Genomic DNA, 144,179 nt, shown 5'->3' on the forward strand with positions numbered 1-144,179 from the left:
GAGTCCAAGAACCTTTCCATTTCCTGGTGGTCTTCTAATTTATTGAAGTATAGTTCATTGTAGTAATTTCTAATTATTTTCTTAATGGTTGCAGTGGTTGTCTTTATGCTTCCTTTTTCATCCTTCATGCTATTAATTCTTACTTTCTCTTTTTTTTTTATTTGTCAGTCATGCCAGTGGGGTGTCTATTTTGTTTATCTTCTCAAGAGCCAGCTTTTTGATTCATTTGTTTTATGTATAGTTTTTATTTTATTTCTATTTGGTTTATCTCCTCCCTTGTTTTGATGATTTCTTATATCTTATTTCCTTTTGTTTGAAGGGTCAATTTGTTGCTCTTTCTCTACTTTCTGGAGGTGGACGTTTAATTCTTGTAATTGGTATCTTTCTTGGGCTTTGACATTGTCACCGATTGCTATGAACTTGCCAAGCAAGACTTTTTTGGCGGTGTCCCAAAAGTTCTGGAATTTTGTATTTGAGTTTGTGTTGGTTTCCATGTACATGTTTTTTTTAATTTTGTCCTTTATTTCTTCTCTAACCCACTGCTCATTTAGTTGTTCAGCGTCCAGGTGTTTATGTACTTCCTGGGGCATATTGATTTCTTGATATCCTGTTTTACTCCATTGTGGTCTGAGAAGGTGCTTGGAATGACTTCGATGTTTTTGAAGTTAGTGAGGCTTGCTTTGTGCACTATCATGTGGTTAATTCTGGAGAAGGTGCCATGCACTGCTGGAAAAAATGTGTATTCTGTGTCTGAGGGGTGGAGGTTTCTATAAATGTTCACCAGGTCCATAAGTTCTATTGTCTGTCTGAGTTCTACCTTTCTCTGTTAAGTTTCTGTTTTGTTAATCTGTCTATTGCTGTTAACTGGGTTTTGTGGTCCCACAGGATTCTTGTGCGTTCTCTCTTAATTCTATCAGCAATTGCCTCACGTACTTTGGTAAACCCGTGTTTTTGTGCATAGATGTTAATAATAGTAAACATTTGCTGTTGGAATGTTCACCTCAGCAATATGAAGTGTCCGTCTCTCTTTTGATGTTTTGTCACATTGAAGTCTAAGTCATCTGAGATTAGAACAGCTACTATGACATTTTTTTCTCTTCTATTGGCATGAAACATCTTTTTCCATCCCTTCACTTTCAGTTTCTTTGCATCTTTTTTGGTTAGATGTGTCTCTCGTACGCAGCATTCTGTTTATTAATCCATTCTGTTAATCTGTGTCTTTTGATTGATGAATTTAGGCCATTTGTGTTTAGTGATAAAATTGAGAAGTTGTGATTTGGAGCTGCCATGTGCATGTGTAAGCGTGCTAGTGTGTGTGTTTGCCTCTATTGGAATCTCTGATTAGTTGACTTTCCTCATATGGTTTTTAGTGGGGAGGTCTTCCCATTTGCCATTTTGGTTCCGGTTTTCATTTTTTCTTTCTGGGTTAAGCACCTTCCTAAGGAGATTTTCTAGAGCTGGTTTCATGCTGGCATATACTTCGAGTTTCTCTTTACTGTGGAAGAATTTAATTTCATTTTCAAATATGAATGAAAGCTTCACTGGGTACATTATTCTTGGCTTGCTGTTGTATTGTTTTCATACTTGAAAGGCTTTACTAAATTCTCTCCTTGCCTGTAGTGTTTCTTCTGAGAGATAGGCTGTGATTTGTCTTCCTCTGAAATTAATCTTATCCTTTCTTCTTATTTGCCTTAGGATAGTTTCCTTATATTCACTTGAGGGAAACATGAGGATCACATGTCTGGGAGAGGGTCTTTTGGGGTTAAATTTGTTGCTGGTTCTCGGACCTTCCTGAATTTCTGCTGGATTTATATTTCCAGTGTTCTGGAAGTTCTCCTGTATTATTTCATTGAACGTTCATTTTAAGCCTATCTCTTTCTCCACTCCTTCTGGAAGGCCGATTATTCTAATATTTGATTTTTGAGGTTGTCCTTCATTTCCTGTATGCACCTGTTGCCTTTGTTCAGGTTTGTCTCCAAGTGTTTGATGAGCTGCTGACTTTCATTCTCATTGTCTTCCATTTCTGATATTCTGTCAACTGCTGTGTTTGTTCTGTTAGTTAGGCTTTCAATTTTGTGTTCAAGATCGAGGATTCCCTTTTTGAATTGGTTTACTTCTGCAATGATATTTTTTTTTTTAATTTCTTGGACTCTTCCTAGTGCTTCTCGCTGTCTCTGATGAATTTCATTGCTATTTCTTAAATTCCTTATCTGATAATTTCTCTATGTCTTCATCTCACATCTCAGAACTTGAGATTTGTTTTTTGTTATTTTGAGGAGTAGTGCTTGATATTTCTTCTCTATCATGACTTTTTCTGATACTTCTCATTTTGTTGTTTCTTGTCCTTTAGGGTTTTTGGCCTCTAACTTGCTTGTCCATGGTTGCTGCCTTCAGTGCTGTAGCCTGGTGATGGTATGATCCAGTTACTGCTGAAAGGTATGTTGTTAGAAGTGTAATTCTTCTTGCTGTACTGGGGACAGCCGGTGATGTTGGGGTAGGTGTTGGGGTGTTTCATAAGCCTCTCTGCAGCCCGGTTCTGCTACACATAGTTGTTTAGGTTTTTTTCTTACATTTTCCAATGGGATAGTGTGTGGATGAGAGACTTTATAGATTTGGGCTTCTTGTCTTTGCTCTGGGTGGATATAGAGCTTGAGATTCCACACTCTACTACACTCTCACAAATGTGCTGCACTGCTGGGAAACATGCTGCTGTGGCCTGTTTGCCTGCGTCTCCACCCTGGTCAGCAAACTCTGTTGAGCTGGGTCAGAAAGCTCTGTGGGCCAGGCCCTAATGTGAGGCTACTCTTCCTGTTACACTTTCTCAAAGGCACTGCCCCACTGGGAGACACATTGTCATCATTCTGATACCAACGCCTCTGTCCTGGTCAGTTGACTCTGTTTAGTGGTGCCCCACCAGTGGGAAAGGGGCTGAGTACAGCAGGGGATTCCGCCCGAGCTTCCAGCTGCCTGATGCTCAAAACCCACAGCCCCAAGCAGGGTTAGAAAAGCTCTGCGTGCCCTGGCCTTGTGAAGTTTGCAGCTACACTCTCTCAAATGCACTGAACCACTGTCATGTCCCTCCAAGCCAGCTAGCCTGTGCATCTGTCCTGGTTGTTTGACTGTGTGGAGCAGTGCCGCCCAACCTCTGGAGTTGAAGCTGAGCACAACTCCTGTGTTCTGCAGGAGTTTTCATCTGCCTGCTGCTTGGATTCCAGGGCCCCTAGCTTGCTTAGGAAATCTCAGTGGCCTGGACCTAGTGAGGCTTTGTTCCTTGTTGTACTCTCTCAAAATGCGCCCCAGTTGTAAGGTACACATCTGTGTCTGTGCTTAGCCTACACCTCTGTCTGGGTTGGCAGACTCTGTGGTGTGGTGCCCCTCCTCTCAGGCCTCACCTGCTCAGGCTGAGCACAGCAGGAAATTCCTTGGCTAATCCACAGTTTGGAGCTGAGATTCTGAGACCCAGCCCAAAAGCAAGGCTCCAACCCCCGCTGCACTTTCTCAATAGTGCTGACCTGTTGAAATATGTACTGCTGCTGGAACCCCCTTCCCTGCTTTTCCTCAACCTCTGCAGAGGTTAATGGCCCCTATGTTCATACCTGTAGTCACCTCTAGGGTTTCCAGGACTCCAGTGGTTTGTGGCTCCAGCTCATGTGGGGACTTTTTTTGTAGCTGCCTTTGTCTTCCCTGGATCGGCTGAGACTGCTTGGCCCTTCCCCCTGCCTGGGACCACAACTCACCAAGTTTTGCACGACGTGCTGCTTTTCCTTTTGTTCTTTTTCTGGCTGTCCCTCCAAGCTCTGTTGATCTTCTTAGTTCATGAAGTCCAGTGACCATCCGAATCCTCTCCCTGCAATTTTGCATCTTCTGCTATTTTCCTCTGCTGGATCTGTGGCACTCTCCCCATGCTCCACCTTTTACCAGCTCTCAGAGGTCAGACACCTTTTTCCCGCTCCCATCATTCAGTTTAGTGGCACATCGACAGAGGATGAACATAGCCCTGTGCTACAAGGGACAGTCTTTGAACCACTATTGAGACCACATTCTTCTAGGTAGAACAGGGACCCAGAAAATGCTTTGACACATCGTTGGGGATGTCCCTTGTATGAAGTTGTCGACATGCTCAGCGATATCCAACTATGGGCTGCCATATATTCCAGACACTGTCGTGCATCTCTATTCCTAGAGTAGTAGCAAGCTGTCAACAAAGGGGCGTGTTGGTGGTGCAAGTGTGTGGGGGTGGGCTTTTGTAGAAGTTTGAATCCCATAGATTATAATCCAGCTTCTACAGAGGGTGTGGAACTCCAGATGACAAGAAGCTTGCAGACCTGGTGGTGGATAAGTTGGACCAAATAGCAGGTGACAGCACAGCAACTTTGGTGGAGCTTGAGCTCAAAGCTCACTCTTGCTTCACTCACCTACGTCCATTTAGCAGTGAATATACAGGGAGCATCCTGATTGGCCGCCCCTCCGTGACCACAAAGTGTTCTGTGCTTGTACCAGCTGTCTAATCAGCACACGTCTGGTCATAAGTGGCCCCAAATAATATGGCCTCAGCATTCTAGAAAAGCCAGGGCAACAGAAAGGCCCTTTTGTCATGGCACAGGAAACAGGCAGGTGGCTCAAGCTCGGCATTCTGACATCTTTCCTTCAGTGCCCTTCCACCGTCTTGCTACTGACCCTCCCACCCCGACACATATCCCCACAGGGCCTACCAGGGAGGAAATCCAGCCTCCGTGTAAGCATGCTGTCCGTGAGTGTATGGTGCTTGTTTGTCTTCCGAGTGGGAGTTTGCCAATATGGTGAAAACAGAGTGAAGCCCAGTAGTTTTGCAACACTTACTATGAAAGCATTTATCCTGGATTGTACTTTCATTGTAATTCACTTTAGAGTCACGTGGCAGAGGATGGCCATATCCCTGTGATACAAGGGAGAGTCCTTGATCCTCTATGGCGACCACAATCATCTAAGTGGAACAGGGAGAGACCCACAAGAATGGTTTCACACTGCTGTGATCTGTGCTGTGTGTGTGGAGGCATGAAATTTTAAAGAGAACAGCTGACCTTGAGGGTTAATGTTATTGATAATGTTTTATTGATTAGGCCATTATATGCACACAGGAGTACAATTAAACCCATGCCATATCTGGAAACCTTTTTATGTACATACTGATTGCCCTGAACTTGTAACCAGACATATAGCATGCCTTCTGCTAAATGGCTTAATAAGAAATTTACAAAGTAATGGATGAAATAGAAGTGATAGCTGAAACTGCTATGGCAATAAATATAGTCATTGTTATCGCATAGGCTAGCCTCTCTTTGCAAACTTTTGGAGCATAGAAAATGTAATTATTTTAGCTGCTTTTATAATTTTTAGTGAGAGGAATTAAGGATGTTTTTATTAATGAAAAATGCTTCATTGTTTATGGATTTGTAAGATTCTATAGTTGTGGGGGGATTTAACATTTGAAATTTCTGTTTTAGATTTTAGGTTTTTCCCTTGTAAACTTTTTTACCATTAAATAATGGATACATTATAGAAATAGACATGTGGTAGAAATGTACTACTGATTAGCAGGTACTCTCATGTGCCTTGGCCTTGAAGTTCTGCCTGTTACTCCATGGCTACAGTTGAAGAGTAAACAATGGTTTGCCTTGAAGAATGTGAATACAGTATTTTGCAGAATTATCTTTAGGGGCACCTGCTTAGACTTAAAGTGCAGAAGGAATAACCACATGTCTGTACATGCCCCCTTAGCCTTGAAGTAAAAATAGATAATCAGTTACTTGTGCAGAAGCTATGAGGTGTCTCAGTAAAAAAAAAAAAAAAAAAAACGCAGCGTTTCCTTGAGCTGTTGTGAGAATGCACCAAATGACTGTGTCCGTGTCTTTCTTATTCACAAACTCCTCACACCCTTCCTGAGCTCTGAACTTGTCTGAGCTGGACTCCAGCATGACACAACTTTCGGACTGCCATGCATCTTGGATTCCTGTGGTAGCAAGAAGGGTGTAGAAGGAGGTGTGGGTGAGCATGGGGGTGGTGTGGGACATTGTAGCAGTTTGAAGCAAACAGCATTGTTAGCCAGCAGCCACAGGTACTGTAGAGCTCCAGATGACAGGAACCCCACAACCATGAAGGTGGATGAGTTGGATCAACAGCACAGCAAATTTGGTGGACTGTGACCTCAGTCCACACTCTTGCTTCATTCAACTAAGCCCATGTGGCTGTCTAGGTACAGGGAGCATCACGATTGGCTGCCTCTCCATGACCTCACAGAGCTCTGTGGCTGTACCAGTCATCCACTTAGCAGCAGCCTGGTCATAACCAACCCAGAATGCTATGGCCTCAGCATTCTGGAAAAGCCATGACGACAGACAGGCCCCTTTCAGCCTAGTGCAGAAAGCAGGCAGGTGGCTCAAGATCTGCTTTCTGTGGATTTCACCCAAAAGCCCTTATGTTACTTTGCGCATTGTGCTCCCACACACACACAAATCCCCACAGGCCCTACCAGGGAGGGTGTCAACTTAATTGGAATCCAGCTGTCCATAAATGTATGGAGCTTGGATGTCTACTGAGTGGGAATGTGGCAATATGCTGAAAAGTGAGTGAAGGCAGGATTTTGCAACAGTGTTACTAGGAAAGCTTTTCTCCCAGGTTGTGGTTTCATTGTCATTCAGTTTAGAGTCATTTGGGCAGAGGTTGGCGATAGCCCTGAACCACAACGTACAATCTTTCAGCCACTATGGATACCACATTTGTCTAGATAGAACAGGGAGGGACACTCGAAAATGGTTTCACATTGCTGCGTTGGGATGTCCGTAGGATGAAGTTGGTGCCCTGCTCAGCAAGGTGTAATTGTGGGAGATAGATACATGCCAGAAGATGTTGTATACTCATATTCCTGGAGTAGCAAACAGCTAGGGTTAGGGTTAGGGTTAGGGTGTGGCATGGGGTGGAGAAGTGTGTGTGTGTCTGGGGCCTGTTGTAGCTATAGGGTTAGGGTTAGGGTTAGGGTTAGGGTTAGGGTTAGGGTTAGGATTAGGGTTAGGGTTAGGGCGTGGCATGGGGTGGAGAAGTGTGTGTGTCTGGGGCCTGTTGTAGCTGTTTTAAGCCCATCTGATTGTTCCTTTTTTATTATTTGTTTTATTAGAAAGTCAGATATAAAGAGAGGAAGAGATAGGGAGGAAGATCTAGTGTCCAATTATTCATTCCCCAACTGAGTGTAAAGGCAAATGCTATTTCTATCTGAAGCCAATAACCAGAAAATTCATTTGGTATCTCACTATTTTGTAGGGTCCTAAAATTTTGGGCCATCTTTTACTGCCTTTCCAGGTTACAAGTAGAAAGCTGCATTAGAAACAGCGCCCAACTGGGATCCCAGCTCATTCAAGATAACAACTGTAGCTGTTAGCCGATGCTGCTGACACCAATAGGATTGTATGCCAGCTGCCACAGGTAATGTGGAGCTCCAAATGACATGAAGCTCGCAGACATGGGGGTGGATGTGTTGAACCAAAAGTCAGGTGACAGCACAGCAACTCTGGTGGACAATGACCTAAGCCCTCATTCTTGCTTCATTTGCCTAGGCCCATGTGGCTGTGGCGGTACACTGATCATCCAAATTGGCTGCCCCTCTGTGACCTCACAGAGCTCTTTGGCTGTAGCAACCATCCAATTAGCAGCTGCCTGGTCATAAGTGGCCGAGAATGCTAAGGCCTCAGCTTTCTGGAATAGCCATGGTGACAGACAGGTCCCTTTTAGCCCAGTGCAGATTGCAGGCAGGTGGTACAAGCTTTGCTTTCTGTGCTCTTCTACCCAATGCTCCTCTGATCACATTCGCCATCCTACACACAGAAACATCCCCAAAGGCCCTACTAGGGAACATATTCAGCCTCCATGGAAGCCATCTGTCCATGACTATATGGGGCTTGGATGCCCCCTGTGTGGGTGTGTGGCAATATGCTGAAAATGGAGTGAAGCCCAGGGCTTTAGCGACACTGTTACTATGAAAGCATTTCTCCGAGGTAGTGGTTTAATTGTCATTCAGTTTAAATCTTGACCGTTTGATTTTAAACTTTCAGCAGGCTCCTGGCTGTTGGTGGGTGTCAGGAGGGGTGTCTCATGCCTGAATCACCAACGATAGCCATCATATGCACTTGGTGAGCTGACCCTGGGCGGCCAGTGCTCCCTCCATTTTTTGCCATGTTCCACCTGCTGGCTTCCTGGCTGGGGAGCTCTATGATGTAGCGTGTTTGAATCTCTGCTGAGATTCATATTGAATTCACTATGCTGCTAGGACATGAAGCAATCATAGATGTCCTCTGTGACAATAACTCTTCCTTTGAAAATCTTGTAATCACTGAACAATGCTGACCGCCAAATACCTCTCCTTGCAAAAGGAATGGCTCAAGACTCTTCCAGATGAATCATATCCTGCTACCTGACAAGATGATGGAGCAGGAGAAGGGTCTCATTAAGCAGGGCCATTACATTAACTAGCACTAAAACCATAATTGGGGGCAGATTCTGTGAGGGATATGTGCCAAACCCTATGGATATTCTATCTGTTAGCTCAAGAACCGGGATGTTGATGGACTAAACTAGGAGTGACCAAGGAGCCACCAATCACAGGTAAAGGAACCCCCAACACTCTGGACTGCTCAGGGCAGCAACACCCAAATGTGCATCCTGAATAGGGTGTGGGGTGGGCTGGGCTGCAACATTCACTAGCTCATACAATGACAAATGGAAGGCCAGACTTTACCAGAACCTGACCTATACGCAATGGCATGTATGAGAACTGGGTCTGGGAGTGGATTAAGTGGAGGAACTTGGGCAACTCCTTTGGTGAATCATAGCTCCCACTGGTGAACATGTGGTCCAGACCTGGGGTCAGAAAAGCTGGGCAAAGTAGCTCTAACAGCTGGGTAATGTGTCAATTGGCAATGGAACAGGGTAGACCCGGCAGGGCTGAGCAAATCTCAGCCCACCAGCAAAACTAAGATCAGGAGGAAGCACACGTCATGCTGAGCTAGGCTCTTGTACCTACTGGTCTTCATTAGCCAGGAACACTAAGCCACAGTGTCCAAGGCAGAGGTTGGGACAGGTGAGGGGCTGAGCCAAGCTAAGTCAGAGCAACCACTGGCATGTGTGTGATTTATGGCTGGGAACAGGCCCGGTTTGGGAGCTAAGGGGAAAACCTGCTGGGTTGAGGTTCCCACCAAAGGGCTTGTGACCTGGAATGGGGGCTGTGTTCTGAATGGGAAGCAGTTGTAGTCTCCCTTGGCACAAATGTGGACTGGGGTTCAATGCACTGAGCCATTCCAAAAGCCAAAACCCTCTGTTGTTGTGGAGGAAGAGGGTAGATGTGGGATGGACTAGGCAAGGTATCAACCCCTACTGAGCCATATGTGAGCCATATGTGGGCATGGACAAGCCATGGCTGGGCTGAAACATGCAACAACAAGGACCTGTTTGGGTTGAAGGGCAGTCAGGAAAAGCGACTCTTCTTGCTAAGACAGGAGGTGAGCTGAGTACTGCCCCAATTCTGAGACTATTGTGTGCTGCTCAAGATTGCCAGTCTATGAATTTGCTGTAACAGCTGCTTCCCATGTTGGAGCACTATAATATTCCCAGACATCTGAATTATCATTGAGCACTTATTTACATATCCATTTAGCTCATGGGGATGAGGGGTCCCATGGCCAGTTTTGAAACTGGGACCTTAGTAGTAAGTCCATTTGAATGCATGCTGAACTATATAACTGCACAGATTTTGTACATCCTGAGAAAACAAAAACATGACTCTTCAAGAGCATAATTATGTATTTATACATTAATTTCTAAAAGAATTTTGCCTAGCAATTCTGATTTATGAACATTTTCATCTATAAGCCAATTAAAATAGACTATATAGCTTGCCACATAAGCATGTACATGTATACCAGCTAATGTACATTATAGAACAAAACAGCTTTTGTAACAGCTACTTGAAATTTCTCTTAAGTGTTTTAAAGTTGCCAATTGTTTAGAATTACACCTTGCTCTTAGTAATGTGAATAAATTATGGATACAATTGATCTGCTGGAAACTAGAAAAATAGTATCAATGTTTTGAGTTATCAAGCATCAATCAAGTATAGACATCTGTATTTCACATAGCACTGTGAAACCACCTGTAGAATTTTCACCATTCTTGAACTGCAATGGCTGGAGCTGAGCCACTCTGGACCAGGAGCCTCTTCCTGGTCTCCCAAATGGGTGCAGGTTTGCAAGACATTGGACTGTCCTCTACTGCTTTCCCAGGCCACAAGCAGGGAGCTGGATGGGAAACAGAGCTGCTGTTATTAGAACCAGTAGCCACATGAGATTCTGTTATGTACAAAGTGAGGACTTTAACTACCAGGCTGCTGCATCGAACCCTTATTTGCCAAGCTATTGTGCCAGACCTCTCCCCTGTAAATTTTCAGATAATTACTAGCATTCCTATGTATGCACATTTAATTCTAATATCAGCATACATTAGCTATTAATATTAAACACTTAAACAATGTTGTGGTAGTATCTTAAAAAGTATGGGCAATTATATATGTAAAACTTACAAGGTTTATTTCTCAACAGGCTTAAGCCTTAAGTATTTTGTCCAAGCCTTTCCTTTCCATTATATGATAGTCATACTTTCGTAGGACAAAATATTCTACAAGCAATTCTGTTCATTAATAATCTTTCAATTTTCTTGATTTACATTATGAAACAATCAGATAATGTTCCAAATTAAGACATTCTAAATAAAAGCATACCAGAATTTTAAATACAATTGCTTTAAGCAAGTTTTAAGGATTTCTCTCAATTCATGGAAATGCATTTTAACACAACCTGTCTTAAAACTGGGAATGAAAAGTTTTTCAAATAACCTTCTAGCTGATTTGTGAATTTCCCCTTCTCAAGAGAAGGAAGATAAGAATTGCAATGAGGACCTGAAGGTGGCCAAGGTCCTAAATTCCTTACAAAGGGCAGACTCCAATCATGCTCCTCCCTTTTACATGGCTGGTAGGCCTGGAGCTTTTCCGTAGCTTCTGTTTTATGGAAGTCAAGAGAGCTGAAAAACTTCAATTTGGCTGTTGTCTTAAGTGACTACTTAGAAATTTAGTAGTTATCAATAAGATAAAAATCACTTAAAAGGAGATATTAAAATGCTCTTATTCTTCGCAAGGAATCAGACTCAATTCCATCATCTTAAAGGCAAAAATCAGAAATTATACACATCATAACCAATTTCACTATAAATTTTGAAAGAATTTATTGTTTTTCTGTAAGGCAAATTCTCACATACTTCCTTGTAAATAAGAACATAAATTGCAATCTTTACCAGTTTTGTGATTAGGAAACATTTGAACCAATGAGCATACATACTCAATACTTTAATTGCATATATGAAGCCATAAATTTAGCATAATTTTATAATATTGTGAGATTATAATCCAAATTATTTTAAATGATAATTATATAAATTCCGTCTCAATCTTTGAGAGTTAAAGTGATCCTACTAGAACTTACAAAGTGATGTGACTTGTTTTAATACTATGAAGAATTTAAAAGTGTAAATTAGTTAAACAAAAAGTACATTTAACATTTAACTGAACATGTTAACAAATACTGTATGTTAGACCTGATCAGTGCCATGACAACACTGTAAGCTGAAGACCAAACAGCAAGTAAGCATTATATGATCCTTTCCCCCAATGTGGAGGCTGGTCTGGCCAAGTCCTGCTAGATAAGTTAGACCTCTCTAAAATTATTTACCAGGAGAAAGAAAGGGGGGCAGTCATTGTCCGTCCCATCTCATCTTTCAGTCACACTAGCACCGAATTAAGAACAAGAATAAAAACTAAACAATTCACTCAAAGACTGAACTGGAGAAAGAGGTTGAAAAAAAATTTAGTTTTGGGCCCGTGATGGTGGTGCAAGTAGTTAAATTCCTCTCCTTGCATGCCAGGGATTCCATATGGGAGCCGGTTGCAATCCCAGCAGCCCCGCTTCCTTTCCAGCTCTATAAGAGACAAACAAGCTTTGATCATTCATAGTCTTAACACCTAACGGATAGCTCTCTAAGCTTCTGAATTATATCTGCGAGCTGATGAGGCAAATATAAATCCAGGGCTCCCCTCCAACAGATAAATAGCTCCACTGGAGGAGACTGTCCTCCCGCACAAGGGCAGCCATAAGTACAAAGAATTTAAAAATGTCTAGTTGTAATTCTTTCTTAGGGCAACAATGAGCAAGTAGCCTTGCTCAGAGCCTTTTAAATTTCCCATACAAGGCTTGTAGATGAGAGAAACTCAGTCTCCTAGCATTTTGCTTTTTCAAATAATTCAAATAATTGTCCCATACACATGGGAGCCAACGGCATAGCCAATTGACCTCTCCAAGAAGCTTTTGAAATTCTATGGGGAATATTATTCCTTAATGTTTAGCTGGGGTTTCAAGAGGGAGACCTTTTCAAAACATAATTCTGTCCCTAAAATCTTAAAAAGAGGAGGGATCATTTGCACCTTCTCTGAGGAGACATTCATGTTAGCTCTCTCTAAAAGCTCTTTTACCTTTCCCCAGGCTACTTCTTATTCCTGGGTTGTACAAGCTCCCAAAGTATTATTATCCAATCTACTGTGGTACAGGGTTGGTGGGCAACACCCTGAAGACTAGTCTTTTCCCAGGGCCAGTTAGGCTCATTTCTACCACAGCTTTCTTAGCTCTCCTACATTCCAGTGATATCACGCTGCCACTGTGCATTTCCCTTCAAGGTTAACATTAATGGGAATGGACTGCCTGGTGGAGTTTCACCAGAACGCTTGCAACTGGAGCTGTGTTCTCTGAACTGTCCTTGAACTGGGGCTGGTTTCCCACTATCTGAGCTTCCTAGAAGCTCATGTCGGGGTGGTTGAGGTGGGTTAGGGTTAGTGTTCTGGGCATCAGTTTTGCTCTTCCTTTCCCAAGTATCACGGGCAATTAAATTAACCAATGTAACTCATAGTGCCAATCTGACCACAGTCCCTCCAGACTTTGACTGCCTGAGTATCTGAGATTTCTAACCTTCAGGACTTCAGCATGTATTTTAGCGCCTTAAGTGTGGAATCATCAATTTCCCCAGCATTATTGCCCATGGGTAAAGATAGCAGAGAGGAGAGTGACACTGGGATGTCTAGTCGGGCTCTAGCGCCCAGAGGATCCCCAGCAGAGTTTTGGGTAACGTCAAAATGTCTCCTCGGCCAGAAACCATCAGTCCTCATACAGGTTCACCCCAGAGCCATGCATCCATGGCCATCTCTCAAAGCAGAAGATGAGAGGATACGATAAAAGTCAATTGGGCACCTAACATCTCCCTTCCCTTACAACCTCTCAGGGGATTCGACCATAGTTATGCCATGGCTGGGAGGTCCTCATATTTATGCAGAGCTGCGGGGTGCCAAAGGTCACTTCCACATGGTACATTCCTGCTCTAGAGAAGGAATACTGTATCTGAGGTTGCCTTCTTATCTTGCAGGCTCATCTGAAGAGCCACTACTTCTCTGATAATGTGCTTCTCTTGGAAGATGCTGAGCTGAAGCTGTTTACCAGCCATTGCTGCTTTTCTTTCAAAGCTGTGCAGCTGGGGGGTCAGAAGTCCCAGCCTTCATGCTCCACGTTTCTTTTCCTTGGGGCTCACCTGAAGAAATACCACTTATCTGGCAATGTGTTTTTCTTGGAATTGCTGTGCTGAAGCTGTTTGCTGTTTCCCAGCTGCACCACGTTCCTATTTCAGAGCCACGCAGTGAGAGTCAGAAGGTCCAGCTTTCATGCCTCTACTGCCTCTGCCAGTTCTGCAGAGTCTCTGTCACATATTTCTTTAGTAACCAGTTGCCTGAGGTGATGAGCCTGCTGCCCACCACCCAGCTCCCAGCCCATGAGAGACAAACAGATTGACAAGAGTTCTGTCTAAGTAGTTCCAATTTATTGAGGAAATTAAATCTCTTATATAGGGTAACAGATATCATCAGGTCAGGAATTCCAGGAATTCTAGGAGGGGAGAAACCAGCAACCAAGTACTAGGAGAATGACTGCAGTAGCCACCTCCCATAGGCCAATGGTAGGTGAACAAGATGGCCCTGGTCAATCATTATCTCCTTGGAGCTATATGACTCCTGCCCTGGTTCACAGCTAGGGCTCTGTCCTTGGCCACCAATTTGCCTGCCATTTACATGAACTGTTGGTCACTCTCTTAGTGACCTGTTTGCCCCTGAGCCACACAAGGTAGGATGGGACAGGAGATGGAACTGCATATGGGGGAGGATTCGCTAAATCCATTACGGAAGAAAATAAACTAGCATCATCCTGGAGGATAGGCTTCTGTCCCAATGGGGCACATTTTTCTCTTCCCTTCTGTGCACAGGCTGAGAATTTTTTCCAGTTAGTGCCAGAGCACCCAGTTGGCTCAGTTCCTGCATCTGGGGATTGTGGGGGGGCGGGGTAAAAGAAAATACTTAAGCTGCTTAGGAGGTTCCTCAACGAAATCCTCCCTTAATAGAATATATGAGATCTGGAATGGATGTGCTGATATCTCCGGTCTAGTTATGACTGTCTTTATCTTGGAAATGAGGTCTCTGGAGAGAGATCCTTGTGGGGATCATCCGACCCCAAACGCTGGCCATTCTGCAGAGCAAACTTTATCCAACTTATCTTTTTTTTTCACATTTTATTATTATTGCTATCATTTTATGATACAGTTCCATATTCCATTATCCCCTCCCCAATTTCCTCCCCCCCATCAGTTCCTTTATATCATTATTAACAAATAGTTCTTCATACTCAGTTATATGTTCATGATTGTTGGCATGGACAATGGCATAGAGTCCAGAATCCTATTGTCAAAATATAATATAAACAGTTTCACTGTAAGTCCATCTTTGTCTGGAAACAGAGATACCGACCACACTGCATCCTCACGTCTGGTTGATAGTCTCCATTACATAACTACTGTACATTCCCTTAAATGAAAAGGCATGATACAAAATCAACAATAGAAAGAAAAATAGAAATTTACAATGCCATGATGTTAAATGACATGTTGCTAGATATGACAGTCTCCATTACACAGCTACTATACCTTCCCTTAAATGAAGAGCCACAAAACAAAATCAACTTCCAGGAGAAAGAAGAAATTAACACCACCAAGAAGTTAAACAACATGCTATTAAATGTATAATGTGTAGCTGAAGAAGTGAAATTCAAGAACCTTCTTGCAGAAAATGATACCACTGTATGATCTATGATTCATTGAATGATATAATCAGAAGAAAGTGTTTTGAAGAGATGAAACCAACAAAAGACAACAAAACCCACGTGATAGTTTTTGCTGATCTTTGTTCGAGTGTGTCTCCTCCCGACAATAAACAGATGGGTTTTGTTTTTTAATCCAGTCTACTAATCTATGATTTTGATTGAGCTTAAGCAATTTACATTCAGAGTTAAATATACATAGGTGGTATTTTGGTCCTGTAATTTTAGGAATGGGTTGTTCATTGATTTAGTCTTCTGTTGTTATTTTGCTGCGATGTTCTTCCCGTTTGCCTTTGGTTTGTGACCAGACCCATGCTGATGTGCTCTGCTTGATTTCTGCAAAATGGCTCAGGAATAAAGAGTTGGGGGTAACCAAATTTGCAGCAAGGACACAAACTCTTACAGCAAGTCAGCCCTCACTTGAACCCATCTTTCTCACCCATTTGTTTTCACACACATCACTCTCACATTGTTCTCACTCACACCACACTCTGAATCTTGATCCTTACTTGGGAGCACACCAAATAGTGTCCTCCTGCATTGCTGCTGATTAATGAGTTCAATGGCGTCCTCTGGGTTTCAGTCCAATGCCTGCCTCCTGCAAGTATACTATCTGCCCCTCACAGATCCAATGCCTGCTCCTTGCAGACCCAATACCTGCTTTCTGCAGGTCCAGTGTCTTTCTCCTGTAAATTCAATGAGAGTGCAATTCTCTGGAGTGGCCAAATCCTGCCAGTCTCCAATGCCTACCTCACCCAGGTCTTCCTCAAACCTAAATTGTGCAGGCCAGTGTGAGGAAACCTGCTTTTCACAAGCCCAGATTGGGGTGATCAAATCCCTCCATGGTTACCGGAGTATAGCCCTGTACCTGCCTCTCCCCGGTGCAATACTACCCTCAATCAGGTCTTCCCAAACCTGACTTCCACAAGGCAATGCAAAGAAACCTGGCTTCTGCAGACCAAAACAAGAAGTTTCCAAAAAAAAAAAAAAAAGAAAGTAAAAGAAAGAAACACAGTCTGCTAGCAGTGGACATCACAAGCCTCTTGTCAGCCAGCGGTTTGATCATTCAAAGCAATGACAATCAGACTAGCCCCCAGATGTTAGGGTCATGTTTTGTCAATTTCCCATGTACAACAAAGAGCCTCACTGATAATGCAATAGCAAGCAGAATTTATTGTGCCAGATGGTGTCAGACCACAGTTGGGGCATGCAGGCCAGACATTGAAGGGGTGCACCCCAACTAGTAAAATGCTAGAGATTATATAGACCCCTTCAGTCATTACATGCATCATAGCCTGCACAAATTCAAACACAGCTTAAAGAGTTGAACATGTCATCTTTAAGGCTTCCAGATGCAAACAGTCCATTTCATTCCCAGACACACTATCTTTAGGGTTTCTGGGTCTAAACAGCTCAATCTGCTCCCACACACATTATCTTTTTAGTTCATTTTCTTCCTGAGACCAGATGATTGTGCCACTGTCCTCCTGCACCTGGGTGCATTCAATAAATAAGACTGTGACACTGTTCACAAGGTCACAAAGGACCAGAGAACATATTTGTCACTAAAGTGGAGTTTTCCCATGGTTCAGATGCATCTTGCAAAGTTGTACTTTGTTTGGCACAAAGGGGCCTAATGTTGCCTAACATTAAGTTTCTAATATCCTAGCATACTAATATGATAACATTATACTAACAATCTCTTTGTTGTCATTAATTGAGTTAATTGACCCTGAGCCCGGCAATTTCGGTATTTGAGAAGACAATCATATGTAACGCTGCTTGTAGATTTGACTGAACCATGCTATGATGATTTTGCATGTTATACTTTGGAATTGTTTCAACAACTTTGTCCATGCTTTGTAATATCCTTACCTTTGGGCCTCACTGCATGTGTTACCCTTATCAGATATCTTACAGCTGGTTAAATAAGCTCATAGGAAAGTATTGATAAAAATTTAGAGGCCAAAATTAATGCATTAGAAGAGACAATGATTTATATCGACAATAAAATTCAATTCTTAAAAGCCAGATGTGGTACCACTTGGCTAGTATCTACAATGGATTTGTGTCACTCCTCTCACATCATAATGACTCATATAACTCTTAGAGTGATGATAAAACTCATATCTAAGGTGTTTGGAATGACACATCTACTACCTTAGTATTCAGAAATATGAGCCCAGATTTTAGCCATTTCTCAATCTCATCCTCGACTCTCTCCAAATAAGGGTTTATTAACCAATTCTTATAATCTCTTTTATATCTTACTTCTGACAAGATGTTCTACTCATTTGTAATAAATTTAGGGATCATATTAATTGTTTTACTTTTTGTATTGTTTTTGGTCCAGTCAACTTCCAAAATTTGAGTTCCATGATTCAAGTAACTCACAGAGAAAACAACAACCCACAAGTTAATAGTAAAATAGGGGGAGATGCTGGGCTCCATGTGGTGGATGTGGAAGACAAGGGGTGATGAGTATTTTTCCATTGCAGGTAAGGCCACAAGGGAACTCCTGCTGCACTACAGAGTCCAGAAGATGTCTGTACAACCACCTGAATACAGCTCCACCTCCCATTGCATGGTACCTGGACAACCCTGCTGAGAATTCTGTAATCTATTTAGTCCTTGTCTGCCAGTGTGGTGTGGAGTTCATGTTCACTAACAATGTGAGTTTGGAAGTTGATGATACTCTGAGCAAAAGGGCCTATTATTACTCAGGCTGCCTTGGTCTTCCAAATTGTCCATATGGTAATCAAGGATGTTAAATCCCCAGGTGTAGTGGAAATCTATGCTTCCCTCTCTTCTTGATCTTTATCTGCCTTCTTCTGTGATACATTTCCTTCTTTAACTGATTCAAGACAAAGTTGTAGACTGAGGATTGCAGTAGGAATGTGTTACTGATTAATATATGCATTCTATTGAGAACTTCCTGACTACAGGATTAAGACTGAATATCCTGCCTCAGAAAACATTTAGCAAAAATATCGTTAAAAATGCATGCTTGACCAGGTGTCAACAGTCTATGCCAGCCTTTGTGATGCTTTCTGTATAAATAAAGCAGACAGCTATCTAGCATTGTCCATTATGATCCTGAAATTTTAGTGGTCTGTTTCATTACTCTTTCATTGCATGCACCCTTCTCAAGTTTCCACCTCAGCTACAGCTGGACTACAGAAAATCTCCACCTGAAATCATTAAACCTTGGAAATCAGTACAATGTACTCTTCTAAATAATGGCATGGGTAAAATATTTTGGGAATACCCCAAATGATTAGGCAGTGAAATCCAACATTCACTAGTCTGTACATGTTAAGCAAACATGTTTCATTTGACCCAATGCCAATTCTCAGCTCAAATGAATCCATTTCTTGATTTTTGATTTCTGTTTTATTTATTTGTTTCTAGTAAAAGCACAGTTTTGGTCCAGTGTTGTGGCCTAGTGTTTAAAGAGCTCAAACTGAACACACCAGAATCCCATATGGGCTCTTGTTCTAATCCTGGCAGCCCAGCTTCCCATCCAGCTCCCTGCTTGTGCCCTAGGAAAGCAGTCAATTACATCCTAAAACCTTGGGACCCTGGACCCACATGGGAGACCTGGAAGAGTTCCTGTCTCCTGGTTTCAGATGGACTCAGCACCGGCAATGTGGATCTCGTGGGGAGTGACTCATAAGAAGGAAGATAATACTCCATGACTCTCCTCCTTTCTCCATATACCTGACTTCGCAATATAGTAAAAAATCTTAAAAACAAGATAGGTGTAGAGAGTGAGGGGCAGATTGTCAAAAATGCGATCTGCCATCTGCAGGATCAAACCTAAAAATGACACAAATAAGAGCTGGGCCTGAGTGGATCTAAATCTTGAGCCAGTAATCTCTTGATGTGCTAGGAGGTAGACCTAAGATATTCTGCAGTCACCCTTGATTACTTTCAAAATAAATGGCAGCAGGCAGAGTGGAAAGTGGAAGAGCAGGGACATCAACTACAACTTTAAATATTCCAAAGCATTGAGCTTTGAGATTCCTGGACCAAAATAAATTAGTTTGGGAATATTAGTGTATAAATTTTGGAGAGCATTCCTACTTCAAATTCTACCTGTCATTTTCCTTGAGCTGTGTTGAAACTTAAGCACAATAGTTCATGATCCGTGGCTCTTCCTTAGTGCAGGTACTTCTTATGAAAGAGCCAGCCATGTATAGGACAATATTCACCCATTTTTAAATGAATAATTACATTGGCAGAGCTTGAAGAAAACAAATACTCAGATCAATCTCTCCAGCACAGCTCTAGTTCTACATAGCAAAGACAGGATATATGGAGTGGACCACAGCATACAGCCTTTAGGACACAAGCCAGTTGGAGTAAGAGAGAAAGCTGTAATGGAAGTGGAACTTACCATATGATCCAGAATCCTGGAGAAGCTCTTGGAGTGGTGCTGGAGGAGTGTCCCTTGCCTCATGGGACTAAGCTGGACAATATCAGTATGAGCATGACCAATACTTAAACCAAGGTGCCTGTTCCTGACTTCAGACATTCAACACCAACCAATTTGGGGTAAGAATTCACTGTTCAATGAAAACCACATTGATAATTAGGAAAAACAGAGAACTAGTCATTTGGGGAAAAAGTAATCATTTGGGAAAAATCTTCAACATTCTCCTGAAACACTGCTGGGACAAGTCCTGGTTTAGAGCAAAAGTGTCCAAGTAGGGCTGTTCATTACTCAGAAGGACACCTTGTCACACCCCTCAGGAGCCTGGCTTATAATATTTGTCTTATATCTACTGCCCTTCTTTACTCCCATCTTTTGGTGTTTTTGATTAAACATTCATTTTATATGCATTGACTGGGGCAAAATGTGAACAGGAGTCACCATGCTTAAGGATGTGAAAAAATTCTGTGAAGTCAGGGTTTCTAGAGACTCAGAGTGCTTGCACTCTCTCTTGTCATCTCTGGTATGCATGAGTTCTCAAACCTCCCTCTGGGATATAAGGATTTTGACTTTCTAAGTCTCTTTGACACCCCAGAGCCACTCAACTAACAGCAGGGTACCTCAGGTCTTCAATTACAAGGTCAGCTTAACTCCAATGCAGCATGTCTTCCAAGCACAAAAGAACACAGCCAGGTGCCAAAAGCCTCCCATAGTTTAACATTGCAAAGAGGGCAGGGCTAAGCAAAGCAGTTGGGCACAAGTCCAGGGTTTCTGTAGCTGACATCAATTCATGTACTGTGAGAGGAATTGGGAAGAATGGTATTAACTGACATGGGGGGCAATGTTGCCCATTGGCAAGGACTCATTACCCACTCACAACATGATTCCTGTAGAAAGTCTTTTGCCAAATACATATATTCTGTTCCATGGCCCAAGAATTTAAATCTCCTTGACTATTGCACTCACTGATCCTCACATAGAAGTCAACACAACCTTTCCAAAGACAATGCTTTCTAATAGCCCTGTTTCAGGCAATTTAGGAAAAGGGTTTGCACATTGTTAGCATTACATAGAGGCAATGTTATCCGGAAAGCATTTGTAACCTACCACAATCATTTACACAGTTAGATTGAATGAAGCCTTTATCCGGTTCATCAGTAAGAAAGCCAGGTTTTTTGGGATTAATTTCCTTGACTTATGTCTTGTTATTCATATATATATATATATATATATATATATATATGAATTATTATTATTATTATTATTAATATATTAAATATTGTTATTAAATAATATTAAAAATTTTAATAATATTAAATATTATTTATATATATATATAAATAAATATATATTTATGTTTATATATATGGAGTAGACCATTATTAATATTATTAATATAGTATTAATATTATTAATACTATATATTGTTATTCATATATATAAAATATATTTATTTATATATTTATATATAAATTCATATATATATGAATAACAATATATAGTATTAATAATATTAATAGCAATAATTGTGCATATGCTTTAGCATGGGCCACATGCCTTAGTTTCCCAGCTGCTCTGTTTCAGTGGCATGTTGGGAGCCAACTGGGTCAAAGGTGAGATGAGTTGCTGAGGTAGAAGACAGTATATAGTGATGTTAAAATGGTCCTATATGAGATGTGGTGGAGGGAGATAGCAGTTAGCCTGGACATTTCTCAAGCATTCAGAGGAACAACAGTCTTCAAATTCTTCAGCAGAACCACGGGACAGCAATCAAGTTGCTTCAAGGAACTGAAGACAGAACTCATTCCAGCTTTTAAGATGTGCTGTGAGTGCTGATATTTGAGCCCAGACATTCTTGTGGAAGCTCCAGAAAGTGAACAGCTATTCCTTGAGGATACTCACCTTAGGTCTGTGATTTAAGAAGAGACCTTTAAACTTCTATCTCAACAGTCCATGATGGACAGATAGTTTTCCCTAGCAATGGATTCACTCATCAGGAACAGAATAACCATCATGCTCTGGGGTTTCCTAGAAAACTTTGGCAAATAGTGGAAAGCTCAGAATTCAAATCGATTTGGTGGGACAAAGGAGGAACCTCCATCATGATAGATGTAGAGTAATTTCACACAGACGTGTTAGAGATGAAAAGTCATTTCAGAATCTTTGAAACGTGCAACATGAAGAGCTTTGTTTGAGAGCTTAACCTTTATGAATTCAGGAAGATGCAGTCAGCTTTTCAGAGATTGGCTTCCCTTTTCCACTTTATGCCGGAATGTTGTGATGTCTTAAGGATAAGCAAGGTGATTAAGATTTCCATTCCGTTGATTCCAAGGAAATATATAATGTGTATTTATAGTGCTAAATTCTTGTAAAGGATCCAGAGTAGGAAGCCTGAAGGATGCTTTCAAATTTAACATGGGATATTTACTATTTTGTTGTTGCTGTTGTTGTGGGAGACGTTATTCTTAATAAGTTCAATAGCACTGTGCATTTTGTATGTACACTGCAAGAACATGGTCATGTTGGTGTGCTGTGTGCTGGAATCTCCTCTTTTCTTTTCCTTTTTTTTTTTGGCATTTTAGCAATCTTGAACCAAACTGTGCTTCAATGAACTAAGCATAGGAAACTCATACCAATAGTAATATCAGAATAATCTTTCTCTCTCTCGTTCTCAATCCATTAATGTGTGTGTGTTTGTGCATAGCTGCTGAAAGGAACTTTTTGCCATGATAATAAAAGACTTTATGAACACAAGATGAAACATTAATATTACACTCAGAACATTCAATACATGGCTTATAAAGTGCTGATACAAATGGTTAGGCAAAATTTTCCAGTTACCAAATATCTTAGCTCCTTGACAGGGCATTTCTGTTTTTCAGAGAATAAAACACCTGTACTTATGCATATATTCAGCCACAAATTGTTAACCATGATTCCACATCAGTAGGAAATCCAAGTGTAGCTGTCATGCGTCTATGCAGTCGCTAGTTAGCACAGTTTTTCTTTGACACATGTTCACTTCCCTCCTGGCTAGAAATATTGCTGATGCATGTTTAATTTTGTTGCAGGTGCAGTTCTTCCATAACCCACATTTCAAATAAGGCTGTTCTCAAATTTTATGACATATTCTAAGAAGAGTGGGCATTGAAATAAATGCCAGGCCCTGGAATCCTCACTTCAAAAACTCCCCAAGGAGTAACATCAAGCAGAGGAAGACATAACAAAGAGTAATGGAAATGCAAGCATTGTTACATGGAACAACATCAATTCTCAAAACTATGCATGCTTTGGTTCATCACCTTGCAGATGCAGTCCATCTGTAGTTGACACTATGGCTCCTAAAACTGACGCAATAAGAGGAACCTTTTCAGCTTTGTCAGCATCCTTTGCCATACCATCAAACATCAAGGACACACAGATACTTGAGATTTCTCCTCAGTTAACATCAAGTCAGTTGGTCTCATATGGTCAACATCCTCATTCTATAGCCACTGCCATGAGTGTTGTTTCAACCACACATTCTTATTTGCACAACTACACAAGGATGCCACACTGCACCCATTCTTACCCAATTATGCTGCAGCCATCTGGGTTTCCCTTCACATACATGGAATTCTGGTCCCATCCACAATCATCTCATCTCCCATTTCTTGTAGGCAATCCACACATCTCCAGGAGAATGATGACACAGCCATCTTTTCCTTGCCTCTTACTCATTTCAAAAATAACCCCACTAATACTACAAAATGACTATGAAAACTGCTATTACACCTTTGCATGTTCTCTGTGGAAACATATCATAAAATTTAGCCAGTGGGTGAATGCTGCAAAGAATATGCTTGAATAATGTTGCAAATAAAAACATCCACACTTATGCCTCATGGCTTATATGTTTCATTCTCAGCATGCTTTTGGGATGCAGCAAAATGGGTTATTGCCAGGGAACAGGCTGAAATTTATGCTGAGTGCTCAAGAAGGATAAGTGACAAAGTAACCACTTCCATACTTGTTACAGATGTAGCACTACTTGCAGAAATCACATGAGTACCTATTTTGTGAAAGTAAGATGTTGGGCAATGGTTGTTTAGCATTTTGGTTAGGTATCAGCAAAAGCTGTGAGGGGCAGGGAATGGGTCCTTCATGATCCTTGGCTCAGGCAACCTGCCCCTCCTGCCCTGCCTGTTTCTATGTTATGCCTGCCCTATCTGTCTAATTCACAGTTTCTGCAGAGAATGGGTTGGACAGGAGCATCCCATTGTGAATGTTGTACTAGTTTTTTCAGCCTCGAGATAATTTTGGGAAAGTGAAATGAAATGATTTGATACTCCAGCTCATTCATTTCTACTGCTGTAGTAACTGGAGAAGATACAAGTGCCAAAGGAGCTCATCCTTTTCAATTTTCCTTCACAAATACTGCAAGGCAAGAGTCAGAGTGTGCATAACTCTCTTCTGTGGAGAGATTCTGTTTTCAGGCACTCATTACTGTCCAGTCAATTCAGATGGTGAAGCCGTATCAGGGGTCTAGTGATGCAATCACCCTCATCCATGCACAGCATTCCTAAATTCAGGTCAAGGCCAGGGTCACTGAGAGGAATCAATGTGTCTCAGAAAACAAGATGTGGGGAAGGCATAGTAGCACCAAGATAGCTTTGACTATAATAATTTAGTTTCTCAGTAGAGACACACTGCCACATTTCCTTGTGTGCAGTCTCTTAGCGCACACATGGAGTGAGCCCTGCTCAGCATCTGAGGAGCACAGAGACATGTGTGGTAAGCATTGGCAAAAAGTGGCATGAAATCTATAACTTTTTGGTGATAATATCTGGTACAATGCAGTTGTTATGAGATAAATCAATGCCCAACAATTTTTCCAATTCTGGCTGCCCCATTTTACTATCCAAATGTTTTTCTCTAATGTGTAGGTAAGGTGGAGAACTCTGATAGCAGATATAGCCTTACTTTCTGCTCTAAGGTATCATGGCATCATAGTTTATTAGCATATTGAGAAGTTAGATTGAATTGCTCCTTGGCTTGTCTACTTTTTTATTGAGCAGTGGCTATGCATACGGCAATGTACTTCATATCCTGGGACTATGCAAAGTTTAAGCATCGCTGCGTGAAATTTAGAGATCCCACCTGGTTCTCCTGAACTCACTTTCCGATATATTGTTCAGTTGGAGAATGTGATGTCTTCTGGAGGATTTTGCACTTGTGTTCAAAAGGAATATAGGTATATGTTTGCTGTAATGTTGTCCTTCTTTCCAGTTTTAATATTAAGATGATGATGGAAGGAATTATGAAGGATTATCTTAGTAACTGCTGATTTGTTGGTCTTATGTATGAAACTCGCAGTGCAATACACCCAGCCATACCCTTCTTCGGCAGCTGCTTTCAACCCCAAGATTCCAAGATGCACAAAATGTTCTGACATGGGTCTGTCTCCAATAGTTAGAGCTTGCTGAGCAGAGTGCCTACTTCAAACAAGGGACAAACCCAATGCTCTTTCAAAACATTCTCATGGGTCCCTGTTCTACCTAGACGAATGTGGTCTCCATAATGACTCAAGGACTTTCCGTTGTGGCACAGGCCATCCTCTGCCAACATGACTCTAAAGAGAAGGACAATGAAACCAGACCCCAGGAGAAACGCTTTCCTAGTAACCATGCTGCCAAAATCATGGACATCATGACGTTTTCAGCATATTGGCACACTCCCACTGGGTAGACACCACGCCCATACCATCACCGGCAGCTGGACTCCACAAAGGCTGGACATCCTCCCTTGTAAAGCCTGTGGGGGATGTGTGCAGGGGGAAGGGTATGAGTGGCATTGGGGGAAGACAGCAGAAAGCAGAACTTAAGCTACCTTCTAGCTTTTTGCACAGCGCCAAACTGGCCGGTCTGTCGCCATGGCTTTTTAAGAATGCTGAGACCTTAGCATTCAGGGCCACTTATGACCCAAGGGCTGCTGAATGGATGGCTGGTACAGTCACAGAACCCTGTGAGGTCAAAGAGTGACAGGCAATCGTGATGCTCCCTATACCTGGGAATGCCTCACAGGCTTAGATGAGTGAAACAAGAGCGTGGGTTGATCACCACCCATCAAAGTTGCTGGGCTGTCACCTGACATTTGGTCCAATTCATTCACCACCATGCCTGCCAGCTTCCTGTCATCAGGAGCTCCACTATGGTGGTCTCCCATCCCACAGCATAAATCACCCAACACTGCAGGATGTCTCCGATGCGCTTTATTCAAATCATTATATCCATTAATTCCGTTATGCAGAACCTCCTTCTCCCCCCGCAAAGCCTCTAGCTTATATAACAATCCTATCCAATCAGCTTAAATATCACCCAGGCATGCCCATCAAAGCAAAGGGCCCATCGGCTCAGCTTTCTTGTTGTATTATGAAAGGAACCATGCTTGTTTTAGATGTTCTGCGTTCGGGCTCCCCTTACCCGTCATGGGCTAAACACGTGGCTAGGAACGTGGCACATGTCTTAGATTGGTGAAGCCGTATCAGATACTTACCCATGTCTGGCTACTGGTCCAGCATGCCTATCCTGACTTATGGGAATTCTCTGTTGTGAAGGGCAAGCACAGCTTGAACTAGCAGCCGCTCTTGCTCCTGCATATGCCATGCTCAAAGATGAAGCATCCGCAGACCCAAAAGGATGATAATAAGATAAGGCTCAGGCCTACTATACCAGCCCATTGGCATGCAAAGGAAAAAGACCCTTTAGTTTCCAATTTGTCCATTGCTCTACCGTGGCAAACTTTACTTTCATGCTATTTATGGCTATAATTTGGGATCTTCATTCCTTAGTCAAATTATAAGAACCTGAAGGTCACTTTCTTTCACCTGAATGGGCATGGGAATAAGCTGTGGAATGCATACCAGCACCTCAGTGCTTTAGCCATTTCAACTCTCGTTAAGGGCTCACTTAACTATCTAGCAGTTCAAAAGGGTAACATTAGCACTCATGGAAACAATAAACATAATTGGAGCTTGTACACATACATAAATAGCTTTAGATGTGGATAAGTGCAGATCGTCTTTGCTATGAAGGGCCCTCCAAAGGTTGCACCCTATGGTGTCTATCTGGGCATAAACAGGCTTGGAGCAATCTATTTGGTTTTCCTGTCCCTCTCGAGTACCTTCCCCAAGGAGTACATCTACGTCCCATGCAGGATTCCCTGCTTGGGCATTACAATGAGTGGTGTCTAGTGCTAAATCGCTGCAGGCTGACCGCCAGACCAAATACTGTCCAGGGGACAGGGTGGCTTTAGCTAAAATTTTCCAATCATCAGGGGTCAATGCCAAGCCTGCTATCCGTTCCAGCACTGTGAGGGTGAAGAGGGCATGAATACTACAGGAATCAACTGCGGTCTTTAAATCTTTAATTAACTTGAAATCAAGTGAGACCAAGGAGCCACCTGGGGAATTTTGTGCTTTATCCTCTGTAACTGGAAACACTTGGCCTGCCTCTGCAAAATTGCACCATGAACTTGCACCCTGAGGTGAGGGAAGGGCACCATTTTGCTCCTGGCACTGCCAGGGCAACACAGTTGGTGTGAGTGGGGTGGTCTCCTAGAGGGGAAGCTGCTACCAGATAAACCTTTTTGATTACATTATGGTGGTCTCTAATTTCTGCACGAGTTCATCAATATCCTCACTGGAGGTCCCCGCCTGACTGCCTGAGTCTGAGTATTCTTCACTGCTATCTCCGCCTTTTAAGGAAGCTTCTTCCTGCATTGAACACATTATATGGCTCATATTTCTAACACATTTGCTGTTTGCTAACCCGCGAACTTGACTCCTCACTAAATCACAAACTTGACTGTGCGCTAAACCATGAACTTGACTGGTCGCTAAACCACGAACTTGACGTGCATGTCCCCACCTATTGTGGCTTCCTGAGCAAAAGGCTCAGTTGTAAACTAATTCCCACTGTCTTTAAGAGACTCTCTGATCGATCTGTTCAGCTGCTTATCTTCTTGGTGCTCACCAGCTGACATGTATCCTAGTTACAGCACCAATTATTGGGCTCTCCCTTCCTGCGGAAGAAATCACCCAACACTGGAAAGCATCTCAGAAGTGTTTTATTCAGACCTTCCATGAAAACCGTTATGTCCATTAATTCCGTTTGGCAGAAGCCGACACCCCTCTCCCCCAAGGCCCTGGCAGATATATATCAATCCTAACCAATCAGCTTAAAGATCACTAAGGCACGCCAATCAAGGCAAAGGGCCAATCACAGGGCAGGATATTGTGAGTGCCCCCAACACTCTAAACAACATAAGGGAGAAGGCTTACAAAGTAATGGGTGTTAAAATGATAAAATAGCCAACCACTCCACACACACCGCCAAATCACCTGACATGCACTTCTTTGGCAGCTGCTTACTACTCCAGAAATCCAAGATGCACCACAGCTTATGACATGGACACGTTCCCCATAGTTAGAACTCACTGAGCAGTGTGTCCACTTCATAAAAGGGACCACTTTAACTGTGTGTCAAACCATTCTCTTGGGTCCCTGTTTTACCTAGGTGAATGTGGTCTGCAGAGTGGCTCAAGGACTGTCCATTGTGCACAGGGTTATGGCCATTCTATGCCTATGTGACTCTAAAGAGAATGACAATGAAACCACAACCAGGGGAAACAATTTTTAAGTAACAGTGTTGCAAAAGCTTGGGGCTTCACATCGTTTTTAGCATATTGGCACATCCCCACTTGGTAGACACACATCCCCCGTACAATGCTAGACGTGGTTTCCATGGTGGCTGTAGATTCTCTGTGGTAGAGTCTGTGGGCATGTGTGTCTTTGTGGGGGGGGGTTTGGCAGGGGTTGGGGCAGAGAGGTGTTGTGCTGAAGACCACAGAAATCAGAGCTTGAGACACCGGCTCAATTTCTGCACCAGGCCAAAAGTGGCCATTATGTCACCATGGGTTTTCTACACTGCTGAAGCCACAACATGCTGGGCCACTTATGACAAGGCAGCTGCTGTTTGGCAGTTGGTTACAGCCACAGAGCCCTGTTTCATCATGGAGAGGCAAACAAATATGATGCTGCCTGTACCTGGACAGCCAAATGGACTTACATAAGTGAATCAAGAGAGAGAGCTGAGGTCATGGTCCACCAACTTGTGGATATAATTGCTCTCTCCACACACACGAACACCCACATCAACTGCCATGCCCTTTTTTGGAAGCTACTTTCAATCCCAGGAATCTGAGATGCACTACAGCTTCAGACATGGACCTGTCCCCCATAGTTGGAACTCGCTGATCAGGGTGCACACTTCATTTAAGAAACTACTCCAGTGCGGTGTCAAACCAATCACGTGGGTCTCTCCCTGTTCTACTTAGACAAATGAGGTCTCCACAGAAAATCAAGGACTCTGTTGTGGCACAGGCTATGGCCACTCTCTATCTAGGGAACTCTAGGCGAGAATGACCATAAACCACAACCTGGGTGCAATGATTTCCTAGTAACAGTGTTGCAAAACCCAGGTCTACATGACATTGCCAGCATATTGGCATACTCTCAATCACCAAAGCCACATAAACTCACAGACAGCTGGCTTTCACAGTGGCTGGACTTGTTCCCTGGTAGGTACTGTTGAGATGTGTGTGTTGTGGGAGGTGAAGGCTTGGCAAAAACGGGGTCGGAGGGCCGTTGTGCGGAAGACCACAGAAAGCAGAGTTTGAGACACCTGCCCGCTTTTTACATTAGCCTAAAAGAGGCCTGTGTGTAGCCATGGCTTTTCCAGAATGCTAAGGCTGTATCATTCCAGGCCGCCTATGACCAGGCGGCTGCTGATTGGATGGCTGATATGAACACAGAGCCCTGTTGGGTCATGGATACGTAGCCAAATTTGATGCTGCCTGTAACTGGACAGCCACATGGGCATAGGTGAGTGAAGAAAGAGTGAGGGTTGAGGTCACGGTCCACAAAACTTGATATAATGTCACCTGCCTATTGGTCCAATTCATCCAACCCCATGCCTGTGAGCTTCCTGTCATCTGGAGCTCACCACCTGTGACAGCTGGCTTACAATCATATGGGTATCATACTGTTACAATGATCCACCCCCCCACACATACACACACACGCACACAGACCATGTACCAACAGCCACGCACTTTTTGGCAACTGCTTTCTACCCGTGAAACCAAGATGCACCACAGCTTCTGACAGGGATCTCTCCCCCATAGTTGGACCTCACTGAGCAGGGCACACACTTTAAACAAGTGCTGGAAAGGGGCTGAATTGCAATTTGATTTAAACAAGGGACCTTGCCAATGCAATTTCAAACCTTTCCTCTGGGCCCTTCCCTGTTGCATCTATATTAATTTGGTCTTTGCAGTGGCTCAAGAACTGTCAATGTGGCACAGGACTATGGCCATCCTCTGCCTACATGACTCTAAAGAGAATGACAATGAAACCACAACACGTGTGAAACATTTTCATAGTAACAGTGTTGCAAAAGCCCTGGTCTTCACTCTGTTTTCAGCGTATTAGCACACTTCCACTCAGTAGACCTCATACACCATACAGTCATGAGCAGCTGGAGTCAACAGTTTTGACATCCTACCTCGTAGAGCCTGTGGAGATGTGTGTGTGTGTGGGGGGGCTGGGAAATGGATGCTGGAAAGGGGCTGAATGGCGATTTGAAGGAGACCACAGGAAGAAGAACCTGATCCGTCTGCAGGCTTTCAGCACCAGGCCAAAAATGGCCTTTCTGTTACCATTGTTTTTCCACAATACAGAAGCCATAGCATTCTGGGAGGCTTATGACCAGGCGGCTGGTGATTGGATGGCTGCTCCAACCACAGAGCCCTGTGAGGTCACAGAGGGGCCAAACATTTCGATGTTCTCTATATTTTTACAGCTACATGAGAATACGTGAAGGCTGAGGTCATTGTCCACCAAAGTTGCTGTGCTGTCTCCTGCCTGTTGGTCCAACTCCTCTATCCCCATGCCTGAGAGCTTCCTGTCATCAGGAGCTCCACACCACATGTGACAGCTGGCTTACAATACTATATTTGCCAAATTGCTACAATGGCCCATCACACAGACATGCACACACAACACCCTGCCATGCACTTCTTTGGCAGTTGCTTGCTACAACAGGAATCCAAATGCACTACAGCTTCTGACATAGATCTGTCCCCTATAGTTGGACCTCGCTGAGCAGGGCACCAACTTCATAAAATGGATTGCCCAAACATTGTGTCATACCATTCTTGTGGATCCCTGTTCTATATAGCTGAATGAGGTCTTCAGAGTGGCTCATATACTGTTCATTGTGGCACAGGGCTATGGCCATCCTCTACCTATGAGACTCTAAAGAGAATGACAATGAAACCACAACACAGGTGAAATGTTTTCCCAATAAAATTGTTGCAAAAGTCCTGGGCTTCACTCCGTTTTCAGCATATTGGCATTGTCCCACTGGTTAGATACCCAAGAACCATAGAATCACGGACAGCTGGGGTCCATTGAGGTAAGACATCCTCCCTGTAGTGCCCATGGAATGTGTGTGTGTGTTGGGGAGAGAGGGGGGAGGAAGGGCCAGGGCCAGGGCTGTGGATGAGAGCAGTTTGTGGAAAGACCACACAAAGCAGATCTTAAGCCTCCTGCCAGCTTTCTTCACCAGGCCAAAAGTGGCCTGTCTGTCGCCATGACTTTTCCAGAATGCTGAGGCCATAGTATTCCTGGCTGCTTATGATCAGGTGGCTGCTGAGTGGATGGCTGGAAAGGCCATAGGGCCCTGTAGGTCATAGAGAGGCAGCCAATTGGATGCTTCCAGGACTGGACTTCCACATGGGCTTAGGCAAGTGAAGCAAAAGTGAACGCTGAGGTCACAGTCAATAAAATTGCTGTGCTGTCACCTGCCAGTTGGTCCAACTCATCCACCCCCATGCCTGTGAGCTTCCTGTCATCTGGAGCTCCACACCACCTGTGGCAGTTGGTTATAATCCTATGGCTGTCACACTGCTACAATGCTCCACCCTACACACACACACCAGTTACCCCCTGCCACACATTTTTTGGCAACTGCTTGCTACCCCAGGAATCCAAGATGGAAGACAGCTTCCACTTGGATCTGTACCCCATAGTTGGACCTCATTGGGCAGGGCATCCACTTCACACAAGGAACCACTTCTACACAGTGTCAAACCATTCTCGTGGGTCCCTGTGCTATCTAGACGAATGTAGTCTCTGTAGTGGCTCAAGAATTGTTTGTTGTGGCACAAACCTATGGTCATCCTCTGCATACGTGACTCTAAACAGAATCCCAAAGAAATCACAACTCAGAAGAAACACATTCCTAGTATCACTGTTGCAAACATACTGGGTTTGTCATTTTCAACATATTAGCACACTTCCACTCAGTAGTGCCTTAAGCTCCATATACACATGGGCACCTGGATTCCAAGCAGGCTGAACATACTTCCTCATAGGGCCTGTGGCAATGTTTGTGAGTCTGTGTGAGAAAGGGATGGTGAGTGTGGCAGGAGCAGCTTTTTGTGGGAAGACCACAGAAAGCAGAATTTGAGCCACCTGCCCGCTTTTTGCATTAGCCCAAAAGGGGTCTGCTGTAGCCATGGCTTTTCCAGAATGCTGAGATAGTAGCATTCCAGGCATATTATGAACAGGCAGCTCCTGATTGGATGGCTGGTATGAACACAAAGTCCTGTGAGGTCACGGAGGGGCAGCCAATTGGGATGATTCCTTTATTTTTACAGCCGCATGGGCTTAGGTGAGTGAAGCAAGATTGAGGGCTGAGGTAGGGCCCACCAAACGTGTTGTGCTGTCACCTGCCTGTTGGTCCAACTCCTCCACCTCATGCCTGAGAGCTTCCTGTCATCTGGAGCTCCACACCACCTTTGGCAGTTGGCTTACAATCCTATAGAAGCAAAACTACTAGAACGGTGCAGCCATCCCTCCCAAACACACCCACACCCTATTGGCAATTGCCTGCTACCCCATGAATCCCAGATTCACCAGAGCTTCTCTCCCTCCTTGTTGAACTTGCTGCGCAGCTTGCCCACTTCAGCTTTTGACATGCATTTGTCCCCCTTGGTTCAATCGCGCTAATCAGGGCACCCATTTCATAATGCTTTGGACAGCCCCAACGTTGTGTCAAACCTTTCTCATTGGTCTCTGTTCTACCTAGCAGAATCTGGTCTTCAGAGTGGTTCAAGGATTGTTCATTGTGGAACAGAACTCTAGCCATTTTCTGCCTACATGACTCTAAAGAGCATGACAATGAAACCAGTTTCATAGTACCGATGCTGTAAAAGCTCTGGACTTGACTCCTTTTCTAGCATATTAGCACACTCCAACTCATTAGACCCCTAAGCCCCATACACTAACAGGCAGCTGGCTTTCACAGAGGCTGGACATCCTCCCTGTTACGGCTTATGGGGATGTGCGTTTGTTGGGGGTGGGGGGGAGTTGGGGGAAGACAACAGAAAGCAGAGCTTGAGCCACCTGTCCACTTTCTGCACCATGCCAAAAGTGACCTGCCTGTCACCATGGCTTTTCCAGAATGATGAGGCCTTAGTATTCTCCTCTGCTTATGTCCAGGCAGCTCTTGTTTGAACAGCTGGTACAGCCACAGAGCCCTGTGAGTTCATATAGAAGCAGCCATTTTTAATGGTCACTATATTGTTACAGTCGCTTGGGCTTAGGTGAGTGAAGGAAGATTGAGGGCTGAGGTCAGGGTCCAATAAATTTGCTGTGCTGTGACTTGCCTATTGGTTCAACTCATCTACCCCCATGCCTGAGAGCATCCTGTCATCTGGAGCTACACAGCACATGTGGCAGCTGGCTTACAATCCTATAGATGCAAAACTACTAGAACGGCACAGCCATTCCTCCCAAACAAACACACTCCCCATTGGCAACTGCTTGCTACACCATGATTCCCAGATTCACCGCAGCTTCTCTCCCTCCTTGTTAAACTCGCTGCACAGTGTGCCTACTTCAAATATGGGACAGTCCCAACGCTGTGTCAAACCATTTTTGTTGATCCCTCCCTGTGCTACCCAGATGAATTTTCTCTCTGTAGTGGCTAAAGGACGTTTCATTGTGGGACAGGGCTATGGCCATCATCTGCACATGAATCTAAGAGAGTGACAATGAAACCACAACCTTGAAGAAACGCTTTAGTAATAACCGTGTTTCAAAAGCTCTGGGCTTTTCAAAATTTTCACATTATTGGCACACTTCCATTCGGAAGACACCCAAGCCCCATACACTCACGGACAGCTGGCTTCACGTAGGCTGCACTCCTCCCTGGTAGGACCTGTGGGGTTGTGTGTATGTTGTTGGGGCTAAGAAGCAGAGGGGTGTTGGTATAAGACCACAGAAAGCAGAGCTTGAGCCACCTGCCTGGTTTCTGCACCGGGCCAAAAGACCCTGTCTGTTCCAATGGATTTTCTAGAATGTTGAGGCTGTAGCATTTGGGCTGACTATGACCAGGCTGCTGCTGAGTGGATGGCTGATACAGACATAGAACCCTGTGAGGTCACAGAGCGGTAGCCAGTCTTGATCCTTCCTCTACCAGCACAGCATAATGGGCTTAGTTGATGCAAGAGTGAAGGCTAAGGTCATGGCCCACAAAAGTTGCTGTGCTGTCACCTTCCTGTTGGTACAACTCATCCACCCCCATGCCTACCAGCCTCCTGTCATCTGGAGCTCCACACCCCCTTGAGAGCTGGCATACAATCCTATGGGCATCCAACTCCTACAACAACCCTCCCCCTCTGGAATGTTTGTGTGTGTCAGAGATTTGGAGGGATGTTGGTGGGAAGACCACAGAAAGCAGAGCTTGAGCCACCTTCCCCCTTTCTGCACCAGGCCATAAGGGCTTGTCTGTCACCATGACTTTTCTTTTTATTATTATTATTATTAATAACCTTTTATTATGTGATACAGATTTATAGGTACTGGAATTCACCCACCCACCCCCTTCCATAACTCTTCCCCTATAGTGGATTCCTCCACCTTGTTGCATAACCACAGTTCAAGTTCTTTTGAGATTTCTTCATTGCAAGCATAGAGTCCAGCACCTTATTGTCCAGATAAGTTCAATGGCTTCTTGGGGATACCTTCTCTAGTCTGAAGGTAGAGTCAACGCACTAAAATCCTAATCTATTAAATCCTCAACATAATATCAGCAACAATATACAATGTTATGAAATTAATTGACATAGGATTGAGTAAACAATATTTTGAAAACAATGCCAGTTCTTAATCACAACCTGTGACCACTCCATTGACATTTCAACAACTGAGGCGCAAAACAGTTATAGGAGGGGTGTGTAGAGAAATCTTCAATACCTTGTTGAGGAATACTTACTCTTCCTGTCCTACCTAGTAAGGTATGTGTGAGTCCAATATGATGAAGCTTTCCTTGTAATTCTCTATCTATTCTAATGTGTGAATGTGTGTGTGTGCGCGCGCATGTGTGTGTGTGTTTGTTGGAGGGGGCTCTGGAGTGACCCTGATGGTCATTGCAGAGAGGGTAGAGACCCAAAGTTGGAACTAATTAAGGACCAGAGAAAGCTCCCCTTCCTAGTCCTGAAGGAAGTTTACTGTTTCTCTGATTCTGAGGACTGTTCTGGGTTCCTGGCTATTGTTTCAATGACCTTGGATTCTATGAGGTAGAATTCAGGCTTTTTTCATTGCATGTGGTAGATTCAAAGGGGGGTTGCCCTCTGAGTTTTAGGGCGCTGAAGCATTTCAGATCCCCATGGTCTCTTTGGCAGTTGAGATACAGTACTTGGTGCCTGTACTGTTGCTTTTGTTTCCCCCTGTTTATCTTTCTAGTTTAACTATTGTCTAATGCTTTTTAGAATCTATTGCCAATAAGTTACTTGTTATTTTCCTAATAGGTTACATTACACGTCTTCTTTACACATTCTAAGGAGACAAAAGATTTCTGTACTCTGCTGCCCCATTTCTGATTAGCAAAAGGTTTTAAAAGTAAGTAGCATTTAAAATTTTTGAAAACACACGGGTTGAGACAGTATTAATTACAGGTTTAAAATAATTACAGGTTAAATTAAGGCAAACATATGGTATCTAATCTATTGGGATTGGCTCTTTTCCTTTAGCATGATATTTTCCATTTGGGCCCATTTGGTCACAAAGAACTGCATTTCATTTTTTTGTTTTGTTTTGTTTTTTGTTTTTTAAGAGCTGAGTAGTATTCCATGGATGGGTGAAGCATAGATTTCTTACCCAGTCTTCTGTTGATGGGCAATTCGGTTGCTTCCATGTTTTTGCAATTACTGATTGTGCTGCTACGAACATAGGGGTGCATGTTGGTTTCTCGTGTAACAAGTATTTTGGATATATTCCTAGGAGTACTATTGCTGGATCACATGGTATGCAGATTTTTCATTTTTTTGAGTGTTCTCCATACTGATTTCCATAAAGGCTGTACCAACCTGCTGCCCCACCAACAATGGAGTAGCGTTCTCTTTTCTCCGTATTCTTTCCAGCAAGTGTTATTGGTGTTTGCCTGTATGTTGGCCAATTTTACTGGTGTTAGATGGTACCTCATCGATGTCTTAATTTGGATTTCCCTTATTGCCAGGGAGTTTTAGCCCTTTTTCGCATGTTTGTTTGCCGTTTGTGTTTGTTCTTTTGTGAAATGTCTGCCCATTTATCATGCCCATTTCTTGAGTGGCTTGTTTGTTTTGGTAATTTGGTTGTTTTGGAATTCTTTTTTTTTTTTTTTTCTGGAGATTAGCTCTCTATCTCCTATGCAGTGAGCAAAGATCATCTCCCATTCCATGAGTTGCTTTTTTACTTTGTTAATTGTTTCCCTTGCTGTGCAGCAGCTTCTTAGCTTGATGAGGTCCCATTTGTTTATTTTAATCTTGATTGCTATTGCTTTTGGTGCCCTTTTTAGGAAGTCAGGACCTACTCCTAGATCTTGCAGGGTATTTCCAACATTTTCTTCAAAAAGTTTGAAGGTCTCTGGGTTTAGTTTTCGGTCTTATATCCATTTATATTTGATCTTAGTGTATGGTGATAGAGGCGGGTCTATCTTTGTGTTTCTGCAGGCTATCAACCAGTTGTCCCAAAAGCATTTATTGAAGAGACCTTCCCCTTAGCCTGGATTGTTGTTTGCCTTTTTGTCAAATTTATTTGGTCGTAATTGCATAGGTTTCTTTCTGTTGCTTCTATTCTGCTCCATTGGTCCTCCTCTCTATCTTTGGGCCAGTACAAAGCTGTTTTGATAACAACTACACTACAATATGTCCAGAGATCAGGAATTGTGATTCCCCCTGTTAAATTTCTATTCTTCAGAATCGTTCTAGCTATTTGTGTTTTTTTGTGTTTCCAGATGAACGTTTGTATCATTGTTTCCAGTTGTATGAAGAATATTTTGGGCAATTTGATTGGGTTTGCATTGAATTTATGTTGCTTTTGGTGCTATAAATATTATAATGATAATGATTTTAACTATTCAAGAGCATGGGATGTTAGTACATTTTTTGAGTTCTTGTTCAATAGCTTTTGAAGTAATTTCTAGTTTTCTTCAAAAAGATCTCCTACAATTTTGGTTAGATTTATTTCTACATACTTCACACTTTTCTTTGTTACTTTGAATGGTATTATGTTGGTTAGATCTCTTTCTATCTTGGGGGCTCCTTGCATACACTATGGCTGTTATTTTATCTTCACTTATTTTGTACCATGCCACCATACCACACTCTCGTATCAGTTCTAACAGTCACTGTAGTGAGTCTCTTGGCTTTTCAATGCATAGGATCATGTCATCCACATAAAGTGGAAGCTTGACTTGTTCCTTTCCCATTTACATTCCTTTGATTACTTTGTTTTGTCTTATGGCCTCAGCGAATACCTCCAGGACTATGTTGAATAGCAGTGGAGATAGCAGACTTCCTTGTCTTGTTCCAGATCTCAGTGGGAAGGGTTCCAGTTTTGCTCCATTCAGTCTGAGGCTGGCATTGGGGTTTTCATATATTGCTTTGATTATGTTGTGGATTGTTCCTTCTATGCCTACCCTGGCTAGGGTTTTTAGCACGAAGTGGTATTGATTTTTGTCAAAAGCTTCTTCTGCATCTATTGATACTATTATATGATTTTTGTTCTTCAGTTTTTGGATGCGGTGTATTACATTTTTGGATTTTGAATGTTGAACCATCTCTGATTTGTTTTTTTTTTTTTTTTTCCATTCTATTGGCTAGGATTTCGTTGACAAACTTAGCATCAATGTTCATCAGGGATATCGGACTGTAGTTTTCCTTCTCTGTTAGCTTTCTTACGGGTTTTGAAATTAAGGCGATGTTGGCTTCAGAATGAGTTTGGAAGTGTTGCTTCTTTTTCTATTGCTTTGAATACTGTGTAGAGGATTGGGTTAGGTCTACTTGGAATGTTTTGCATAATTCTGGAGTGAAAATGTCTGAGCCTGGACTTTTCTTTGTTGGGAGATCTTTGATCACTGATTTGATCCCTGCCTCAGTTATGGGTTTGTTCAGGTGTTCTGTTGACTTTGAGCTAAGTTTTGGTAAGTGGTGAGAGTCCAAGAACCTTTCCATTTCCTGGTGGTCTTCTAATTTGTTTGAGTATAGTTCATTATAGTAATTTCTAATTATTTTCTTAATGGTTGCAGTGGTTGTTTTTATGCTGCCTTTTTCATCCTTGATGCTGTTAATTATAGCTTTCTCTTGTTTTTTCTTTATCTTTATTTTGCTTATCTTCTCCAAAAACCAGCTTTTTGATTAGTTGACTTTATGTATAGTTTTTTTTTTTTTCTAAATTTCTATTTGTTTTATCTCCTCCTTTGTTTCGTATTGCGTGTGGGGCTCTTCTGGTACTGTTTTTCCAATTCCTGGAGGTGTGTGCTTAATTCCTGTATTTTGAGACTTTCTTGGTCCTTGACATGAGCTCCAATTATGATGAACTTATCCCATAGCACTGCTTTGGATGTGTCCCAAAAGTTTTTGAATGTAACAGAGTTTTCATTCATTTCTATAATTTTGTTTATGCCATCTTTAATTTCTTCTCTGACCCATTGCTTGTTTAGTAGAATATTCTTCAATCTCAATGAATTTCTGTATTTCCCGGGGGCATTTTGAACTGTTGATTTCTCGTTTCATTCCGTGGTGGTATGAGATGGTACATGGTAGGATTCCAATTTTTTTTTATGTTAGTGAGGCTTGCTTTGTGTCCTAAAATGTGGTCAATTCTGGAGAAGGTGCCATGCACTGCTTAAAAAAATATATATATATATATATATATATATAATCTATGACCGTAGGATTAAAAGTTCCATAAATATCTACCAAGTCCACTTGTTCTATTGCTCGTGTGAGCTCTGTTGTTTCTTTGTTGAGTTTTTGCTAATTTGATGTGTCTATTGGTGTTAGTAGGGTGTTGAAATCACCCCAATTATTGTGTGCATATCTTTATCTCCCCTTAAGTCTGTAAGTAATTACTTCACATAGGTAGGTGTGTTGGAATTTGGTGCATATATCTTCACGATGGTAATTACTTCTGATGGATCATTCCTTTCACCAATACAAAATGACCTTCCCTGTCCCTTTTGATGTTTGGCAAATTGAAGTTTATATCACCTGAAATTAGGACAGCTACCCCAGCCCTTTTTTTTTTTCTCATCTATTGGCATAAAATATCATTTTCCAACCCTTTACTGTCAGTTATTTAGCATCTTTTCTGGTTAGATGTGTCTCTTGTAGGCAACAGATAATTGGGTCCTGTTTGATAAAAGATTCCATTAATGTATGCCTTTTGAGTGGTGAGTTCAGGCTGCATGCATTAACAGTTAATATTGAGAGATTGCAATTTTGCCCTGCAGTGCATATGTGTTTTTGTGGGTGTTGGTATCTGTGTACTTTATCCTTTTTGTGAGGTCTCTATTGGGGAGACCTTCCTGTTTGCCATCTTTACTTATGGTTTGTCTCCTTTTTTTCTGGATTTATAGTATTTCTAAAGAGATTTTGTAGAGCTGCTTTTGTGCTGGCATATTCTAGTTTCTCTTTGCTCTGGAAGTATCTGATTTCATTCTCATGTACAAATGAGATCTTTGCTGGGGACATTATTCTTGGCTGACAGTCGTTCTGATTCAGGATTTGGAAGATCTTTGTCCACAGTTTCTTGCCAGTAGGGGCTCTTCAGAGAAGTCCGTAGTGGTTCTGTTTGGATTTCCCCTGTATGTGATCTTTTCTGTGCTTCGTACTTGTCTCAGGATTCTTTCCTTTTCTTCGTTGGAGTGGAACTTGAACACCATATGTCTGGGTGAAGATCTGTTTGGCTTGTATATTTTGGGAGTTCTCTAACCATCCTGGATTTGGGAGGGGTTCATATTCCAAGTGTTTTGGAAGTATTCCTATAAAATTTCATTGAGCATCAATTGCATTCCGGACTCTCTTCCCACTCCTTCCAGTAGGCCAATAATCCTGATATTTGATTTTCTGAGTTGGCCTTTGATTTCTTGTATGGTCTGGTTGGCTTTGTCCAAAATTTGTTTCCAGCAGTTTAATGAGTTTTATCCTCATTTGGTGTGTCTTCCATATCAGAGATCCTCTCTTCTGCTGTATTTATTCTGTTAGGAGGAGGTTTTAAGATGGCCGACGTAGGAGGAAGGCTGTGAGGGAGTGTCCAGTGAGAGAGGGATAGAACGCTAGAGAAGCAGCAAAGAGGAACAGCAAAGTACCACAGGGAGAGGTGCATGAAGTTCCCTGGACAATGTGGAGCCAAAAAGATCCACACAACTCCAAAGAACAACGAGAACGAAACAAAACAAAGGTAGAGAAGTCGACATCCCGCTCCAGACCTGCTGAGTCACCTTTGAAAATGGCCCAACAGGAGACGCAGCCGACCCAGAGACAAGGAAATCGGGAGGGATCATCACCGGCAAAGGTCTTCAACAGAAGCAGAGGCAGACTGTAACAGCTGGAGGTTCGGTGAGCCAGGGAAGGGTTAACATCCTCTGCATTCCAGGGACTGGGCACAAATCCCAAACCCCTGTGGTGCTCCTTTTACCCTCCCCCCCACACAGGTTTCAACCTCTGAGACCACAGGGCAAGCGCCTTGAAACTGACAAATCTGTGTCTTGGAAGTGGCACACAGTAGTCCTGGGTGCTGAGAAGGCACAAAGAAAGCGCCCCAAATATTCCTGCGCTGAGTGGGCCAGTGCATCTCAGTGCACAGAAATTACCAGCGAGGGTCTGGAATCCTCCACACCATGATACCCTGTGGGTGGGCGACAACACCAGGAGGACTCTGAACACCGCACCTGGTGGGCTGGATGGCCCCGCCTGCAGCAACGGGCCTCCGCAGCGCAGGAGCTACACCAGGAGGGTTCTGAGCACTGGGAAGTGTAGTGCTCTGTGACCCTGACATGCAGGTGCCACTACTACAGAGTGACTTACCCAATCCTCGCCTCCCACCCTGCAGTTCTGAGCGTGGGCGACCCACCAGGAGAGCTCTGAAAACTCCTGCGCCACACTGGCACTGTGCGAACCCGCTGAGAAGTCATTTTAACAGAGCACCTGGGTCACTCCTCCACTGCAGTCCTCTGTGAGGGAGCCACACCAGGAGGGCTCTGAACACCCACACACCATGAGTGGTGGAATCACTGCACAAGAGCCACGCCCAGAAAGTGCCTCACCCACAGTCCCATGTGTGGGAGACACACCAGGTGGGCTCTGGAAAACCCTGCAGTCCCTGACACGGATAATGCAGGGAGAAAGCACATAAAACCTTCTATGTCATGTGGATTCCCATGCAGGGGGCACACCCAGAGAGCGCCTCCATCCCTCCACGCCCTGGGGTGTCACACCTGTAGAAGAGGTGCCCAGAGTGTGCCTGAAATCCACTAGGCCCCTAAGATGGTGCCCTACAATCCCTGGCCCTGAGAACGCACCAACAGTAGCTTGAAAATTACCAGGCCCTGCAACACCACACCTGCAGGCTCCAAACTCTACAGGAAAGCACCTGATAACCCCTCAACACACGGGTCCATTGGCCTCACCAAAATACACCAACGGATTTGGGAAAAACCACCAGAAAGAGTTGTGCTCCAGAAGAAAGAGCCAGCACCCCACCGAACAAGGGCCAAAAGCCATTAGCAATATCAGAGATGCGAGATGAAGACATGGAAGAGTTACCAGACAAGGAATTTTAAAAAAAAATAATGCTAAAATTTATCAGAGACGAGGACACAAAGCGGGAAGACTTCTAGAACCACATCATTGCTGAAATACAACAAATCAAAACCAAACTGGATGCCCAGTAATGTAAAATTGAAAGCCTGATCAACAGAATAAATGCGGCAGAGGAAAGGATCTCTGACACAGAAGACACACAAAATGAAGGTGCCCAGCGAATTAAACAGCTGGAGACAAACCTCAGCAAAACTAATAAATTGATGCAAGAGATGAAGGATTACCTTAGAAAACTGAATATTCGAATCATCAGCCTCCCCAAGGGAGTAGAAAGAGAATCTGGAATGCAAGCAGTGCTTGATGAAATTATACAGGAAAACTTTCAAAACACTTGGAACAGAAGTCCACCCCACATACAGGATGGACAGAAAACAGAACTCACAAAAGACATGATCCAAAGAGATCTTCACCCAGACACACGGTGCTCAAGTTGAATGGACAAAGATCTTCCAAGCCCTGAAACAAAACAACTGTCAACCAAGAATAATCTACCCAGCAAAGATCTCATTTGTATATGAGAACGAAATTAGATACTTCCATAGCAAAGAAAAACTAGAAGAATATGTTTACACAAAACCAGCTCTGCAAAGTCTCCTTAGAAATGCGCTAATCCCCGAAAAAAAGGAGGCAAACCACAAAGAAAGTTGTCAAATAAGAATGTCGGCAAACTAAAGCCCTTACAAACAAGGCAATTACACAGACATCAACACACACAAAACACAATCGCATGGCAGGGCAAAGTTGCAACCTCTCAATTTTAACTCTCAACACAAATGGTCTAAATTCACCAATCAAAAGACAGAGATTAATAGAATGGATCATCAAACAAGACCCAACTATCTGTTGCCTACAAGAAACACATCTAACCAGAAAGGATGCAAAGAAACTGAAAGTGAAGGGATGGAAAAAGATATTTCACGCCAATAGACGAGAAAAAAAAAAAAGCTGGGGTAGCTATCCTAATTTCAGACGAGATAGATTTCAATCTAACTAACATCAAAAGAGACAGGGAAGGCCATTTTATTCTGGTGAAAGGAATGATCCATCAAGAAGCAATCACCATCATTAATGTTTATGCACCAAATCTTAATGCACCTACTTACGTAAAGCAATTACTTACAGACTTAAGGGAAGACATAGATACCCGCACAATTCTTTTAGGCGATCTCAACACGCCTTTAACAACAATGGACCGGTCTACGAAACAAAAACTCAACAAAGAAACAACAGAGCTCACACAAGGCCACAGACTATACATTCTTCTCAGCGGTTCATGGCACCTTCTCCAAAATCGACCACATGATAGGACATAAAGCGAATCTAAACAACTTCCAAAACATTAGTATCATACCATGTACCCTCTCAGACCACCATGGGATGAAACTGGAAATCAACAACTCAAAACTCCCCAGGAAATATAGGCACTCTTGGAAATTGAACAATATGCTATTAAATGAACAATGGGTCAGAGAAGAAATTAAAGATGAGATCAAAAAATTTATGGAAACCAATGAAAACTCTGATATGACATTCCAAAACTTGTGAGACACCGCCAAAGCAGTGCTACGAGGTATATTAATCGCAATCGGAGCCCATGTCAAGGCCCAAGAAAGATGCCAAATACAGGAACTAACCACACACATCCACGATCTGAAAAAACAGCAGCAGAAGAGTCCCACACACAATAGGAAACAAGAAATCATCAAAACAAGGGAGGAGATAAACCAAATAGAAATCAAAAAAACTATACATAAAGCCAACAAATCAAAGTGTTGGTTTTTTGAGAAAATAAACAAAATAGACACTCCACTTCCTAATTGACGAAAAAAAAAAAACAAGAGAAAGTGAGAATCAATAGCATTAAAGATGACAAAAGCAACATAACAACAGACACAGCAACCATTAAGAAAATAATTAGAAATTACTACAAAGAACTGTACTCCCACAAATTTGAGGATCACCAAGAAATAGAAAAGTTCTTGGACTCTCACCACTTACCAAAACTCAGTCCGGAGGCAACTGAAGAATTAAATAAACCCATAAGCGAGGTAGAGATTGAAACAGTCATCAAGGATCTCCCAATGAAAAAAAGCCCAGGCCCAGATGGCTTCACTACAGAATTCTACAAAACATTCCGAACAGAACTAACCCCAATCCTCTACAAGCTCTTCAAAACAACAGAGAAGGATGCAACCCTTCCATACCCATTCTATGAAGCCAACATCACCTTAATCCCAAAACCGGACAGAGAACCATCAGAGAAGGAAAACTACAGACCTATTTCTCTGATGAACATTGATGCTAACATTCTCAACAAAATCCTAGCCAATAGAATTCAAAAAATCATCAGACAGATCATTCATCCGGATCAAGTAGGATTCATCCCTGGAATGCAGGGATGGTTCTACATTTGGAAATCCATAAATGTTATAAACCACATCCAAAAACTGCAAAACAAGAACCACATAATAGTTTCAATAGATGCAGAAAAAGCTTTCGACAAAATCCAACACCTCTTCATGCTAAAAACTCTAGCCAAAGTAGGCATAGATGGGAAAATCCGCAACATAATCAAAGCAATTTATGAAAAACCCAACGCCAGTATCATACTGAATGGAGAAAAGCTAGAACCATTCCCACTGAGATCTGGACCAAGACAGGATGCCCGCTATCACCACTGCTATTCAACATAGTCCTAGAGGTACTTGCAGAGGCCATAAGACAAGAAAAAGAAATCAAAGGCATACGTATAGGAAACGAAGAAGTCAAGCTTTCACTATATGCAGATGACATAATCCTATACATAGAAAAACCAGGAGACTCAGTACAGAAACTACTAGAACTTATACAAGAGTTTGGCAGAGTGGCAGGGTACAAAATTAATGAACGAAAATCAACAGCCATAGTGTACGCAAATAACACCAAGATGGAAGAAGATCTAACCAACAGGATACCATTCAAAACAGCAGAGAGAAGTAGGAAGTATCTGGGAATAAATCTAACCAAAAGCGTAGGAGACCTATTCGAAGAAAACTACAAACTATTTAAAAAGGAAATTGAACAAGACCTCAAAAGATGGAATAACATCCCGTGCTCCTGGATAGGCAAAATCAATATCATTAAAATGTCTATACTACCACAAGCAATATACATTTTCAACGCAATTCCAATCAAATTGCCCAAAACATTCTTCATGGAACTGGATACAATGATTGAAAAGTTCATCTGGAAACACAAAAAACCACGAATAGCTAGAACCATCCTGAAAAATAAGAAGTTAGCAGGGGGAATCACAATCCCGGACCTCTGGACATACTATAGAGCAGTGGTTATCAAAACAGCCTTGTACTGGCACAAAGACAGGAAGGAAGATCAATGGAATAGAATAGAAGCACCAAAAGGGAACCCACACAGATACATCCAATCAATCTTTGACAAAAAGACCAATCACAGTCCAAACAAATGGGAAGGCCTCTTTAGTAAATGTTGTTGGGACAACTTGCTGATAGCCTGTAGAAACAAAATGATAGACCCACATCTATCACCATACACTAGGATCCAATCTACATGGATAAAAGACCTAAAACTACATCCAGAAACTTTCAAACTCTTGCAAGAAAATATAGGAAATACCCTGCAAGCTCTAGGAGTAGGTCCCAACTTTCTAAGAAGGACACCAAAAGCAATAGCAGTTGAGAACAGAATAAACAAATGGGACCTCATCAAACTAAGAAGCTTCTGTACAGCAAGGGAAACATTCAACAAGGTAAAAAAGCAGCCCACAGAATGGGAGAAGATCTTTGCACACTATATAGGTAATAGGGGCTAATTTCCAGGATATACAAAGAACTCCAAAACTACCAAAAAACCAAAACAAACAAGACACTCAAGAAATGGGCACGGGAAATGGGCAAACATTTCACAAAGGAACAAGTCCAAATGGCAAACAAACATATGAAAAAATGTTCCAGGGCCCTGGAAATAAGGGAAATCCAATTAAAATAAGGGAAATCCAAATTAAAACATCGATGAGGTACCACCTGATGAAGAATCTCAACTGAACTTGAACTGTGGTTATGCAGCAAAGTGGAGGAATCCACATGGGAGGAAGGGTATGGGAGGGGAGGGGGGAATCCCCATTGCCTATAAAATGTATCACATAATACAATGTTAACAACAATAAAAAAAAATTCCTTCTCTTGTAGAACTTCCATGTCTTCATCTTGCATCTCCAAAATAGATATTGGCTTTTGGTCTTTTTTTTCGTAGGGTTCTGGCTCTCTCATTTGAATCACTGCTCATTGCATTATTGTTTCTCCTTGATTGGGAGGATATATTCTCTGGTTTGTTTATCTGCATTTTCTGGTCTCAGAGTGCAGTAGTCTGTAGTAGGTGTGAGTCTGCTCCTGCTTTTTTTGTTTGCATGCAGAAGAGAATTTATTTAAATCTTGTTGGAGCCATTTGGTGGGGGTGGGGGTTGCCTGTTAATCCCTGGGTGTATACTGTCCTCTGTAGCTTGGTTTCTCTAAGATCTATTGGCTGTGCCTCCTTGCTGTGTGCGTCTTCAGGGTTAGAGTGTAGTAGCAGCACTTTGTAGCTTCAGCACTCCATGATTCTTGTTTGGACAGATTTGGGAGACCCACAATGCCCCTCAGGCCTGTGAGGGAGTATGCATCAGGCTGCCAGGGACTCTAGCTATGTGTGTCGAGGACACTGCCACAGAGCCTGCAATTGTGCAGCTGTCCGGCTCTGTCATGGCTTGAAATTCAAGCACTGGCGTGCTGAGCGTCCACCTAGCACTGTCCCTCAGAGAAAATGAAGCTGCAGAAGCCAATAACACCCGTCTTGATGCCCTCAGGCAATTAGCAGCAGGGCCCTGCTCTGTCATGAAACTCAGGTGCTGGAGTGCTCTGGGACCCGCAGAGAAAGTGAAGCTACACTCTCTCCACTGGTGTCCGCCACCACAAAGCTCTCTCGTGTTTAGCAGCGGGATGCTGCTCTGAGGTGAAAGTCTGGCACTTGTGTGCAGATGGCCACCTAATGCTGGTCCAGTAGAGAAAGTAAAGCTGCACTCTCCACTGATGAAGCACTACTGGGGTTCTGTAGGAGCGTTACATCCAGCCCCCACACTATTTTGTGTGTTCAGTTTTCACACAGGCTCAGACTTGGAGAATTTTGTGGGTTTGGGGTAGGGGCAATGAGCAGGGTCAGGCTCCGAATGTTTCTCTCAGGTAGCTAGATCTGATAGGCTCTTCTTCACAGCAGCCCATACCTCGCTAGGACACCAGGCATCCAAGTGCTGCCTGAGCCAGCGGCACAAAGACTTCAAGACAGATGCCACCTGAGGCCCAGGCCACTTGGAGAACCAAGCAGTCTCACTTCTTGCATCTCGGGAGATTCCACAGGGGGAAAGAGAAGGAGTCCCTGCTGGTGGAGACGTTAACAAATGCCAATGTCCAGCTGTATCCGTCCACCCTGTGTTGGTTGGGTTTTCCTCTGGTGCACCTCTTTCCCACGTTGACTCACCACATTCTGTACAGGTCGCAATGAATCCTGCATTCTTTGTTTGGACACCTACTGAATAATGGAATTCTTCTTGGCTGCACAAGATTCAGGGAGCATCCAGTTCTCCTTCCTATGGTTCCTTGTTCTGCTGAATTTCTTTCAGCTGTGCCTGGTCCCTCCTTCACGGCAGCCCTACTATGACTGTAATCCTAGGTCAGCCATCTTAGCTAGCATTCTAGCCTAGCATTCTGGGCAGCATATGACCAGGGAGCTGCTGAATATATGGCTGGTATAATAACAGAGCCCTGTGAGGACACAGAGGGCAGCAAACCAGGATGCTCCTTGTGCCAAGAGAACCTCATGGCTTAGTGGAGTGAAGCAAGAGTGAGGGTTGAGATCACACTCCACTAAAGTTCCTGTGCTGTCACCTGCCTGTTGGCCCACCACATCGACCCCCATGCAGGCCAACTTCCTGTCATCTGGAGCTCCACAGACCTATGGCACCGGCCTTACAAACCTATGGGCATCAAACTGCTACAATGAACAATTAAAAACTCCAAACATGCACCCCAACATACCCCCTTTGGCAACTGCTTGGTATTCGAGAAATCCAAGATGCATGACAGCTTCTGGCATGTATCTGTCTCCCATAGTAGCACCACGCTGAGCAGGACAGCAACTTCATACAAGGGACAGTCACAAGGCTGAGCCAAAAATAAACAAACAAAAAAAAAATGTGGGTTCCTCCACCTAGATGAATGTGGTTTCCATAGTGGCCCAAGTAGTGTCAGTTGTGGCACAGGGCTATGCCGTCCTCTTCCTACATGACTTTAAAGAAAATGAAAATTAAACCACAACCTGGAAGAAATGCTTTCCTAGTAACAGTGTTGCAAATGTCCTGGGCTTCATGACGTTTTCAACATATTAGCACACTCCCACTCAGGAGAAACCAGAACCACATACACTAATGGGCAGACGGTGTCCCCAGAGGGTGGAAATCCTCTTTAGTAGGGCCTTTGGGGATATGTGTGTCTGTGTCATGGTGGGGGTGGAGGGGTTTTGGGTGTAAGACCACAGAAAGAAGAGCTTGATCCAACTGCCTGTTGCCAGCACCGGGCCAAAATGGGCCTGTCTGTCACCATGGCTTTTCCAGAACGCTAAGGCTGTAGCATTCCAGGCTGCTTATGACCAAAGGGCTGCTGAGTGGATGGCTGGTACTGCCACAGAGCCCTGTGAGGTCATAGATGGGCAGCCAATCAGGATGCTCCCTGTACCTGGGACAGCCTCACAGGCTTAGGTGAGTGAATCAAGAGTGAGGTTGAGATCACAGTCAACCAAAGTTGTTGTGCTGTCACCTGCCTGTTGATCCAACACATCCACCCACATACCCAAGAGATTCCTTTGATCTGGAGCTCCACACCACCTATGGCAGGTGCCTTACAATCCTATGGCCATCAAACTGCTACAGCCACCCACCATCACACACATACATGCACCGTCCTTATGAAACTGCTTGTTACCTCAGGAATCCAATATGAAAAAGAGCTTCTGTCATGTATTTTTCACCAGAGGTTCGACCTCATTGAGCAGTGTAAACACTTCATACAAGGCATGGCCCCAATTCTGAGTCAAACCATTCTCGTTGATCCTTCCCTGTGATACCTAGATGTATGTGGTCTGCAGAGAGGCATAAGGACTCTCCATTGTGGCACAGGGCTATGGCCATCCTCTGCCCAAGTGACTTCAAACACAGTGATAATGGAACAACAACACAGAAGAGTCCCTTTCTTAGTAACAGTGTTGCAAAGGCCGTGGGCTTCACAATATTTTCAGCATATTGGCACACTTCCACTCAATAGACACCAAAGTCACATACCTTTACAGATAGGTGGCTTCCACAGAGGCTGGACATCTTCCCTTGTAGGGCCTGTGGGGATGTGAGTGTGTGTTCATTAGGCTTAGGGGTTGTGCTGAAGACCACACAAAGCAGAGCTTGAGCCACCTGCCCGCTTTCTGCACCAGGACAAAAGGGGCCTGTCTGTTGTCATGGCATTTCTACACTGCTGAGGCCAAAGCATCCCGGGTCTCCTCTGACCAGATTGCTGCTGATTGGATGTTTGGTATGACCACAGAGCCCTAAGAGGTCATGGAGAGGGAGTCAAATGTGATGCCCCCTTCAAAAGGACAGCCTATGGGCTGAGTTGAGTGAAGCAAGAGTGAGGACTGTAGTCACGCCCCACTAAATTTGTTGTGCTATCCCCTGCCTGTTGGTCCTAATCAGCCACAGCCATGTCTTATATCTTCCTCTCACCTGGAGCTCAACACCACCTCTAGCTGCTGCCTTACCATCCTATGGACATCAAATTGACACAACGGCCCAGCCACACACACACATGCACTCTCACACCCCATTTGGCAACAGCTTGCTACTCCAGGAATTGGAGATGCATGGCCATTTCTGTCCCCCCATAGTTGGTCCTTGATGAGCAGGGTGAACACATCCACCCTGGTAGGTCCTGAGAGGATGTATGTGTCGCGGGTAGGCGGAAAAGAAGCCTCAGCATTCTGGTAAAGCCCTGGCGACTAACAAGACCTTTATTCCTGGGGAAGAAATCTTGCATCTGGTTCAAGCTTTGATTTTTCTGTTCTTCCCCAAAATGCCTCTCCATATCTGCATCTCCGAGAGATACAAACACACACACACACACACACACACACACACACACACACACACACACACACACACACACTCACTCACACATTCGCATTGTCCCTACCAGAGAGGATATCCAGGACTTTTGCAACACTGTTACTAGGATAGCATTTCCTCTCGGTTGTGGTTTCATTATCATTTTAGTTAAAGTCACATATTCAGAGGATGGCCATTGCTCTGTGCCACAACAGAAAGTCCTTGAGCCAATATGGAGGCCAGATTCCTTTAGGTAGAACAGCAAGGGACTCATGAGAATGGTTTGACACAGTGTTGGGGCTCTTCCTTGTATGAAGTGTTTGACCTGCTCAGTGAGGTCCAACCAAGGGTGACAGACATATGGCAGAAGCTGTTGTGCATTTTGGATTAATGGAGTAGAAAGAAGTTGCCAAAGGGGAGTGTGGGCGATGTGTAGGTGTCTAGGTTGTGGCATTGTATCAGTTTGACACCCATATGATTGTAAGGCAGCTGCCACAGGTGGTGTGGAACTTCAGGTGACAAGAAGCTCACAGGCATTAGGGATGCATAAGTTGGACCAACAGGCAGGTGATAGTATATTAACTTTGGTGAAACATGACCTCAGACCTCTCTCTTACTTCACGCACCCAAGCCCATGAAGTTGTCCAGGTACAGGGTGTCTCCCAATTGGCTGCCCCTCTGTGACCTCACAGGGCTCTGTGTCCTTTTCAGCCGTCCACTTAGCAGCTGTCTGGTCATAACTGTACTGGAATTCTATGGTCTCAGCAGCATAGAAATGCCATGGTGACAGACAAGCCCCTTTTGTCCTGGTGCAGAAAGAAGGCAGGTGGCTCAAACTCTGTTTTCTGTGGTCTGTTCCCTAAAGGCAATCCGCCAAAATCCACATGCACACACATCCCCACAGGCCCTACCAGGGAGGATGTCCAGTCTCCGTGGAAACCAGCTGTCCGTGAGTGTTTGGGTGTTGGGTGTCTTTCGAGTGGAAGTGTGCCAATATGCTGAAAATATTGTGAAGCCCAGGGACTTTTGCCAGTGTTACTAAAAAAGGGTTAAACCCTCGTTGTTGTTTCATTGTTATTCTCTTTAGTCATGTAGGCAGAGGACGGCCTTATCCCTGTGCCACAACTGACACTACTTGAGCCATTCTGTAGACCACATTCATCTAAGTGGAACAAGGAGGGACCCATCAAGAATGCTTTACTCAGCAATGGGGTTGTCGCTTGTATGAAGTTTGCACCCTGCTCAGCAAGGTACAACTATGGGGACAGTTTCTATCATGCCTCTTGGATTCCTGGAGTAGCAAGGAGTTGCCAATGGGGATGTGGTGGTGCATGAGTGTGTGTTGGGGGTGTCGTAGCTTTTGACACTCATAAGATTGTAAGCCAGCTGCCACAAGTTGTGTGGAGCTCCAGATCATCAGGAGCTGGCAGGCATGGGGTGCATAAGTTTGACCAACCGGCAGGTAACAACATATAGACTCTGGTGTATCGTGACCACAGCCCTCACTTTTGCGTCACTCACCTAATGTACTTTTCTCTGCCTATCATTTAAAGCAGAGCTTTTAAGAGATGCCCACAAGGAGACACAGCAGTATCTCAGTGCAGGGATATGACCAACTTCTGAAGAAGCTTTTTAAAATCTAAAATAGCTTTCTAAAATTGCCATCACTTCATTAGAATTACATTTACTCTTCATAATCCTGGTTAGCTGTAGCTTTTCTTGGTGGGTTCTGCAGGAGATTAACATTCCTTGAGTGCTCCATTCGCTTGACTAACTGCCGACTTGGGGAAGAAGTTGAGCCTTTTTCCAGTAACTGAAGTAACAGTCTTAGTTCAGACTTTCTGTACTCTGGTCATTTGAGTTACATCCCTGGGATTCTTGCTCCCCACTGTCACTTGCTTCAGGTTCTTCTTTAGGAAGCTACAAGAAGCTTTAAAAGTCAGGGGAGCTCCTGGACCTCTTGGTTCTTTAGAGTGTAATTCACTCAAAGACATTTGCACAGTGATAGACCCCCAAGGCAGCACTAGAGCCACCTGTAGCTCTCCAGTAAAATGCAAATACAAGAAAACATTATTTGGAATACTCCCAAGGGGGAAGTAGGGGTGTGGGCACAAAACAGCTTGAATCATTGAGAGAGAGCCGAGCAATAGGGACACTGGATTCCCAGCTCTGGAGCTCCTCCCACTGTGTGCCCTGTAGGGAGGAGCAGTCTCCACTGGTCACAAATAAACTCAGTCGCACTATTGCATGATTGCACCCTGTGTTGGACTTTCCCACTCTCTTCAAACAGGAAGCAACACAGTGATGCCTGAAATTCTTCCTCTTTCTGCTTTCCTCCCCACAGTCAGTATGCCTTGTAGGAATGTGCTCTGGGTGAGGGTAATGCACCTGGATCATTCAGCCTCCTCTCTTGGCTTGTACTCCAGGAGTCCGTTGACTAACATATTGATATGGCACAACTCCCCGCAACTGGACAAGTCTCCTTTCTCTTCTTCCCCTTCGTCAGGGATTTAGGTATTATCAGTGACCTGGTAGAGGCTCCCCCTTGAGACTGGCACCTCCTGTCTTGTCGAAGGAGAGACTGAGCATTTTCTGAGACTGGTGGAGTTGCTGACAGATCCCCCACAAGATGATTTGTATTCATTTCCCACCCATCTGATTCTCTCTGGGCCTCTAGGTCAGGCAGTGGGAGGTGTCTTATGTAAAGAACCCTCTGTGGGGTGGCTCTTTCTGCATCAGGAATTTCTCTACTATGCCACTGCTTCCAATAGTTAGTGTGAGAGCTTGGACTGGAGTGGACTGTCTACAAGACCTGCCAGCGAGCAAGTAGACTGTGTTTGGGGGAGGGCTGTAGTAACTGGTGCATATAAACCCAGACCAGGTGCAGGCCAGCTGAAATTGGTTGTAGTGCTCACCGGCAAGTGTAATCATATCAGGTCAAAGTGCAGTACCCTGAGCAAATTGCAGGGTCTGAGGCTGGTAGTAGAACTGTGGTTACTCTCCTGCAACCCTGCAACTTCTACTGGTGAGACTGAGAACCTGGCATCAGCTTGGACCAGGCAGAACGAGAAAGATGTGGCATACATGTGGCCCTGGTATGGGGGTGGGTAGACTGAAGGAAGCTACATAGCCAAAAGTATCTATAGGACAACTATAGGGTAGGATATGAAATGGACCTGGTGTAGACCACAACACATGCCAGCTCATTAAAAAGTAGAGCTGTGGTGGGCCTTGTGGGAGTTGTCCCAACTAGGGTAAAGTATGCATTGGTGTGTGTGATGATTTGCCCTGTCATAGTTTGGTTGGTGCTAGCCTACAGAACCCATTAGTTTGGGAGGCGGGGCTTGGGACAGATCTGACTGGGCAGCTGGCTGTCAAGTGTAGTTACAGATTCAGCCTGCTGCCGCACTTGCCACTGCACACAAAAGCCAAGTCTGAAATCATCCTAAGCAAGTTTTCTTGGAGGACTCCCCAGCTAGACTGCTGGACTCAAACTCTGGCCTCAGAAAAAATTACAAGCTCTGTGCTCCCACTTGGAATGCACATATTGGATCTGGGCCTCCTCAATTTCTCTTGTCTGAGCAGGGTGAAAAGACACACAAGGGAAACAGCAACTAACACATCAGAGCCAGCAGAAGATGGTGAATTATCGGGGCGCCTCCCGTCCCGCGGAGGAAATCACCCGACACTTGAGAGAGTCTCCAAGGCGCTTTATTCTGATCTTCCATTGTGTCCGTTAACTCCGTTGTGACCGTTATGACCATTATGCTCCAGCCCCTCCCCCGCCAAGCCCCCCACTTAACTATCAAACCTGACCAATCATCTTAAAGATAACCAAGGCACACCAACCAGGGCAAAGGGCCAATCACAGGGCAGGAAATGGTCAGTGCCCCCAACAGCTCCCCCTTCTTGTTTTATTAAGCAAGGGACCATGCCTGTCTTAGGTGTTCCGAGTTTGGGCTCCCTTACCTGTAATGGGCTAACCACGTGGCTAGGAACGTAGCACCTGTCTTAGGTTGGTGAAGCCGTATCAGATACTTACCCATCTCTGGCTACTGGTCCAGTATGCCTAGCCAGACTTCTGGGGATTCTCTGTTGTGAAGGGCAAGCACAGCTTGCATTAGCAGCTGCTGTTACTGCTGCTGACGCTGTGCAAAAGGATGAAGCATCCACAGACAACAAAGAATGATATAAGGCCCAGGGCTACTATATCAGCCCATTGGTGTGCAAATGAAAGATCCTTTAGTATGCAATTTGTCCATTGCTCTACCATGGCAATCTCTACTTTTGTGCTATTTATGGCTATAATTTGGGATCTTAGTTCCTATGTCAAATTATCAAATCGTATGGACCAGCTTCCACTAGGGGATAGCATAGCAGATAATTCTCTGGACAAATTCAGTGCTCAGGAACCATTGGTGACAATAGGGGGAGTGACACACATTCCAGGTAGATTAAGCATACAAGAGGTCCCCATATGATGGAAATAAGCTGTGGAATGCATACCAGCACCACAGTGCCAGAGCCATTCCAACACTGGGTAAGGGCTCACTTAACTACAGAGCAATTCAAAAGGGTAACATTAGCACTCATGGAAACAATAAACATAAATGGAGCTTGTACCTATACATAAATAGCATTATAGATAACATCACAACTGCAATTAACTTTAACCACTTCTTCCCATATTCTAGATCTATTACTGTTATAATTACAATTTCTTATCACTACCTTATCAATAAATGCAAAAGCTGATATATCTGAACACCCACCCCTATTAGTGCAAAGTACCCGGACATTCCAAGACTGAGCAGAAACAGATTGAACAGGGTTACCATGTGTAAAGTTATACCCCACAAAGGCAGAATTTGAACAGGTAGGAAATAAATTGGTCACAGCAAGATCAGGTGCTACTTTTTTACGAGTCACAGTACTTTGACTGCAGTCCATTCTGGGGGCCATTCCAAGGCCCTCGACAGTGAGTCAAGATTTGCTGCACCCCTTTTATGGTGCAGTTTTAGCTAGAGATTCTGGCTGTCTCCTCTCGGTATCTGAATGAACATCAGGCTGGTCAGCATCCACCACGACCACAGATTCATCTTGCTCCAGCTTTCTTATCACTCACGTCAAACGTTCTGGCACCCACACTGGTCCATCAGAATCCTGCGGAAAAACACAAATCGCTCCTCGCGTCCGTCGTAAGACAGGATACGGGCACATCCATTATTTTGTTAAAACATCCTTCCACATCACCCAATCTTTGCAGGGGCCTGCGCCAACAGCATGGCGTTCGGCAGCAGAATGGCCATCCAAATCCAGAATCAAAAAGTTAAAAATATAAGTAACTAAAGCCAATTGATGTTTAGGACTTTTGGGATGTAGGGTGGCTCCTACTCCCCCTTTTTGTTTTATTAATAATGCTTTGAGAGTTGCATGGGCACGCTCTACCACAGCCTGGCCTGTGGGATTATATGGGATGCCAGTAGAGTGTTTTATTGCAAATTCAGAACAAAACTTATCAAATGCTTTGGCTCTATATTCAGGTCCATTATCAGTCTTATAACACCGGGGGACTCCCCAGGCTGCAAAAGCCTTAAGGCAATGAGATATAGCATCTTGAACGATTTCCCCTGTATGAGCTGAGGCATAAAGAACCCCAGAGCAGGTATCAACAGAGACATGAACAAAAGAATAGCGACCAAAACTGGGAACATGTGTAACATCCATCTGCCATATATGAGTAGGCATAAGACCAAGGGGATTAACCCCAAAGCAAGTCTGGGTTAAAAATGGGACACAAGTTTGGCATTGTCTAATAATAGTGCGGGCAGCATCCCGAGAGAATGGGAAGCGCTTTACCAAGGTTTGTGCGCTAACATGCCACCGATGGTGAAAGCACTTTGCCTCTTCCTCCACGGAGAATGCTAAGAGGAATCTAGAAGCAGAGTCAGCCTTGTCATTGCCTTGAGCTAAAGATCCAGGAAAGTTGGAATGTGCAAAAAATAAATCCCAAATAAAGAGGATTGGTCCGGGATAATAATAATTGTCGGATTTGAAACAGGGCCTCATGCACTGGAGAGTGAGGTAAAATATATTCTACCATCTTAAGGCGTTTAACAGAATTCACCACATATAGGCTGTCAGAAAGAATATTCAGGGGCTCAGGCACTAACCACAAGGCCAAAGCAATGGCGGCCAATTCTGCAGTTTGTGGAGAAGAGGAAGCAACCGCAATTGGGAAAATTTGGGTATCCAAGACAACTGCCCCTGTACCACCTTTAGCCCCATCTGTAAAAGCAAGCCGCGCTCCACTAATGGGCCGCTCCTTAACCACCTTGGGAAAGCACAATGGGACTTCTTTGTAAAACTGTACCCATGGATGGGATGGATAATGCGTATCAAATTGCAAAGAAAAGCAGGATAGCAAAATGGCCCAAATATCTACCGTTTGGCATAGACTGGCAACTATTTCTCTAGAATAAGGGGTAACACATAAGCTAGGATAAGCACCAAAGGCTTCTCGGGCTCTCTCCACTGCTTTAAGAATCACTTGGCTCATAAGTTCAGGGAAGGTGGCAAGCACTTTGGAAGGTTGCATGGGTAAATAGATCCACACTAAAGGCCCCCCCTGCCATAGCAGCGCAGCAGGAATACTTTCAGGTATAATCAGAACAGACAATGATTGTGAAGGATCACAATGCTCAACCTGAGCTTCTTGGAGTCTACTCTGGACCAATTCAAGGGTGTTGCATCCCTCCAAAGTAAGCTCTCGGGGTGAATCTAATGTGGGGTTTCCATGAAGTATAGAAAACAGGGGCTCTAAATCTTTGGTGGTAATACGAAGATATGGTCAGATCCAATTAATATGTCCCAATACCTGCTGGAAATCATTAAGGGTCTTTAACCCAGCCATTCTGATTTTAACCTGTAATGGGGCAACCTGACGGGCTGTCATCTGTTTTCCCAGATATTTTACATTGGGGCCCTCTTGAATCTTCTCAGGGGCAATTTGCAATTTCCACTGTGCCAGTTCTTGCTTCAAGCACACTAAGTCAGCCTGCACTTCTTCTTTCTGCTTTCCTGCCACAAGAATGTCATCCATATAATGATATATGCAAAGCCGGGAAAACTTTCGTCTTACAGGGCACAGTGCTTGAGCTACATATAGTTGACACATAGTAGGACTATTCATCATACCTTGTATGAGTGCACCCCATTGGTATCTCTGATCTGGGCCTTGATGATTAATACAAGGAAAAGTAAAGGCAAAACGCTCTGAATCTTGTGGATGTAGAGGTATAGAAAAAAAGCAATCCTTAATATCAATCACAATAAGATAGCATTCTCTAGGCACTACCGTGGCTAAAGGCATACCAGGTTGTACTGCACCCATAGTTTGCATAGTGGCATTTATAGCCCGAAGATCATGCAAAAGCCGCCACTTCCCTGATTTCCTTTTAATAACAAAGATAGGTGTGTTCCATGGAGATACTGAAGGCATTATAGGTTCCAATGATAATTGTTCTAACACTAACTCCTGGGCAGCCATTAACTTTTCAGAGGTTAGGGGCCAATGCAACACATATATGGGCTCATTCGATATCCACGTAATCTTAAATGGCTGTTGTTTCACAGTGGCCTCAGCTGAAAACCCAACCCTGCCCTTCCTGGGTGTTGTCTAACCACGATTGGTTCTATTCTTCCTTGTTCTTCTTTACCTAGACCCTTTCCTGAATAACCCATATTCTCTATGATATTCCATGCTTGTTGGGTTCCTGTTTGGTAGGACTCATTGCTAAGATGAAGTCCTATAGCACTTAAGACTTCCCGGCCCCATAGGGTCACAGGGATGGCACAAACATAAGTCCGAAAGGACCCTTTGTGACCTTCGTGGTCCACCCAGGAAATAACAGATGCACTCTGTTGTGGTTGGCTAGCTACTCCTAAGCCTCATAAGATTTGATTAGATTGCTTTAGGGGCCATTTTTTTGGGCCAATCTGATTGCCTAATAATGCTGACATCTGCCCCAGTGTCCAAAAGGCCTTCGAATGGGGTGCCACGTAGCATAAGGGTGGCCAATGGTCAGTCCTTGAGGGAGACAGATAGATTAACTAAGGTGTCTCCGGTGGATCCAAAGCCTTTGTCCCCACAGGTGGTGTGGCGACTCCGCCAACTCTCATGACAGCTAGGAAGGAATAACAGTTGGGCAATACGCTCTCCTGGAATTATAACACTTATTCCGTTTGGTGAAGAAACCATAACTTTGACAATGTCAGTATAATGTGAATCAATTACTCCTGGGTGAACAATCAGGCCCTGCATGGTCTTACAACTCCGTCCAAACACCAATCCCACTGTTCCATTAGGAAGTGGTCCGTGAAAATCAGTACCAAGTGCCTGTGGGCCCATCTCAGGGGTTAATACCATGTGGGAGGTGGCACAGAAGTCCAATCCTGCGCCTCCGGGCGTGGCTCAGCGTATTGCCTGGTTTCCTGTTCTATCTGCTGCTGGTGCACCCTGTATGCTCTGTGGGGGCCCCAAGATGCTGGGCCCCTTTGCCTGTTTTTTGGCTTAAAGTTCCCTTCCAGGGGTTGGCCAGAAATATCTCGCACTGAGCGACACTCATTAGCCCAGTGATTCCCCTTCCTACATCTTGGGCATAGCCGAGGCTGAGGAGGAGGATGAGTGGGCTCTCTTTGGTGGCAGTCTCTTTTAAAGTGCCCCGGCTTACCGCATCTGAAGCATATCTGATCAAGCCCTTTAGACCCCTTCTCCTGTTTCATAGCATTCATTATCACTTTAGCCTGTTCCCTTGCTTGTATAACTCCAGCTGTAACTTGATCATGCACATCTCTACAGATTTTAATCCATGTATCCAAGTCCTTATGCTTCCAAGGGCGTATGGCTTCACGGCACCACTTATTAGCATTTTCATAGGCCAATTGCTTCACTAATGGCATAGCTTGTTCTACATCAGAAAACAATTTTGATGCAACCTCCATGAGGCGGCTCACAAAATCTGCATAGGGCTCATTAGGCCCTTGGGTCACTTTAGATATGGAAAATTCAGATTGCCTTTTCTATGAAGGGCCCTCCAAGCATTGCGCCCTATAGTGACTATCTGTGCATAAACAGGCTCGGGGTAATCTATTTGGTTTTCCTGTCCCGCTCGAGCACCTTCCCCAAGGAGTACATCTACATCCCATGCAGGATTGTCTGCTAGGGCATTACTGCGCACAGTGTCTAATGCTAACTCACGGCAGGCTGACTGCCAGACCAAATACTGTCCAGGGGACAGGGTTGGTTTAGCTAAATTTTCCCAATCATCAGGGAAAATGTTGAGCTTGCTATCTGTTCCAGCACTGAGAGGGTGAAGGGGGCATGAACACCATAGGAATCAACAGCGTTCTTCAAATCTTTAATTAACTTGAAATCAATTGAGACCCAGGAGCGAAATGGGGGATTTTGTGCTCTATCCTTTGTAACTGGAAACACTTGGCCTGCCTCGTGCCATGAACTTGTACCCTGAGGGGAGAGGGCACATACTCGATCTCCCTTTCGCTCCTGGCATTGCCTGGGCGGCGCAGTTGGCGTGAGTGGGGGCTCTCCTGGAGGGGGAGCCAGCTGTCAGATAGACCTTCTTGATTGCATTGAAGCGGTCTCTAATTTCTGGTCGAGTTCATCAATATCCTCGCCAGAGGCCCCCGCCTGACTTCCTGAGTCTGAGTATTCTTCACTGCTATCTCCGCCTTTTAAGGAAGCTTCTTCCTGCATTGAAGAAGTTAAATTGCCCATGTTTCTAACACCGCTGATTTTCGCTAACCTGCAAACTTGACCGATTGTCAAATGGCGAAATTGATCGTTAACCGCGAACTTGAATGGGCGCTAGATTGCAATCCTGAATGGTGGTAAACTGCGACCCTGAATGGCAGTAAACTGCGATCGTGAATGACGGCAAACCGCGATCTTGAAGGGTGGTAAACTGCGACCCTGAATGAATCTGAATAGTCGCAAAACCCAGCTTTAATGGTCGCTACCCGCGAACTTGACTAACTTGACTTGTCGCTACCCTGCAAACTTGACTCGTCGCTAACCCACAAACTTGACGTGCACGTCCCCGCTGCTATCAGTGGCTCCCTGAGGTAACCTGAAACCTCAGCTTAAATGGGCCCCCCGCTGCTGTGGCTTCCTGAGCAAAAAGCTCAGTTGTAAACTAATTCCCCGCTCTAAGCGGCTCCCTGAGCGATCTGCTCAGCTTACCTTCCTGACATTCACCAGCTGACTTCTATCCAATTCACAGCACCAGTTATCTTCTATCCCAGTCACAGCACCAGATATTGGGGGTCCTCCCGTCCCGCGGAAGAAATCACATGACACCTGAGAGAGTCTCCAAGGTGCTTTATTCTGATCTTCCGTTGTGTCCGTTAACTCCGTTGTGACCGTTACGACCATTACACTCCAGCCCCTCCCCCGCCAAGCCCCCCGCTTAACTGTCAAACCTGACCAATCAACTTAAAGATAACCAAGGCACACCAATCAGGGCAAAGGGCCAATCACAGGGCAGGAAATGGTCAGTGCCCCCAACAGTGAATGTCTCATCAGAGGAAAGAAATACAAGAGTTTGGACAGTGTCTTCTTCAAACTTTGCAATAAGTGTCTGGGACTGTGGAGGCAGTCAGATGGACATTGTCAGGCGAAAAGACTCTCTCAATCCTGAAGAAATGAAATCTACAACATCTGAGACTGTCAAAGTCACTCAAGAAACATCTACAGGACATGCTGCCCCACATCAGTGTTTTTAAGGCATCATCAAAAGACTATCCTCCATCCCCTGGCCATGAGGTAGTGGCACCCAGGTTCAACCCTGCCTCTGGTTTCACCTCCCCAAGAAGACACAGGAGAAAATGCAAAACATTGAAACATTTATCTCACCCACCCATTATCCTCCATATCTCGACCTTCCCTTCACTGATCTGAGGCTCATATGCACATGCATCCCTCCCAACTGTGGAAGCAATATTTTAATATAAAATAAAATTTGTAAAACCAGGAATTAACTGCATAAAGGAGGAGTAAAAGACTTTTACAGTTATGAAGGATAATGCTTTCTAAACAGCAACAATGACCATATCTGTCCAGCCCAAGGGCAAGAACTAAAAGTTTCATCTGGGTTTTCACTGTGGGTTTTAGGTCTTCTTCAGCCCCTTTTCTAGAAATATCAGCAGGCAGCTGGGCTTACACGCAGCAGCCAGGAGTTGAATTCATGTCCTATTCAATGCTGGCACTACATAAGCAGCTTTACCTGCTACGCCACAGCACTGGCCCTTTCAGTGTGGTTTGTATGGGAGTTGCAGTATCCGTTTCAGGTTTCCCATCTGTCCATACCTCAGGGTGTGCTTAGCTCAAGACCTTTGACACCTGGGGATAAAAGGAGTTGTGCGTGAGTCTGGGGAAAGACATCTTAAGCTGAAGGTGGAGCGGTTGTCCTTGGCATGATGAGATTGGAGTGTGGAGTGGAACCCTCCCCAGACACAGGCAACAGATTGAGGGAAACATCTCTCAATGAGTCATCTTGATATTGCCTAGATGGACACCTGTGCGTGAGACCTAGGTGCACAAGAGGAAGGCAGGGCAAGGCAAGAGGCTCCTATGTGGACAAGAATGCTTCCTGTGTTACCAATGCTTACTAGCTTGTGGAGTTTCCTTTCACAGAATTGACCCAAATGATAACTGTATGAGTCTAATATCCCAATCTTTTAATGCTACAGCCCCAGGTACAATGAGTCTGCAACTTGCAAACCTGGCTCTTAGTGAGAATAGCCAGCTCATGGCTACTGCAGGAACCCCACTCGCAGGCTGTGAGGTCACCAGTGCTCCTTAGGGGCTGCCTCTGTGATTGCCTAACTGCTCCAGATCACCTGAATGTTCCTGGTAACCTGCATTGCTGTGGTAAGTTAAGTAATTTCCTTGTGACTATGGTCCTAATCCTAGAGTATAACCATGGGGGACCCAAAGGGTTAGCACTTGATTTCTGGACGTCCATCAGTCCAAATGCACACATGAAGCTGCCTTTTCTCAGAAGAGTCTCAAGTGAGACTCAGCTTTTCAGACTATAGTACTCAAAATCAAGTCAATTCAAGTCTGAATTTAAACAATGAATATGGGAATTTAAAAAGTATAAATCATTAAATGTTTATCTAGTTTTATCATTTTAATCACAGCTATTCAAAATATTTTGTCTTAGTTTTGTCTTCTCTGTGAAAGCTTGCCATCAGATTTATGAAAAAAAAATCTAACAGATTTTTCAAGCAATTTTAAAATTTATTTTTATTATTATTATTATTATTATTATTATTATTATTATTATTATTATTATTATTATATGATGCTGTCTCATAGGCCCTGGCATTATCCTTACCCTCCTCTCAAATACCCTATACCCCATTGAGATCCCAAATATTAATACAATAGTATAGATCCTTATAAACATTCATAAGTCTATCATTGTGGGCATAGACAATGGCAGAGAGTCCAGCATCCTATTGTCAAGATATATTTACAGGTTCATTGGGAGCCCATCTTTGACCCAGAAGTACAGATGCATGCTGCATTCCATCCTAATATCTGGATATAATAGTGTCCACAGTTACTATGATCCCTTAAATGAAAAGCTACAATACAAAATCAACAACAGGACGCAAAAAGAAATTGACAACACCATGAAGTTAAATAACATACTACTAAATGATTAACGTGTAGCTGAAGAAATGAAAGAGAAAATCAAGAACTGTCTTGAAGCTAGCTCCGGGATCCTGGCCTTGGGTTGGTACAGCTCTAGCCATTGTGGTCATGTTTGGAGTGACTCATCAGGAAAGGATCTTCCTCTCTGTGTTTCTTTTTCTCTATACAGGAGAGCAAGCTGGTTTTCTAATAATAATAAAATAAAGCCTTTTGTTTCTTTAAAGATGAACTGGTTGTATGCAAGTGTCTCTTTCTGGAGGGATTCCATGGGAAACAAGGCCAGCGCTCGCTGGGAGGGATACCCCTTGGCTGGGCTGGGCTCTCTGGCCTGATGTGGTTCTGTCAGCTCTTAAAGTTCCAGAAAGTAGCTAAATGTTCCCTTGCTGTTTCTCCACAAAAAGTTTCCACAAGAGGCAAAGCAGAGCCGCTGACCTCTGCTAATGACTGCAGAATGCTTGTCTGCTTTATTGTTTCCTATGGCCTATATTGATGTACAGAGCTACATGCACTCATTTATGAGCTTTGGTTTGGCTTGTACTGATGTAATTTAGTCAGTGCATACCTGCATTTGTGACCCTGAACATGATAAATTATGTTGAGGGCTTCTTATTTGGTGTAATGAAACACCACACATCTTCAGATTGAGAAACATGGGTATATAAATAAATGTAGATTTTTTATGCAAATATCTGGGTATATTCATGTTTAGTTAAACCATTTATTTTAATTTTACTGGAAAGACAAGTGGTAGCCAAGACAAAGTCAGGACCCAGGAGCTTCCTCTAGGTCTCTCATGCAGGTGCAGGGTCCCAAGACTTTGGGCCATCCTCCACTATATTTTCATGCCACAATCAGGGAGCTGGATGGGATGTATGGCTGCTGGGATTAGAACCAGTACCCATAATGGATCCTGGCTCATGCAGGGTAAGGACTCTAGCAGCTAGGCTATGACATTGGGGCCAATATTTTCCTTTTTTTCTTAGCACTTTTTTTATCAATATTTTTTTTTTATTTTTTTTAAGATTTATTTTTATTATTTTTATTGGAAAGGCGCATATACAGAGAGGAGAGACAGAGAGGAAGATCTTCCGTCCAATGATTCACTCCCCAAGTGAGCCGCAACGGGCCGATACTATGCCGATCCAAAGCCAGGAGCCTCTTCCGGGTCTCCCACGCGAGTGCAGGGTCCCAAAGCTTTGGGCCGTCCTCGTCTGCTTTCCCAGGCCACAGGCAGGGAGCTGGAAGGGAAGCGGGGCTGCCGGGATTAGAACCTGCGCCCACATGGGATCCCAGGCGTGCAAGGCGAGGACCTAACCACTTGCGCCACCGCGCCGGGCCCTATCAATATTTTTTTTAAAAAATATTAGAAAATCAATTTCACAGTAAGAAGGAGAGACAAAGAGAGATATGGTCTATCCACTGGTTCACTCCCCAAGTGGCTACAATTGCAGGAGCTGAGCCAATCTGAAGGCAGAAGCCAGAAGCTTCTTCCAGGTTTTCTACATTGGTGCAGGGTACCATTGCCTTGGGCCATCTCCACTGCTTTCATGGGCCACAAGCAGGGCGCTGAGTAAAAAGTGGAGCAGCCAATACATGTACTGGGGCCAGGTGCATGCAAGATGAGGATATAGCCACTAAGCCATTGCCCTCGGCCCTTAAATATTTTCTCAGTTATTTATATTTATTAATACATACAAATGTTTATAAGTAGGATGTGTATACATAGTATATCAATATATGATATGCAATGCATACATACTTTGGTGTGTATCTTCATTTATTTGCACCTGCTAAATGTGAGGATATATTTATGTGGCATGGTCCTTGTTCAGAGAGGTCTCCCACAGATCTCTGTGAAGCTTTAAAGCCTTAGTTTTCTGTAACCCTACCAACACTGTGGGCACAAGGTAAACCTATGTCTGATGGCTATGCCTGACTCTCTGTGCATGTGATCCTAAATGCGTAACATTCTGAAAAGTACAAGACTGCTGTTTAGACGAGTGTTACCTCAAAGATGCCCATTGTTACTGTGTGTTCAGGATGTGTAGGTCTCAACCCATCAAGGTTCTTTATATACTGGGGTTCTAAGTACAGAGAACCTTAAAAACTAAAGGAACTTGTGCACTCTTCAGCAGCAAATATGCTAAAATGACAAGAGCTCTGCCTACAAGAATCCTACCTGAAGGTCTGAGCTCTATGTACGTGAGCAGAACTTTTTGATCTATGTCTCTCCGGGAATGTTGCAGATTTTCTAAGCTTAGCACACATGGAGCTAAGCACACAGTGTCAGGAAGAGTGATACCTGAAGATGTCCTTTTCTTTCAGGTGTGTCATGAATCAGATCAGGATGGCACTTCACACTGTGTTCATCCTGCTTCCTCTCTGTGGCCTATTGCAGCATCCTTGCCTAATGAGCACAGCACTAAGCATATCATGTTTCCCAAGCTGCATGAACTCTGCCGGAAGAACATGTACATGTGCCTCATTTGTAGCTAGTTCATGAAGTCTCAATCAAGCAATTCAGTTAGGGCACAGGCTAATGAGCTTGGTGCAGTAGCCTAGCAGCTAAAATCCTCACCTTGCACATTGCTGGGATCCAATATGGGCACCAGGTCATATTCCAGTGGCCTCATTTCCCATCCAGCTCCCTGAATGTGGCCTAAGGTAGCAGTCAAGAAATGGTGAAAAGCTTTTGGGCCCTGGCTCCTAGCTTTGGATCAGCTCAGCTTTGGCCATTGCAGCCACTTGAGGAGTGAACCATTGGATGGAAGATCTTTCACTCTGGCTCTCCTTCTCTCTGTATTTCCATTGAGATAAATAAATCTTTAAAAAGAAAGAAATGGGCTAAAGATATGCACAGATCTTTAAACATGCATTTGTTTTTACTTGCAAAGAAGACTTATAGAGAAGGAGAGACCTTCCATCAGATGATTGACTACCCTAGTGTCCACACTGGCCAGAGCTGAGCTGCTCTGAAGCCCTGTACCCGTTCTGGCTTACGTTAGGCCTTTTCCAAAAAGTATGAAAATCTGAAATAGCTAACAAATGCAAGAAAAGATACTCAAAAAGCATCAGGAGGGCCTGGCACGGTGGTGCAAGTGGTTAATGTCCTCGCCTTGCATGCCTGGGATCCCATATGGGCGCCGGTTCTAATCCCGGCAGCCCCGCTTTCCTTCCAGCACCCTGCCTGTGGCCCGGGAAAGCAGTTGAGGATGGCCCAAAGCTTTGGGACCCTGCACTCGCATGGGAGACTCGGATGAGGCTCCTGGCTTTGGATCGGCATAGCATTGGCAGTTGGGGAGTGAATCATTGGACGGAAGATCTTGCTCTGTCTCTCCTCTCTGTATATCCACCTTTCCAATAATAAAATAATAAAAAATAAATTTTAAAAGAAAAGGCATCAGGAGAATGCAAATCAAAATCACTATGTGGTTTCACATTGTTGGCAAACAACACTCCTAACTGGTTGGAGGCATTGTTCTAGAACACCCATAAACTGGACCCTTCCATCTGGTTTAAGAAAATCAATCACCAACATTGGAGTGCTGCAAGAAAATGGGGATTTTTAAATTGCAAAATGAAGAGCAAGGAGTGATGAGCTATTACTTAATGCCTGGACCCTTCAAAGTGATGGCTCAACATTGGAATTGTGGCTGGCTAAGCATTTTCTGGTTTGTCAGTGGAGCTTCTGATTGCTTGACCAGTCAGTGATCCATGCTCTTTAGAGAATGTACAGTGGCCATGTGGTCTGCAGCTGGTCTGGGTTAAATGAAGGTAAGGGTTACATTCTGCCCAGACTGCAATTCCCCTACATAAATCAATGCAAGACAACTTTATCTTTCATGTTTCTTACCTATTGGAGAGTCAAGAGATTCCCTGAGCCCAGTGATTAAAACTTTATAAGACAGCTGGATAACTCTCTAAGTCAGTGCATTCTTTTGAGAAAGGGAAGGCAAAGAGGCTTTAAATTAAAGGTGACAGATAGTAGCCTGGGTCCTTTTCTTAAATGACAGGGGCTCAGATTCAACATCATTCCATTTGTAAATTGACCATCCAAAAGTCCAAATATACTAGACGCCAATACACAGTTGATGGGAATGTAAACCAGTAAAGCCATCAGGGAGGACAGTTTGGAGATTCCCCAGAGATCCACCGTACAACCCAGCCAGCTCACTCCTGGATATTTAGCTAACTGAAGTGATATTAGCATTTAAAGAAAGTTCTCTGTACTGCTATGTTTATAGCAGCTCAAATGGCAGTTTGAGATATAAAGTCAACACAGCTGTCCATTAGCTGAAGACTACTTGAAGCAACTATGGGGGCTGGCACTGTGGCTTTGTTGTCTAACTCACTACCCACAGAGCTGGCATCCCATGTGGACACAGGCTTGAGATCAGGCTGTTCCACTGACAATTCAGCTCATTGCCAATGATCCTGGGAAAGAAGTGGAGGATGGTGCCCCCATGTGGTAGAACCATAAGAAACTTCTGGCTCCCAGCTCCAGATGAACACTACTCTGGCTCTTTCTTAAAATTCTGTTTTCCAAATCAAGCTCAATATATCTTTGAAGAGTAAAGAAATGAGGAGAGAAGGCGGAAATGAGGTGGGGAGGAAGGGTATAATGGTAAGCTTCCTTAAATTCTTAGAATGGCACGTATGATGGTACTGCTGTGATGGCACTTTAACAGAGGTTAATGCCATCCCCTGTAACACCATCATCATACGTGGATGAAGTGTCTGCTTTGTGCTTTACTTTTGACCTAGCTCACTGCTCAGGGTCTGGGAAAGGCAGCAGAAGGTGGCCCAGTTGTGTGGCTCTTGGCAGCCACATTGTAGCCATCTGGGGGAGTGAATCAACAGTAGGGAGAACTCTCTCCTTCTCTCCCTTTTCTCTCTCTCCTTCTCTCCTATCTCTGTTCTTCCTACTGCTTTTCCAAATGCATTGGGAGGGAACTGAATCAAAATGGGGCAGCCTAGACTTGAACCTGAGCACATAAGGAATGCCACATCAAGCTGTCCATCCAATCACCATGCCGGCCCCTCACACGTGCATCTTGAAAAGATTAAAAAGCATAAGATCACAATCTAGAAAATGTTTCTCTGAAAGATGTGTGTTCTTTTTGCTCAAACAAAACACATATGTCAGAAACTCTTCAGATAGTGTTTCCATATGTCAAAACCTGTTGCAGTGTCAAGAACATATTTCAACAGCAAAAATGTTCTCATGCTCAGAGAACTAAATGTTCTACAGTGTTAGAACATTCCCAAAGCTACACTTAGATTTATCCATGAAATGGGGCATGTATACAGTTTAGTGCTTATTAACAATGCTTGCACAGCACTCTAGGGAGGTAAGGAGTTGATTTAATGTGTAGGGGAGCATTCTATTAAAGCCAGAAGTACTGGGGGCCAGTATCATAGTACAGTGAGCTAAGATGTATTCCAGATATAGAAGGAGACAATGATGATCACTTCCCCCACTCTTATTCAGTGAAGTCTGCAAAGCATTGGCATGAAAATTTAGGAAGTTTTCTGGTTCATGTACTAAATGGCATCAAAATGAGAAAGAAATGTAATCACATTTGCAGGTGACATTATGTTATGCATGAAAAAGCTTAAATTTTCCACAAAAAGGCTGTTAGAATTGGTAAACTTCAATGATGTAGCAGGTTAGAAATCAACATAGAGAAATAGTCGCTGTACTGTCTGCTAATGATGAGCTTACTGAAAGAAAACTCAAGAAATCTAATCCACATTGCCTTAAAAAATAAATTTAGCCAAAGTCAAAACTCTGTGTATTGAAAGGGATAAAACATTGACAAAAGAAATCACAAAAGATTTACAACATTTAGCAAGTTTTTTTCTTGCTTGTGGATTGGAAGAATTAATATTATTAAAATATCTGCACTAACCAAAGCAATTTGGTTTCAATGTAACCTTTACCAGGATACCAATGACATGCATCTCCAGAAAAGAAATAGGAATTAGAATGCACATGGATTCTTGGAGCTCCATGGAGGCAACCAGCTCATCCCTTGGCAGCACACTGAAGGCTTTGTGCACTTCGCTGGTTCACAGCATAATATGCAGGCTTGCTGCAGGTTGCAACTTAGGGACTGTGTGCTGTGGACATGATGCTGCACAGGAATCTTACATATGATATAACCCTGCTTGGACATGTATTCCAGTCTGCAGCCCTGTGGAGGATGGCACTCTACCACATGGCCAGCTAAAGGTGCTGCCCATCGTGGACTCTAAAGAGAAAGAGCATCACATCTGACTGTTCCTTCTCCATTGTTCCTGGATGTACTCACAGGCACCCAGCCTGGCTTACCTGATGGCTGCCGGCAGACAGGGATGAAAGGCCATAATCATCCAGGGATGGCAGAGAGAGGGAGAGAGATCTTCCAGCTGCTGGTCCACTCCCCAAAATATCACAACAACCTGAGCTGAGATGATCCAAAACCAACAACAAACAACGTGGGGTCTCCCAAGTGGATGAAGTGACCCAAGATCTTAAGCTGTCTTCTGAAGCTTTCCAAAGCATTAGCAGAAAGCTGGTTTGAAAGGAAGCTGTCAGGTCATGAATCAGCACACAGATGAGATGCCAGAAGTGCAGGCTTAGTTTGTCATGCACAGCGCCAACCTGTGGTTACAAAAAGCATTTTCATAGCCAGTTACATTAAGCAGTTTCCCCCCTTATATTTCTTGTCCATTTCCATTTGTTTTATTGAGAATTGACTGGTGAGATTTTTGTGCCATTTATTTACTTGATTGTTTGATTGTTGTGCATGTGGATACTTTGTTGAATAAGGAGCTTGCAAGAATCTTCTCCTATTCTGTCATGTGTCTCTTCACTCTTTTGATGTTTCCTTGGCATTCAGGCATTTCTGATTTGTGTATAACTTAATTGTTTTTACTTTTTGTTTTATTGCCGAAGTTTTGTGAGTTTATTTAAAAATAATCACTTTCATCATTGTTTTTAAATATTTTTCTTCATTTTTTTTCTAGCAATTACAAAGTTTCTAGCAATGAAATTAGATGTTGGGCCCAGCTAGAGATAATTTTTATGGGGTTGGAATATAGTTTTATTTATAATTTACTTTTAGTGTGGACATGAGCATTTATTGAAGACTTGCCTTTCTCCAAAACATGCTGTTGGTATTTTTCCCAAAAATTGTTTGGATGTATGTGCTAGGTAATCAAACCAGTCTGCAAATTTTCTAAAAATCATTAAAATATCCTTATTTCAATTGATTTTTAAAATTTTGTTTTGTGATGCAGTTTAATAAGCACCTGGATTTCCTGTCCTCCTTGCCAAATTCCCTCCCCTCCTCACTGATTTCCCCTATAGCTCAGAATGGGTCTTTCATGAATAGACATAAGTCCTTCATGCTGCCATTGAAATGTGTCCTGACAGTGCAGGTGTGGACAATGTCGGAGGGTCCAACATCCTGCTCTCAGGACATCTGGAGCTATTTTTCTGCAAGTCCACACATGTATCAGTCTCTGTTACACTTCATTATGCAACCCCTTAAACACAGAGCCTGTGTACACAGTCTATAACAGAGGCAAAATAAACTTTTATCCACAAAACATTAGTGAACATGCAACAAAATACTAGAGTGGTGAAGCAAAGTATCAAGGACCTCCATGTAGGAACTGACACCAGTGCATGGCTCATGTGGTGTGAAAGGAATTACACTAAAAACTAGAACATCATTACTCATGAGATGAAGCAATAACATTTGTGAAAGGGACAGTAACAGCCTCATATATTTACAAAGAACAGGAGAAATAATTAAATTTGACACCAGAAAACTGCAAATTGAAACAACACAGAGCCATTTCCTTAGAAGATGAACAAAATACCCCTTAGCCATGTTAGCACTGAGCATCACCACGGCACAATCTCTTAAAATTAATTATATGCCTACCTTCATTCCATAGTAGAGATGCATTTGGTTGATTTTCCCTGAGTTCTGGTAGTCTGCTCTCTGTTGTGTCATTCCATTGTGGGGTTGCATATGTTTGTTAGTTCTCTTCTTTGTTGTTGTTGTGTCTTTTTAGTGGCTCTTATGTTAGAGCAAACATATGATATCTGACCTTTTGCAGTTTGCTCTTTTCCCTAGGAATAGTGGTCTCCAGTTTGGCCCATTTGACTGCAACTAATTGTATTTTCATTTTTTCTAAGAGCTGAGTGGAATTCCACAGCCCAGCTGAAGAACGGTTTCTTTATCTAGTCTTCTGCTAAGGGGCATCTAGGTTCCTTCCGTGTTTTTGCAATTATTGGTTGTACTGTAGTGAAATAGGAGTGCACGTTGCTTTCTCATATATCAAGTCCTTTAGATATTTATGATTGCTGATATAATAGATTGTCAAGGTCACATGCTTATATCTGTTAGTGTCTCAACTGATAGGAAGCTGAGAAACTCTCAATTGGTGGAGAAATGGCTCCTCCTACTGGCCACCACAGAGAACCCCAAAGATAAAAATATCAAAACTGATCCTCACTTGATGATAGAATTTAGCGTTTTCTGGACGAATGTATTTACATTGCAAATGGAGTATGGGATGCTAACTTTTATCTTATTACACATTTGAAAGACATGTTCCCCAATAAGCAACCTAATCCAATGACGACTAATAAATTAGTCACCTAGATGAGAACAAACTTTTCAAAAGTAACATCAATAATCAAGTATGATAGGGATATGACGTCTCATGATTTTAAATGTGAAAAATGAATGCCAAATTTATAAATGTAGCATATATTGCGGTATTAAGAAGTTAATTTATTATGACTATTTAATAATTTCCCATGATTTCCACAAATCTCAGCTATCTGCATAAAGAGCAGTTTTGACACGCTATGTCTCTTTCCCCAGATAACTAGATCTCCTCTGGGACTAGTGTCCTGCCTTGGTTCCTAAAGGATTGAAGCTGAGTCTCCTGGGAAATGCAGTCTTCTGATGATGTCATCAGAAAACACCTGGGAAGGGTCCTTCCAGGGTCTCCTCTACTTTCCCGGTCCAAGTCCACCAGTTTTTCTCTGAATTCCAGGCTTTGTGTCTCTGCTGGAAATGACCCACCATTTGTGCATTTGGTTTCATGTCCTGGCAAACTGGGATGAGAGACAGAAAGAAGGCTTTGGAAGGTCCTAGAGTGGAGTGGTGTTCCCCAGGTGGTGAGTGCAGACCCAGCGGTGGATCTCAGCTGGTGCCTCTCCACCTAGACAAAATCTGCACACCAGACCATGTCCAGAACAATGGTGTTGCTTCCTTTGGCCCAAGAAGGGATGAAGAAGACAGCGCAATATCTGTGATCACTTTGCCAAAAGACTGTGTGGTGCCAGAGACTGGCATGTGCTCCTGGAATAGTAGAAGGGGAAGGAGCTGCCTGAACGAGCTGGCCATGTGTGGTGGCTGTGCAGTGACAGGCTCCCAAGGTAGGTAAACTGCGAGGTGTATGAAACCACATGCTAGTTCTGTTGCTGAAAGCCCCAAGTGGAGATGAGCATATCGACAGCACAGCCCAATTCCCTGAGAACCCTGTGAAGTGCAGTGCAGGTGGATGCTGTGTTGGTTTAGTAAGTGATGCCCTGTTTCCCACATGGGGCTGCTGGCTTCCTACTCCTGCTTTGAGTGCACAGTTCAGAGATCAGGAGGACAGTGAATTCTAGGAGGGAGATTGTGGCCCTGGATAACATGTAATGGGAAGTAGCTGTTACGCATTCCTGGTTGTGCCTTACTATGCTCTGTGCTGTTCTTTCTTTGGCCACATTCAAGGTCTTGTCTTTATGTTTAGATTACATTAGCTTGGTCATGATTTGTTCTGAAAATTTTTCTTTGTATTTGTTTTAACTTGAGTTTTTGAGCAAGTTGCAAGTATAAACTGAGATTTTTCACATAATGTAGGGAGAGTTTCATAATTGTTTCTAAGCCCATATTTTCTACTTTCTTTCCCTTCAGATTTGCAGTTCCAGGTGTGCTGCCTTGCATTCTAACCTGCCACAGAAGGTTCTAAGTCTCTATATTTTTCATCTCCCCAGCACAGATTTGAAAATACCTATGATCTCTTAGGATGACATTACTTCCTTTTGTTGTTTTGTATCTGTCATTAAGCACCTTCGTGGAGTTTCTTTAGCAGCTGGGATTGTAGAGCAGAGTCAACTGGAAGCCAGGAGCCAGTATAATTCTTCTGGGTCTCCCATGTGAGTGTGGGTTGCCAAGGCTTTGGGCTGTCCTTTTCTGCTTTCCCAGGTCACAGGCAGGGAGCTGGATGGGAAGTGGAGAAGCAGGTGCATTAACCTTTGGCCATATGGGATCCTGACATGTGCAAGATAAGGATTTAGCTATTGAGCCATTGTGCCAGGCCCAAAACTTGCCATTCTTTTTATTTCCTTAGAAGAGTAATTTTGATTCTTTGAGGTAATTCCTTGGCTACATTCCAACTGTAATATATATTCCAACTGTAAGAGAAAAGATCCTCCATGTACTTGTTCACTTTCCAAGAAGTCACAATGGCAAGAGTTGTGATGATCTGAAACAAGCAACCAGGAGCTTCTGGATCTCCCACATCAGTGCAGGGTTTTGGGCCATCCTTGACTGTTCTCCTAGGCCACAAGCAAGGAGAAAGATAAGAAAGATAAGATAAGAAGTGGTGCAGCCAGGTTTAGAATTGTTGCCCTTTTGGGATCCTGACAAGTGCAAAAGTTGAGGACTCTAGCAGTAAGGCTACCACACCAGGCCCATTTCCTTATTGTCCAAAATTTTAGAATAAGATATTTCTGTTGCCCACAGTAGCATAAACAGGGCTGACGTAGTGTGGAAAGCTGTACCTCGGGTGCTAACATATGTACACTAGTGTGAGTAGTGGCTGTTTCATTTCACTTGCAGTTCTCTGCTAATGTGGAAAGAGATGCAGCAGAGTATGGCCCATGTGGGAGACCAGGAAGAAGCTCCTGGCTCCTGGCTCCATCCTAGATCTGACCCATTCCAGCGAAATGGCCATTTGGGGAGTAGATAAGTGGATGAAAAATGAGAGAGAGTGAGAGCATTCTCTCTCTGTCCGCATAGAGCCCACATCCTTTGCTTTTTCTTGAGTTCACAGTTCATTCATCCCAGTTAATGACCTGTTGCTGGTAAAAACCTGAAAAGAAGACAGAGTCTATTCAGTTTGGATGGACTCAAAGAGCTCCTGATGGCCAAGACTTCTGGATGCCATGGGAACTGCTGAATGATCTGGCCTCATTATACTCAAGTAGAAGAACTGATCACCTGTGACTCCAGAGAAAGAGGAAAAAACAAGGAGAGGTCCACCAGCCACCGGGCAACTGAGTAGAAATAACTTTAGAGAGACTGGTATTCCCTTCAATTACATGCATGTATACCACAAGGGTGGCTGGTATTCAAGCACCTGGGCCATCTTATGCTCCTTGCAAAGATGAATTGGTAGGCAGATGGATTAGTCACCTGGCTAGGATATAAACCACTGTTCATTCCGGATATTGGCATGGAAGGCAGCAGATCAAGCTGCTGTACTGAAATGTGAAGTGCTTTGACTCTTCCAATGCTCTGTGGGGAAGAGAGTCATGGTCCTGCCTGAGGCATTCCCTAAGAGCAGTTCAAAAGGAGGTAATCCCACTGAACCTGCAAGTCTCCCTGAACCACTGGAAACACTGTGGCTGCAAAATGACTACTGGCGCCAAAGTATTGTTTTTAACAAGATAAAATCTCTCTGCAATGTCTTTAAAAATGTCTTTAAATTCTGTGTAGTGTAGTACCGCAAGGAGTTTCCTCATCAGAAAAGAGGAGCCAATTATCTTCATTAGATTAAGTGGCCCCTTATTTTAACCAGTGCTTCTCTCTCTCTTCCTTTCTCTCTCTCTCTCTCTCTCTCTCTCTCTCTCTCTCTCTCTCTCTCTCTCTTTTTCTCAGAAATCCTTCTAAAAACATACAGGGTATTTTTGGTTTGGGTGAACATTTGCACAGAAAGAAGCTGTTTCACTGGTAAGCAAGAGACTGTATGATTGATTCTTTGCAAATCACTCCGTGTCCCTTACCATTTATAAGGCCCAAATCTGCCAATTATAAAAGCCCTAACTCCACCAGGTATCCTATGCTGAAGAGTGACCCATGGGCCTGCTGCTCTGGTTTGAGATGTTTCTGAACTGATGTGTGGTGTCACTGATGGTGCTCCCCCAAATTTCACTTTTGGCTTCTCCAGCCAGTAAGACAATCGTTATTATAGATTGGGCCATCCTTTGGAGGGGGCTTGACACATGTTGATGTAAAAGCCAGTGGCAGTCCTTTTCCTTCTTTCTGAGGATTGCTAGAGTGCCACCCTGATCCACCATGGCCAAGAAGACTCGTGTATTTTTTTGCAGCAAGTGAAGGACCAGGACACTGAATATAGTAGGGGGCATGCTTTAATATAGCTGACGCATGAATCTCTTTTGGGCATCATTGGAAAGTCTCAGGGCTTTTTCTGGAAGTCTGAGGTAAAGAACCTTGCTTTGTTTGTTTTACTGTGTGTATCTTGAGAATGGTGCTACCCTGTCTGGCTTAATAAGTTTCATAGCTCCAATTTGGTTTTTGACAAGATTAGACGTGAAATAACTGATACTCTTTCAGAACAGCTCTATTAGCATATTCCCTCACTGATGAACTGTCTCAGATATTTTGCCTCCCTTTTTATAAATTGAAGCTTATGTTTAGAAAGCTGCATTCCCCCATCCACAAAAAAAAAAAAAAATGAATTAAGCAGATCCGTAGTGATGACTGATGCATTCACCTGTTTTCTCCTGGCAATGAGAAATCATCCATGTATTGTTTTAGCTGGAACTCAGGCACAGAATGACAGCAGTTTGCCTTTATAAAGCATTGATTTAAAACTTGGCCAAGTAAGTTGGGTGCATCATTTAGCCTTTGGTTAACACAATCTGTCAGTCTTGGTGTTCTCTTTCCATCTGGGGATCTTCACATTTGCAGTCCAAGAGTTCTCTGCTCTCTGGGTTTAGCAGATAGATCTAGAGAGCAATTTTCAAGTCAATCACACTAAGACATTTTCAGTGAAAAGGAATGTTACTGAGTAGAGTGTAAGGAGTTGGTGCCACAGGGTCATCAGCCTATATGATTTGCTTGACAGCCTCCAAATCGTGTGCTAACTTGTAAGATGAATATATATATATATATATATTTTTTACTGGAAGAAACTAAGTACTGTATGGGACATTCAGCATTCAGACAGTCCATCTTTAATGGGGTCATCATTCCCTTTGTTTTGTCTCTTATAAACTACTTCCAATGAATTTTCAGAGGCATACTTTTTAGCCCTTTTTTGCTCATAATGAAGGATCAATATATTTTCCTTTCTTTTTAAGGAAATTCACTAGGACTCCCAGTTGTGCATTATTTACTTCACTTGAACTTTCCAACCTTCATTTAATAACTAGATCTTTTACAAAATATTGGTTCTGACCTCTTCAACTTATAGGAAAGATGATTTTACTTGTCCTAACCCTAATTTAATCATTTTATCTTCAAATATTGGGACTTGAGATTCTTCCCCTTTAACCCCAACTTTGCAGATTCATGCCACCCTGAAATTCACAATATGACATTTATTGATTAGTACATCATTTGCTCCAGAATCATTGCTACATTCTCCTTGATTGAGGAGGAAGCTTGCAATCCAGCATGAACTACTTAGCCCTGCTGTTTGCTTTTTCTTTATCCTAGTGTATGGGGAAACAATGGTGGTAGGGTCATTTTGAAATCCATTGGCAGACTGACAATCACTCAACGCATACTTTTTTGGAGAGGCAGGTTCCAGATCAGTTCCTACTGCTTTAGATATTTCAGAATCTGCCTGCAGTGGCTTAAGTTTCGTACTAATCTGTTAACTGAGTGTGTGAACTGGTATTTCTCCCTGATATTGAGTTCTTAAAGCCAGCAATTCTTTTCTGCCACATCTTAGAGTTTAACACACATTTGTCAGTTGGGTGGAACCACTGACAGTGCTTTCTTACAAGCAAAAAGATCTCCTCATATGTCCTCATAGATATTTTACTGTAAGCCGCTCAAAATCCCCTGTAAAAAATCTTTGTCTGTTCTCTGAAGATGAGTTTCCCATGATTTGCCCAGAGTCACTTATATTAAACATTCCAAATGGAGTCTCAAGAGTCTCCTGACTTTTTCCTCCAATAACCTCTTAGTTTTCCTCTGCCAGTCAAGCCCACATTTGAAAACTGTTGTAAACCAGAATGCAAAGTCTTCAACCTTTCAGGGAAAATTATTTTATTATGAAGCAAGGCAGCAGCTTTCTTGCATGAAAGTTTGTCAAGGGAAATGAATAACAGGGTTGTAATTAAGGTGAACATACTAAATCATGCTATGTGCACCAGATCAGGCTGAACGTCCTGCTGCTTGCACAACAGCAGCGTTGTCACTGGTAGCAATCTGTAAATCCTAAAAGCAAGAATACCTCCTTAGATAAAGCAAAAGTTCCCAAGGTCAGCATGCTCTGAAACAGACAGTAACATTAGGAAGTCCAGAAGCTCTCAGCCAGCCAAGAGCCTCACCTAAACTGGTAATTGTGCCAAGGCCATAAATGGTCCTGTCACTATTGTCTGTCTTAGCTGAACAACACCAATACTAGTGTCTGCTAAAAAAATAAACACGGAATATTATTCGTACATGTGAAATGGCACATGGTTACACACTAAATGAAACTTTGAATTCTGCAAGGAATAGAGGTATATTTCTTTTCAGAGACCACAGTGCTGTAATATCTTTAAACCCAGAGAAAATTTAGTGCTTGAGACAAATTCCAGACTTAATATGATTGACCATGATTGATGTGGGCATCTGTCTCAAAAAGTAAACCTCTGTGCAGCATCATCCCATGAACATGCTTTGAAACATGGTCACAAGATGTGCATTTATTTTAAAGGTCATCTAAATATCAACATTTTCTTTCCAAATCCTTGATTTCCTTAAGAATCATTGCAGGACTCTCCTATTATTTTCAGTAGTGATTTTGAAGGAAGAAAAATTTTGTCCATAGAGAAGCCACAATACCTAGTTTTCCTTATATATTCCACTGAAGTGTTCCTTCCCCACAACAGTTTGAGTTTTCAAGACGCTGATATACAAAATAACTTGATGATAGCCTCAGTCAATGAAAGCAGCTCATTTTCATGAAATGCTTTATTGTGATTGTTGCCATAATATTAACTTTAATTTTCACATCTTCCTATGCCTGTCAAGAGGTATCTGCTCAAGGAAATGCCCAGTCCAAAGGGTGCGATGGATGTAGGTACTGCTGCAAGACCAGACTGTGACCATTACAGAGAGTGTGAACAGCTGCAAGAAGCTTGTAACCAGGCAAGGTGTTACAACTGTGGAGCCACCCAGCCTATGGCCAGAGGTGAAACTACTAATTTTGCATTCCTGCAATATATCTCCGTCACAGAGGCTCCCAAGTGCATATTACGTCTTTTCTCTATAAAGTGTTATTATATTACATGGCCATAACAGAGACCTGAAAGTGTGGACCTCTGAGCATGGGTTACAGTTTGTAAGCACTCAAAGGGCAATTTGAAATAACACATCCTCATTGTGTGGCCTCAAGTTATTTTGCACCACCACATGACAGCTAATTAAAGTAAATAAGCTGTGAATATGGTTTAAGCGTTGGAATTCAAGTCCTCACTGTCAGGTCTCCATTGTGTGAGAGACCCAGAACAGCATGTTAGAGGGAGTGCCTGGACCGAGCATGCCTTAGTAATGAGGGGATCTCTGTAGGAAATAGTTAGGGGTACTGCTTGTGCAAGAGAAAACACTTTGGGGTTGATATTATAAGAGACACATTGAACAGAATGTTCTTGTCTTTGTGTTCAAACTGTGGCTTATAAGGGAAGGGTTTCAATACTTTAACTGCACCCCACCAAACTTCCTTTTCAGATGGTTCACTGCATATGAAACAGGCAAATTTTCTCCTAAGTTTTAATATTTGAAGTTGTAAGACAGGGTAACTCAGTCAGAATATTTCTAGGGCTCCTTGTTTAGAAGCAATGATGGGACCATTCATAAAGTGACTGTGGTATGGCAGGACTTCATAGAATGAGATGCTAGTTTTCATCTGTGATGTGTTCCCAAGGCATGCTATGGGGCTGTGTCAGTCCCAGTGAGATGTTGGACTTCCTCTTTGATGTGCTCCAAAGGTATGCTTGGCACTGTGTCACTCTGAATGTGTTGCTGGCCTTGCTGTGTGCTGTGTTCCTAAAGTGTGTTGCTGAGTTGCATCAGTACCAGCTGGACTTCCATGGTGTGTTCCCAAGGCGTGCTGCAGGGCAGTATCAGTCTCAGTGATTTTGGGCTTCCTCCTTGATGTATCTTAAGGCATGTTATGGCACTGCATCAGTCCCATTATATGTTGGGCTTCCTGTATGATGTGATCCCAAGCTGTGTTGCTTGATTGCATCGTTTCTCACTATAGAAGCTTTGTTTCCATATGTCTGCCTCATGAAATTCAGCTGATTTCTCTCTTCTTACCTAAAAATGTATATGCCATTCATTAAAAAATGTATCTGGAATTGCTGCTGTTACACCTTTATTTATATGAGATGCAGATATGAGAGAGAGCCCCTGTGTGCTGACCCACACCCCAAATCCTCACAGTAACCAAGGCTGAGCGAAGAACCACACCTGACTCCCTGTATTTCCAGTTCCAGGTCCCCTGGCCCCTCATGTGTTACCTCTCAAAGTTTTCCTCAGCAATGAGCTGGAAATGGGGCTGACTGTCAACTCAGATTGTTACTTAGATGGGATGCACCTGCCATAAGTATTGTCTCTTAAAAAAACTTTATTATTTTTCTTGGAAAGGCAGATATATACAGAGAGCAGGAGAGAGAGGAAGATCTTCAATCCAATGTTTTACTCCCCAAGTGGATGCAGTGGCTCGAGCTGTGTCAATCCAAAGTGAGAAACTTGGACCTTCTTCCAGGTATCCCACATGAGTGCAGGGTCCCAAGGCTTTGGGCATTCTTGACTAGTTTCCCAGGCCACAAGCAGTGAGCTGCATGGGAAGCAGGGCTGTTGGGATTAGTACCAGAGCCCATCTTGGATCCCAGTGTGCTAAAGGCAAGGACATAATCCATTGTGCTAATTTGACAAGCGCCCAAGTGTTGTCTTATCCACAAGTTCAAGTTTTTGATTCACTGTTTAAAATTAAAATGGATAGTATATTTTCATTGAGGCTGTGATTCATCTTGGTGAGATATCCTGAATTCATTAATTTGATTGTCTTATGGAAGCATGATGGTTTACTGCCAGTGAAATGGTCTATCAGGTTAAGCTTTCCTCTCTGCTGTTGGCATCCCACACAAGCTCTGATTCAAGTCCTGGTAGTTCTAGTTCCAAGCCAATTTCCTGCTAATGTTCCTGGGAAAGCAGCAGAATGTAGCTCAAGTGCATGGGACCCTGCACCCATGTGCAACAATCACATGAACCTCCTGGATTCTGCCATCAAACTAATCCAACACCAGCCATTGTGATCTTTTGGGGAGTGCACCAGCAGATGAATGATCTCCCTCTCACTATGTCTCCTTCTCTCTTTTTGTAACTCTAATGTTTTTCAAATATAAACAGAAATAATTTTAGAGATATTTGAAATATGAAAATTTATAGTATAAGTAACCCTAGCTTTTAAAATATTTTTAGAGTAGAACAAAGGTGGGTTTCAATTGTAGATAACACATTTAATTCACAGTATGTCTTTGTATTTTTTGTTAAAAAGTACTTTTATTTGAAGGAAAGGGAGATGACTCCAACTTATTTGTTACTACTTAAGGAGCACAATACTTGGGCCAGCCCCAGGACAGAAGCCAGTAACACAGGCCAGGTCTTCCATGTAAGTGGAAGTGATGCAGCTCCTGTGTGCAGAAAGTGGGAAACTGAAGTCAAGGGTGAGGCCAATAGTTGAACATGAGCAGTCTGCTATGAAACATGAATGCCGAAGCTTATGTCTAAATGCTGGGCTAAAATTTTACTTTAGATAACTCTTTTGACTGCAAAGTTTGAATAATTTTCAATAATTTATATAAGAATTTTGTTTTCACAGTCAAATCAAATTTACTTAATGTGAATGAATTAATAGAGGATGGCCAGGTAGTGGTGTGCAGATGGAGTGAACACATGGTAGTTGTCCTGTGGCTTAGGTAGCTGGGCAGAATTGCAAGGGTGGACTGGGGAGCAATACAAGGCATGGGCTAGATTATCTTCTGGAATGCTGAAGTGAGTCTCGACCCTATCTACATGAGGGACTAGCAGAAACAAGGGCCACATGAGTGCCTCATTGGGGGCCCCAGCCCAGTCACTCTTGTTACCTGGTTGGACATGGGGAGAGTAATGGTTACATGGAGAGAGTCATTCAAACTACAAGACTAGTACAGAATAGGCAGTGTCATTGAATGGGAATTGAGTTTTTCCTGCTGTGCCACTGAGCTAATATTTACCTGGAAACCTGATCATAGCAAAGCACTTTTTAGCTTGAGTCCTATAGGAGCTATGATTCAGACCCAGGAGTACTTTAACCCGCAGGTCAGCTCTATTTCCATTGTCCTGTTCTATAAAATTCAGCTTCTGTCACAGGCACCTGTTTGCTCAATATAATAATTTGACCCATCATAAACAGGAGCTGCTTGGGGGTATACTGGCCTTGGTGAGCATCCCTGATAACAGAATACTGCAGAGTCACTATTAACTGTCCTTCTGTCCAGCTGGCTCCTTATTCTTCTAGTCTCTAATCAATTAGACATAGGCAGCCTTTAGAATGTTAGCAAGGGCATTCTTGGCTATATGCCTACACTTCTGTGGACACAGTTAGAAATTTGTAGTCACAGGCATGTTCAACCACATTTTTCCTGTGAGATAAGGTAGAATAAAGACATTAAGTTCAGGCCTGGCATGTGGGCTCAGTGATAACTACTTGTCTTGCATGTGCCAGGGTCCCATGTAAACTCTCGTTCATGTCCAGACTTGCTGGAGTCCAGATCCAGCTGAGTTCAGAGCTTGAGGATTGTGCATGAAATAGGCATAGAGAGAAGAGAAATGGACTACTACTATTCCAAGATCATTGTAGACAATGCAAGAAAGCTGTCTGCTTTATTTATACAGAAGCAGTCACAAGCTCTGGCACAGACCTTTTACGTCATGGTGTTGCATCCACCCAACCATGAAGTCTGGCCCCAAGCAGTATAGTTACAAAGTTTTCTTTAGGGGCAGTTTGACATAGCTTCAAGGCGGGGGGGGGGGGCACAATTTGAAACAGCTTAAGAGGTGAGTGAGGAAGCATTATGCATTCCTTCCTGATCTCAGCTTGCCAGCCCTCTGCCAGCTCTCCTCAGGTCTGAGCTTTAACCCTTTAACCTTGGCGCTGCCTGTGACACCCAGACCCCCTACCTTGAATTATCTATGGGTTAGTAAAGCTGGAGTCTTGGTTTATGAGGATTAGGGTTATTGGCATTAGTAGCAAATTGGGCTTGTAAGTTCACACCGTTTTTTAACTAAGCAATTTACGCAGGAGTTATACAGCAAAAAGAATTGCAGTTAGCAATGAGCCATGTTTACTCTATTTTGGTTTCAACTCTACAATGGACAAGTATGTGCTTCCAAAGGTAATTCTGCAAATTGTTTCACCTTAAGACAGGGAATTGTCCATTCTGATGTTGCATCAAGGAATTCCTCAGTAAACAACACATATTAATCAGTAATACACGTCTAATACAATTCTTATTTTACAACTTATCCATCACTTACTGGGATAAATACATCAGAAGAGAAAAACATAAAATCTAATACAAAAAAGTGTTAAACATTAAATCCCCTTACAACTTTAGGTTCTACAACCTCATAAACAACCAAACCATAATTAAAAGTATATCTAATTATACCTAGTTTAAAAACTATGAAAGCAGCTAAAACAAGTACATTTTCTATGTTCTAAAGAATTGTAAGGATAGGCTAAACTTAAGGTCACAGTAACTATATATGTTTTGCCATAGCAGGATAACCTTTAGGGTTATAGTAATGAGATGGCCTTTAGGATCCCAGTAACTATATTTTTGTTTTAGCAATTTCAGCCCATACTCTCATCACTTCCATTAGTTTGTAAAATTCTTATCAAGCCATTTCCCAGAGGGTATGCAATATCTGGGATAGGTTTCAGGGCAATAGACAGGCACACAATAAGGTGTCCATAAGTGGCATGGGTTTAATTGTACTCTTGTGTGCAGTTAAAGGCCCACTCACCAAGACTATTAATAACATTAACTCTCAAGCTCATATTGGTTGCCAAAGCCATCTCACAGGGGCAAACAATACTTCAATAGATTACAAAATTCTTGATGGGGTGGTTGAGTGTCCATGCGAAAGGGGGTGAAACTGTATCAAGGTAGTCAGAGAAAAATCTGCTGGGCCCTGCTAAACAGCTGAAAGCTCCCCTGGGTCCAGAGAAGCAGGGGAGCTGTTCTTTTCACACCTTTGCATTATTCACACCTACTGCATGGACCCCAGCACAGACTGTCCTACTTACCTTTCCAGCTACCTGCTAGTGGCCTGGGAAAGCAGTAGATAAAAACCCAAAGCCTTGGGACCCTGCACCCATGCAGAAGATCTGGAAGAAGCTTCTGGCTCCTGAGTTAAGATCAGCTCAACTTTAGCTACTGCAGCCACTTGTGGAGTAAACCAGCAGATGAAAGATCTTCCTCTCTGTTTCTCCTTCTCTCTGTAAATTGGCCTTTCCAATAAAAATTTTTCATAAAAAAGAAAAAGACATGATGACCTATAAAATGATCTTTTTTGGTTTGAGAAAAGATGTGACTGGGTTGTCTACTGTGTTTATGGCACAATGAATGTAGCTGTGAAATGAATGTACACTCTGATTTTGGTTGCACTTTTGGTTTGTATGTGACCTGGATACTTAGTCTTTTGAGTGTCGTCACTCACCTACTTATTAAAAGATTTGAGGTCAAACTGTACATCCTGGGAGTCCTTTGGAATGGAATCAGCTTCCTGTCTTAGAGAGGATGCAGGAAAAATTAAGGAACAAGCCAGGACCTCCAGATGTTTACACTTATTAACCTAATACCAAGTGAAAAGTGAGAAATCAATTGTAATTATCAATTAATAACTTGGGAAAACTTTGACCAGAATGTCCAATGCCATCTATAATTTATTTATTATTATTATTATCATTTTATGATATAATTCTATAGGCCCTGGGATTCTTCTAACCCCTTAAAAATTTTCCATCCCCACAACTGAGTTCCTCTACATTCTTACCATAATATATCTTTTCCTAAACAGTCATATATATATATCATTGCAGGTATGAACAATGGTGGAGATTCCATCATCCTATTGTCAAGGTGTAGTTAGTTTGATTGGGAGTTCATCTTTGGTCTGGAAGTAGAAATGAATGCTGCATGTTGCAATTTATCCTCATATTTGGACATGATAGTCTCTATTACACAGTCAATATACGTCCCCCTTAAATGAAAAGCCATGATATAAAATCAAGAACAGGAAGAAAAAGAGATATTAACAACACCAGAAAGTTAAATAACATGCTAATTAATGACTAATGTGTCACTGATGAAATGAAAATCAAGAACCTTCTTGAAGAAAAAATGCTACTGTATGATCTATGAGCCATGGAATAATTTAATGAGAAAAAAGAAGTCTTTTGAAAGGATGAAACCAAAAATCAGAATTCATGAGATATAATTTCCACTGATCTTTGTTGGTGAGATATGCTTTCTATTAGAAACAGATTGTTTATGTTTTCATAATCCAGTCTAGTTATCTATAACATTATCTTGATGAGTTTAAGCCATTTAGTTTCAGGTTAATATGAATGGATGGTAATTTGCTCTTGTAGTTTTAACAATGGGATAGTTATTGACTTAGTCTTTTGTTAATTTACTGGGATGCTCCTCACACTTGCTTTAGGTTTTGGTAGGTGTTATTCTTCTCTATCAAGAAAACATCTTTAGGTATCATTTGTAGGGCAGGTTTGGAAAACGTATACTCTTTTAACTTTTCTTTACTGTGGAAGAATTTTATTCCGTTTTCAAAGAGAGGAACTTTGCTGGTTACATTATCCTGGGCTGACAATTTTTCGTTTTTGTTTTTGGAATCTGCAATATGTCATTCCATTCTTTCCTGGCCTGTGGAGTTTCAGGTAGGTGAGAGGTCTCCTGTGAGTTTAATTGGCATTCCTTTATATGCGAATTTATATGTTAATTGGATTTTTTTTTACCACGTTCAAATCTAAGCATTGTTTCCTTATGTTTGGTTGAAGAGAGCTTGATAATCAGCTTGTCATGGTGAAGATCACTTTTGGTCAAACCTTCTGAGAGTTCTGTGTCCTTCCTTGATGTTATTTCCCAATTCTTTCTCTAGATTAGGGAAATTTTCCTAATGATTTTATTAAATGCATTTGTAAACTTAATTTCTCTTTCTACACATTCTGGGAATCCCATAACTCTTGTATTTAGCCTTCAAATAGTGTATTTTAATTCTTGATTGTTTTTTAGCTTAATCTAGCCCTGCTTCCAGCTTTTTGTTTCCTTGTCCCTAGTGACAGGAAATGTCCTCTAGTTTTGAGATTCTTTCTTCTGTCTCCTTCATTCTATTTGAGAGACTTTCCACTGGACTTTTCATTTGCTCTACTGTGTTCTTAATTTCTGATATATCAGCTTTCATTTGATTTATTTCCTGTGTGAAATGTTTCTTAAATTCCTATATTATGTGTTTTTCGTTATTGTTAAGAAGCATTTTAACAAGTGTTTTGAATTCTGTATCCTCAATTTTTTAGATGTATTTGTCAATTAACTCTGAAGTTGGCAAAGGGCTTTGCTCCTTTTCAGGGGAGTCTCCAGTTGTATTCATGTTCCTTGTCTCTTTCTCTCCCAGAAAGTTCCTTCATTTTCCCTCCTCTAAACCACTCTGACTCAGCCCCCTCATTTAATTACAAGTATGTTAGCCTGTTGGTGGAATTCCCCAACTATTTTCTCACTTCTTTCTTTGTGGTCCTCCCTCCCACATATTCCAAAACGCCCTTGCCTTGTGCAATACACAGCCTCTTGAAATGATTACACAGGTCTGTGAGCCCTGTCTTGCATTGTTGTGTCGTGCAGTCCTGGGACCCTGCACACATTCTTGGGGATCCATGCACATTTTCCATGTCATTTGCTGGACCCCATCTGCCACCAAGAAGCAGCAGGCTGGTGTGTGTGTTTGTCTATCTGTCTATCTATCTATGATTTATTTTATTTGTTTTAAAGGAAGATTTACAGAGAGAAGCAAAGGCAGGGGGAAAGATCTTCCATGTGCTTGTTCACTCCCCAAGTGACCATAGCAGCTGGAGCTGAGCTTAACCAAAGCCAGGAGCCAAGATATTCTTCCAGGTACCACCTTGGTTTAGGGTCCCAAGGCTCTTGGCCATTCTCTGCATCTTTCCCTGTCCTCAAGCAGGGATGGATTGGAAGTGGAGGATATAGTATTTGAACCAGCACCCATGTAAGATCCTGGCACATGGAAGGCAAGTATTTTTTTTTTTTGGCCTATGTCATTAATTTTATTTATTTATTTATTTTTTTATTGTTGCTTACATTGTATTATGTAGTACAGTTTTATAGGCGCTGAGGATTCCCCCCACCCCTCCAATACCCCTCCCCCCATGGTGGATTCCTCCACCTTGTTGCATAACCATAGTTCAAGTTCAGTTGAGATTCATTCCTTGCAAACACATGCCTAGCATAAAGTTCAGCGTCTTATTGTCCAGATAAGTTCAGTGGCCTCTTGGGGAGACCTTCTCTGGTCTGAAGATAGGTCTAACAGAGTAAAGATCCGGTCTGTTAAAAGCCTCAACAAAACCTCAGTATCAATATACAACATTATGGAATTAATTGATATAGTATTGGGTAAACAATATGTTAAAAACAATGCAAGTTCCATTCTTCGAAACATCTGGGTTGAGACAGTATCAATGACAGGTTCAAAAAATAACAAACAACCAAACAAAAAATTACAGGTTAAATCAAAGCAAACATGTGGTATCTAGTCTTTTGGGATTCGCTCATTTCCCTTAGCATTATAGTTTCCTGTTGTGCCCATTTAGCCACAAAGAACTGCATTTTGTTTTTTTTAATAGCTGAGTAGTATTCCATGGAGTAGATGAACCAAAGCTTTCTTATCCAATCTTCTGCTGATGGGCATTTCGGTTGCTTCCATGTTTTTGCAATTACTGATTGTGCTGCAATGAACATAGGGATGCATGTTGGTTTGTCGTAAAACAGGTGTTTTGGATATATTCCTAGGAGTGCTATTGCTGGGTCATATGGTATGCAGATTTTGAGTTGTTTGAGTGTTCTCCAGACTGATTTCCATAAAGGCTGTACCAATTTGAAGCTCCACCAGCAGTGGAGTAGGGTTCCCTTTTCCCCACATCCTCGCCAGCAAGCGTCATTGGTGTTCTTGTTTATGTGAGCCAATCTTACTGGTGTTAGGTGGTACCTCATCGATGTTTTAATTTGGATTTCCCTTATTGCTAGGGAGCTGAAACATTTTTTCATATGTTTGTTTGCCATTTGGACTTGTTCCTTTGTGAAATGTTTGCCCATTTCCCGTGCCCATTTCTCGTGCTCCTGGATAGGCAAAATCAATATCATTAAAATGTCTATACTACTACAAGCAATATACATTTTCAATGCAATTCCAATCAAATTGCCCAAAACAGTCTTCATGGAACTGGATACAATGATTCAAAAGTTCATCTGGAAACACAAAAAACCACGAATAGCTAGAACCATCCTGAAAAATAAGAAGTTAGCAGGTGGAATCACAATCCCGGACCTCTGGACATACTATAGAGCAGTGGTTATCAAAACAGCCTGGTACTGGCACAAAGACAGAAAGGAAGATCAATGGAATAGAATAGAAGCACCAAAAGGGAACCCACACAAATACAGCCAATTAATCTTTGACAAAAAGACCAATGACAGCTCAAGCAAGTGGGAAGGCCTCTTTAGTAAATGTTGTTGGGACAACTGGCTGATAGCCTGTAGAAACAAAAAAATAGACCCACATCTATCACCATACACTAAGATCCAATCTACATGGATAAAAGACCTAAAACTACATCCAGAAACCTTCAAACTCTTGCAAGAAAATGTAGGAAATACCCTGCAAGACCTAGGAGTAGGTCCCGACTTTCTAAGAAGGACACCAAAAGCAATAGCAGTTGAGAACAGAATAAACAAATGGGACCTCATCAAACTAAGAAGCTTCTGTACAGCAAGGGAAACAATCAACAAAGTAAAAAAGCAACCCACAGAGTGGGAGAAGATCTTTGCACACGATATAGGTGATAGGGGGCTAACTTACAGGAAGGCAAGTATTTAGTCACTGGGCCACTGTGCTGTCATCCTCTCTGTTCCTCTTTATCTTTAAAAAGAAAAAAAAAAGCAACAACAACAGCAACAAACCAGATTAGACAACTATACTGGCCCAGTGATATAATTAACATATGTTTAGCATAAACCAGTCTCAGAATGCCTGCCAACTATTCACTGTTTTTCTCCCAGTATTGTAAGCACCTGCCTAGATTCAACACAACCTGGGCATTTGTGCACAGTATTGATGCATTAGACTCCTGTCTTCTGGTTTTAATCAGTTCTGCTGCAGCCATTGAGGTCATTTAGGCAGTGAACCAATAGAAGCAGGATGCTGTGTCTGTCTCACCTTCTCTTTGTAAATCACTCTTTGCAAAATATTAATAATAATAGTAATACTAATAATATTTTAAAAATGAAAAGATAAGTGAAGGAAATAAATAAAAGTGGATCAGACAGTGCTCACCCTCCACACCCAACCCCCAAGAACATGGTATTGGCTTTAATTCTCTCTAGGAGGAGACAGAGAGCTGGGAGGTGGGAGATTTTTAATGCAGTCAGATTCTGCTTTGGTATTCTTATCAAGCTACCCGGTCTGAGGAGTTCTGGAATAAGAGTCATGAAATGGTGGCATTCAAACTATAATGTAGGAGTCAAGATCTCACTCTCCATTCAGAGGCCTCATTTCTCAGCCCTGAGTGTCCCTGGCCTTCAGCTTAGCTTGCTGTCATCATGGTAGGTAGCCAAGGCCCAGTTTTCTTTGAAATGCTAACACGTTGACTGGGTGTGGGAAAAATGGACAAGATCAATCAGCATCCTGCACTTCTCACTGCTCTGTTTGCCCTTTGTTCTCACCAATGTTGAAAGAAGCAAGAGGGCAGAACTTCCATCCAAAATGATTTCTTCTACCTGGGACTCCTAATCAGTAACCAGTTCCTCTGTGTTACCTGGTACCTCAGGGACCATGCTCCACTGCTCTGTTGTGGGCAGTGTCTGTCCCTATGAGGAGCACTTCCACATATACAGGATATTATCAACTGAATTGCAAGGTGCAATGCAAAAGCCATTACAAGAGCAACATTATGCATGCTGTTCATAATATCTTCAAGTTTCACAAAGGCATGGATGTACTACATTTACATCAGAAGCATAGTGAAGACACAATTATGCTTCCGCACTCAAAAGAGATGAGCGTAATGCAGCGCTTGGACACCCCAGACTGGAATATTAGAAAGGACAAATTAATAGGGTCAAGTACAAAATGCAAACTCCTAAATATATAGAACTATATTTCTTATTTATTTGTGAAAAAATAGAGGCACATGTAATAAACCAAAAGCATAAAATTCCATAGTATCATTTGGGTATTCTAGGCAAAATATCTTGATCTTTAATATAATATTAACCATTTTATGCAAAGTTACTAGGAAAGAACAAGAATTTGCCTGGAGACAAAATTGGCAGAAAGACTTCTACATAAATCAATATTGACTTATTAGCAAACATTAGACACTGTGTTACTCCCAAGGCTACCCCAGTCTGAGTTTCACTTGATGATCTGTAATTCTGACTTTTAAATACATAATATCCTTTTCTATTTTAATTATTTATTTTTATTTGTATTTGAAAGGCAATGTTACATAGAAAGGAGAAACAGAGAGACATTTTCTATCTGCTGGCTCAGTAAATGGCCAGAGCTGAGCTGATCCAAAGACAGGGGCTGCTCTTCTATGTCCCATGTGTGTGCAGTAGCCCATACAGAATGCTCATGCTGCAGGTGGAAGTTAATCCTCCTACAACCCTGTACTGGCCACATAAATAAAGACTTTTTTTAAACGTTGCAGTATCTTATCAGGTATTTACAACAAGAGACTGTTCCAACTGGCACTCAAAAGTCATTGTAGATATTGCTATGTAAGCATTGACCTAAACCATATGTCGTTCACATTCTGATTTAGATCAGCCTAGTGCTTGGGGTGCACTCAAGAGTCAGACACTAGGGAGGTCTCAGGATAATGTTGGTTACAGTAATATACTAGTTCCTACTGCCCACTTCAGATGTAGCTCCCTGTTAGTGGCCTTGAAAAGGAGTGAGTACATGGCTTAATGCCAACGAACCCAGGCAGAAAATGGCTTCAAGATGACACCTGCATCTAAACAAGTCTGAAGTCTCATGAGGCCTCTGGTCATGTTTGGGGTGGAGTTTGGGGGATCAAATTGGGTTTTGGGGGGTGGAAAGAGTTGACTTATGGACACCAAAGACAGTACACCTTCTAGCTGGCTGCCTGAGCTGTGGCAGCGGTATTGGTTTGCCCCGCACTACAGAATCCATCTACCACTCCAGGATTTCACTACTTGTGTCTCTCTTGGTCCCATCTTCTCGCATGCTCCAGGTGAGGGAGGAAGAGGCCACACCCATAGAGATCTATTACCTTCCCATGAATGTTTTCTTTGGTCTTTCCTTTTATTTTAGGTTTCTCTCTCTCTCTCTCTCTATCTGGTTTTGCTTGCTTTTTCCCACTTTCCTCTCTTTCTCTAACTTTCTCCTGTTCTCTTTTCCTGTAGTCAGTTTCTCACTGTTGTTCTTGCTCTCCTCTCCTCCTCCTCCCAGTTCCCTACTTCTCTTATATAATTTCATTTCTGACCCCCGCCTTTACTTAATACCCTTCATCCTCACTTTGTCTCCCTTTGGCTTGCTTTTCCTTGGGTCCTTCTTTAGTTGTTTCTCTCTTCTGTTTCAATTGCTACATATTTTACTTTTGTGTCCTCATTCTGTATTTATTTTCTTGCCTCATCTCTTTTTTGTGTGTCTATTTTTTCTAATGTTTCCATTGCTGCCATTTATGTGTTTTTTGTTTGTTTGTTTGTTTGTTTGTCTTCCTGTTTATGGTCTTCACACTTTTGTCTTCCTTCCAGTTCTGGTTCTCTCTCTCTCTCTCTCTCTCTCTCTCTCTCTCTCACTCCCTCTCTCTCCCTTTCTCTCTCTCCATCTCTGATTTCTCTCTCACTTCTCTTTTTCTTTCAATGTCTATGCTTTCTTTTTATTTTCTGTTTGCCTTCTTCCTTTACCAATACCCCCACCCCCAAGAATGTACCAATACGTCTGATATGTGGTCATCATTACATCACGATTCTCCCCAATCCAAACCACAAGCATAGAGTTAGATCAGAAATTAAGCATCCAGAATATGAGCTGATCTTGGCTCATTCAATTGGTACCCACAGAGAATGGCGGTGCTTGTCTGTTGGCCACCACTCTGGCCCTATGTGGATATTGCTTTCTGTGATGTTGTGAGATGCATGTGATCAGTGCTATCATACCACTCCCTCATCAACCACCCCGCCCGCCTTCCCCACCCACCACACCTCTTTTCCTCCCCAGCACTCCTCCCCTTTCTCAGTCACGAACCATAAAATCACTCTTCTTGGCCAGGGTAGACCTGAGCGGTGGGGTGGGAGGGTTTTGGCACTTGAGGCTGAGCCATGTTGTCTGGTGTTGCTTCCACTCGATATGCTAAAACAGAATGTTAACATTCCACCTGTGACAGTCACAAGACAGTTTGGTTATAAAATAGAGGCAAGGCAACCAACCAGCCGGCCAGGACCAACACCCCTTGCCAGAGTGCCACATTCCACAATAGCCTGCAAGGGGAGGGAGAAAATGACACACATTTTCCTGCCTATCTCAGATTCATTGCCTGGCTGCATCCAGCGGGCTATCCCTTTGCCCTTGGTGCTGGCTGTTGGACTCTCCCTAGGGGAAGCCTTGCTGTAACTGTAGAGTTCTCTGAAGCCAGCATGGGAAGCAAGTGGGTGGAGACCATGAGTCAGGATGTAACAAAGTCCCCAAGCTGCAGGTGGGAGAGTCCCTGCCCTGCTGGGATCTTAGTGGCTTGTGTGCTCTTCGGAAACTGGGAATGGAGGTTTTCAAGTGGTAGGTAAGTGTCAGCTTGCTCCTATATGTGGTTGGGTTCAAGTGCCACTAGAGGTCATGGTGTATACCAGCACCTCCTATATCACTGCCACCGCATTAGGAGAGCAGATCAAGACATTGACCATAGTGTAAAGCTTAGCAAGTACTGTTGTTTCTACCGAACTTGTGAAACTCATTCCTTCTTGCTTCCCTTTATTTTCAGGAAAGCACTAAATATAGAAAACTTTATCGCAAGTCTAGCTCCTGAAAAATAATCTCCTGAAAGGAGGTGGGTAGCAATACTAGTGTGACACCAATTGTCGCCTGGACACTCACCAATCCCGGGGGTCTACCAGGTGCTCACAGGAGTACACGCCTTTGGAGATGTTGTCTTTCTAGGGATTTGTGACCTGGGCTACTGTCTTGGGGTGGCTCTGTCTCATATATTGTCCCTGTTGTCCCCTGAGTGAATATTTTACATATGCAAGTGCCATTTTGAATCTGCAGGTTGGTGCTGACATGCTGTCTCCTGGTGGCTAAAACAGAGCTGGGCACCTGGGCACACATCTGGAAGGCAGATAGGGAGTGTGATGGGCTGCTGGTGGCCTGACATAGGACTGCTTCTCCCATTTTTATCTACTGGGCTATCTGCCTGGATTCATAAAACAGCTTGGTGCATGTTCTGCCTGACATACAGTGGGGCTGCTATCCTAATTGTGGCTGCTCTGAGAGCAGCAAAACTGAGGTCAGGCATTGAGTACTATACCTGTGTACACTCCCTCTGCTGGTGGCCCATTGTATAGCAATAATTTACAAACCCCTCTGTAGCAGTAATGAAGTGGTTTCATGCAATATGTGCATCAGGCATCCCTCCACTGGGGTTGACCATGCTCTTATGAGGCAAGGGGCCGGTTAGGCTGCAATGGACCCTCCCTGGAAGTTGTCCTGGTCAGACTTGACTCCCTGTGCCCCATGTAATATCATAAACTTAAACCAACTGACTGATGTGGTAATGTGGCACTCATCTGGGCTGGGCTTTAGCTGCTACAGACAAGGGATGGCCCTTCATTGTGAATGCTGCTGAGCTGCTTGTGCTTCCTCGTAGGTTCCTGGTTGCTGTTTCCCCTGACTTTGTGTGCTGGGAAAGACCAGGGATGTGGAAGCTGGCTCAATCTCTGCTCTCTCTGTCTTCTGCTCCCTGGAGGTGCTGGTGGGGTCCAGGTGGGAGTCCTCAGGTATGGCAGACCCACTTTATTCTTTGCCATGTTGGCTTGTCATGGTGTGGACTGCAGCCCACTCTGTGTGCTGCCTGCTCCATGGGAGTCTTCTTTTGGGGTTTGAGCTGGTAAAGAGGAGGTACAGGGTAGTACCTCACTTCTTGAAGAGGGAGGCTGCTGCCTCTGCCTGTGGTTTGCCTGGTTTATGTCCTTGTGTGTTTCGGGGCAGGATGACCACTTTACTAGTGCTGCAGACCCCTCTGCCCATCTTTGGGCTTGGCCTGGGTTTGGTGGTGTTGCCTCAATGGCCCTCTCAGCCTGGTGAGAGATTTGCACATGGGGTTGGTGGGTGAGGCCTCCCTTCAATAGAAAAAGCTTCTCTAGCAACCTGAGAGGGATGTGTTTACATTATGGGGTGTCGTAACCCCTACCTGTTGCTGTTCTTCCCTCCTCCTGGTATATGTTGGTAGCTGCCTGCTGATGATGCAGATCACCTGGGCTCTGCATTACATTGGTGTTGGCTGCTTGTTCCCTCTACCCCATGGGGGGGAGGGAAATGGAGGTTACATGGCGGCTCTGCCAGCCCCCTACCACTGAGAGCTGGATGCTGCCTTTCTTGGCTCTGCCTTGCCTTGGCCTGTGCTACAACTGTCTGTGTTGGGGGATGGTCTCACTGGGCTGGACGAGGTGTGGTCCTGTGGTTGCTTGCATGTGCCTGTGACCGCCTTCTGTATGCCTCCTGGGGTTTTGGGGTGCGTGTGGCTTGACCCATGCAGCCCTGTGACTGGCCTGGTGTGGAGTCTCTGTCTGCCTCCAGCCTTGGACTGCTCTTGCCCCTCACTGTCCTGTCATTGCTAGTTTGTGACAGTTGTGTCCCCCATGAGCTGTCCTGACCTTGGGAGTGTTCTTGTGGGGCTATGGTCTGTGAGACAGGAGACTTGAATGTTGGTGGGTGGACACTGGAAGACAGTAGTTGCAGATGCTTGGTGTGCAGGTTCTGGCAGTCTGATTTTGGGGTACCTGGCAAAGGCACATTCAGTTCCATGTGGGAAAATGTCTGGGGTCACTGGAGGTGGGCTTCAGGTGTCACGAGATTTTCCTAGTGTATGGTGGTGCTATCCTGTCTCTTTTCTGGGTGGGCCTGGCTTTAATTGGCCGAAGGTGTTCCTTTGTGGCTCCCCATTGCACTTCTGGTGCTTCTTTTATATGTATCCCTCTTGTGTCCGGTTGTGGTCTTTTGTCTCTGGATGTGCTGCTGTGAGCTTGTCAGGTTTGGTGATTGGTGCTGGCAGTGAGATTCTGTGTGGTGAGTGGTGGTGTGGCACCTGGCCTCCATCCAGTTTAACTGTCCATGCTAACCAGGCCTTCTTTTCCTGTGCCTCTTTGTGCTCAGGTTTGCTGGTCCTTAGATTCCAGTGCCACCCTTTCTCATGTCTTTCTTCCTTGCCAGGATGTGCCTGCTGCTGAACCTCCATTACTTCTCTTTTGCACTCTGCTCCCCATTCTTGGGTCTTGTGACCCCACTGAGCTTTGCACTGTGGTTCTGCTGTGGCTCTTTTGGGGGCACTTGGTCCCCTTCCATGTGTCACACTGCCTTGCTCTCTCAGGTGGTGGGTGGTGGTGGTGCCATGGGTTAGATTCTTAAAATGATGTGTGTGGGTGTGTGTGAAGTTGGTGAGTGGTGACAGTGCGGAATTTAGTGTCCATTTCCCTTCTTCCTGGTAATCTTCTCAGACCTGTTGCTGCCTGTGATGATTTTCTTGAGGCTGGAGTTTTCTGGCTCCTTGGGCTTGTTTCTGTTGTGAAGCTGTATGAGTGGTTTGGCATCATTTTGTACTCTTTGTGTGTGGGGAACTTTGTAGGCCCCGGTTCTGGCTTTGGACACTTTGTGCCATTTCCTCCATGATGTTTGCCTTTTGTTGGCTTCTCCAGATGGAGAGAAGAACTCCTTGAAACCTTGGCATGGTCTGGCATTTGCACCCTTGGTGCTGCTGCACCTTCTGCTACATCCCCTCTGCCTGGCTCCCACTGTTCCACATCAACAGGGTTGTGAGTGGTTGCCCTGGGTTTTGGCCTGCCTCATGCGTTTGTGCCTCATTGGATAAGCCCATGTGGGTGGAAAGTGGTCATGACATGAAACAGCCTGTTGTGCCCTCCCTTCTGCTGGTTTTAAGTTGGCATTTAGGTTGTGACCATGGTGTGTTAGGGTTTTTTCCCCTCTGTCCTCCCAAAGATTGGTGAGTGAGGCTGCATGTTCTTGCTGCCACTCCAGTCTTCATCCTATGCCTCTCCTCTCTACATCTTCTGCCTCTGTCATCTCTGCTTGCCTGAAAGTAGGCTGATTGGGTTTGCAAGCTCACCTTTCGCCTGGAATTTGGCTTGTCTATAGGTGACAATGAAGCCTTTTCCCACCATTGCAATGCTGCCAAAATTGGTAGGACACATTTCCCACTCAGCTAATGTTCATCTAAAAAATATTTTATTTTTTAGTAGAAAGTCAGATATACCAAGAGGAGAGACAGAGAAAAAAATATTCCATCCATTGATTTACTCTCCAAGTGGTCACAATAGCCAGAGCTGAGCTGATCCTTAGCCAGGAACCCAGAGCCTCTTCTAAAGCTTTTGGCCATCCTCAACTGCTTTCCCTGGCCACAAGCAGGGAAGATCCCAGTGGGGTCATACAGACGTGATCTGGTGCCCAAACGGGATCCTGTCACATGCAAGGTAGGACCTTTAGGTGCTAGGCTACCACATTGCGCTTATATCCTTTGGCAGGGCATCTAAGCCTAAAACATGCAAAAGAAATTGGAAGTGTTTTGGATGTATGCGTTTGTCAGAATGATGAGGATATGGGATAGAATAGCATTCTACAGGGGAAATAAAGTGTAGAGAGGTAATGTAAAGGAAAAAAATAAATATCAGATGATGCAAAGAGCTTGCCTCTGTGAAACTCTCATGGCTCACAGTGTTCCAACCTGGTTGATTCTTCCAGTAGCATATGCTTGTCTCAAAGATTAAGCCATATCTATATATGCAAGACCGATACAGTGAAACTGCAAATTGCTCATTAAATCAGTTATGGATTCTTTTTTTGCTTGCTCCTCCTATGTGGATAATTGTAATTCTAGAGCTAATAAAAGCTAAAGGGAGCTGACCCCTTGGGGTGGGGGTGGGGTTCATGCATTTATCAGATCAAAACCAAACCTGATTAGGGTCTTCTAAGCTCTGGTCATGGGGTGGCCCTAGTGGCTTGGTGACTTTAGGCAACCTTGGGCTAATTGCACAACCTCTATGCTGACAGTGGTGAACCATTTGAATGTCTGCCCTATCAACTTTTGATGGAAGTCTCTATGTGTAACATGGTGACCATGGATGATGGGGAATTAGGGTTGATTCTGGAGAGGGAGCCTGAGAAATGGCTACCACATGCAAGGAAATAAAAGTAACAAAGTTTCTGTAGGTGAATGTGCAGAAGGATGGTTAATGAGAAGTGCTTATGTGCACACAAATGGTATGTATGGTGGTGTGTTGCTGACCTGTGCCTGGGGAGAGGAAGGAGTTTTCCCACATGGTGTTGGGTTTTGGAGTTCTTGCCAGGGACATTGCAGTGGTGATGGTTGCCTACCCCTTCCTTGGCATCCTATTTGTGTGGGGGTTTGGCTCCTACTCCTCATTGTGCCTTCTTGGTGGTGTCATGTTGGGGAATATTCCACTGTTGTGCCACAGGGAGGGGGAGGTGACTGAGAATGGCTACTCTTGCAGACTTCACTCCTCTTTTCCCTCACAACCCTTGGCTGTGACATTCTTTTCTTCCTAACCTTACTCTGTATCTCATTTGCTCACCTGGGGGAAGAAGGCAGCCTGTGAGTTGTGTTTGGGGAATGGGCACTGACCATGCTTTTGGTGATATACTGTGGGACTGTGGTTAGTCAGGGCCATGTGCCTTTTTCCTGGTGTTGATCTTGTTGTGGTGGCTCTGGATGCCTGTGCTAGGTCAATGTAGGGCTCTTGTGTCAGTTGCACCCAATGTCAAACCCTGTCGACCCCATCTGTGTCTGGTGTTGTTTCAAGATTGCTGACTGGCCTGGGGTAACCCTTTCCTCTATCTACGTTAGGGACAGTGCTGTACCTTGCAGCAATGTGCAACTGTGCTCATGTGTTGATGAAGAATGCAGCTGAGAATTACTGTGGATTTCAGGACACATTGATCATTGATGCTTTGCACTTATGGATCTAGGAGTAATCCTGAGCTACCCTTGTGTGAGTTGCTTGGTTATCAGTCTTGTGGGGGGTACTGAGCATTTCCTGCCCTGTGATTGGCCCTTTGCCGTGATTGCTGTGCCTTTGGTATCTTTGAGCTGATTGGACAGGTTTGACAGATAAGGGGAGGGCTTGGTGGGGGAGGGGCATCAGCGTAACGAAATTAGGGGCCATAATGGTTTTAAGGGAAGATCAGAATAAAGCGCCTTGGAGACTGTATCTCAAGTGTCTGGTGATTTCCTCCATGGAATGGGAGGATCCCTGATAATTGGTGCTGTGACTGGGATAGAAGCTACAATTTTTTCCGTGGGGATGAGTCTTGTGGAGTCAGCCTGGTCATACCCAGATCCATGCCAGATGTATGCCAGTGGGTAACATTCATTTACCTGTTTCTTGCACTTATTGCAGGATCTCTGTCCTGCCAGAGGAATTGCTCAGGCTCCTCCATCAGAAACTCTCCCAATTCAATTTTGGCTTACCAGTGTGTGCATGAGCCACTCCTACTCGGTTCACCTCCTGTCTTAGCAGGAACAGTGGCTTTTCCTGACTGGCCTTCAACCCAAACTCTTCTTTGCTGTGGGATGTTTCAGCCCAGCCATGGCTTGTCCATATCCACATATGGCTTACACAGGTTCAGTAGGGGTTAAGATTTTGCCTAGTCCATCCCACATCTACCCTGGTGCTCCAGAACACCAAAAGGGTTTGGGGGTCCAGCCTGGCTCAGTGCATTCAATCCCAGTCCACATTTGTGCCAAGGGAGACTACAACCATTTCCTGTTCAGAACACAGCCCCCATTCCAGGTCACACGCCCTTTGGTGGGAACCTCAACCCAGCAGGTTTTCCCCTTAGCTCCCAAGCTAATACTATTCCCCGTCATAAATCACACACATACCAGTGGTTGCTCTGACTTAGCTTGGCTCAGCCCCTCACCTGTCCCAACCTCTGCCTTAGACACTGTGGCTTAGAGTTCCTGGCTAATGAAGACCAGTAGGTACAAGAGCCTAGCTCAGCATGACGTGTGCTTCTTCAGGGTCTTAGTTTAGCTTGTGGGCTAAGGATTACTCAGTCCAGTTGGGTCCACCTGTTCCATTGCCAATTGACACATTACCCAGCTGTTGGAGCTACTTTGCCCAGCTTTTCTGACCCCCAGGTCTGGACCACATGTTCACCAGTGGGAGCTATGATTCACCAAAGGTGTTGCCCAAGTTCCTCCACTTAATCCACTCCCAGACCCAATTCTCATACATGCCATTGGGTATAGGCCAGGTTCCATTGAAGCCTAGCCTTCCATTTGTCATTGTATGGGCTAGTGTAATTTGCAGTCTGGCCAACCCCAGACCATATTCAGGATGCACATTTGGATGTTGCTGCCTTGAGCAGTCCAGACTGCTGTGGGTTCCTTTACCTGTGATTGATGGCAGGCTCCTTGGTCACACTTAGCTTTGTCCATCAACACCCAAATCTTTGGAGCTAACCAGTGCAGGTAGAATATCCACAGGGTTTGGCACACATTCCTCACAGAATCTGACCCGGTTATGGTTTTAGTGCTAGTTAATGTAATGGCCCTGCTTAATGAGACTCTTCTCTGCATCCAATATCATGTAACGTAACAGGATAGGATTCTGCTGGAAGAGACTTGAGCCATACCTTTTGCAAGGTCTGGTATTTGGCAGTCAGCATTGTTCAGTGATTACAAGATTTTCAAAGGAAGAGCTGTCATAGGGGAGCTTTATGATTGCTTCATGTCCTAGAAGTATAGTGGGTTCAATCCAAATGTAACTAAGCAGAGATTCAAAGAGCTACATCCTAGAGCTCCCCAGCCAGGAAGCCAACAGGTGAAACATGGCAAAAAATGGAGGGAGCACTGGCCGCCCAGGAACAGCTCATCACATGCATATGGTGGCTCTCATCAGTGATTCAGGAATAAGACAACCCAATTGAGACCCACCAGCAACGAGAAGACAGCTGGAAGTTTAAAATACAAGGCTCAAAGTTAAAACCAAATGACAAAAAAAAACACAACCTGGGAGAAATGCTTTAATATTAACAGTGTTGCTAGAGCCCTGGGCTTCAGTCCATTTTCAGCTATTGGCACTCTCCCACTAGGTAGGCACCCAAGCCCCGTACAATCATGCAGGACAGCTGGCTTCACTGAGGCTGGACATTGTCCATGGTAGAACCTGTGGGGATTTGTCTGTTTGTGAGTGATGATGTGATCAGAGAGGCATTGGGGGTGGACCACAGAAAGCAGAGCTTGAGCTACCTGCCAAGTTTCTGCACCAGGACAAAAGGTACCTGTCTGTAGCCAGGGCTTTTCTGGAATGCTGAGGCCATAGCATTCTGGACTGGTTATGAGCAGGCAGCTACTAATTGGATGGCTGGTACAGCCACAGAGCTCTGTGAGGTCACAGATGTGCATCCAATTGTGAAGTTCCCTGTACTGGGACAGCCACACGGGCATAGGCAAGTGAAGCAAGCGTGAGGGATGAGGTCATTATCCACCAAAGTTGCTGTGTTGTCACCTGCCTATTGGTCCTACTCATCTACCTCCATGCCTGCGAGCTTCATGTCATCTGGAATTCCACACCCCCTGTGGCAGGTGGCTTACAATCTATGGGCGTCAAACGGCTAAAACCGCCTAATCCATACACACACCCTAAAAATGCCTTCTTGCATGCCCATTTTGGCAGCTGCTTTCAACCCCATTAATCCAAGATGCACAACAGCTTTGGAATGGATCTGTCCTCCATGGTTGTACCTTGCTGAGAAGGCTGCTCACCTCATACATGGCACAGCTCCAATGCGCTGTCAAACCATTCTCATGGGTCCCTGTTCTGCCTAGACATATATGGTCTCCATAGTGGCTCAAAGACTCTCCATTGTGGCACAAGGCTATGGCCTTCCTCTGCCTACATGACTCTAAACAGAATGACAGTGAAATAACAACCCAGGAGAAAGGTTTTCCTAGTAACAGTGTTGCAAAATCCCTGGTCTTCATTCTGATTTCAGCATATTGGCACACTCCCACTTGGTAAACTCAAACCCCATACACTCATGGACAACTGGCTTCCACGGAGGCTGGGCATTCTCTCTGGTAATGTTTGTGGGGATGTGTGTGTATGTGTGGGAGGAGTAGGGGGTGTGTGGAGAGGGGCGTTGGGGGGAAGACCACAAAAAGCAGAGCTTGAGCCTCCTCCCAGCTTTAAGCACCAGGACAAAAGTGTCCTGTCTGTCACCATGGCTTTTCCAGAATGCTGAGGCCATTGAATTCTAGGCTGATTATAAGCATGTGGGTGCTGACTGGATTCCTCATGTGGCCACAGAGCTCTGTGAGGTCACAGAGGGCAGCCAATTGTGATGTTCCCTGTACCAGCTCAGCCACATGTGCATAGGCTAGTGAAGCAAGGCTATCCTCTGCCTATGTGACTTGAAAAGGAATGACAATGAAACCACAACCTGGGAGACACACTTTCCTAGTAAGAGTGTTGCAAGATCCTTGTGCTTCACTTTGTTTTCAGCATATTGGCACACCCCCACTTGGTAGAAATCCATGCTCCAAACACCCACGGACAGCTGGCTTCCAAAGAGGCTGACACCCATCCTAGTAGGACCTGTGGGGATTTGTGTGTGGTGGAGGGCAAGGGTACTCTAGCGGAAGAGCATTGGGGTGAAGACCACAGAAAATAGAGATTGAGCCTCCTAACAGATTTCTGCGCTAGCCCAAAACGGGCCTGTCGGTAACCATAGCCTTTCTAGAATGTTGAGGACATAGCATTCTGTGCTGGTTATGACCAGGCTGCTGCTGAGTGGACTAATGGTACAGCCACAGAGCCCTCTGAGGTCACAGAGGGCCACTAATCATGATGCTCCCTGTAACTAGACAGCCGCATGAGTTCTAGTGAGTGAAGCAAGAGTGAGGGCTGAGGTCATGGTCCACCAAATTTGCTCTGTTGTTGGTCCAACTCATCCACCCCTGTGCCTGCAAGCTTCCTGTCATCTGGGGCTTCACAGCACCTGTGGCAGCTGGCTTACAATACTATGGGCATCAAACTCCTACAATGCCCCACAGCAACCCCGTGCTCCCCCACATGTCCTTCTACGCCCTTCTTTGGCATCTGCTTGCTACCACAGGAATCCAAGAAGCACGACAGCTTCTGGCATGTACCTGTCCCCCATTGTTGGACCTGGCTGAGCAGGGCGCCCACTTCATATAATGGACAGCCCCAATTTTGTGCCTGCCAGAGTCAAGCTCATCCAGGTTCAGAGCTCAGGAAGGGTGTGTGGAGTCTGTGATAAAGAAAGACACGGACACATACACTTGGTGCATTCCCACAACAGCTCAAGGAAACGCTGTGCTTTTCATTTATTGAGACACCTCATAAATTCTGCACAAGTAACTGATTATTCTATTTTTACTTCAAGACTAAGAGGGCATGTACAGACATTTGGTTATTCCTTCTGCACTTCAAGGCTAAGCAGGTGCCTCTAAAGATAATTCTGCAAAATACTATATTCATATTATTCAAAACAAGCCATTATTTATTCTTCAACTGTAGCCATCGATCAACAGGCAGGACTCCAAGGCTAAGGCACATGCAATTACCTGCTACTCAGTAGTAATACCCAATTCTATTTCTACAATTTACCCCTTATTTAATGGTAAAAAAGGTTACAAAGGAAAAACCTAAAATCTGATACAAAAACTTCAATTGTTAAATCCCCCCACATTTATAGAATCTTACAAATCCATAAACAATGAAGCATTTTTCATTAATGAAAGCATCCTCAATTCCCCCAGCTAAAAATTATAAAAGCAGCTAAAACAATTACAATTGCAAAGTGAGGCTAGCCTTTGCGATAACAATGACTATATTTATTGTCATAGCAGTTTCAACTCTCACTTCTATTATATCAATTACTTTGTAAAATTCTTATTAAGCCATTTAGCAGAAGGCATGCTATCTGTGTGGTTCCAAGTTCAGGGCAATCAGTATGTACATAAAAAGGTTTCCAGAAATGGCATGGGTTTAATTGTACTCCTGTGTGCATATAATGGCCCAATCACCAACACTTTATCAATAACATTAACCCTCAAGCTCAGCTGTTCTCTTTAAAATTCCTTGCCTCCACACACACAGCACAGATTGCAGCATTGTGAAACCATTCTCGTGGGGCCCTGTTCTACTTAGATGAATGTGGTCTCCATAGAGGATCAAGGACTCTCTGTTGTGGCACAGGGCTATGGCCATCCTCTGCCATGTGACTCTAAAGTGAATGACAATGAAAGTACAAACCATGATAAATGCTTTTCTAGTAACAGTGTTGCAAAACAACTGCCCTTCACTCTGTTTTCAGTATATGGCACACTCCACAGCACCATACATTCACTTATAGCTGCATTTCATGGTGGCTGGAATCCTCCCTGGTAGGACCTGTGGGGATGTGTGTCGGTGTGGAAGCAAGAGTCAGGGTGAGCAGAGGGGAATTGAAGGAAAATGATGGAAAACAGAGCTTGAATCACCTGCCTGCATTATGCACCAGGCCCAAAGGGGCCTTTCTGTCAACCTGGCTTTTCTAGAATGCCTACACTGTAGCATTCTGGGCCGGTTATGATCAGGCAGTGGCTGAGTGGACGGTTGCTAAGTCCACAGAGCCATTTGCATTCATTGAGGGGCAGCCAATTTGGAAGTTCCCTGAATAGGGACAGCTACATGGACTTAGGCGAGTGAAGCAAGGGTGAATGTTGAGGTCACAGTCCACCAAAGTTGCTGTGTTGTCACCTTACAGTTTGTCCACCTCCTCCATCTCCATGCCTGAAACCTCCATGTCATCTTGAGCTCCCACAACAGCTATGGCAGCAGGCTTGCACTCCTTTGGTCATCAAACTGCTACAAAGGTTCACCGCCCACACTTGCACCACCAACATGCCCCTTTGGCAACTGCTTGCTACTACTCCAGGAATTGAGATGCATGACAGTGTCTGGAATATATTGCAGCCCATGGTTGGACCTCACTGAAGAGGGTCCCCACTTCATACAAAGGAGAGCCCCATTGCAATGATAAACAATTCATGTGAGTCTCTGTTCTACTTGGACAAATATGATATCCATACTGGCTCTAAGATTGTCCATTCTGGCACACAGCTATGGCCATCCTCTGCCTACATGACTCTAAAGTGAATGACAATGAAACCACCACCCAGGAGAAATGCTTTCCTAGTAACAGTGTTGCAAATGCCCGAGCCTTCACTCTGTTTTCAGCATATTGGCACACTCCCACTCGGTAGATATCCAAGCCCCATACACTCATGGACAACTAGATTCCACGGAGACTGGACATCCTCCCTGGTAGGGCCTGTGGGTATGTGTGCATCGGGTTAGGGTTAAGCTGAGGGGCGTTCAGGTGAAGACCCCAGAAAGTAGAGCTTGGACCTCTTCCCAGCTTTCTGCACATGGCCATAAGGGGCTTGTCTGTCACCATGGCTTTTCTAGAATGCTGAGGAGATAGCATTCTGTGCTGGGTTTTACCAGGCAACTGTTGAGTGGATAGCTAGTATGGCCACAAATCCCTGTGAGTTCAAAGAGGCAGCTAATCAGGATGCTCCCTGTTCCTGGACAATAGCATGGGCATTGGCAAGTGAAGCAAGAGTGAGGGCTGAGGGCAGGGTATATCAAATTTGCTGTACTGTCTCCTGTCTGTTGGTCCAACATGTCTAACCCCCATGCCTGCGAGCTTCCTCTTATCTGGAGATCTGCACCAGCAGTGACAGCTGGCTTACAATCCTATGAGCATCAATTGGCTAAAAAGCCACATCTACACATGACCCCCATTACCTCTTTGGTAAGTGCTTGTTACTCTATGAATCCAAGAGGCACGCAGCTTCTGGTATGTATCTGTCCCCCATAGTTATACTGCACTGAACAGATTGCCCTCTTCATACAAGGGAAGCCTTAACACAGTGACAAACCATTAAAGTGTTTCCCTGTACTACCTAGATGAATGTGGTCTCCATCGTGGCTCAAGGACTCTTCATTGTGTAGCAGGGCTATCACCATCCTGCACCTACGTGACTCTAAAGTGTATGATGGTAGAGGGAAGAAGATGTCTGAACTCTAAGAGCTGGTAGAAGGTGGAGCATGGAGAGAGCGCCACACATGCAGCAGAGGAACAAACCAGGACACTCAATTGCAGGGAGAGGAGTGGGATGGTCGCTGGTCCTTACTGAACTAAGAAGATCAACACAGCTTGGAGGGACAGCCAGAAAAAGAAGAAAAGGAAAGGTAGCACGTCATGCAAAACTTGGTGAGTTGTCCCAGGTATGGGGAAGGCCCACGCAGTCTCAGCTGATCCAGGGAAGACAAAGGCAGCTACAAAAACAAGTCCCCACATGAGCTGGATCCACAAACCACTGGAGTCCTGGAAACCCTAGAGGTGACTACAGGTATGAACATAGGGGAAATCAACTTCTGCAGAGGTTGAGGACAAGCAGAAAAACGGGTCCCAGCAGCATATCTTCCAACAGGTCAGCACTATTGAGAAAGTGCAGCGGGGCTGTAGGATTTCTCTTGGGTTGGGTCTCAGAATCTCAGCTCCAAACTGTGGATTAGCCACGGAATTTCCTGCTGTGCTCAGCCTGAGCAGGTGAGGCCTGAGAGGTGGGGCACCACACCACAGAGTCTGCCAACCCAGACAGAGGTGTAGGCTAAGCACAGACACAGATGAGTACCTTACAACTGGGGCGCATTTTGAGAGAGTACAACAAGGAACAGAGCCTCACTAGGTCCAGGCCGCTGAGATTTCCTAAGCAAGCTAGGGGCCCTGGAATCCAAGCAGCAGGCAGATGAAAACTCCTGCAGAACACAGGAGTTGTGCTCAGCTTCAACTCCAGAGGTTGGGCGGCACTGCTCCACACAGTCAAACAACCAGGACAGATGCACAGGCTAGCTGGCTTGGAGGGACATGACAGTGGTTCAGTGCATTTGAGAGAGTGTAGCTGCAAACTTCACAAGGCCAGGGCACGCAGAGCTTTTCTAACCCAGCTTGGGGCTGTGGGTTTTGAGCATCAGGCAGCTGGAAGCTCGGGCGGAATCCCCTGCTGTACTCAGCCCCTTTCCCACTGGTGGGGCACCACTAAACAGAGTCAACTGACCAGGACAGAGGCGTTGGTATCAGAATGATGACAATGTGTCTCCCAGTGGGGCAGTGCCTTTGAGAAAGTGTAACAGGAAGAGTAGCCTCACATTAGGGCCTGGCCCACAAAGCTTTCTGACCCAGTTCAACAGAGTTTGCTGACCAGGGTGGAGACGCAGGCAAACAGGCCACAGCAGCATGTTTCCCAGCAGTGCAGCACATTTGTGAGAGTGTAGTAGAGTGTGGAATCTCAAGCTCTATATCCACCCAGAGCAAAGACAAGAAGCCCAAATCTTTAAAGTCTCTCATCCACACTCTATCCCTGTTGGAAAATGTAAGAAAAAAACCTAAACAACTATGTGTAGCAGAACCGGGCTGCAGAGAGGCTTATGAAACACCCCAACACCTACCCCAACATCACCGGCTGTCCCCAGTACAGCAAGAAGAATTACACTTCTAACAACATACCTTTCAGCAGTAACTGGATCATACCATCACCAGGCTACAGCACTGAAGGCAGCAACCATGGACAAGCAAGTTAGAGGCTAAAAACCCAAAAGGACAAGAAACAACAAAATGAGAAGTATCAGAAAAAGTCATGATAGAGAAGAAATATCAAGCACTACTCCTCAAAATAACAAAAAACAAATCTCAAGTTCTGAGATGTGAGATGAAGACATAGAGAAATTATCAGATAAGGAATTTAAGAAATAGCAATGAAATTCATCAGAGACAGCGAGAAGCACTAGGAAGAGTCCAAGAAATTAAAAAAAAACATATCATTGCAGAAATAAACCAATTCAAAAAGGGAATCCTCGATCTTGAACACAAAATTGAAAGCCTAACTAACAGAACAAACACAGCAGTTGACAGAATATCAGAAATGGAAGACAATGAGAATGAAAGTCAGCAGCTCATCAAACACTTGGAGACAAACCTGAACAAAGGCAACAGGTGCATACAGGAAATGAAGGACAACCTCAAAAATCAAATATTAGAATAATCGGCCTTCCAGAAGGAGTGGAGAAAGAGATAGGCTTAAAATGAACGTTCAATGAAATAATACAGGAGAACTTCCAGAACACTGGAAATATAAATCCAGCAGAAATTCAGGAAGGTCCGAGAACCAGCAACAAATTTAACCCCAAAAGACCCTCTCCCAGACATGTGATCCTCATGTTTCCCTCAAGTGAATATAAGGAAACTATCCTAAGGCAAATAAGAAGAAAGGATAAGATTAATTTCAGAGGAAGACAAATCACAGCCTATCTCTCAGAAGAAACACTACAGGCAAGGAGAGAATTTAGTAAAGCCTTTCAAGTATGAAAACAATACAACTGCAAGCCAAGAATAATGTACCCAGTGAAGCTTTCATTCATATTTGAAAATGAAATTAAATTCTTCCACAGTAAAGAGAAACTCGAAGTATATGCCAGCATGAAACCAGCTCTAGAAAATCTCCTTAGGAAGGTGCTTAACCCAGAAAGAAAAAATGAAAACCGGAACCAAAATGGCAAATGGGAAGACCTCCCCACTAAAAACCATATGAGGAAAGTCAACTAATCAGAGATTCCAATAGAGGCAAACACACACACTAGCACGCTTACACATGCACATGGCAGCTCCAAATCACAACTTCTCAATTTTATCACTAAACACAAATGGCCTAAATTCATCAATCAAAAGACACAGATTAACAGAATGGATTAATAAACAGAATGCTGCGTACGAGAGACACATCTAACCAAAAAAGATGCAAAGAAACTGAAAGTGAAGGGATGGAAAAAGATGTTTCATGCCAATAGAAGAGAAAAAAATGTCATAGTAGCTGTTCTAATCTCAGATGACTTAGACTTCAATGTGACAAAACATCAAAAGAGAGACGGACACTTCATATTGCTGAGGTGAACATTCCAACAGCAAATGTTTACTATTATTAACATCTAGGCACCAAACACAGTAGCACAGAAGTACATGAAGCAATTTCTGATACAATTAAGAGGGGACATAGAGAACACACAATAATCCTGGGGGACTGCAAAACCCAGTTAACAGAAATTGACGGATTAACAAAACAGAAACTTAACAGAGAAACAGTAGAACTCACACAGTAGAACTAATGGACCTGGTGGACATTTACGGAATCCTCACCGCGTAGACACAGAATATACATTTTTTTTTCAGCAGTGCATGGCACCTTCTGCAGAATTGACCACATGATGGGGTACAAAGCAAGTCTCACTAATTTCAAAACATTGAAATCATACCATGCTCCTTCTCAGACCACAATTGTGTGAAACTGAAATAAAAAAATCAATATGCCCCAGGAAGTACATAAACACCCGGACACTGAACAGCATGCTACCAAATGAGCAGAGGGTCAGAGAACAAATAAAGGACAAGATAAAAAATGTATGGAAACCAACAAAATCTCAAATACAACATTCCAGAACTTCTGGGACAACACCAAAGAAATCTAGCGTGGTAAGTTCATAGCAATCGGTGATTAGGTCAAAGCCCAAGAAAGATACCAATTACAAGAAATAAAACAGAAAAAAAAAACTATACACAAAACGAATGAATCAAAAAGCTGGTTCTTGGAGAAGATAAACAAAATAGACACCCCACTGGAATCACTGACAAAGAAAAAACAAGAGAAAATGAGGATTAACAGCATCAAGGAGGAAACAGACAACATAAGAACTAACACTGCAACCATTAAAAAAATAATCAGAAATTACTATGAACAACTATACTCCAACAAATCAGAATACCACCAGGAAATGGAAAAGTCTTTGGACCTCCACCACTTACCAAAACTTAGCTCAGAGGCAACAGAACACCTGGACAAACCCATAACTGAGGCAGGGATCAAATCAGTGATCAAAGATCTCCCAACAAAGAAAAGTCCAGGCCCAGACGTTTTCACTATAGAATTATACAAAACATTCCAAGCAGACCTAACCTAATCCTCCACAAACTCTTCAAAGCAATACAAAAGGAAGCAACACTTCCAAACTCATTCTATGAAGCCAACATCACCTTAATCCCAAAACCGGATAGAGAACTGAGAAGAAAAACTACAGACTGATATCCCTGATGAACATTGATGCCAAGATTCTCAATAAAATCCTAGCCAATAGAATCAAAAAAAAAAAATCAAACAGATCATTTATTCACATCAATTCGGATTCATTCCTGGCTTGCAGAGATGGTTCAACATTAGGAAATCCAAAACTGTAATACACCACATTCAAAAACTGAAGAACAAAAATCATATAATAGTATCAATAGACACAGAAGAAGTTTTTGACAAAATCCAACACCACTTCATTCTAAAAACCCTAGTCATCGTAGGCATAGAAGGAACAATCCACAACATAATCAAGCAATATACAAAAACCCCAATGCCAGCATTGTACCTAACGGAGCAAAATTGGAACCCTTCCCACTGAGATCTGGAACAAGACAAGGATGTTCGCTATCTCCACTACTATTCAACATAATCCTGGATGTACTTGTGGAGGCCATAAGACAATACAAAGAAATCAAAGAATTCAAAAGGGAAATGAACAAGTCAAGTTCTCACTATACATGGATAACATGATCCTTTACACAGAAGAACCTAGAGACTCAATACAGAGACTGCTAGAACATATATGAGAGTTTGGTTGAGTGGCAGTGTACAATATAAATGTACTTATGTACAAAACAAAAAAAAACAATAGTCATATTGTATGCAAAGAGCCCCCAATTGGAAAAAGATCTTGTCTGCACCATACCATTCAAAATAACACAGAAGAGTATCAGGTACGTAGGAATTAACTTCACCAAAAACGTAGGAGACTTCTTTGAAGACAACTACAGTAAGCTTAAGAAAGAAATTGAGGAGGACTTCAAAAGATGCAAAAAAACACCCCAGGCTCCTGAATAGGTAAAATCAATATCGTGAAGATATCCATACTACCAAAAGCAGTATACCGATTCAATGCAATCCCAAACAAAGTTCCCAAAACATTCTTCATAGAACTAAAAAAAAATGATACATAGATTGATCTGGAAACACAGAGAAACACAAAAAAACCCACAAATAGCCGTAAACTTTCTGAAGAATAGGCAGTTGACAGGGGGAATTAGAGTTTCAGACCTATGGACATACTACAGAGAGGTGGTGGTCATCAAAAAAGCTTGGTACTGGCTCAGAGATAGAAAGGAGGACGAATGGAACAGAATAGAAACAGCAGATGGGAACCCACACAGATACAACCAAATAATCTTTGACAAAAAAACAGACAATAACCCATATAAATGTGAATGTCTCTTCAATAAATGCTTTTGGGACAATTGGCTGACAGGCTGCAGCAACCGGAACATACACCTGCATCTCTCACCATACATTAACATCAAATCAAAATGGATAAAAGACCTAAACCTACACCAAGAAATCTTCAAACTTCTGGAAAAAAACGTAGGAAACACTCGCAAGAGCTAGGTGTAGGCCCTGACTTTCTGAATAGAAAGCCAAAATCAATAGTACTCAAGACCAAAATAAACAATTGGGACTATATCAAACTAAAAAGCTCTGCACAGCAAGGGAAACTATCAAAAAAAGTTAAAAAAAAAACATAGACTGACAGAATATCTTTGCACACTATGTAGATGGTAGGGGGCTAATCTCCAGAATATACAAAGATCTCAAGAGAAACCAAAACACCAAAGCAAACAAACCACTCAGAATATGGGCATGCAAAATGGGCACACATTTCACAAAGGAACAAACCCAAATGACAAACAAACATGTGAAAAAATGCTCAAGATCCCTAGGAATAAGAGAAATCCAAATTAAGGCATCAATGTTGTAAGACCTAACACCAGTAAGAATGGCTCATACACAAACAATCGCCAACCATATTTCCTGACAATGTTGTAAGGAAAGGGAACCCTTATCCATTGCTGGTGAGGCTGCAGGTTGGTGCAGCCTCTATGGAAATCAGTATGGAGAATAATCAAACAACTGAAAATTTGCATATCATACGCTATGATCCAGCAATAGCACTCCTGGGAATATATCCAAAACACCTGCTCCATGAGAATCCTACATGCACCCCCCACATTCATAGCTGCACAATCAATAATTGCAAAACTTGGAAGCAACAGAAGTGCCCATCAACAGAAGACTGGAAAAGCAAGCTATCTTTTATCTATTCCATGGAATACTACTCATCTCTTAAAAACAAAACAAAAACAAAAAACAAAAGAAAACAAACAAACAAAAAAAACAAAACAAAATGTAGTTCTTTGTGGCCAAATAGATCAAACTGGAAACCATCATGCTAAGGGAAATGAGTCAATCCCAAAATGTTAGATACCACATGCTTGCCTTAATTTAAGTTGAAATGCTGTCAATTTGAAAATGGGTACCTGTGAAATGTAGTATTATATTGTTAATTAACCACATAATGTTGGAAAAGGTTGTTGATATTTTATTATGGCATATAACAGGTCACAATGATAAAATGTGAGCTATGTCTATAGAACAGAGGTATTCTCCTCAAAAAAAGTTGAATACAGCTGGGCAATAAGATACTGGACACTATGCAAGGCACATCCCTGCATGGAAAGGAACAAGACTAGATTTGATCTGTAACATTGCACTAAAATAGAGCAATCCACCAGAAGGGGAGGGCAAGGAGAATGGGAACAAAAAGAGCCTATGAAACATTGTTATAAAATTAAATGCAATTTTTAAAATAAACAATGAAAAACAAATTAATTAATTAAAAAATGAATAACAATAAAACTACAAGCCAAGACAAAAGCTTCCCTAGAAACTGTTGCAAAATCCCTGGGCTTCACTCCATTTTCAGCATATTGGCACACTCCCACTCAGTAGACACCCAAGCCCCATACACTCACAGAGAGTTGGTTTCCATGGAGGCTGGACTTCCTCCCTGGCAGGGTCTTTGAGGATCTGTGTGAGCGTGGAGTGGAGGATGTGAGCAGAGGGTCATTGTGTGGAAGACCTCAGGAAGCAGAGCTTGAGCCACAAGTCAGCTTTCTGCAAATGGCTAAAAGGTGCCTGTCTGTCGCCTTGACTTTTCTAGAATGCTGACATCATAGCAGTCTGTGCTGCTTATGACTAGGCTGCTGCTGAGTGGATGGCTATTATGGCCACAGTGCTTGTGAAGTAACAGAGGGGCAGCCAACCAGTATGCTCCCTGTTCCTGGACAGTTGCATGGGCTTGAATGAGTGAAACAGGAGTGAGGGCTGAGGTCATGGTCCACCAAGTTTGCTGTGCTGTCACCTGCCTGTTGCTACAACTCCTCTAACCCCATGCCTGCAAACTTGCTCTTATCTGGAGCTCCACACCACCTGTGGCAACTGGCTTACACTCCTATGAGAGTCATACTGCTACAATAGCGTACCACCCCTTCCGCACCCTACATGCACCACAACACCCGATTTGGCAACTGTTTGCTACTCCAGCAATCTGAGAGGCACGACAGCTTCTGGCATGTATTTGTCCCCCAGAATTTAAACTCACTGAGCAGGGCACGAATTTCATACAAGGGAAGCCTTAACGCAGTGACAAACCATTCAAGTGTGTCCCTGATCTACGTAGACGAATGTGGTCTCCATAGAGGATCAAGGACTCCCCATTGATGCACAGAGCTATTGCCATCCTCTGCCAATGTGACTCTAAAGAGAATGAAAATAAAATCATAACCCAGGAAAAATGCTTTTCTAATAACTGTGTTCCAAAAGCCCTGGGCTTCACACTGTTTTCAGCATATTGGCACATCCCCACTTATCAGACACCTAAGTGCTGGGTTCTGTGCAGTGGGTGTGGATGGCAAGAAGGTGTTAAGAGAACAGCTCCCCTGTGTGGCAAGGCCTGGGGGAGTTTCCAGCTGTTAGGCAAGGCGAGCAGACTTCTCTCTGACCACCTTGACACAGTTTTACCACCTGTTTGCATGGACACTCAACCACCCCACTAAGAATTCTGTAATCTATTGAGACATTCTTTGCCCCTGTGGGATAGTTTTTATCACCAACATGAGCTTGAGAGTTAATGTTATTGATAATGTCTTGGTGAGTGGGCCTTTAACTGCACACATTATTATAATTAAACCCATGCCATTTCTGGACCCCTTATTGTGTGCCTCCCCACTGCCCTGAAATCGGGCCCAGACATATAGCACACCTTCTGGAAAGGGGCTTGAAAATATCCTAAATATTAATGCAAGTGATGGGAGTGAGAGCTGAAACTGCTATGGAAATAAATATAGTTATTGTTAACTCAAAGGTAGCCTGCCTTTGCAAATTTTTGGAGCCTAGAAAATGTAATTGTTTTAGCTGCTTTTATAATTTTTAGCTAGAGGAATTAAGCCTGTTTTATTAACAGAAAAATGCTTTTGATTATTGCTTTATTGTTTATGGGGTTGTAGGAGTCTATAGTTGTAGGGAGATATAACATTTGAAGTTTCTGTTTTAGATTTTAGATTTTTTCCCTTATAACCTATTTTCCCATTAAATGATGGGTAAATTGTAGAAGTAAAAATGTGGCGGGAAAGTACTACTGATTAGTAGATAATCACATGTGCCTTGGCCTTGGAGTTCTGGCTGTTGCTCCATGGCTGCTGTTGTAGAACAAACAATAGCTTGCTTTGAAGAATATGAATACAGTATTTTACAAAATTGTCTTTAGGAGCACCTGCTTAGCCTTGAAATGCAGACAGAATGATGTCTGTAAATGCCCCCTTATTTTTGAAAAGAAAAAAAAATAGAATAGTTGCTTGTGCATAAGCTTGAGAAAGGTTTTGAGTAAATACAGTTTTTTTCCTGAGGTGTTGTGAGAATGCACCAAACGTCTGTGTCTATGTCTTTCTTTATCGCCAACTCCATGCACCCTTACCGAGGTCCGAACTCGGCTGGAGCTGGATTCCGGCACCTAAGCCCAAAACACTCACAGAAAACAGGCTTCCCCGGGGGCTGGATATCCATCCAGGTAGGGCCTGTGGGGATGTTTTTGTGTGTCAGGGTGAGTCTGAGCACAGGGGCATGAGGGGGTGGGTAGACCAGAAACAGCAGAGGTTGATTCACCTGCCTGCTTTCTGCAACAGGCCAAACGGGGCATGTGTGTCACCATGGCTTTTCTAGAATGCTGAAGCCATAGCATTTTGGGCCGGTTAAAATTAGGCGGCTGCAGAATGGATGGCTGGTACATCCAAGAGCCCTCCTAGGTCACAGAGTTGCAGCTCCCTGTACCTGGATAGCTGCATGGGCTTAGGTGATTGAAGCAAGAGTGAGGGCTGAGGTCACGGTACACCAAAGATTCTGTGCTGTCACCTGCCTGTGGGCAAACTCATCTACTCAGTCACTCCAATCATGAAAGCTTACTGTAATCTGGAGCTCCACACCACCTGTGCCAGTGGGGTTACAATCCTATGGTCATCAAATTGCTACCATCCTCCACCCAATTACACACACCAAATTTCCGCATTTTCTGGCATGTATCTGTCCCCCATAGTTGGACCATGGTGAGCATAGTGCCCACTTCATACAAGGAAAGTCCCAATGTGGTGTCAAACCATTCTCTTGCGACCTTGATATACTTAGACAAATCTGCATTTCATAGTGGCTCAATGACTCCCAGTTTTGGAACAGGGCTATTGCCATCCTCTGCTTAAAGGACTCTAAAGTGAATGACAATGAAACAGAAACTGCGATAAACGCTTTTAATAACAGTGTTGCAAAAGTGATGGGCTTCACCTTGTGATCAGCTTATTTGCACACTCCCACTCGGTAGACACAAAAACTCCATACACTCATGGATAGCTAGCTTACACAGAAGCTGGATATCCTCAGTGGTGGGAGTATGTGTGTGTTGGGGTTTGTTTGAGCACAGCTGCTATGCAGGGAAGACCACAGAAAGCAGAGCTTGAGCCACCTGACCTCTTTCCTGTACATGGCCAAAAGGGGGCTGTCTGTCCCCATGGCTTTTCTAGAATACTGAGGCCGTAGCATCTGGGCCACTTAGGACTAGGTGAATTCTGCCTTGATAGCTGGTACACCCACAGAGCCCTGTGAGGTGACAGAGGGTCAGTCAAGCGGGATGGTCGCTGTACTTGGAAATATGCATGGTTTTATGTGAGTGAAGCAAGGGAGAGGGCTGAGGACATGGTCCATAAATTTCTGTGCTGTCACCTGCCTGTTGGCCCAACTCATCCACTAAGCCATCCTGATGTCTGTAAAATTTCTGTCATCTGGAGCCCCACACGGGGCTTAGAATACTATGGGCATGAAACTGCTACCACAAGCCATGCCCCCCAGCTGAAAAAAAAAAAAAAAAAAAAAAAACTTCTGTCTTGGCAACTGCTTGTTATTCCAGGAATCTGACATGTACAACAGATTCTGATATGCATCTGTCCCACATGGTTAAGCTCAATGAGCTGGGACCACACTTCAAACAAAGAATATCTCCAACACAGTGACAAACCATTCTCATCAGTCCCTGTTCTACATAAACGAATGTGCTCTCCATAGTGGTTCAAGGACTGTCAAGTGTAGCACAGGACATGTAAATCTTCATATCAACCATTACTGGAGGCTTTCTGGATTGCAACAAATCCTAGCTTTCCACCAGCAAGATATCCTAAAGTCATTTTTGTAACCAAATTTTTCCATACACTTCTCTTTGCCAATCAAAACATGAATCTTTGACAAATATTCTTAGGACTCCTAGAGGGCTCCACATAGGAATCTTAAAAATCAGAAGTCAGGTTGACTGAAATAGTAACAGATTAGATACAATAACCACACAAATATCAATAATAGAGCTTACTGAAGCTGGATAGACAATGGACAAAGTTATCAATTTGTTTCCATTAACAATCCTCAAAACTCGAGACTATATCATTCCACCAAGTAAGGACTGAGGTGACCTCTGTTTCAGTTTCAATGTTAATTAGAGTATAAGCCCTAAGAGTTTTAGGATGAAGTATATAGCCTAGAACATAAAACATAACACTCAAGTCATTTGGTTGCAAGGCCCCCTACTCACATCAAAAGATTTACCTGATTTTCATTTATAATAACTTAGCAGTTTGTAATATTCTAACAAGATTTTACAGAACTTTTCTATTCCAGTAAGGCCTAGTTGTGGCATTGGTCATACGCCAGTCAACTTACAAGCTACTGAAAGCCACTGTACTAATAAGATTCTCAAGATTCATAAGTCACTACTTAGAAATAATCTATAAATATTAATAATATGTATTTTTAATATAATTTTGAATATACATGTTCCCCCTGGGAAGTCAGCACACCAGTGACCTTAGTCAATTTAAACAATTATGACTGTTATGTGTGATATCAGTGATCACATGAGGTTCTTGACACATAATGCTTTGCTTGTGGAAGCTTCTTGAATCCACACCAACCCCAATAGGAAATAGACAAAGAAACACAAAAAGTGGAAGTTCTCCTCTCCATTGAGAGAAGAGCACAACCATGTTTGATGGCTGCTTCTTTGCACTGGGGTGTGGACCACTGAGGCCCTTCAAGGAGCGACACTCTTGCAGCAGCATCCTGGGCTTTCCACACCTGATGTGCTTAGTCTCTTGCTGGCTCTCTTGTCAGATCAGAATACCTTTTGGGCTAATTCTAAGGCCAGTGAGTGCTACTCACGATTGCCAGTCTGTGAGTCTGCTGTAAAAATTGAGTCCCAAATGGGAGCATTTTAACATTTCCTGACATTTGAATTATCATTGAACACTAATACAGACTAATGTGGATGCCAGAATGTTTGATAGGGGTGATAAGAATGCTGGAAGAAGATGAGCCTGTGGACGGGATGCATGTTGCCCAGCCCGGTGTTCATTCAGATGCGGAGAGGAGACAGCCAGAATCTTCAGCTATGGGCAATAGTGAAAGCTTGGCCATTCCCTCTTCCACTGAGAAGCAATGTTATGACTGTATCAGTTCCTCAACTGTGCCCGAGGAGCGAATGTAACTGCACTATAAATGGGGTGTGGCAAATAGTGCCTTGCTGTCTAATAGTGCCTTGGAAATGGTCCCCAGAATGGACTGGCTATCAAAGTACTGTGACTCCTAGAAGAGTAGCACCTGATCTTGCTGTGACCAATTTATTTCCTACCTGTTCCAACTCCACCTTTGTGGGGTATAAGTATACATGTGGTAACCTTGTTCAATCTGTTTCTGATCAGCCTTGGAATTCCTGGGTACTTTACACTAGTATGGTTGGATGTTCAGATATATCAGCTTTTCCATTTATTCACAAGGTGGTGATAAAAAGTTGTAATTATAGCAGTTATAGTTCTAGAATATGGGAAGATGTTAAATTTAATTGCAGTCATGATGTTATCTATAATGCTATTTATGTATGTGTACAAGCTCCTTTTATGTTTATTGTTTCCATGAGTGTGAATGTTACCCTTTTGAATTCTCTGTAGTTACGTGAGGCCTTAACCAGTGTTGGAATGGCTCTGTCACTTCAGTGCTGGTACACATTCCACAACTGATTTCCATGACTGTTCAGATGATGCTATCTCCTAATGGAAGCTGATCCATTTAATTTGACTTAGGAACGAAGATCCCAAATTATAGCCATAAATAGCAGCAAAGTAGAGATTGCTACAGTAGAGCAATGCACCAGTTGGATGCTAAAAGATTTTTTCTTTGCATGCCAATGGGCCAGAATAGTAGGCCTGGGCCTTATCTTATTAATTATTGTTTGAAATCTGTGGACGCTTCATCTTTGAGCACAACATCAGCATCAGCAAGAGTGGATGCTAGTGCAAGCTGTGCTTGCCCTTCACAACAGAGAATCCTTTGGAGTCTGGCTAGGCATACTGGACCAGCAGCCAGAGTCGGGTAAGTATCTGATATGGCTTCACCAACCTAAGATATATGCCACATTTTTAGCCACATGTTTAGACCATGACGGGTAAGGGGAGTCCAAACTCGGAATAGATAAGACAGGCACAGACCCTTTCATAATAATACAAGAAAGCTGAGCCATTGGGAGCACTGACAATGTCCTGCCCTGTGATTTGCCCTTTACCCTGATTGGTGTGCCTTGATGATCTTTAAGTTAATTGGTTAGGATTCATATATAAGCCAGGGGCTTTTGGGAGGGGAATGGACTCCAGTGTAACAGAATTAACAGACATAAAAGTTTTAATGGAACGTCTGAATAAAGCGCCTGTAAGATGCTCTCCAGTGTCGTGAGATTTCTTGCACAGAAAAGACACCACAGTGAGATAGATGGCAATGATGGTGAGGAACTGCAAATGACAGGAATCTCGCAGGCATGGGGATTAATGAGTTGGAAAAATAGGCAGGTGACAGCACAGCAACTTTTTGTGGACCCTGACCTGAGCCCTCATTCTTGCTTCACTCACATAAGACCAGGCGCAGGGAGCATCCCGATTGGCTGACCTTCTGTAACCTCACCGTGCAATGTGGACATAGCAGCCATCAACTCAGCAGCAAAGTGGACATAATCGGCCTGGAAAACTATGGCGTCAGCATTCTAGAAAAGCCATGGGACAGACAGGCCCCTTTTGACTTGCTGCAGAAAGCAGGCTGGTGGCTTAAGCTTTGTTTTCTGTGGTCTTTCCCCAATGTCCCTCTGATCACACATGCCTCTCCATAAAACAAACATCTCCTTACAAGCCCCAACCGGTAGGAAGTCCAGCCTCCATCAAAGACAGCTGTCTGAGATTATATGGGGCTTGGATGTCTACCAAGTAAGAGTGTTCCTAAATTCTGAAACACAGTGAAGCCCAGAGCTTTGCAACACGGATACTAGGAAAGCATTTCTCTTGGGCTGTGGCTTCATTATCATTCTCTTTAGAGTCAAGTAGGCAAAGGATGACCATAGCCCTGTGAATCAATGGGCAGTACTTGAGCAACAATGGAGAGCACATCAATCTAAGTATATCAGGAACCCAGGAGAATGGTTTGACACCATGGTGGGTCATTCCCATGTATGAAGTGGGCACACTGCTCATTGAGGTCTGTTAGAGTGTGAGTAAAATACTATTGTCAGGTAGTGTGAGGTTCCTTTGTGTAGGGAAAACTGCCAGATTGCTACGTCAGGAGTTGCCTGGACGTTGGTAGGATTCTGCTTTAGTGATAAATCTGATTTTTGCTGTCATGCAACATTGTAAACCCAGGTGCAGGAGGGCAAGGGCAAAATTCTTCTTTGGTCCCAGGAGCGGAAAGAAGATAAGGGTGTGAGAATAGGAAGAGCCATACAGATAATGGGTATGGGAACAGAACACGCTGCCAGTGCCTGAAGACCATAAAAATGTACATATCTAAGGTTATTACTTTTGATGTATTTCTCAGACCAAAAGTCCCTATATAAGCTTCTGTCTTGGGCTGTTCAGGGTTCGGCTGCCATTGGTGGCTGCCCTATGTGCCCCAAGTGTGGTCTGGCCCCAGCATGCTGGCACAATAAACTCTGTTTTCTCTTTGCATTATCAGCGAGACTATTCTCTGGTGGTTTACAAGCTCACACCCTGATGTCCAGGGGTGCTTTAGCCAGGACTCCAACATTTGGAGGCCCCAGCGAGACTGTCAACTCCTTTTTGAGCAGCGAAGCTGTTGAATTGTATCAGAGTTACATATTCCTCAAGGGTTCATGTTAGACCCGAGGGGGATTGAGAAGGTACAGGGTTGGCAATTGAAGCTGAAAGGGATTTCAGAGGCACTTAATCAATCCTAAAGGGAGATAAAAAGTTCCAGACACTATGGCAGGATTTGATCACCCTGGAGGGGAGCAAGGAAGCTCCAGGTACTGCAGTGGCACTTGATCAACCTGGAGAGGACCCAAGAAGCTCCAGGCTAACCAGGGAAGCTTCAGGCGAGCAAGTGAGCTAGGCTCCAGGGAGGAAGTTTCTGGGCAGCGAGTGAGGCTGCCAGTGGCCTTGGAAGGACTTGGCCATCCAGAGCAAGGAACATAGAAATGACCTGCAGGACAGGAGCAGGATTACATCCTAGAGGAAATTTTCAAGCTCCTTGATCATCCGCAGTCCAACTGGACACAGGGCACTTCTAGTTGATGATCCGGATCTGGAGGAATGGTGAGTGTGTGGAAAAATGCGTAAGGTGGACTGGTCATAGTAAAAAGTTGTCTTGCTGTGAGAATTTGTGTAATGGTGGGCCTAATGTTGGGCGCTTCTGTGTATTTGTCTTGTAGCCCTGTTTTATTTTAGGCTTGAATTTGATGCCTGAGTAGGCTCCCACTACTTCTGAGTGTGGCCGGTTGGCCGAGGTATCACTGGGAACAAAACTCTTCAACTAGTTTAACTCTTTCTAGTCAAAGATATTTTGGTCTCTTTTCTGGGGGTGGTCTGTGCTTCTGACAAGGAGTGTGGAATCCTATGTGCCTTTTCTGGTGTATTTTACTGATATTGGTGATGGATTCAAGTGCTAGTTCATCAGGGTTTTGTGTTATGGCAACTGACTTCAGTGATGAGCTCTCAGTGTTTAGCAATGTTCTCTGCTACTTTTTGGTGTTAAAAGTTAACACTGGTTTCTGGTGGATTAGACCTGGCCTACTGTTGGCGTGCTCAATTTTCCTGACCTTGCGAGTTTCATAGGATCCTTGAAACTCTCAAGGAAAGAGAAAAAATTTGGGTAGATCAATTGCTCTTTGAAACATTCTGAATTATAAACTCACAATGTTATGAAATTATGCAAAATTGGTTTCTTCATATGTTCTATAAAGTGGTTTAGACTTACATGGTTACAGAGCATTATATTGATGTTTATGTGTATTGATCAAAGTATTTTTAATCACAGGTTACAAGTTATCTGTGTTCTTATTAATGAAGAAGTATTGTTTGTAAGATTTTGCTTTACAGGAAGACAACTCGTTTTTAAATAATGTGTGATAAATTTGCTTATGTTGTGTGCAATCTTGTAACTCTTTAACCTTTTTTTAAAGCAACAAAATTGAAATTGAAGTTTAATCCCTTGTCAGTAGTTTTCAGTACCCTTGACTTCAACAAAACAAAGGACAAGAAGACACAACAGGCCTATCAGCCCAGGAAAAAGGAGGGGCTTGCTTGGAGCCTAGCCTTTGAAGAATTTGGGTCTTTAGAAACTTGGCCTTGTCTCTGACTTCATGTAAGAAGAGGGAAGTTCCCAAATCAGCTGGAAGGAAAGAGATAACCATTTCTGGTTCTGAAGCAGGTTTGTGTTTTTAATTGCCCTGTCTTAAGGATTTCAAAGTTTTTTTCAAAATATAGATCCAAAGATTTTGCAGATAAAGAATGGTTATAAGCCTGAGAATATGTTCTTGGTGAGAAGATTCTAAAATGAAAATTATTAAGGAAGAGCATTGCTGTGGTGGTAAAAATATTTTGTCCTACAGGAATATGGCTAAGAAAAGCTAGGACAAAATTATTAAAATATAAACATGTTGAGAAAAAGGTGAAGAAGTCATAAAATTTGTGAAATGAACCTTGCAAGTTTTATGTGGAACTGATTATAATTTTTGAAATATTGGTACAGCGTTGTTTAAGTATTACTGGCATTTGAACTGATATCTGTTTATAAAATACTTTTAAAATGTACATCTGTGGAAGTACTCCTACATAACTGACAATGAAAGTCTCGAGTTTTGAGGATTGTTAATGGAAACAAATTGATAACTTTGTCCATTGTCTATCCAGCTTCAGTAAGCTCTATTATTGATATTTGTGTGGTTATTGTATCTAATCTGTTACTGTTTAGTCAACCTGAGTTCTGATTTTTGAGATTCCTATGTGGAGCCCGCTAGTAGTCCAATGAATATTTGTCAAAGATTCATGTTTTGATTGGCAAAGAGAAGTGTGTGGAAAAATTTGGTTACAAAAATGACTTTAGGAAATCTTGCTGGTGGAAAGCTAGGATTAGTTGCAATCCAGAAAGCCTCCAGAATTGGTTACTATAAAATATACATTAGGGAAACTCCTTCATCTTCAATCTAAATAACAAATGAAGAAAAAAAAACGATGCTTTTGGCCCATTTAGAAACAGAAAGTAAAAGACGAAGAAAAGGCGCCTACTGGATGAACAAACTGATTGTTGATATATGAATTCCTCAAACCGTCCTTCCTAGTGCTTATGTGACCATCTAACTGTAGAATTATCAGTTGTGATGGTTAGGCAATTAGGTCTAAAAATGTACAGCAGTATGTAAATCCGACAAGTAGTTTTGCAGTGCTATCTGAAATATACATATCTCTAATTGCTTAGTGTTTGATAATTTGAAACATGAATACTTTGTTTTTTAGGTTTCAGCAGACCAATTGTATCCATTTAAGCTGCAGTTTAATGATAATCTATAGTTATGGTTAATTCAAATTGGCACTCTCCCATTCAGTAGACACCCAAGACCCATACACTCATGCATAGCTGGCTTCAACGGAGACTAAACATTCTCCCTGGTAGGGCTTGTGGGTATGTATGTGTTGTTGGAAATGTTGGCAGAGAGGTGTTCACGAAGACCACAGAAAGCAGAGCTTGAGCCACCTGCCAGCTTTCTGCAGCACGCCAAAAGTGGCCTGTCTGTGGCCATGACATTTTTTAGAATGCCTAGGCCATAGCATTCCTTGTTTGCTATTTCCTGGTGGCTGCTGAGTGAGTGGCTGGAATGGCCACAGAGACCTGGGGGGTCTCAGGATTGCCGCCACTCAGGATGCTCCCTGTAGCTGGAATGCGCATGGACTTAGGTGAATGAAGCAAGAGTGAGGTCTGAGGTCACGGTCCACCACGGTTGCTGTGCTGTTGCCTGCCTGTTGGCCCAACTCATCCACCCCTATGCCTGAAAGCTTCCTGACATCTTTAACTCCACACAACCTGTGGCAGCTGCCTTATAATCCTGTGAGTGTCAATCTGCAACAACGGACCCCTCACACACTGGCATCCCCGCACCAGATTTTTTCAGTTGCTTGATACTCCAGGGATCCGAGATGCACAGCAGATTCTGGCATGTATCTGTCCCCCATAGTTGGATCTTACTCAGCATTTTCCCCACTTCATACAATGGAGAAACCCAACACTCAGTCAAACCATTCTCGTGGGTCCCTGTTCTACCTAGACGGATATGGTCTCAATACTGGCTCAATGACTCCTCGTTGGTTCACAGGCATAAGGCCATCCTCTGCCTACAACACTCTTACAGAATTACAATTAAAACACCACTTGGGAAAACTGTTTCCTAGTAAGAGTGTTGTAAAAGCCCTTGGCTTCACTCCGTTTTCAGCATATTGGCACAATCTCACTCGGTAGACACCCAAGCCCATACATTCACAGAGAGTTCACTTCCAGGATGTCCAGTCTCCCTGGTAGGGCCTCTGGGGATCTGTGTGTGTGGAGGAGTGAGCAGAGGGTCATTGTGGGGAAGAGCACAAAAAGTAGAGATTTAGCCACCTTCCCACTTTCTCCACTGGGCATGCGTTTTTGTTTCATTCAGCGGGACAATCAACTAGGGTCGCAGCCAACTTAGGAGAGAATCCGGGACAAGAGACAAAAGAAGCTGACAGCAAGAAAGAATGTCTGATTAAGCTGACCAAAGTTTTATTTTTTACACATTACTTTACAGTCTACAAAATATGATCTCTTGGTGTGCAGAAAGAGGAAACAAGCTCAGGGTATGGTTTCACAACTCTGCATGAGTAGCTATTTCCCTGACCCTCCTGATGCTCTCAAGAGGATGCCAGCACACAGGACATAAGCCAACATTCTGTCATGAACACCAAGGGTGAGCAAAGCTGGGTGATTTGCTAAATGACTTGTAAACCACAGGGTATCTCAGAACTTGGTTTCTCTTGCACTTCGCCAGCTGGTGCTTTCCACTGACATTTCTCTATATTCAAAATGACTTCAATATGCCTTGATGATAAGGCTTCCAACATCTCTCCCAATTCTTTAATACAATAACAAAAATGGTGAAAGACAAAATATTTGTTTAGGCAAAATAAGCATTGCCTGTCTTAGATTCATTTCAAGGGACACTCAACTCTTATCTGTCTCTAGGCAGACCTGCCTGTCATGCAAGGCTCTCTATCTTAGGTTGGTGGGGTATCAAAAAGGTGCCTGTCATCAGCTAAACACTTACAAAAAAGGAGCTTCATGACAACCCATAGCTGGAGCTTGTATCTCTTGGCAATGCTGACATAAGTGACAGCCTTGCCTGGAAATAGCCGCTCCAACCATGAAGGGCCACATCATATTAGATTTACTGATTTGAAGACGGGAGACGCATGTTGCAACATGGGGGATCATCACTCAGGGAGTCAAAATCTTCCATACTTAATCTATCCTCTAAAGCGAGGCAATGATAATGCAGCTGAATTGGTTTTGAAGCCAGGTGACCAACTTGTTGCTTTATGAAATTGGTGATTTTCACGAATGCCCAAGGATCAAAGGAAATTAAAAATAACAATCCAACCAGGGGTCCTACAATGGTGAGCAATAATGTAGTTAGCCAGGGAGAAGAGAAAAAACAACTTTTATACCAACTCTCTATTTTTTCTCTCTCTCTCTCTTTCGTGTTTCAAGACATTCATGGACCTTTTTTCATACTTGTTTTTTAAATTTTATTTTGACATTCTTTACATAGTTAATTAGGGTAAGAAGGTTCAAGGGGTACAGGAAAGTGGATAATACTAGTATATTTTCCATATTGTTAACTTCATATTTAAAGGGGGGTATTTAAGGGAGAAGGCCCACCCAATTTCCCACCCTCCCCAGGTCCCAGATGTAGGGCATGCTCTGAGGTTCTTGCTCCAGTGGTTTTGATATTGCCACAGTTATGAATTGCTGTCAATCTTGCCACTCCAAGCACTATGAGGGCTTTGAAAAATCCACTGATTGACATAGTCCATCATAGCTTAGATGGTTGGTTGACCTGTTCTGTCTTCTCTCTTTTCTTCGTTAGGGTTCTGAGTCCAGCATTTAGATTAGGAAGATCTCCAAAGAAACTTCTTGTATGTGCTAACAAGTACAGGGCCTGGCACCGTCCATGGCTCCAATCAGCTGGTGGTTGCAATTGCTGGGTTGGTTCTGTTTTCACTCCCGACTTCCACGGGAACCAATGGGTGTTGCAGTCCAGCCTGATTCTGCCCAGCACATACTTGGCCTTCACATAAAACAGCGGGAGCTGCAGCTTAGTTGGAGCGACCCACAATAACCCCCACCAGGTCCACCTCTTACGCTGGTTTGCCAGTAAGTGTAGCAGTAATCCAGTCTGTCCCACATCCCATTCCACCCCAGCCGCTATCTTAGTTTTATGTCTTCCTGTGGAACTGGTGAACCAAGAGGGATGAGCCCACTATTTCCCTCCCAGGCCTCTCCCACTCCCAGATTCCAGCTGATGCTGCGTCTAAGCCCAAACAACCCTTGCCCACTTTAATTTTGTTTGCACCAGTAGGAATAATCATCCCAGCCCGGCTTTTCCCTGATCTAGTCCGCATGAGGCGCACAGGTGTGGTAGCTCTGCCTAGTCTGGTCTGCCCCCATCCCAGCCCATGCTCTTCTGCGGAAGTAGCTGTCCTGCAAAGGAACCCTCCCTTATTCCCCTGCCGGCTCTGCCCACTTCCTTTCTTGTTCTCAGGCTGGTTGGGTGCTGCGGTCCCTTCTGGTACAAGCAATCTCATCTTGGCATTCCATAATGTGCACTAGTCTTTTTTGCGACCAACCCTGAGTCGACCCACACTGGTGCCTGGATTTGCCAGTGGATGATGTGGACAGATTCAGCCTGGTCTTGCCCCCACGTCTGCCAATTGTATGCCAGTGGGTAGCTTTCCATGGCCTTTTCTAGGCTGTTTCCTATCATGTTTCTTGCGTTTACCTGCTGGTTCTGTGTCCTGCCAGAGGAGTTGCCCAGGCTCCTCCATCAGAACCTCTCCCAATGCCAGGTTTCACGCTTTCCAGTGGGTCCATGAGCCAACCCTACTCAGTCCACCTCCTGTCATAGCAGGAACTGTGGCTTTTCCTGACTGGCTTTCCACCCAATCTGGTTCTTGCTGTTGGATGTTTCAGCCCAGCCATGATTTGTCCATACACACGTATGGCTCACACATGGCTCAGTAGGGGTTTGAGACCCTGCTTAGTCCATTACACATCTGCCCTGGTCCTCCAGAACACCAGGGGGAGTCGGGGTCCGGCCCGGTTCAGTGCATCCAATCTCAGTCCACACTTGTGCCAAGGGAGACTACAACTGTTTCCAGATCAGAACGCAGCCCCTCTTCCAGGCCATGTGCCTCTTTGGTGGGAACCTCAGCCCAGCTAGGGTGGTCCAGTTTGCTCCCCAACTGGGTCTGTCCCCAGCCATAGATCACTTGCCTGCCAATCGATGCTTAGACTCAGCTTGGCACAGCCCCTGCCCTGTCCCAAATGCTGCCTTACACACTGTGGATTAGTGTCCCTGGCTCCCACAAACCAGCAGGTACAAGAGCCTAGCTCAGCATGACCTTTGCTCCCTCCTGGTTTCTAGTTTTACTTTTGGGCTAAGGTTTGCTCAGTCGGGCATAATCTACTCTGTTCCATTACCAGTTGACACATTGGCCAGCTGTTGAGGCTACTTTTGCAGGACAAGCCCCAAGACATAGCTTCTGCATGACTGGTATTTAGTGCTCAGCATTATTAGTGATTACAAGTTTTGCTAAGGAAGAGTTACTGCCTCTTTCAGGTCCAAGAAGCACAATGGGTTCAACCTGGAGCTAATTCAGCAGCAACTCATAGAACCAAATCCCCAGAGCTCCCCAGCAGGGCGGCCAGCAAGTGGAGCACATGGTGGCCGTCCGAGATCCAGGCATGAGATGCCCCATCCTGAGACCCACCAGCTGCCAGGAGGCTGCTGGAGGTTTAAATAACCCAGGCCCAAGGTCGCGCCCCTCCCAAATCCCATTCACCACCCCATGAAGGCGGCGGGTGGGTCCTGGACCTGCCCAATCCCGGAGGCCTCCCCGCCTCGGTCTACTCACCCCGAAGGAAGCGGTCCCTGAAACCCAGCAGGCCTGGGAAAAACAGCTCACCATGTACACATGGTGGCCGTCCGGGATCCAGGCATGAGACGCCCCGTCCTGAGACCCACCAGCTGCCAGGAGGCTGCTGAGAATACTTTTTTTTTTTTAACTATACCTGTTTTGTTTACATAAAAAGAACATCGTCCTTAAGGGTGAAACAAACACATATTCGTTGGAGAAATACCACATCTAAACCTTGGTGATTCTGTAACACAACTTCAGCTAGGGAGGAAAGAGAATCAGTTAAATCATCAATACTCTGTTGTAAATGCTGTACATTCTCAAGAATGGCGGCACGAAATTCAGTATAGCAATTTTGGGAAAGAACAAGAGATGCTTGTGCTGGTGCCAACAGTACCTAGTCCCAAAAGAACAGAATCAGTAAGGGCAATAATTGGCACACATTTGGAGTGAGAGTGGGAAACGGGACTAGATTCCAAAAACTGCAAAAATTCTTCAGAAGCATAATAGGACAAGTGAGGGACTAACTGGACAAAAATACATTTCTTAAAACATAAAAAAAAAAAAAAATCTTGATAGGAAAGTCAGGGTTGAGGCTGCTGGTGCAGGCCCCCAAGCATCGCTTGGGGGTAGAAGGTTTTGGGAATGGACTTCTGGAATAATGATGGAATTACACAAATTGGAAAAGGAATCTAAATTGGGAAAAATATGGAAGGTAATCAAAGACCTAAACGAACAACTTAGGTTAGAGACATACCAGACCAATCATCACTGATCCATCTACAAGGGGAAGAGTAATTGGAATAATAAAAAACATCAATCAAAGCAATATCTTCATAAAGACAGGGGATGGGCATTTGTACAAAGCCAACAATCATTCATCAGTTGAGGTGAGAATTCCTGAACCGCCAAGTCATTCTGATTAAGCAAGGTTAGAATGAGATTGTAGCAAAGAAGGGCAAGTGGGTCAGGATGTGGGGAAGGAGACAATGGAAGGAACAGAAAGGGATAAATAGAAGGAGATGGGGTAGATTGAGGGAGAAATGGGATGTCAGATAGGAGGTTGGGGTAAAGGCGGCTTATATGCAATTACATTATTTGGACCATTATTGACAGGATGTTCAGCATTAACAGGCTCTTTTAACAATTTGATAAACACACACACACACACACACACACCAGTATCTGTTCCTGTTTCAAATAATCTAAGTCTCCAGTCACGGCCTCTCATCCACAACTCCTCTCTATTTCTGTATGCTCTGGGAGTGAGACAGATTTCTAGGGGCACACACCAACCTTTGGTAACAGGGTTTTCTGCTTTACAAATTGTCATGCTTTGGGCAGAATGTATGGGAGAATACAGATGACTCACAGAATCACCAAAGGGCATAGGAACAGAGGGAATTTCCACAGTGGGGCGACTGAAATTCTTTTTTACAGCTATTAAGTCCCATTCTCCTTTGGGAAAATTGTGAAACCAATAGACAGTACCCATAGTTTCACATTTCCAAGAAGCACAAAAATTATCCAGCAAAGCTGCCACACTTGTAGAGTAGGCAGCGGTCGCAATGACTCCCTGGACACACATAAAAATCAAGTTCTTGAAGAAGATTTTGTCATTAGAAATTGCTTCACCATGGGGTGTTTGGCTGGTTAGACAGTTCTGGAGCTACAAAAAGTCCAAGGAGAGTACTAAGATCCCATGTGTTGGTGGTTCCGAGGTCAAGCTTACACGATTACGGGATGAAGACTTCTGGCCACCACATGTGAGAAGTGATCTAAGATGTTGACCAAATAACATCATGTTGCTCGGACAGCATAATCCAGGTATAAGTCCATGGCTGATGAGGATTATGAGGCTGGGGCTTGAGATTCATGGCAATTATTGGTGATCCCTGGATTGGACTCCACAGAATCCACAGGTATAGGAGCAGCATCATCTGGAAAAGAAGAAGAAGAAGGTGTCTCAGAGAGGGAGTTGGCCTCCTTTCTGGACAGTGGTAAGTTAGTGGCTCTAAGAAGCTACTCTGGTGTCCTGCATGACTCTGCATTTTTTATGTCATACATGCAGGCAGAGCCTCGTCCCCAGATAAGCACTGTGTCTGGTCGTTTCCATGCTCCTGTGAGGGGTTCTTTCTACATGGTTTAGGCATGTGAATCTTGGGTTGTGGAATGCCAATAATGAATAGCAGCAGATCGATTATAATTATCTACAGTAAAAAAATTTATAATAAAAATGGCATGGTTTAATCTATTCCTAGGAGTGGGTGCCACAGATCAATCTGTGGAGAATTCTAACTTCTTGAGCATATTTTTAAAGGTCTGTGTGTCTTTTCAATAATTCCTTGTCCTTGTGGATTATACGAAATGCCAGTTACATCTTTAATACTTAGTTTATAGCAAAATTGTCGTAACTTAGCTCCTGTATACCCTGGGCCATTATCAGTTTTAAGGCTGTTATGTTTGCCCATAACTAACATGGTTTTTAGCATATGGATAATAATTATCATTGAAGGTTTCTCCAGTAAGAGCTGTGGCATGGATGAACCCACTATATATGTTCACTCTTACATGGACACATTTGAGTCTGCCAAAAGATGGAAAATGTGCGACATCCATCTGCCATCTATCATTTGGAATTAAGCCTCACAGATTAACTCCTAAATCAGGCACTGGAGAAAATGGACACATGAGTTACAACTTTTGACAATCTCTCTAGCTTGCTCTCTGGTAATTTTAAACATCTGGCGTAAGTGCATTCAAGTGGTGTAAGGCATGTGCTCAATAGGCCTCAGACACAGAGGAATCTAGGGTTAGGAATCCCAGCCATGTGGCAGCATCAGCTTGTGTATTGCCTTCAGCCAAGTGTGCTTTAAATCCTGAATGGGCTCTCAAATATCCTATAAAAAGGGACCTCTTCTTTCTCTAATTAAGATTATATCTGAACAAAAGCTGAAAAGCTGTGGAAGTGGTCCTAATACATGAAACTGTCTCTGATAAAGCAATGGAATGGGCTATATAAGCACTATCTGTATACAAATTAAAAATGGCTGTTGCAAACCTTTTAAAAACCTGAAGCACAGCAAACAATTCAACTAATTGAGCAGACACATAAGGGGATTTTATTGGGAAAGATTGGCCTTGAACGACATAAGCAGCCATTCCATTTGAGAAAGCATCTGTAAAAAAAATGTAATTCCTTCTTTTAGGGGGCTATTTGAGGTGACTTTGGGTAAAACTAAGGAATGATTCCTCACAAATTGTATTAAAGGGTCATTTGGATAATGTTTATCTATGGAGCCAGCAAATGATGCCCAAGCAACACCCCATTCATTGTTAATTTGGAGTGAAAAATTTACCTGCTCTGAGGTATAAGGCACAATGATGGTATCAGGATATTTTTCAAAATATTGTATGGCTAATTTTCCTTTCTTTAAAATTAAGGCACCTACAAGGGAAGAATAGGTGGCAAGAACCTTAACCAGATTTGGTGTAGGGGTACCCACATTAGGGTGTGTCCTGAAGGGGACTTATTCATTCCCTTTTACCAAAAAGCTCCTAAGTGGGCATGTGCTGTGGCATATGCAATAAAACTGAGAGGGAAATGGAGATCATATTGAAAAATATTTTGGCAGAACCTGGCATCAGTTATTATCTTAATAGACTCTCTCGCTGCTGATATAAGGGTGCGATATGAAAAGGAATGAGGGTCTCCAATCAAATCATGAAGGAGCAAAAGAGTTTCAGGTGCAATCTTTAAATATAGCCATAGGAATTGTAAATTACCTAAAAGGGATTGAAAGTCATGGAGGGTTTTGAGGGCAGATCAACCAAGACTAATTTTGGGTGTATGGATTTTCCTTGATTTAATTGATATTCTAAAATATTACAAGGATCTTTGACTTGAACTTTTTCAGGGACTATTAATAATCCATTATTTTGAAGAGCAAACAGCATCTGTTCAAAACAGGAAAAGGCGGCTGACCCGGTGGGCGCTGCAATCAAGATATCATCCACATAATGTAAAATGTAAATTTCAGGCCATTTATTCCTGACGGGTTTAAGGGTTTGAGCAACATATTTTGAAGCTAGAATAGGGCCATTTGCCATGCCTTGAGAAATGACTCACCACTGATATCGGTCCACGGGTCCCTGGAAATTTATTTGAGGAACACTAAAGGCAAAGTGTAGACAATCATCCGGATACAAGGGGATGCTAAAAGAGCAAGCTTTAAGATCAATAACTATTTTAAATAAATTGCTGGGTATTGCTATGGGGGCCAGGAGGCCAGGTTGTAAGGCTCCCATAGGCACCATGGCTTTATTAAGCATTCTTATATCTTGTAATAATCTCCACTTCCCACACATTTTCTTGATAACAAATATGGGAGTATTGCATGTGGAGGAAGATGACTCAATGTCCTGCAGCGCGCTGTTTCTGCACCAGCTCTCTGGTCGCAGTAAGTTTCTCTTGATTCAATGGCCACTGATCAACCCAGATAGGCACACTAGTATTCCATGAGATTTTGTTAGCATATCTGTATGGGGCAGGATTAACAGTGGTTGCTAGCAGAAATTCTGCATACTCTCACCGGATGAAATTGAAAAGCCTAAGATTATTTTATTAAATTTTGTGGTGACTTGTATAGGCTGTTTGATTCCTTGAGACTGCTTTCCCAAGCCCTGGCTAGAGAGAAAACCTTGTTCAAGCATCTGTATTGTAATAACTTCATTAGGACTGCACATGATAACATTCATTTGAGAGAGAATATCTCTCCTCCAAAGATTAACAGGCAATTCTGAAACAACATATAATGTTTAATGCCTGAATTCCTGTCTGGATTGATCCACGTCAAGGCTTGGGAGCTTACTAGGGGGCTATTAGCCTGTCCAATGTCTTGAAGATGGGTGACTGAATTTGTCAAGGGCCAGGACTTTGGCCAATACTTTGAAGAAATAACCATAGCATCAGCGCAGGAATCAAGAAGGCCTGTAAAGGCTTTGCCATTTAACTTATGAGTAAGGGTTGGCTGAGTACGAGGAGAAATTTTACGTGCCCAAAAAACCTCGGCTACACTTGTTTCATTACTCTTTCAAGAAGATTGATAGTAAGGATTGGAAAACTTGGGGAAAACTAGCAAATGAATTAATTGTGCCAATGGGAAACATGGGGTGATAACTAAAGCACCTTCAAAAATTCTGGCAATGACTTTTAATTCTCCAGTAAAAGTTGGCTCCATTGGGGTAGGAATTATATGAAGGCCTTTGTTTGCCAATGTAAATCGGCGCACTATTAAGCCAAATGTATTAAGAGTGAGAGGACTAAAAGCACCTGTGGATATAGGCCAAAGCCTATACACCATCCTACAGTTTTAATATTGTCCTGGTAGAGGATCGGAGGGAGAATTCTGGGCTTCCTTTTTGGGCTCTCCGTAATTGGGAAACATAGTTTCTGTCTGAGCTACTGAGTGAGGTTGGTAGACAGTTTGGGAAGGCATGAGCCTCACACCCCCAGGGTTCATCCAAGACAAGGGGGCTGGGAGCTGCCCCATTGGGATTTTTCCGAATGATGGGGAGTGAGAGGACACCCTGGGAGGTTAATATGAGAGCAGCATTCATTAAACCAAGGTGGCCTTTGCAATAACGAGGACATAAAGTTGTTGGTAATCTTTGGGAGCTATCTGAGGAGGCATTTGGGGCCCAATAGGGCTTCTCTTTTGAGGACATTCTCTCTGAAAATGGCTAGGTTGCTTACAGTTAGAGCAAATCTGAGATGTATTATCAGCTCCTGCTTTTTGCAGGGCTACGCCTATGGCAAGGCAATTGCTATTAGCTCCTGAATAGAGGCAAACATATTCTGCCAAAGTCTTGTTATGATGATGTTTAAGAATATCTTGGCAAGTGGCATTAGCTTTTTTAAAAGCAAGTTGTTAAACAAATGGGCTATCTAATTCCTGGGTACCAAATAGATGTCCTGCTGCCTCTGTTAAGCGATTTAAAAAGGAGGTGTAGGGCTCATCTGGATCCTGTATAATTTCAGTAAGTGTACATGATGAACCCAGGTTATCAGGCAATATTTTCCAAGCCATGAGACAAACCTGGTGGACCTGAGAGAGCAGCCCAGTAGGGTATTGCACTTGTGCTTCTAAGGTATTTAAAGGGCTCGTTTCCCAGGATTCGTCTGGCTGTCCAGTCATGGGATTCAGGATGCTAACAAATTTTTGCCTCTATTTCTTGGGCTGCATCAGCCACCTCGGATTTCCACAAAACAAAATCTCCTCCAGAAAGGGTGGCTTTAGATAACTGCATAAACACCTTAAGTGTCAACCAACTCTCAGTATATGATTCTAGTAGTGCTAAGCTAAAAGGGGCAACTGGACCATATGTAGTAACTGCCGCTTTCAGTCTCTCCAAAATCTTCACATCAATGGGTTGATAATCATAAGGTGAATAGGAAGAATGCTTGCGTGCCTGAAATTTTTTATGTGCCCGAATGCCAGTTATGAAATCTACTTCAATGCCCCTTTGGGTGTCTGGCTCATGGCTTTCTGACTGAACTTCATCCTCTATGCTGCCCTCACTTTTTTTCTCTCTGCTTCTAGGTGGGCTCTGTTCCGGTGGAGAAGAAGAAGGATCCCTAGGAGGGACAATGCAAAGATTAGAACTTTTGAATTAATATCTCCTTTTGGTTTAAATTTAAGATTTTCCAATCTGCTTTCAATACCTGTAATTTTTCTGTGAGCTCAACCTGATCTTCTCTGGCTTCCACCATTTTGCATAGAGTGGTGACTTCATGTACCATTTCTCGGAGCTCAGAAGCAGCTGGGGACTGATTATAAGCCAGTGGAGGGGAGAACAATGGCATTAGTCTCTCCTCCTGGGCACCTGGCAGTGAGGAATTAAACAATTTTGGTGGGTCATGATATTGATCAAATTCATACCTGGCTGACTTGTCCTCCAGAGAAACCTCCTCAGAAGGAGAAAGGCTGACACGGGGAGGCCACAAATGGTGGTGAGAAATGGGTAGAGGTGCTGTGGCTCTTTCTGTACTTGAGAGTGCTCATCTGTGGGGGTGGATTGTGGACAATCAGGGGGCTTAATCCATATTTCCATATTTCCATTATTTCCATATTTATAATGACAGAGGATGTGTGAGACTTATGAGCCTCAACTTCAGTCATCATAGGCGAGGAAGCAGGCTAGGGGGTTAGACTAGACAATTGAGAGCCACTCTTTCTAAGTGACTGTTCTCCCTCAGACAATAGACACTGCATCTCTGACCATTGAGACATAGTCTTCAAAACGTAAACTATGGTCCAATAGCTAACAGCAGTTACAGGGATTTTTTCAGGCACCAAAACATCAAAACAATCTGTGAAACAACCACCAACCCTACACCAAGTTCTCTCACCAATACAGCCTTTCTGTGGATTCCATGCACAGACAGTAAAAACAAAATCTAGGGCACGGCGCAGTGGCGCAAGTGATTAAGGTCCTAGGCTTGCACACCCACGATCCCATATGGCCGCCGGTTCTATCCCAGCAGCCCCACTTCCCTTCCAGCTCCCTGCCTGTGGCCCAGAAAAGCAGTCGAGGATAGCCCAAAGCTTTGGGACCCTGCACCTGCGTGGGAGACCCGGAAGAGTCTCCATGCTTTGGATTGGCATAGCATCAGCCATTGCTCTCACTTAGGGAGTGAATCATCAGACGGAAGATCTTCCTCTCTGTCTCTCCTCTCTGTATATGCGCCTTTCCAATCAATCAATCAATCAATCAATCAATCAAACTAAATCTTTTAAAAAAGCCCACAAAATCTAAAAACCCTTTAAATCCTTTTTCTTTATCTGAATTCCTTTTGTCTTGAGTGAGTCTTTGAGAACCTGCAGCAAAAAATTCTTGTTGTGATAATGCTTGTCTCATGCATGAGATTTGTGCCACAAATGTTACCCTCGACGCGAATTCCAGCAGGTAAACCGTGAAACTGCTCACCTGGTGCTCAGTTCACCACCATGAGAGTCCTCTCAAACATGATGGCTTGGCTTTCTCTGTCAGTGGTTTGCAGGCCCCATGTTGGGCACCAATTGTCCCTTCCAGCAGGACAGTCAAGGTTCGCAACCAAGCTAGGAGAGAATGGGGGACAAGAGACACAAGAAACGATAGCAAGACAGAATGTCTGATCAAGCTGACCAAAGTTTTATTTTTTACACAAAGCTTTATAGTCTGCAAAACAGGATCTATGGATATGGGGAGAGAGGAAACAAGTTTGGAGTATGGTTTCCCAGACTGCCCTGTGCTCACAATAGGATGCCAGCAGACAGGGCATGAGCCCACATTCTGTCATGAGCACCAAAGGTGATCAGAGCAGGGTGAGTTGCTAAATGACTTTTAAGCCACAGGGTATCTTTTTTTTTTTTTTTCAAGTGAAATATTATGGGGTTTATTTTGTGGAAATCAGTGAAGTAAGAATATTCACTTAATTTCAGAGAATTGTGAAACTTTAGACAGAGACCAATAAGGAAAGCTTAGAACAATCAGGAAAAAGGTAGCTTGGGCGACCATATACCTTACTAGTAGGAAACAAAGATCAGTTACTCCACACTAAAGTACTGAAGATTTCTCTGCACACCCCTCCTCTTGCACTTTCCTAGCTGTTGGTTTCCATTGACATTTTTCTAATTTTAAAATGACTTCAATAGGAGTACATGACAGGATCCAAACAAATTTTATAGAATGCTGGGGGTGTAGCATTCCGGGTTGGTTATGGATTTGAATGGATGTCTGGTATGGCCAGAGAACTGTGAGGTCACAGATGGGCAGAAAATCGGGATGCTCCCTGTAGCTGGACAGCCACATGGGCTTAGTGAGTGAAGCAAGAGTGAGGGCTGAGTTCATGGTCCACCAAAGTTGCTGTGCTGTCACCTGCCTGTTGGTCAAACCCATTCACCTCCATGCCAGTGAGCTTACTGTCATCTGGAGCTCCACACCATCAGTGGCAGCTGGCTTCCCATCGTATGGGCATCCAACTGCTAAAATGGCCCACCACCCACACACGCACCACCACAGTCTGGAATTTGATAACTACTTGCCATTCCAGAAATCTGAGATGAATGAGAGCTTCTGGCATGTATCTGTCTCCCCTAGTTGGACCTCACTAAGCAGGTAGCCCACTTCATACTAGGGACAGTCCAAAAGCACTGTCAAAACATTATCATGGGTCCTTGTTCTACCTAGACAAATGTGGTCTCCATAGTGGCTCAAGGACTCCCCATTGTTGCACAGGGCTATGGCCATTCTCTTTGCATGAGAATTTGAGGTGCATGACACCTTCTGCCATGTTTCTGTCCCCTATAGTTGTACCTCGCTGAGCATGGTGCCCACTTTGTACAAAGGATATCTCAATGCGTTTTCAAACCATACCCTTTTGCACCCTTCTACCTCGATGAATGTGGTCACCTTAGTAGCTCCAGCTCTTTCCGTTTTGGCAAAGGTCTAGGCAAATCCTCTGCCTACATGACTCTTAAGAGAATGACAATGAAACCACAACAACGGAGAAACATTTTCTGAGCATCACTACAGAAAATGCCCTGGGCTTCACTCCATTTTCAGCATTGCGGGCCGGTTATGACCAGGCAGCTATGCATGGATGGCTTGCATGGCCACAGAGTATTGTGAGGTCATAGAGAGGCAACCAATGAGGATGCTCCCTGTACCTGGACATCTGCATGGGCCTAGGTGAGGTAAGCAATAATAGGGCTGAAGTCACAGTCCACCAAAGTTGCTAGGCTGTCACTTGTTTGTTGGTTCAACTCATCCAACCCAATGCCTGTGAGCTTCTGGTGATCTGGAGCTCCACTTCGCCTTTGGCAGCTGGCTTATAATCTTAGTGCATCAAACTGATACAAGAGCCCACCCTCCTGCACACACAGATTCACAAATAATCACCCCAACATGCCCCATTAACAACCTCTTGCTACTCCAGAAATCCGAAATGCATGACAGCTTCTGCCATGTATCTTTCAATAGCTCGATCTCACTGAGCAAGGCGCTCATTTCATGTAAGTGACAGCAGCAAAGCAATGTCAAATAATTCTCTTGGGTCCCTGTAATACCTAGAAAATGTCTCTCAAGAACTCCCCTTGTGGCAAAGTGCTGTGGCCATCCTCTGCCTATGTGGCTGTAAAGAGAATGACAATGAAAATAACCCAAAGGAAATGCTTTCCTATTAACAGTGTTACAAAAGCCAGGGCTTTACTGTTTTCAGCATATTGGCACATTCTAACTAACTAAGCAACCAAACCTCATACACTCAAGGAGAACTGGCAGATTGCGGACAGGTGGGTCAAGCTCTGCTTTGTTTGTTCTTCACCAATGCCCCTCTTCCATCCAACAACGCGCCAACACTAGCACATCGCTATAAGTCCTACACAAGAATATGTCCAGCCTCCCAGAAAGCCAGCTGTCTGAGTCTATGGGTGTGGTGTATTTAAGGAATGGGAGTGTATCAATATGCTAAACAAAGAGTCAAACCCAGGTCTTTTGCAACACTGTTACTAGGAAAGCCTTTTTCCAAAGTTGTGGTTTCATTATCATTCTCTTTTGTGACACATAGGCAGAGTAATGCTGTATCCCAGTGCCACATTGGGGAGTCCTTGAGCCACTATGGAATCCCATTTGTCTAGGTAGAAAAGTGCAAAAGAATATGGTTTGTCACCACGTTGAGGCTATCCCTTGTTTGAAGTGGGCGCCCTGCTCTGTGAGGTCGAACTATAGAAGTCAGATTCATGCCAGAAGCCGTAGTGTATCTCAGATTCATGGAGTAGCAAGCATTTAAAAATGGTTGTTTTATTCGTGGGGGTGCCTGTGGTTGAGGTGCACTGTTGTAGTAGTTTGACACACATAGGATTGTAAGCCAGGTGCCATAGGTGGCGTGGAACTCCAGATGACAGGAAGCTCAAAGGCATGGGGGTGGATGAGTGGACCAACAAGCAGGTGACAGCATAGCAACTTTGCTTCACTCACCTAAGCCCATGCCGCTGTCTAGGTATAGGGATCATCCTGATTGGTTGCCCCTACGTGACATTATGGGGCTCTGTAGCCCTATCAGTTGTCCACTCATCAGCTGCCTAGTCATATCTGGCCTGGAATGCAATAGTTTTAGCATTTTAGAAAAGCCATGGCAACAGATAACCCTTTTTGGACTGGTGCAGAAAGCAGACAGGTGGCTCAAGCTCTGCTTTTTGTGATCTTCCCCAGTGCCCCTACACCAATTCACACCACACAAACACAAGCACATCCCCATAAGCACTACCAGGGAGTATGTCCAAGCTACGTTGCAGCCATCTGTCCATGAGTGTTTTGGGCTTGGGTGTCTACTGAGTGGGAGTGTGCCAATATGCTGAAAATGGTTTAAAGCCCAGGGCTTTTACAACCCTGTTGCTAGGAAAGCATTTCTCTCAGGTTATGGTTTCATTGTAATTCTGTGTAGAGTCATGTAGGCAGAGGATGGCCATAGCCCTGTGCCACAACCAGGAGACCTTGAGCTAGTATGGAACCACATTTGTCTAGGTAGAACGGCGACCCACGACCATGGTTTGACACCGCGTTGGTGTTGTCCCTGTATGAAGTGGGTGTCCTACTCAGTGAGATACAACTATGGGGGATAGATATATGCCATAAGCTGTTGTGCATCCTGGATTCCTGGAGTAGCAAGCAGTTGCCAAAAGGGTGTTTTGGGTTGCCTGTGAGTTTGTGTGTATGCGGGTGGGCTTGTTGGGGGAACTGTCATGTTTCTGCTTTGTGAGTGGCCCTTTGCCCTCATTGGTGTGCCTTTGTGATCATTCAGCTGATTTGATATGATTGACATATTAGCCAGGTGTTTTAGGGGAAAGTGGCTTCTGTGTTATGGATTTAATAGACATATTTTTTTTTATTTTTTAATTTACTAATTTATTAGAAAGTCAGATATACAGAGAGGAGGAGAGGCAGAGAAGATCTTCCACCCAATGACTCACTTCCCAAGCAGCACAACATCCGATCCTATGCCGAACTGAAGCAAGGATCCAGGAACTTCTTCCAAGTTTCCCACATGGGTGCAGTGTCCTAAAGCCTTGGACCATTGTCGACTGCTTTCCTAGGCCACAAGCAGGAAGCTGGATGGGAAGTGGGGGCCGCTGGGATTAGACTGCCTTCCATATGGATCCTGTTGTATTCAAGGCGAGAACTTTAGCCACTAGGCCACACCGCTGTGCCCAACACAATGGTTTTAACGGAAGGTCTGAAATAAGCGTCTCTGACACACTCTCTTGTGTCTGGTGATTTCTTACATGGAATGGGAGACCCCGATAACTGCCACTTCGACTAGGATAGAAGTCAACAGATGAGCACCAGATAGGTAAGGAGCTGAGCAGATCGCTCAAGGAGCCTCTTATACCACTGAAATATTTTACAACTGACCCTTTTGCTCAGGAAGCCACACTAGGCAGGGACATGCACATTAAGTTTGCAGTTTAGAGACCAGTAAAGCTTCCAGGTTTAGCTATGATTCAGGCTCACGTGTTTAGCCATGATAAATTTCGCAGGTTATCAACGAGCAAAGGTGTTAGAAATATTGGCAATTTAACTTCTCTAGTGCACGTGTAGCCTTTATTGCAGAAACTGCTGACAGTACTGTCATTTTTGAAAAAATTGTGCAGATGATCTACCCGTGTTTTCTGGAGAAGGGTCTTTTGACCAAGCCACAATGGGAGCACTTAGGCAGAGACTTATCAAAAAGGGAATAAGAGCAGGAGCCCGTCCCTCCTGGAATGGTCGGGTCCTGGAGGTTAAGTCTTGCCTGATAGATGGCACTGATAAATTCAGAGGACGTCTACAAGAAGGTGAGAAACTCTTAGGGATATGCAAAAAAGAAAAACAAAAATCTATCAATACCTGCACTGGGGTTCTTTATGCCTCAGCTCATACAGGGGAGAAAGTTCAAGAGGTTATACCTCATTGCCTTCAGGCTTTTGCAGTCTGGGTCACCAACCAGTATTACAAGACTAATAATGGACCTGACTATACAGCCCAAGCATTTGATAAGTTTTGTTCTGAATTTGTGATTAAACATTCCACTGGCATCCCATATAATCCCTCGGGCCAGGCTATGGTAGAACAAACCCATGCATCTCTCAACACTTTATTTTGTTGTTGTTGTTGTTGTTTTCATTTTATTATGTGATACAGTTTTATAGGAACTGGGGATTCCTCCCACCCCTCCAATACCACTCCCACATGGTGGATTCATCCACCTTGTTGCATAATCACAGTTAAAGTTCAGTTGAGATTCGTTCCTTGCAAACACATACCTAGCATAAGGTCCAGTGTCTTACTGTCCAGATAAGTTCAGTGGCATATTGGGGAGACCTTCTCTGGTCTGAAGATAGGTCTAACAGAGTAAAGATCCGGTCAGTTAAAAGCCCCAACAAAACCTCAGTATCAATTTACAATATTATGGAATTAATTAACTGATATAGTATTGGGTAAACAATCTGTTAAAAATAATGCAAGTTCCATTGTTCGAAACATCTGGTTTGAGACAGTATCAATGACAGGTTCAAAAAATAACCAACCAACAAACAAAAATTACAAGTTAAATCAAGGCAAACATGTGACATCTAACCTTTTGGGATTCGCTCATTTCCCTTAGCATTATAGTTTCCTGTTGGCCCCATTTAGCCACTAAGAACTGCATTTTGTTTTTTTCAATAGCTGAGTAGTATTCCATGGAGTAGATGAACCAAAGCTTTCTTAGCCAATCTTCTGCTGATGGTCATTTTGGTTGCTTCCATGTTTTTGCAATTACTGATTGTGCTGCTATGAACATAGGGATGTATGTTGGTTTGTCGTGGAACAGGTGTTTTGGATATATTCCTAGGAGTGCTATTGCTGGGTCATATGGTATGCAGATTTTGAGTTGTTTGAGTGTTCTCCAGACTGATTTCCATAAAGGCTGTACCAATTTGAAGCTCCACCAGCAGTGGAGTAGGGTTCCATTTTCCCCCCATCCTCACCAGCAAGCGTCGTTGGTGTTCTTGTTTATGTGGGCCAATCTTACAGGTGTTAGGTGATACCTGATCGATGTTTTAATTTGGATTTCCCTTATTGCCAGGGAGCTGGAACAATTTTTCATATGTTTGTTTGCCATTTGGACTTGTTCCTTTGTGAAATGTTTGCCCATTTCCCGTGCCCATTTCTTGAGTGGCTTGTTTGTTTTGGTTTTTTGGTTGTTTTGAAGTTCTTTGCATATCCTGGAAATTAGCCCCCTATTGCCTATATAGTGTGCAAAGATCTTCTCCCACTCTGTGGGTTGCTTTTTTACTTTGTTGATTGTTTCCCTTGCTATACAGAAGCTTCTTAGTTTGATGAGGTCCCATTTGTTTACTCTGTTCTCAACTGCTATTGCTTTTGGTGTCCTTCTTAGGTCTTGCAGGGTATTTTTTACATTTTCTTGCAAGAGTCTGAAGGTTTCTGGATGTAGTTTTAGGTCTTTTATCCATGTAGATTGGATCTTAGTGTATGGTGATAGATGTGGGTCTATCCTTTTGTGTGTGCAGGCTATCGGCCTTTTGTCCCAACAACCTTTAGGGAAGAGGGTTTCCCATTTGCTTGGACTGTCATTGATGTTTTTGTCAAAGATTAATTGGCTGTATCTGTGTGGGTTCCCTTTTGGTGCTTCTATTCTATTCCATTGATCTTCCTCTCTATCTTTGTGCTAGTACCAGGCTGTTTTGATAACCACTTTTCTATAGTATGTCCAGAGGTCCGGGATTGTGATTCCCACTGCTAACTTCTTATTCTTCCGGATGGTTCTAGCTATTCATGGTTTTTGGTGTTTCCAGATGAACTTTTGAATCATTGTATCCAGTTCCGTGAAGAATGTTTTGGGCAATTTGATTGGAATTGCGTTGAAAATGTATATTGCCTGTGGTAGTATAGACATTTTAATGATATTGATTTTGCCTATCCAGGAGCATGGGATGTTATTCCATCTTTTGAAATAGTTCCTTTTTAAATAGTTTGTAGTTTTGTTCGAATAGGTCTCCTACACTTTTAGTTAGATTTATTCCCAAATACTTCATACTTCTCTCTGCTGTTTTGAATGGTATCCTGTTGGTTAGATCTTCTTCCATCTTGGTGTTATTTGCGTACACTATGGCTGTTGATTTTCGTTCATTAATTTTGTACCCTGCCACTCTGCCAAACTCTCGTATAAGTTCTAGTAGTTTCTGTATTGAGTCTCCTGGTTTTTCTATGTATAGGATTATGTCATCTGCATATAGTGAAAGCTTGACTTCTTCATTTCCTATACGTATGCCTTTGATTTCTTTTTCTTGTCTTATGTCCTCTACAAGTACCTCTAGGACTATGTTGAATGGCATTGGTGATAGCGGGCATCCTGTCTTGGTCCAGATCTCAGTGGGAATGGTTCTAGCTTTTCTCCTTTCAGTATGATACTGGCGTTGGGTTTTTCATAAATTTCTTTGATTATATTGTGGATTTTCCCCTCTATGCCTATTTTGGCTAGAGTTTTTAGCATGAAGAGGTGTAGGATTTTATCAAAAGCTTTTTCTGCATCTATTGAAACTATTATGTGATTCTTGTTTTGCAGTTTTTGGATGTGGTTTATAACATTTATGGATTTCCGAATGTTGAACCATCCCTGCATTCCAGGGATAAATCCTACTTGATCCGGATGAATGATCTGTCTGATGATTTTTTGAATTCTATTGGCTAAGATTATGTTGAGAATTTTAGCATCAATGTTCATCAGAGAAATAGGTCTGTAGTTTTCCTTCTCTGATGGTTGTCTGTCGGGTTTTGGGATTAAGGTGATGTTGGCTTCATAGAATGAGTTTGGAAGGGTTGCTTCCTTCTCTATTATTTTGAAGAGATTGTAGAGGATTGGGGCTAGTTAATAAAACAAAAAAGGGGAGTAGGAGCCACCCTATATCCCAATAGTCCTAAACATCAATTGGCTATAGTTGCTTATATTTTTTTTTAATTTTTGACTTTTGATTTGAATGGCCATTTTGCTGGCAAACGCCACACTGTTGGCACAGGCCCCTGCAAAGATTGGATGATGTTGAAGAATGTTTTAACACAACAATTAATGAGCCCACATCCGGTATTACGATGGAAGCATGGCGCGGTTTGTGTTTTTTAGCATCATTTTGATGGACTGCTGTGGGTGCCAGAATGTTTGACACGAGTGATCAGAATGCTGGAATAAGATGAGCCTGTGGACGGGGTGCATGTTGCCCAGCCCGGTGTTCATTCAGATGCCGAGAGGAGAGAGCGAGAATCTCCAGTTATGGGCAATAGTGAAAGCATGGCCATTCCCTCTTCCACTGAGAAGCAATGGTTATGACCATATCAGTTCCTCAACTGTGCCCGATTAGCGAATGTAACAGCACTATAAAAGGGTTGCAGCAAATAGTGCCTTGCTGTCTAGGTCCTTGGAAATGGCCCCCAGAATGGACTGGCTGCCAAAGTACTATGACTCCTAGAGGAGTAGCACCTGATCTTGCTGTGACCAATTTATTTCCTACCTGTTCCAAATCCACCTTTGTGGGTTATGAGTGTACATGTGGTAACCTTGTTCAATCTGTTTCTGATCAGCCTTGGAATTCCTGGGTACTTTACACTAGTATGGTTGGATGTTCAGATATATCAGCTTTTCCATTTATTCATAAGGTGGTGATAAAAAGTTGTAATTATAGCAGTTATAGTTCTAGAATATGGGAAGATCTTAAATTTAATTGCAGTCATGATGTTATCTATAATGCTATTTATTGTATGTGTACAAGCTCCTTTTATGTTTATTGTTTCCATGAGTGTGAATGTTACCCTTTTGAATTCTCTGTAGTTACGTGAGGCCTTAACCAGTGTTGGAATGGCTCTGTCACTTCAGTGCTGGTACACATTCCACAACTGATTTCCATGCCATTTGAGGTGAAAGAAAGTGATCTTCAGGTTCTTATATTTTGACTTAGGAACGAAGATCCCAAATTATAGCCATAAATAGCAGCAAAGTAGAGATTGCTACGGTAGAACAATGGACCAATTGGTTGCTAAAGGATCTTTTCTTTGCATGCCAATGGGCTGGTACAGTAGGCCTGGGTCTTATCTTATTAATTATTGTTCTTTGAGGTCTGTGGACGCTTCATCTTTGAGCACAGCGTCAGCATCAGCAGCAACAGCAGCGGCTTCTTGT

Source organism: Ochotona curzoniae, unplaced genomic scaffold (genome assembly GCF_017591425.1).
Source record: "Ochotona curzoniae isolate NIBS_2020 unplaced genomic scaffold, NIBS_Ocur_1.0 contig_1758, whole genome shotgun sequence".
Lineage (NCBI taxonomy): Eukaryota > Metazoa > Chordata > Mammalia > Lagomorpha > Ochotonidae > Ochotona > Ochotona curzoniae.